At 50.1% G+C, this 144,179-nt stretch overlaps 1 protein-coding gene across 7 annotated transcripts; it reads right to left on the bottom strand.

The window, feature by feature from the left end:
* Window positions 1-26,322: 26,322 nt before the first annotated feature.
* On the bottom strand, window positions 26,323-124,016 carry LOC136572371 (dynactin subunit 1). Of its 7 annotated transcripts, none has more exons than XM_066572884.1 (32): window positions 123,996-124,016; window positions 90,846-91,094; window positions 83,690-83,768; window positions 83,205-83,236; window positions 76,280-76,300; window positions 57,213-57,233; window positions 48,321-48,341; window positions 47,494-47,685; window positions 47,214-47,411; window positions 46,935-47,139; window positions 43,699-43,777; window positions 43,470-43,629; window positions 43,240-43,344; window positions 41,681-41,872; window positions 41,488-41,604; window positions 40,195-40,347; window positions 39,874-40,034; window positions 37,794-37,962; window positions 37,574-37,642; window positions 36,103-36,165; window positions 33,566-33,715; window positions 31,194-31,355; window positions 30,974-31,105; window positions 30,746-30,874; window positions 30,362-30,504; window positions 30,031-30,197; window positions 29,885-29,899; window positions 29,132-29,265; window positions 28,725-28,908; window positions 28,572-28,645; window positions 27,897-27,986; window positions 26,323-27,686 (listed from the first exon to the last, which is right to left on the bottom strand). In XM_066572884.1, the coding sequence occupies exons 2-32, from the start codon at window positions 91,071-91,073 to the stop codon at window positions 27,549-27,551; spliced, it is 3,783 nt and encodes a 1,260-aa protein (XP_066428981.1). In that variant the 5' UTR covers window positions 91,074-91,094; window positions 123,996-124,016; the 3' UTR covers window positions 26,323-27,548. The 7 variants fall into 7 exon arrangements, with proteins under 7 accessions (XP_066428981.1, XP_066428982.1, XP_066428988.1 ...); XM_066572885.1 differs by having other exon boundaries at window positions 57,213-57,230; XM_066572891.1 differs by lacking the exon at window positions 123,996-124,016 and adding an exon at window positions 103,440-103,574.
* Between the last annotated feature and the right edge of the window lie 20,163 nt (window positions 124,017-144,179).

Here is a 144,179-nt window from a genome sequence, read left to right as displayed (position 1 = left end):
AGTTCTAAGCTGATCGAATTTTGCTTCACCAAAGTTTAGTTTGTTTGTCGCTCCCTGATAAGGCTTCTTATTGAATGACAGCTGGAAGTTGGTTATATTGTGGTCGCTGTTCCCAAAGTGCCCCTCAACCTGTACCCCCATTGTTCGGTCCGGTTTGTTAGTTAGTACTAGGTCCAGAGTTGCCCTCCCTCTCGTTGGTTCCCGCACAAGTTGGTTCAGGTAGTTATCTTTAATTACGCTCAAGAACATATCACCCCTGTGAGATTTGCAGGTCTCATTTTCCCATATTATATACGGATAATTAAAGTCCCCCATAATAATTACTTTGTTGTGGTTTGACACCTCTTCTATCTGCCTTAGTAGTAAGTTTTCAGTTTCTTCTGTTACTTTTGGTGGTCTATAGAAAACCCCCATCAGGATTGTTATTTCTTTTTCCCTGTATTTCTACCCACAGAGATTCCACATGTTCAGCTCCTGCACCTATATCCTCCCGTAGCCTCGGCATTAAGTACGATTTGACGTACAGACATACCCCTCCCCCTTTCTGGTTCCTTCGGTCTCTTCTGAAGAGATTGTAACCCTGTAAATTCATGGCCCAAATCGCACTTATCATCAAGCCATGTTTCCGTTATTCCAACTATATCATAACTTTCATCAGTCATTCTCGCTTCAAGCTTGCCCACTTTATCGATCAGACTTCTTGCATTTGTAGCCATACAATTTATACAGTTATTGTTCTTTAAATTCATTTTGCTACTAATGGTACTATTGGCTGATCTGTCAGTTCTAAATGTACTAACCCCACCATCTACTCGACCCCCATTATCATTACTTGGACCCAGGTCGCTATCGACACTGCCTACCCCCCTGTTTATCTATTTGCCCTCCGCCCAGTCCCTGGTTTAAACACTCCTCCAGCCTTCTAGCCATCTTCTCACCCAGCACAGCTGCACCCTCCCCATTGAGATGCAGCCCGTCCCTACGGTAGAGCCTGTAGCCGACAGCAAAGTCAGCCCAGTTCTCCAGGAATCCAAACCCCTCCTTCTTACACCAACTCCGGAGCCACTTGTTTACCTCCCTAAGATCCTGCTGCCTTTCTAGTGTGGCTTTTTGTGCAGGTAGTATTTCCAAGAAAACTACCATGGAGGTCCTCACCCTAAGCTTGGATCCTAGGTCCCTGAAATCGTTTTTGAGGGCCCTCCATTGACCTCTAACTTGTTCATTGGTGCCAACGTGCACCATGCCCACTGGATCCTCACCAGCCCCTCCCAGTAATCTGTCAATCCAATCCGCGATGTGTCGAACTCAAGCGCCAGGAAGACAACACACCGTTCGACGATCCCGGTCTTTATGGTAGATTGCCCTCTCTGTCCCCCTTATAATTGAGTCCCCCACCACTAGGAGCTGTCTAGTCTGCTCTACGCTCCCCGTCCCCTTCTCACTGGAGCAGTTATTCCCCTGGCATTCAGAGGGCATGTCGTGCTGCAGCAGTGCTGGCTCTCTAATGGCACCCCCCTCATCTGCCAACTTTGCAAACTTGTTGGGTTGTGCCAGTTCAGGACCAGCCTCCCTGATTCTCTACCCCTTTTAAATGTCACCCAGCTAGCTGCTTGCTCCCCCTGCTCTTCAGTACTACCATCTGCCCCCACCTCTACCCCAGCGAGTGCCTGCTCAGTGAGCACCAAACTCCTTTCCATGATGCCAATGGCTCTCAGTGTTGCCAGTCGCTCATTTAGATCCAGGATTTAGGCTTCCAAATGTGTGACAAGCACGCATCTGCGCAACAGTATGCACCCTCGATCGTCTGATCAAGGACCGCATACATTGCACAAGTAGCACACTGTATCACATTGCCAGGCATGGAGCTCATCCTAATGGGGATCTACTATTTACTTGTTCAAGCATCCAATTATGCTTCACTTACACTGTTTTTCTACACTTACACCCCTTCACTTAGTCATAGTCACACACTTAGACCCACACACACACTAAGACACACAGTTAGACCCACAGACACACTAAGACACACAGTTAGACCCAGAGACACACACACTTGGACACACACAACACAGAAAATACTTATCAGCTTCTGTCAGCAGCTCCTCTGCAGCTCCGATGACGTCACCTGTAGGACCTGTCTCCCGGAGGTCGTTCTCTCTGGCCTCCTGCCGTGCCACTCCGCTGACTGCTTTTCCTCTTTTCTCCTTTTCAGCTGCTGGACGTATCCTTCCAGGGGCCCTCTGGTCTTCTTGTGGCTCAGGTGCCGCTCCGGTGTTCTCCCACTCCTGCTCCCCGACTCCCGCTGACGTCACCTCCGCCCGCTGGAATTCACTTACGGATCCGGAATGGGTGAAATCTTTGTAATTTTTTTTAAAAATGAAAAACTACCATTTTGCACTGACATAAGTATTCACACCCTTTAGTATGACACTTGTAACTCTGGGGGCTCCCATTTGTCTTGATCATCTTTGAGATGTTTCTACACCTTGATTGGAGTCACATATGGTAATGTAACACCCCAATAACTTTCTGTATGTCGGGCTGGAGGCCTAGACTTTATTTTCCCCTTAAATTCTCTGAGAGTGTGGTGCTCGCCACTTAACTTAGGTAGCCATGGCGCTCCAAGGCATTAGGGCATGGTTAGCAGCGCAAAGCTGGGGGTGCTAGCAGTCGCAGAGGCTGATTCTGCAGGCGTAACAACTGATGCAACAGCGTTAACTGGAGCAGCAACATCTGCAGGGTCATCGATGGCTGGCTGGTTGTCAGCAGGATTATCTTCAGCAACCGACATCTTGATTTTATGGCTGTAAGGCATAGAAGGAACTATCCTGTTCATAGATGCCAAGATTAGGGGTTGTAACACCCCAATAACTTACTGGAGGCCTAGACTTTGTCACGGTGACCCCACACTCTAGTTTGGACACTGCGGATAATATGTTGCAGAAATAATGGAGATGAGTCCAGTTTAGTTTAGTAATCTGAGAGTGAGCAGATTTACTAACTTTGGTATTTGCAACAATGGGTTAACTTTACAACCCTTTGAAAACGTATTTATAGCAGGTATTCAAGAATGCAGTAATAACAAGCAAGACAGTAATGATGAATTGATGAAACTCTAACTTCAAGAATCTCTTATTTTCCTGAAGAGTGATTTACTAGACAATTTCCCCACTATTGAACTTAGATGAAACTATTTGGTTAGATTTGACTGAAGGTTTTTATGAAGCAGAAGCACAAGTGGCTCAATGGCTAATCCTGGCTTGAGCTTCACCAGGTAGCTATAACTCACTGTTAGATGAAGATGGACCTCTGAAAGGATCTTCTGTGTTCTCTGCTGTGGGATGCCAAGGGAGCGGATTGGACACCACACTCAACCTTGGGGAATGATAGCTCACTGAACTGGAACCTCCTCCTTGCTCACTCCAGGCTGAGTCTCCTTAACTGCTCTGCATCACTCCTTTTTATAACCTCTCTCTCCCGCACTCTTGCATAGGGACTTGTATGTTTGTTTCCCACCCTTGGGGCTCTGCACCAGTGAGATTAAACCTTACTGTCAGCCAATGGGAGGCCAGCTGACATCAGGATTGAGCTGTATGACTAAAGCAGAAGGGGAGACACGGGGTCTCTCCTACAAACGGCACCTTCTTGATCCAGGGACGGCATCCAGACAGGTGAAACAGGACAAGTGTACCATGAGTGTTCTGCAGGGCCTGCTGGGCCACTACAGTAAATTCAGATAAATGGACATAAAAGACCCCCACCCCCAGTCTATATAAGATTTTGCAGCTCACAATGCATATCAGAGCCAGAACCAAGCTATGAAGAGGACAGAACTGCCTGAAGAGCTCAGAGACTGGATTGTGTGGAGGCACAGATCTGAAGTAGCTGCAAAACATTTCTGCTGCCCTGAAAGTTCCCAGGAGCCCAGCAGCCTTCATAATTCTTACATGGAAGAAAAACAAGCAGGACTCTTCCTAGAGCCGCCGAAACTAAGAGTAAAAAAATCCTCAGTAAGAAAGGTGACCAAGAACCCAACAGTCACTTTGGCTGTAGATGGGACAAACCTCCAGTAGGTCGACATCACTGAAGCCTCCACAAATCTGGGCTTTATGACGAAGGGACCAGAGAGAAGCCTCCTCAGTAAGACATGAAATCCGCCTGGAGTTACCAAAAAGACTCTAAAGGACCCTCAGACTGCGGGAAACAAGATTCTCAGATCTGATTACACCAAAATGGAACTTTTTGGCCTCTAAGAATTCTGTCTGGAAGAAACCTGGTGCCGCTCATCACCTGCCCAATACCATCCCTATAGTGACACCTGGTGGAGGAGCATCATGCTGCGGGAGGGGCGACCGGTCAAGTTGGAGGGAAAGCTGAATGGAGCAAAGTACAGAGATTAGGAAGACCTGATCCAGAGCTCAAGGGACCCCAGACTGGGCAGAAGGGTCACCTGCCAACAAGACAATGACCCTAAGACCCCACCCAAGACCACCTAGGAGGGGCTTTGGGACAACTCTGAATGTCCATGAGTGGGCCAGCTAGAGCCCTGACTTTATCCCAATGGAACACCTCTGGAGATACCTGACAATGACCGTCCACACACGGCCCCCATCCCACCTGATGGAGGGCAGAAAATCCCAACATCCAGGTGTGCAAACCTTCTGGCATTATCCCGAAGAAGACTGAAGTCACTGCTAAACGGGCTTCAACTAAGTGCAGGGTGTGAATACATATGTCACTGCTAAATGGTAGTTTTGCATTTTTACAAAATGTACAAAGATGACTGGGGGTACTCTACACATTCTCCCAACTGCTCCCTTTTACCCAATAAACACTAATACAACGTCTGGCATTATAACACGTGGGGTAGGCCACAGCTTTATTAAAATTAAAACTCTTTAACATAAATTTGAATATAACCTTTAATAAATTAACCTTTTACATGACTTCCCATGCTTTAAAAAAAAAAAACCATGTAGTCCATAAGGCGCCTGCAAGCCCGTTGAGGTCTCAAAGCAGGCTGGAAGGCCCACCTTTCTCTAACCCAATCTGGCATGAGAAGCTCTCTGCCACGAAGGATTCAGCGTATTCCTACGCCGCACTCTGCCCCACCCCACATGCCAGATCCAGAGCCGCCTCCAACCCATCCTGCAACCCGGACAAAAAAGTGTCCAAACCTACCTCATTAGGATGGACACCATCCCCCCGAAGAGCACACCAATAACTATTTTCTAACTCCCAATGACATATGGTAATACCCCCTAAGGACTGAACAAATTTAGACATTTTGATGTTCACCGCCGTGCGCACCCTATCAATACCTTCTGGGTTTCTTGCCCCTCTCCATACCCTCCTCGAAACTATATCAGACCAAACTAGCACTACCTGCCTGAAAAATTCGTGAAAACACTCCATGTTGGCCTTCATGATAGCAATAAACTCCCCCACCTTCACCTTCCCCAGATCGTTTCCACCTGCGTGAATCATTAATATGATCTTGTCCGGAGTCCAGACGCTGATTTTTCCCATTTCTGAGAGCAGCCTGGACCACTGTAGTCCCCTCACTTCCCTCCAATGCACCACAGTGTTCTTTAGTCCCAAATTTGCTCCTAAAGGCCCCACTCACCCTCTTCTCCGCCCAGTAGAGGTAAAAGTGGCCGATGATCCATACGTTCCAGGGCTTGTCAACTGTGAAAAAAGATAAAAACCACCACCAACATGTTCTCCTAATTTTGAAAAAAACAAAAAACTCCACATACAAGCTACATTACACCACCCCCATATCAGGGCGAACATAAGCCTTGTAGGCCTCGGTTCTCCATCGGCCCAGCCGTTTTACTCCTTCTGCCAATATCCCGCATGCATCCCCTATTGTCGCCTCCCCAATGCGAAACAAATGCATCCCGAATACTTTCGGGTCCAAGCCCAAATGTTTAATGCACGCTCGCAGAACCGAAAAAAACTGGTAGACTGTTACCGGGAATCCAGAAGCATGCTGGAACAAATGGCCCAAACCTAGGTGAAGGGCCATATACTACTGCAAAACCCCAACTGGGCACCACTCAGAGCCAAGAACTGCTATAGTCACCACCTCCTCCTGCCATAAGAGTCTGTCTTCGATCTTCTTACACAAACCTTTACCACCTCGTCCATCATCACCAGATCTCCGACTAACAGGCCGCCTGGCTTGAATTTACTGGCCAGCACCACCTCCCCGACACGCAGAGCCTCCCTTGCGCTCCCTCAAACTGACCCTCCTAAACCACTACTGCCTGCACCTAGGCTAACCCTCCCATTCTGTTGTCACTTTGTCATTATGGGGTACTGAGTACAAAATGATGGGGGAACTGAAGGCCACAAATGACAAAATATAAAGAAGTGAGCAGTCTGAAGCCTTTCTGGCCCCATGTATGTACCCCCAGTGATCACAGCTCTGCACACTTTAGATTGCAGCATATTTTAGGAGTGTAGGGGGATGCAAATTAAAAATGTGGGCGAGATTTACCACATGCAGCGTTTTGCTGTGACCTTTTGGCGATGCCTATTGATGCCCCTGATTCTTCATAATGTCACATGCAGCATGTTAAATCAGGCGCAGATACCTTATTGCTGTGTGGTGTGAAGGTTTGTGCTAAAAATCTGTCCCCCCAGCCCTGGAGCAATTTTTTATGTGACTTTAAAAAAAAAAAAAAAAAAAAGTCGAACATTATAAATCAGGTCCAAACCCCTGCATCACCTAAACCAGGCCCATAAACTTAGACAAAAAGGAGAATGACTTGCCCAGGCATAAATTATTTAGAATAGGCGCATGAGATTCGTAAATCCTGCGCACGTCATTTAGACTAAAAAAATTTTGAATTTTAGATAAAAAAGCAAGTTTTGCTTCCATAAATCTTCTTTGTAGTCTATATATTTTTGCTCCAAAAAAACTTAAACCTTGCAGTTTTTATATTGGCCACTAGATGTCAGCACAACAGACACACTCCTAATAAGCATCTCAATTTACTACTGCTGTGAAGTCCAAAGCAATTTCAACATCAACAGTAGGAGGTGCACTAAAGGCCCTCTGACACGGAATAAGCATCATGCAGACCGCTCGTTAGATTGGGCGATTTGCTCGATAATTATTAGATGTAAACGTGTGCAATGAAAGAACCATCAGCCTTAATTCACTGATTCGATCCTCTATGCAGACCATAAAATCACTGTTGGTCTGCTGCTGCATCGGCTGTGTGAACAGGCAGTTGGTCATCTACGAACGACTGCCTGTTTCCTGCGAATGTAGGCAGACAACTGGAGCGATCTCTTGCTTGCTCCGCCTCCATTCACTGAGCGATGATTGTTCTTGTGTGAAAGCATTGCTTGGACGGCTGTCCTGTGTATAAGGGCCTTAAGGCGCTGTAGACGTGCATGAACCAGTTATCCCTCGGCTCACATACATATTTTGCTGCCCAGGGGGTCAACACATCATGGTGTCTGCCATTCGTCCCTATTTATCCTCCGTGGCTTTAGATTTGATGTTTCTACTTTACTGCTGGAGCCTAGATAAGCAGGATTGCAGGAACCTGTTGTACTGCTGCTAAGCAAACTCACGCCTCACAGATTTGTCCTATCACTGGAGACAGACATTTCCCGTAACCCTATAGAACTGATATACAGGATATTCTCACCAAGCTGAGGAGCAGGGTAGCAGATAAAGTGGGTGGAGAGAATAAGCCACACCCAGGCCCTGCTACCAAAACTCCCTTGTCACATAATAGGACAGCAGGACTACAAACTGGGGTCCGGGTTTTGCATTGGAGAGCTTGAACTTCAAACTTCACTTCCGATGTCTATGAATTTACTGGTACCAACTACTGAATGGTGGGACCTATAGGAAATCCCTCACAGGTGCATACCTTTGAAAGCCCCAAAGTTCCATCCGCCCACTAGGGATGATCAGCATTACTTGGCAGAATGAAGAAGGTTCTGGCCTGCCGGAGGGGTCAGGATGCAGATAGAACAAGTTGTCTCAGAGGAGATTCAGTCTGCAGTTGTTACATAGAAAGTGAGACCAAGGTCCAGAATGGAGATGATGTAGTCTGTTTAAAAGGGTGACAGCCAAAGAAAGAGCATTCCAGAGGACCACTGCAGCACGGGAGAAGTCTTGTCCTTTATCATTTTCTAGCCAGATGTTACATTCTTTTGAACAGAATTTCTAGAATGACTCCTATAAGAGATTCTGCTAAATTGTGACAAAACCTCCATGGATTTAAGTGGGTTCTTCCATGGATTTCATGGGTTTTACAGTGCTCCTACATTCATGAGTGGCCCCTTTATTAAAGCCCTTTTATGATTTGTGCTTACCTGAATGGATATTCTCCCCGTGACCCCGGAGTACAGCATAAAATAATGTTAAACGTTTACCGTGGATCAGTTTCAGTGTGAATCCATATTGGATGGGAACATCCAACAATCTGAGCAACTTCCAACGAGGCCGGTCATCGGTGCTGGACTTGCCGAAGCTGCACTGACAACCGTGGTGGTTTTTCTTGTGTAATAGTGTAGAGAGTATACCAAGAATGGCGCAATCAAAGAAAATCATCCAGCGAAAGGAGATCCCATGGCTGGAAATAACTCGTCACCGGAAGGGGTCAGAGGTGGGTGTCAGGAAACGTCCTAACAGTTAGGTGCAGTTAAATACAACGCTGGAGCTCCAACTAACTTGACTGAACCCACAATTTGTTGTTCCTTAGCACGGATGGCTATAACAGCTGACGACCAGCTCCAGCACCATTGTGTCTAAGAGAAACAGAAAGGTGAGACTCCAGCGGGCAAAAGAGCGCAAATCTTGTATCACTGAGCAGCGGAGAAACATCTCCTGGTCAGATGGACCCAGATTTCTGTTGCCCCGTGCTGACAGAAGGTCAGAATTTGGCGCAAGCAGCATGAATCGCCTCTAGCTTGGATACAAGATGTAATACGGGTGGGCATGAAGGCTCTAGTACCCTGTTGTACCACCTTGAGCTTGAATATAAGATGTAATATGGGTGGACATGAAGGCTCTAGTACCCTGCTGTGCCATCTCTAGCTTGGATACAAGATGTAATGATCAGATTCTCCTCTGTACTGGTGGTCTGGCAGGGGAGGGGGGGGGGGGGGGGTCCTGAGCCCGGTCACCTGTGTGCCCCATCCACTGGTCCCAACACCTTCTAACAGTCTGGTCAGACACTCATCTCTGCTGGTGATCTGTCGGGGGTCCTGAGCCCGGTCACCTTGTGTGCCCTCACACATCCACTGGTCCCAACACCTCCTAACAGTCTGGTCAGATGGTCCTCTCTACTGGCGGTCTGTAGGGGGGCGTTCTGAGTCCAGTCACCTTGTGTGCGCTCACACATCCACTGGTCCCAACACCTCCTAACAGTCTGGTTAGATCCTCCTCTCTACTGGTGATCTGTTGAGGGTCCTGAGCCCGGTCACATTGTGTGCCCTCACACATGCACTGGTCCTAACAGTCTGGTCAGACGCTCCTCTTTACTGGTTGTCTGTCAGGGATCCTGAGCCCAGTCAGCTTGTATGCCCTCATCCACTGGTCCCAACACCTACTAACAGTCTGCTCGGATGCTTCTCTCTACTGGTGGTCTGTGGGGCTCCTGAGCCCGGCTATCTTTTGTGCCCTCATCCACTGGTCCCAACACCTCCTAACAGTCTGGTCACACGCTCCTCTCTACTGGTGATCTGTAGGGGGCTTTCTGAGCCTAGTCACCTTGGGTGCCCTCACACATCCACTGGTCCCAACTTCTACTAACAGTCTGGTCAGACGCTCCTCTACTGGTGGTCCGTAGGGGGTGTCCTGAGCCCAGTCACCTTGTGTGCCGTCACACATCTACTGGTCCCAACACCTCCTAACAGTCTGGTCAGACGCTCCTCTATACTGGTGGTCTGTGGGGGTCCTGAGCCCGGTCATCTTTTGTGCCCTCATCCATTGGTCCCAACACCTCCTTACAGTCTGGTCACATGCTCCTCTCTACTGGTGGTCCATAGGGGGCGTCCTGAGCCTGGTCACCTTGTGTGCCGTCACACATCTACTGGTCCCAACACCTCCTAACAGTCTGGTCAGACACTCCTCTCTACTGGTGATCCGTAGGGGGCGTTCTGATCCCAGTCACCTTGTGTGCCCTCACACATTCACTGGTCCCAACAACTCCTAACATTCTGGTCAGTCACTCCTCTCTACTGGTGGTCTGTAGGGGGCGTCCTGAGCCCGGTCACCATGTGTGCCCTCATACATCCACTGATCCCAACACCTCCTAACAGTCTGGTCAGATGCTCCTCTTTACTGGTGGTCTATAGGGGGCGGCCTGATCCCGGTCACCTTGTGTGCCCTCATACATCCACTGATCCCAACACCTCCTAACAGTCTGGTCAGATGCTCCTCTTTACTGGTGGTCTATAGGGGGCGTCCTGATCCCCGTCACCTTGTGTGACCTCACACATCCACTGGTCCCAACACCTCCTAACAGTCTGGTCAGAATGGCTGGTGGGGGATAATTCATTGATACGACCATCCAGTTTCTCACATCCCAATAATGCGCCCCTCTCAGACTCTGGTACAGGGGTGAAATGTTTTTACTGCGTCATAGAGGCATCTAGTGGTCAACAAGCTCTACACAAATGGAAGAAGAGGTCACTACAGACAGGGAGCCTCTGAGAGCCTTTTATAGGCCAAGGAGGAACCAGATTTATGGTCTCAGATGACAAGACCGTTCATCTAATCACCACAACTCCCATCATTTACAGATCTGCCTGAGATGGAACCGCAGGACGGGGTCTGCAGCCAGACAACTTCTGGGAGCTGGAGTGTTTTGTCAATGAGTGTATATGTGTGCAAGGTGTGATGTCTCTGCGCTGCTGCCCTCACCGTCCTGGAACGTGTGTCTGCACCCGGGAGCGGCGCAGCGGCGGCCTGGAGGAGAAGCAGCTGCAGATGTTTTCTCTGCGGTGAGACACGTGATCCGGTTATTCCAGATGTCTTAGGACCTGGCCGGGGGATGTTTACAGAGGAGAGATTACAATGTTTCACTTCATGTGGGTGCTACACGAAGATCACATGTAGTCCTGTCCTGACCAAAATCATCACATGACTGGACAGGTCACGGTCACCCCCCCCAAGAACACTCCTCTCCTGAAATACTTTGTGCTGCTGCATCCCATCACGGTGAATGGCAGACTCATGACAAACGTGTGACTAATACTTCAGCGGTCAGATCAGTTCCGTCCGGATTACTGAGAAGAGGAAGCCAATTGTCTGAGTATCGTGACTGCAGGGGAATATTCTTCTTCCTAAGAAATGTTTGCTGTCCAGTAGACAACCCTCATACCCCATATACTGTAAGAAATGTATAGCTGCGGTGGGGTGGGCGGATAAGTTCTTGGCTTTGCCATCTTCATTTGTTTCCACATCAGGGAGAGTTCTATCATCTGAAAGCTCAATCTTCGCAATACTCTGTGAGTTGGTCCATAATTCATGTTCATCTGGACATGAGGAAAGGATCTGCCACATGGGTCCCGAAAGGTTTGCCAGCAGACTAAAAGCGTGCCCCAGTGCAAGCCTGCCGGGGAATTCATTTGTGTTTTTGGCAGGACGCTGATGCTTTTGATCTTGACTGGCGACGATGGATAAGGCAAGAATTTTTATGAACTGATTCAAAAGAGCAGCCAAAAGAATGGAGACTCAGCGGTTCTCTGCATCCAAGGAAGCCCGGAGTACAGAAGCCTTCATCCAAGGTGATGGCGTCTGTCTTCTGCGATACGGTGGGATAATGCTTGTGGACGACCTTCTTAAGGGGCCGCCTATCACAGCCTTGTATTACACAACACTTCTGGATAAACGTAAGGAGGCAATGAAGTCATAAAGGTGCAGAAAATGGACCCAAGGTGTCATGTTCTTGCAGGACAATGCCTCATCCCACACAGTGGCCATCATCCAGAGCAGAAGGGCTGACCTGGGCTTCGAGGTGCCAATCATCCTCCATATTCGTCTGATTAGGCATCCTCAGACTACCTGTCAGTTTTCAGGAATACCTCTGTTTTCCTTTAAGGGAATCAAATTTGTCTACATTTCTGATGCCTAATTGCCATCCAACCAAAGGACTTCTATCTGAATGGGTTGAATAAGTTCCAACATCGCAGTCAGAAGTGCACTGAAATCCATAAGGACTACATAGAACAATGAAATATCACTTATTCTATGTCAATTTTTTGTAGTCCAAGCCAAGGACTTCTCAGCACCCCTTTGTATATGTATTGACCTCTGTACTTAAAGGGGTTGTCCCGCGGCAGCAAGTGGGGGTATACACTTCTGTATGGCCATATTAATGCACTTTGTAATATACATCGTGCATTAATTATGAGCCATACAGAAGTTATAAAAAGTTTTTCACTTACCTGCTCCGTTGCTAGCGTCCTCGTCTCCATGGTTGCTGTCTAATTTTCGCCGTCTAATGGCCAAATTAGACGCGCTTGCGCAGTCCGGGTCTTCTTATCTTCTCAATGGGGCTCTGTGTAGCTCCGTGTAGCTCCGCCCCGTCACGTGCCGATTCCAGCCAATCAGGAGGCTGGAATCGGCAATGGACCGCACAGAAGCCCTGCGGTCCACGGAGGGAGAAGATGCCGGCGGCCATCTTCACCGGGTAAGTAAGAAGTCACCGGAGCGCGGGGATTCAGGTAAGCGCTGTCCGGTGATCTTTTTTAACCCCTGCATCGGGGTTGTCTTGCGCCGAACGGGGGGGGGGGGGGGGGGTGTTGAAAAAAAAAAAAAACCCGTTTCGGCGCGGGACAACCCCTTTAAGCATCAGCTTGGATGACCACTCAATCACTAGAATGGACTAGTTTATCTGGATCACCAGAGATGATCACTGAATTGCTACAACACACTAAATCATTAGGATAACCATGGATCACCACTGTACATCTGGATCATGAGGGATGACCACTGAATCATTTGAACTGGCCAGTTTACATCTGGTTTTCCAGACATGACCACTGAATCACTAGAACTTACCAGTTTATATCTGAATCACTAGAGAGGACCACTGAATCACTATAACTCACTAGTATAACTAGTATAACCAGTGAACATCTAGATCACTACAGATCACCACTGAATAGCTAGATATCATTACAGTGTATCTGGATTACCAGGGATGATCACTGAATCACTACAACACGCCAAATCACTAGGATAACCAGTGAACATCTGGATCTCATTAGTGTGCATCTGAATCACTAGACCTGACCAGTGTACATCTGGATCCTTCGGAATAGCCACCTAATCACAAGAACTGCCCAGTTTATGTCTGAATCACCAGAGATGATCAGTGAATCATTACAACTGACCAAATCAGTAGGATAACAAGTGAATCTTTAGATCACCAAGGATGCCCACTAAATCCCAGGAACTGTCCGGTTTACATTTGGATCATCACAGATGAAGACTGAATCACTAGAACTGACCACTCTAAATCTGAATGGACCATTGTATATCTGGATCCACAGAGATAACCACAAGGATAACCAGTAAACATCTGGATCAACACTGAATAACTAGATGTCACTACTGAGCATCAGGATCATCACAAAAGACTAATGAATCAATAGAACTGATGGGTGTTTATGTGGATCCCAGAAGAGCAGCAGTGGATCATTAGATCTCACTAAATAACCAGTGTACATGCAGAGCATCACTGAATCTCAGTGGGAGACCTTGCATCAGATTGCGTGCACCTAGCACGGGGGTGGCTGCTGCCGCCGGCCCCATTGAAAACAACGGGCGGTGCAATTGTTAAAAAATAGAAATCATTTGTGTGTTTGGCCCGATTCATACATGAATTTGGGAATATAAATTTATAACAACTTTTGACACATTCAATGGAGGACTAAAGTGTCCCTGAGGACTTATGGGTGAATGGGAGGTATGAGACATCTATAGCACAGGTAAGACTGCTGGCCTGGTGTACTGCCTCCAACAGTAATACCCCATTTACGCTGACAGATGATCGCTCAAAGGTCGCTCAAACAATAGTCTGAGTGACAGTTTTGAGCGATGATCTTTGCATACTTTATATAAGCTAATAGGCTACTATAGAGCTATGCAGGCAGAGCGGGACACCACCGCGGCCCCTAACAGAACAATACAGCTGTTTTGCATCAACAAACAGATGTATTCTTCTCAGTACTGACAGCCAGTGTCCCCACTGTGAATTCACAGCAGGACGCTGGCACAGAGAATCTTATCAGCACAGACGGCTGATAACAGCTGATCACTCAATTATAGCAAGCTAGAATTCAGCAATCAGTGACTCGTGCACGAAAACTGCAGGATGTCCCTGCATTTAAACAGAACGGCAATCACTCAAAAGATTCTTTTAAACGATTCTCGCTGTGTCTAAAGCAGCCTTAAATCAGGGACCATAAACTTTCACTACGCTATCAGTGCCTAGACAAAAAAGTTTGTTTCTGTTGTAGTATTCCTTTTAAGAGCAAACCAATCCCATCCATGTCTGAGCCTTGTCATAAGTATGTGTGTTATAAGTGTGTATATATATATATATGCATGCCTCTTCAGATCTGTTCCATTTTTAGCCTGACGAAGGGCCCAAGAGGTTCGCAAGCTCGCTGTAACATCATGTATTTTTGTTAGCCATTAAAAGGTATCATATCTACAAGATTACTTGGTTTCTCTTGCTGGGAACAATCACATTTGGCCCATTCAAAAGAATGGGGTTCATATTTGTGCAGGATTTTCTCATGGGAAGCCGGCCTGAGGCCTCTTTCATAGGAGCATATGTTGGCCCGCCGTTTTGACGGTCGGCTGATATACGCTGTTGGAATCCACAATGCATCAGATCACATGGCCGTATTCCCACGATGTAAAACCGCCTGGCCAGCCAATATAGCACCGGGCGTTTTTACGTTGTGCCCAAAAGATAGTCCTGGAACTATCTTTTGGGCTGGATTATGTAAGCCGCTGCAAGGGCTTCTATGGGAGCCAATGACAGCGGCCGGAGAAGGGAGGTGGGAGGGAGTTTAACAGTGTGACTGCTAAACTCCCTCCCTTTTCTCTCCTCCTCTCCAGAAGATTACAATGGGAGGGGGCAGGATGAGGGCGGAGCTAAGCATCGCCCCATCCTGCCTCCTCCCATTGCTAGCTGCAGACTAGGGGCGGGAAGGGGGTGGAGCTAAGCTCCCACACCCCGTCCTCATCAAGCAATGGGAGAAAGCAGGGCGGCTCTTAGCCCCGCCTCCTTCCATTGCAATTTGCCAGAGGGAAGAAGTGGTGAGCCGGCGAGGGAAAAGAAAGGGGCGAGGGCATGGGGCCTCGGCGTATATGCACCGGGCCCCATGGCATCTGAATGAGTGCACAAGCTTATACACCCCAGATGGTAGTGTATATTGGCCGGACGTGAAAATGGCAGCTCATATATGCTTGTGGGAATGAAGCTTTAGGAGGAGACGTGTCACAGCTCGCTGACCAAGGACTACAGCACAGGGGCCGCTGACCCCCTCTAATTACTGATATATTGGGAGTTCCACTTTAAATCCTTTCCGATTTCCCTAGTATTTTACTCGCTGTTACAGATGAACACAACGTCTGCAGAATCCACCCGGGAACTAACTCTCCATGATGGACCACATCCTCCCGCTCACACCCCAACCATCTCCCTCCCAGAGTCATCAACACAGGATAATCTCCAGGGACTGCAAGCGCAAGAGCCCATGTATCTTATCCCATGTGTGATACTGTACTTCTGTATCTGATACCATCATGTGTGATACTGTACTTCTGTATCTATCCCATCATGTGTGATACTGTACTTCTGTATCTTATCCCATGTGTGATACTGTACTTCTGTATCTAATCCCATCATGTGTGATACTGTACTTCTGTATCTATCCCATCATGTGTGATACTGTACTTCTGTATCTTATCCCATGTGTGATACTGTACTTCTGTATCTAATCCCGCCATGTGTGATACTGTACTTCTGTATCTTATCCCATGTGTGATACTGTACTTCTGTATCTAATCCCATCATGTGTGATACTGTACTTCTGTATCTAATCCCGCCATGTGTGATACTGTACTTCTGTATCTAATCCCGCCATGTGTAATACTGTACTTCTGTATCTGATCCCATCAGGTGTCATATTGTACTTCTGTATCTAATCCCATCATGTGTGATACTGTACTTCTGTATCTAATCCCGCCATGTGTGATACTGTACTTCTGTATCTGATCCCATCAGGTGTGATACTGTACTTCTGTATCTAATCCCGCCATGTGTGATACTGTACTTCTGTATCTAATCCCGCCATGTGTGATACTGTACTTCAGTATCTATCCCATCATGTGTGATACTGTACTTCTGTATCTAATCCCGCCATGTGTGATACTGTACTTCAGTATCTATCCCATCATGTGTGATACTGTACTTCAGTATCTATCCCATCATGTGTGATACTGTACTTCAGTATCTATCCCATCATGTGTGATACTGTACTTCTGTATCTAATCCCGCCATGTGTGATACTGTACTTCTGTATCTAATCCCATCATGTGTGATACTGTGCTTCTTTATCGGATCCCATCATGATACTGTGGTTCAGAGCTGCTGTATCTAACCACATCAGGTGCGATACAGTTTGCAGAGTTGTTGTATTTAATCCTATCATGTGTGATACTGTCTGCTGAGCTCCTGTATCTAATCCTATCCTGTGTGATACTGTCTGCTGAGCTCCTGTATCTAATCCTATCCTGTGTGATACCGTCTGCTGAGCTCCTGTATCTAATCCTATCCTGTGTGATACTGTCTGCTGAGCTCCTGTATCTAATCCTATCCTGTGTGATACTGTCTGCTGAGCTCCTGTATCTAATACTATCCTGTGTGATACTCTCTGCTGAGCTCCTGTATCTAATCCTATCCTGTGTGATACTGTCTGCTGAGCTCCTGTATCTAATACTATCCTGTGTGATACTGTCTGCTGAGCTCCTGTATCTAATCCTATCCTGTGTGATACTCTCTGCTGAGCTCCTGTATCTAATCCTATCATGTGTGATACTCTCTGCTGAGCTCCTGTATCTAATACTATCCTGTGTGATACTCTCTGCTGAGCTCCTGTATCTAATACTATCCTGTGTGATACTGTCTGCTGAGCTCCTGTATCTAATACTATCCTGTGTGATACTGTCTGCCGAGCTCCTGTATCTAATCCTATCCTGTGTGATACTGTCTGCTGAGCTCCTGTATCTAATACTATCCTGTGTGATACTGTCTGCTGAGCTCCTGTATCTAATTCTATCATGTGTGATACTGTCTGCTGAGCTCCTGTATCTAATTCTATCCTGTGTGATACTGTCTGCTGAGCTGTGTATCCAATCCTGTGTGTGATATTGTCCGCTGAGCTTTGTATCTAATCACATGTGATACTGTACGCTGAGCCAGTATCTAATCCTACGGTGTGATACTGTATGTTGAACTGCTGTATCTAAATTTGTGTGATGCTGTGCTGCAGATCTCGGGCCTCACATCAGCGTTAGGGCATTCTGTCTTCCTGCTTCCTTTGGGTAACCGATAGCCCCTCATTCACTATAATGGGGTCCATTCGATTTCCAGGCAGCAGTCCGGCATTTGGCTAAAGTGTACAGGAAGAAATAGCGCCCCCTGCTGTACTATCTCATCCCGTGTTCTATCAGGTCAGTGACATGGATGTGAACCAACCCTAATCCCATAAGTGTGATGTTCTGTTTAACTGCGTATCTAAATTGTATGTATGATACTGACTGCTAAGCGCCTGTATCTAATCCTATCCTGTGTGATACTCTCTGCTGAGCTCCTGTATCTAATCCTATCATGTGTGATACACTCTGCTGAGCTCCTGTATCTAATCCTATCATGTGTGATACACTCTGCTGAGCTCCTGTATCTAATCCTATCGTGTGATACTCTCTGCTGAGCTCCTGTATCTAATCCTATCGTGTGATACTCTCTGCTGAGCTCCTGTATCTAATCCTATCATGTGTGATACACTCTGCTGAGCTCCTGTATCTAATCCTATCGTGTGATACTCTCTGCTGAGCTCCTGTATCTAATCCTATCATGTGTGATACACTCTGCTGAGCTCCTGTATCTAATCCTATCATGTGTGATACTCTCTGCTGAGCTCCTGTATCTAATCCTATCATGTGTGATACTCTCTGCTGAGCTCCTGTATCTAATCCTATCATGTGTGATACTCTCTGTTGAGCTCCTGTATCTAATCCTATCATGTGTGAGACCACCTACTCTGCATCTGGTTGTATAATAGCTGCTGACCTGTGTATCTAATCCTATCATGTGTGATACTCTCTGCTGAGCTCCTGTATCTAATCCTATCCTGTGTGATACTGTCTGCTGAGCTCCTGTATCTAATCCTATCATGTGTGATACACTCTGCTGAGCTCCTGTATCTAATCCTATCATGTGTGATACTCTCTGCTGAGCTCCTGTATCTAATCCTATCATGTGTGATACTCTCTGCTGAGCTCCTGTATCTAATCCTATCATGTGTGATACTCTCTGTTGAGCTCCTGTATCTAATCCTATCATGTGTGAGACCGCCTACTCTGCATCTGGTTGTATAATAGCTGCTGACCTGTGTATCTAATCCTATCATGTGTGATACACTCTCAGAGCAGCACGCCGATGGGCTCTATGTGAGATGAAGTAGTGCACCAGGTTACACACAGGAACAGAGCTGCAGCGTCTCACATATTATTCAGCTAGCATTACGCTCCCTTTAAGACTCTGCGCTCCCCTCCCCCGACATCTTAAGAAAGGGATAAATAAGATGAAGTAATGCTGTTTACTCCAGTTGTCATTTATGGTTAATTCTCACTAAAAAACGCTAAAACCTCCAGCGTCCTCCCAGCAGAACGCTAATCGCCACCGCCAGACTCCTCCCACCATCTATGGAGATGACTAACGAACCTCCTCCTCACTGCTGAATCTTCTGTCGTTACTGTAACAGAAGTCCCCCTCCACGTACAGCAGATAACAAGCAGAGCGGCACTGTAAAGCATAGCGGTCACAAAGGAGCAGAGCTACAGTATAAAGCATGGAGGGATAAAGGATGGAGGGACAGAGCAGAATCCAGAGCTTTGGTGAGTTAAGAAGGGGATTGCAGACTCCAATAGGCCAAAGCTTGGTTAGTTAAAGGGGTTGTCCGAAACGTTTTTTTTTTTTTTCAATAGCCCCCCCGTTCGGCGCGAGACAAACCCGATGCAGGGGTTTAAAAAAAAAACGTTTAGTACTTACCCGAATCCCCGCGCTCCGGTGACTTCTTACTTACCTTGCGAAGATGGCCGCCGGGATCTTCACCCACGGTGGACCGCGGGTTTTCTCCCATGGTGCACCGTGGGCTCTGTGCGGTCCATTGCCGATTCCAGCCTCCTGATTGGCTGGAATCGGCACATGACGGGGCGGAGCTACCAGGAGCCGCTCTCCGGCATGAGCGGCCCCATTCAGAAAAGAAGAAGACCGGACTGCGCAAGCGCGTCTAATCCGGCGATTAGACGCTGAAATTAGACGGAACCATGGAGACGGGGACGCCAGCAACGGAGCAGGTAAGTGAATAACTTCTGTATGGCTCATAATTAATGCACAATGTACATTACAAAGTGCATTAATATGGCCATACAGAAGTGTATACCCCCACTTGCTGCCGCGGGACAACCCCTTTAATCTTGCATTGCCTCTATGTTACATCTTTTCTTATAGCTGAGGTCAACAAGAGTATTGTTTCTCCTTGGGAAGAAAGTAGGAGGAGTCTTATCCGGGGGGGGGGGGGGGGGGCGGTTGCTGATAAGTCTTTGGCTTTACCCAGAAAGAAACGAAATGGGAAGATGAAACTTTCCATTTCTTCCACATCCTCTCCACTGATGCCAACACACTTCTTACATCAGTATTCCAAGTTCTGTAAGCCTTGCAAAAAGAAGGATTTCGGTTGTGCCTCAAACCAGTCATCCGTAGCAGCCATGGCATCAGAAATGGGGTGAGATTTGGTCCCCTTGAGGTATTTCTTCAGGTTTGGATACAGATGATAGTCGGAGGGAGCTAATTCTAGTGAATAAGGTGGGTGGTCAACCAGGTGGAAGCCTAGCTCCACCAGTTTTGCCGTGGTCGCTTGTGCAATGTGAGCGGAGGCGTTGTCTTGCAGGAACAAGATTCCTTTGGACAGCTTGCTGCACCTTGGGGCCTTCAGAGCTGCCTTCAATTGGTCCAAAAGTTCAATGTAATTCCTTGCATTGATGGTGGAACCATTGTGAAGGTCATCCACTAGCAGCGGCCCTCCTTATCCCAGAACACAGACGCCATCACCTTAGTGGCTGAGAACCACTGGGCCTCCACTCTCTGACTGCTCCCCCTAGTGGTGGCCGTATATATCTGTACACAGACGCCATCACCTTAGTGGCTGAGAACCACTGGGCCTCCACACACTGACTGCTCCCCCTAGTGGTGGCTGTATATATCTGTATGTAGTGAGCTCCCCCTAGTGGTGGCTGTATATATCTGTACACAGACGCCATCACCTTAGTGGCTGAGGACCACTGTGCCTCCACTCTCTGACTGCTCCCCCTAGTGGTGACTGTATATATCTGTACACAGACGCCATCACCTTAGTGGCTGAGGACCACTGTGCCTCCACTCTCTGACTGCTCCCCCTAGTGGTGACTGTATATATCTGTACACAGACGCCATCACCTTAGTGGCTGAGAACCACTGGGCCTCCACTCTCTGACTGCTCCCCCTAGTGGTGGCTGTATATATCTGTACACAGACGCCATCACCTTAGTGGCTGAGGACCACTGGGCCTCCACTCTGACTGCTCCCCCTAGTGGTGGTTGTATATATCTGTACACAGACGCCATCACCTTAGTGGCTGAGAACCACTGTGCCTCCACTCTCTGACTGCTCCTTGGTATCGGGGTCATACACATAAATCCAGGTCTCATCCATAGTGACCAGTCGGTCCAGGAAGTTCTTATCAGTCCGGAAACGCTGACAAATGGACCGTTAAGTTGTCACTCGATGCTTTTCTGATCTGTTGTCACACATTTGTGGACCCACTGTGCAGATGGCTTCTTCATGGATGATGACACAAACACGTTCCCCAGAAACCCCCATGATGTCGGCTATTCCTGCAGCCGACCGATCCTCCAGTATGAGGTTGTGCGCGGCATCGGCGATCTCCGAACAACAACCCCTCTCGGTCGTCCAGGACGTTCCTCATCATTGGTGCTGCGGTGTCCTGCCAGTTCTTACCTGTAGAGTATGAAGGACATTGATCCCCCAATGTCTACCACATATCACCATGAATATCCTTCGCGGACACAAGAGTTTTATCCCTCCTCCGCTCTCATTGGCTGTGAATATCGCCTTAGACTCCGCCATTGTGTTTTCCCGCGTGCCGAGATCATTGTTGCCATAAGCTACAAACACAACATTATGAAAACCTATATTAGACACATAAGCCTTTCATGTGATGTAACATTTGTTACCATAGAAACATAAAAGAACACAAAGCCAAAGACTTATCAGCAGCCCCTCGTAAGGCCATCCAGGCTCCTCTGGGAAATATGCAAATGGGACAGTCACTCTGCAGCTCCACCTATTGGCAGGCTAGATACAGGGGCAGAAAAAGGAAGGAGGTGGAGCGACTCTGCTGGCGAAGAGCTGAGTGTAAATGCCAGTGGGTGATGCCATATGGAAAATAGTGCACACAATTGCGTGTATTTCTAGTCCTGGCGCTGCCAGATCAGGGACCGTACGCCCTGGTAGAGGGCTTCGTCCTTCCTTCTCCACTTAACGCCACGCTCTTCTTGGTCCGACGTTCGTAAGCTTCAAGTTTTGAGGGAAAATGTATTTTCTTTAAATGAAAGCCATCAAATTAGCGCATCGCGTTCTGCGCCCGGCACGCCTTTCCTGTAAACACAAAATGTTTCGAGGCAAACACCCCCCTTCCTCAGGATCGCTGGAGACACAGCCGGGAGTCAGGATGAGGATTGGGCTTGTGTGTGTAGAGCATTTCTACATGTCAATGGCAGACTTTTTAAACTCCAGAGCTGCACTCCGCATTGGGGAGTTGGCAGAGCTGACTCTTCCCTGCTTGTTCAGTGTCTGTACAGACTTGTATACTGGTAACCCCTCCCCCCCCCCCCCCTCCGCAGCGCGAGAACTTACCTCCCATGGAGAGCACGGGCTCAAAGCTGAGCTGACGCCATCCGCAGGGGGGTGCCGGCCTCCAGCTACAACAGCAGAGGTTCCTTAGAACACTGATCCCTGCTGTTAACCCCTTACATGCCACGACCTATGTTGGTCACGGCCTGTACAAGGTTCACAGAGGGAGGACGCTGCCTCTGCGATGGCATCAGCCCTCCGCTATGTAATTGCAGGTGTCAGATAATGATGTGTCCGTGCCTGCCGTGGCCTGTGTGCGCTATTATCTGTAACAATACATTGCAGTACAGAGCAATCAGCGCATCACAGGTTCAAGTCCCCTACAGCCACCTCAAAACAAAACCTGAACGATGGGGGAGAGATTTTTTAGGACACTTTCCCTTTTTTCTAAACAAACAGGAAAGTGCTAAAAAATCATTTTCACATCACTCCATTATTATTATAAAGACGGCTTTAAGAGATTTTTGAGCGAAAAGCGTTGCGTCTAAATGGGCTTTTAGGCTGGATTCACACAGGGCGGATTTGCCGCGGTTCTGCCGCAGCAGGTCCGCCCGCGGCCGCTAATCTCAGAAACCTCGTCCACACGGGACGGCTAATCCGTTGCGGTAAATCCGGTTGAAACCGCGGCTGCCGCTGCAGCCGCGGTTTCGAAAGAAGCAGCATGTCTGTTTACAGACGGTTTTTTGTTTATTTACGTCGCGGCCGCGCTCTCCTCTATGGGAGAGCCGGCCGCAACGGGAAAGCAAGCGGCCGGACCGCTTCAAAGCCGCCGCGGCTTAAACCGTGGCGGTTCTCCCGGCGGAAATCTCGCGGTTTTTGCTGCGGCCAAACCGCGAGATTTCCGCCGAAAATCCGCCCCGTGTGAACCCAGCCTTAGAGATTTTTGTTTATTTTTTCTCTCTAAACAAACCAAAACAAAAAAGCAATGAAAGTAATAAAAAAAGCCGAATGTGTCCCAAAACAGCACCAATAAAAAAATTGCAGTTCGGCATGATACAAAACATACAGAGCGCAGCAGAGCGCTCCAGCTACGGGAAGAAGAAAAGTTACGGGACTTCACTATGACAAAAACCGTCTGCGTCACCAAGGGGTTAAGTGCGGTCGTCCCAGCGGCGTTCAGCTGTCCGTGGAGCGGCTGCAGGCTCAGTGGTTTCATTGAGTACACGGTGACTGCAGCTTTGGAGGTGACTGGAGCAGTAAAGGCTGAACACAACACGTTACACCTCTTCTGTGTCTCTGATTAGTCATCACCGCGGGTCAGAACGTTTATGTCCGGCTTTACGCTGCAGCCTGACACACGGTGAACAGACCTTATTATTCGGGATGAAATACGGCGTGTAACTTGGAAAGCTGGGAGAGCGAGAGAGACCGCGACTGTTCTGGCTGCGGACGGAGCGCAGTATACGTCCGTAATTATAGCATCCTACGATACATCAGGGTATCTAACAGCACGAAACCAAACTACACACAGGCTACTGCATTGTGTCACTAGTCACATCCAAAGCAGCAGCACATACAGAATGCTGCGGGTTGCTACTTTGAACGTGTCTGCACCTTCTTTACACGCTGCAGGCAGCGATTCATCTATTATTCTCCTACTCCAGTTACAACAAGAGCTGCATTCACAATACTCTTACTCATATGACACCCTGAGTTTTAAGTGCACTGTGAAGGCAGCTCTGGGTGTGACTGGAGCAGGAGAAGAATGAATGTAGGTCAGGCTGTCACATGGGGGGGGGGGGGGGGTAAGAGTATTATGAAGGGAGCTCTGGATGTGTTTATCGGAGCAGCATTTATTATTAGGAGAATAATGGATACAGCGCGGGGCGTCACATGGGGTAAGAGTATTATGAAGGCAGCTCTAGGAGTGAATGGAGTAGCAAGATAATGAATGCATCTCTGATTATAACTGGAGTAGGATGAATTTAGCTTGTGGTATCACATAGGTAAGAGTACGGTGAAGGCAGCTCTGGGTGTAACTGGAGCAGCAGAATAATAAATGCATCTCTGGATGTCACTGGCGTAGGATGAATTTAGCTCATGGTATCACATGAATGCAGCTTTGAATAGGACGGTAGCTTGGTGGTGGTAGTGGTGGGGGTGGTGGTGGGGGGGTCGCATGCGTACAGGCCCTTTTACATGCAAAGATAATCTTTCAAATGTCTGAAAGATTTAGCGATTTATTTGCATAAAGTGGTAATGGCCATTACCACTTTATCATCTATATTTTCATGTAAAAGGAGTTGTTTGCAGAGCCCAGCATGTGTTTAAACACGCTCCTAGCTGTGCAAACATCTGCCACACATTGCCTCGCTCCTGACACGGCCGCCAGCACGTTGCCTTGCTCTCCGTGCCTCCGCCTGGTGTAAGCCTGCCGCAGGCAGAACATCCTGCAGTCTTTTGAAGGATGAGTGAAACACATTGACATGGAACGTATCCGCTCGGCCTCTCAGCGACCGAATGATGGATTTTATGTGAAGTTAAATCAATCGTTCAAATGAAAAGAGCGCGGCGCCGCGTCCACGGGTAACGGTCAGCACTCATTACTGGCCGTTTGAACAAATTTTGAGCGAATCATTGCGTGTAAAAGGGCCTTTAGAGCGCTGGAGCTCAATGGGGGTGGGTCACATGAGTGTTGCAAATGCAACTCTTGAGATCAGGGGGTCACATGAGTAATGTGAATGCAGCTCTGGAGCTTATGGGGGGGGGGGGTGTCACATGAGTGTTGCGATTGCAGCTCTGGAGCTCAGCGGGTCACATGAGTGTTGCGATTGCAGCTCTGGAGCTCAGGGGGTCACATGAGTGTTGCGATTGCAGCTCTGGAGCTCAGGGGGTCACATGAGTGTTGCGATTGCAGCTCTGGAGCTCAGGGGGTCACATGAGTGTTGCGATTGCAGCTCTGGAGCTCAGGGGGTCACATGAGTGTTGCGATTGCAGCTCTGGAGCTCAGGGGGTCACATGAGTGTTGCGATTGCAGCTCTGGAGCTCAGGGGGTCACATGAGTGTTGCGATTGCAGCTCTGGAGCTCAGGGGGTCACATGAGTGTTGCGATTGCAGCTCTGGAGCTCAGGGGGTCACATGAGTGTTGCGATTGCAGCTCTGGAGCTCAGGGGGTCACATGAGTGTTGCGATTGCAGCTCTGGAGCTCAGGGGGGTCACATGAGTGTTGCGATTGCAGCTCTGGAGCTCAGGGGGGTCACATGAGTGTTGTGATTGCAGCTCTGGAGCTCAGGGGGTCACATGAGTGTTGTGATTGCAGCTCTGGAGCTCAGCACCAGCACTCAGTCTTCTGTAGTTTCCTAAACAACTCTGAAGGATTTACCAATCATTTTGCACCGGTTCTTTGGTGTGAAAGAGCTGTGAATGTCTGCAGGACTGGCCGGCGCAGCGACGAGACTGGCCATGTTTATTGAAGTGTGCGCCTTTTATAAACGCTTAGCGCGTCCCACTCAGACTCAGTGTGAGGGCGGCGCATAAAAGGATGTTCCCAGTAAACCTCCATCTTTATGCTTCCATATTAAGACCTCTGCTTGCAGTCAGTGACTAGAAACACCGTTTATATCCAGACATTGAAACTGAATCCTGCTCACAGATGACAGGCTTGTTACAATGTATCAGTGTGGGTCAAAGTGATGTCAGCTGCTGCACAACGTCGTCTGAACCAAAGCAATCTTTCCCATCCTGCTTTTGTCACAGTGTATCGGTGCAGGTGGAATCTGCCACCACTGATCTGATTGGCTGCTGTGAGTAGAGGAAGCCTTATAAACCATTTGCCTCTTTCCATGGAAGTTTATTCCTGGGCAGGTAAATATTTACAGCGCTGGCACAGCGCCACCATCTGCTTCTCCTCAGCGTTGGCTGCAGATCCCGCTTCCTCAGACTACAGCTGCCAGCGGGCATCACCCAACTCTCCCAGCCGTCTGCTGATGCAGCCTATGAAGATTTCCTGCTCGGCATTCTGGGAAAGCTGGGTGAGCACTGAGATGGCAGCTAATCCTGCGGGCACAGAAGTGGCACCCAGCTTGCCCAGAAACAAGTGTAGAACTTATAAATGAGGCACGAGGCGCAGGGTGAGCTCAGCCTTTATTCCCCCATAACACAAATACAGCAGAGCAGATACTGCACCCAGGAAGGGGCGGTGCCAGAACAAGCAAGGGGTGGGGCACAAGCTGACTCCACCCCACCAGGACGCTTGTCATGTGATCACTGGAGGAGGAGATTCCAGGTTGCAGTCACATGAGAGAACATAGAAAGGCACTTCAAGAACGTTCAACATGGGAAAAACTGCATGGAATTAAAGGGGTGCTCCGCCCTCTGCTGTCTCCGCCCACATGGCTGCAGGTAACCCTCTAGAGGGCGGAGCTCCACTTCCTGCAGAGGTCACCTCCTTCCTTGCAGGTAGAAACAGCAGAAAGTGGAGAAATCTGACGTGATGCTGAAGACAAACTTTAGGGTCGGGGTTGTCCAGGGTTAGAGAAACATGGCGGCTTTACTCCAAACACAGCGCCACCCTTGGCCGTAGGTTGTGTCTGATACTGCAGCTCAGCTTCCACTCACTTCAATGGGGCAGAGGTTTAATCCCACACACAACCCTATGGAAAGCAGCCATATTTCTGTAACCCTGGACAACCCCTTTAAGGACACTCCTAGCCACCCAGACAGGATTCTTCAGTATCTGGAGTTCCCCTTTAAGGTCACTGCTCTGACAAAGTGCCTACACAAAACATACATGGGACGCCTAAGACAGAGCATGCTGGGATATCTGTAATCCGTCATTAAGGAGTCTCTAGTACGTGACTTCTAGCGCCCTCTTCTGTTTACTTGTTGGCCTTTATGAACACCATGGAAGACCGTGCAGAAATCATGTTGTCGTGCAGCTCAGGGCGAGTTACGTGAAAAGGAGGAAGAGCAGAACCCGGGCGCCATCCAGTGATTTAGCCCCGCACACCGCCATGTCCATATCATCAGGAGGGGCACATACTTAGTGTTTCAGGGTCCAGTCCTAGAATGTGACGTCAACTCATAGAAACCGAGAAATAGAAGGGTTAACAGCGGCAAGACGTGAACGTAGGGACCACAGCCAGGGCGTCGTGTACACAGGGACCACAGCCAGGGCGTCGTGTACACAGGGACCACAGCCAGGGCGTCGTGTACACAGGGACCACAGCCAGGGCGTCGTGTACACAGGGACCACAGCCAGGGCGTCGTGTACACAGGGACCACAGCCAGGGCGTCGTGTACACTGGGACCACAGCCAGGGCGTCGTGTACACTGGGACCACAGGCACACATCTCAGCAGATCAGCCGTCCGTGGAGCTGGTACAGCTGCTCAGGCGTCAGGACGAGGCGGTGGATTTGCCCCTGGCCCGGCTGGCAGGGAAGGGTTACCTTACCGATGAACACTGTATCTTCTCTCTTCTCCTCTTTGGCCTGGAGAAGAAGAAAACAGAAGATCTTGAGAACCTGTGGGGGTGTTTATGAGGAGCCACCAGGAGGCACATATGTACCATGTGCATGACACATGTCTACCTGTACACGACACATACAGGCCATCCACCTGTAGACTCAGGCTCCAGCCTTGTAGACTACCACATAGAGAGGTGTACACTAGCGCCCCCTGCATGGTCAGGTAACACTCACCTTAATAAAGTCTGATGATGGGAACGTAGCAAAATCTGTTGGGACGTTCGCTCCGGGGCACTGGGAGACAGTCTCCTTCAAGACTTCATCCTGCCATTAGGAAAGGAAATACAGTGAGAGAAGTAATACAGCAACACTAGAGTTATGTCATCTCTCGGAGGGGACCCCCCGCTGCTCCAGTCCCTCCCTCCTCGGAGTGGACCTCCCCGCTGCGCTACGGTCCCTCCCTCCTCGGAGTGGACCTCCCCCCTGCTACGGTCCCTCCCTCCTCGGAGTGGACCTCCCCCCTGCTACGGTCCCTCCCTCCTCGGAGTGGACCTCCCCCCTGCTACGGTCCCTCCCTCCTCGGAGTGGACCTCCCCCCTGCTACGGTCCCTCCCTCCTCGGAGTGGACCTCCCCCCTGCTACGGTCCCTCCCTCCTCGGAGTGGACCTCCCCCCTGCTACGGTCCCTCCCTCCTCGGAGTGACCTCCCCCCTGCTACGGTCCCTCCCTCCTCGGAGTGACCTCCCCCCTGCTACGGTCCCTCCCTCCTCGGAGTGACCTCCCCCCTGCTACGGTCCCTCCCTCCTCGGAGTGACCTCCCCCCTGCTACGGTCCCTCCCTCCTCGGAGTGACCTCCCCCCTGCTACGGTCCCTCCTCCTCGGAGTGACATCGGTGATGGTTGACACCCACCTTGAGCTTGTCGATGGTGTCACTCAGAGCCTGCAGCCGGGCGGTCTGCTCCAGCAGCTGGGTGGCTGGGTTACCTGCATGTGGAGAGGTGAATACATGGATATGGCTCTACAGCCCTTGGTCACCCACCCCCTCCCCCACAGCAGTACTTACCACCCTTCTTGTGTGTGATGTCTACGACCTTGGAGTTGGCACTCATCTCCTGCAGGGTGTCCAGCAGCTGGCTGGTCTTGCGGTACAGTGTGCCAGTCATGGCCTCCTGACGGTCTTTGGGAAGGGTCAGTTTGGGGATGGTGAGTGGAGGAAGTGCAGCTAGCTCTTCCTTCATGCGTTTAGCCTGGGGGAGGGGAGAGCAAGGGGCGTTATTACAGGCGGCTCAGTGCAGATATCATCACTTCTATTAGTTTATAAACTCTTGGCAACAATTCTTACTGCCCCCATTGGGGGATAAGCGGTACTACAGGGGTTTCCAAAACCGATCCTGTATTTACTTGGGGTCCTTAAATTAGGGAGGCGGGTTGAAAGGCACCAGCTCCTCCCTCCAGGCCTGCAGCGCTCACCTTCAGCCGGTTGTTCTCGTGTTTCAGGTGCTTCATGGAGAGGCGCAGAGTATCGATCTGCTGGAGCAGCAGCGGGGAGTCCTTCACCTGCACCGGGCCAGAGCCGTTCAGCATGGACTGGTTGGCTGGTAAACCTGGTACAAGGCAAAGAACAGTCAGAGGGCAACCAAGGGGAAAGGTGCAAAGGAAACCATCAGGATGCAGGGTGGGAGAGGGGCTACACTTCCTGTAGACATGCACTTGTGTCTGGTTCCTGGGAAGACTATGAGCACACAGGAAGGACACACTGCACTCAGCAGGGGTGCTGCATGCACAAAGCGGGCGGTAAGGAAGATAAACCGCAATACCGCATACAATCATGCTGCGTACTTCACGTCTTACAAACTGGGTCATACTTAGAACAATACTTGGTTCTCATAACAAGGGGTCTTATACTCTAGACACATCCGAAGCTGCAGCCAAAAGCAAAATACAGCAAATGCTACTCCATAATTCATGAGGCGTCCAACGCTCCAATCCCTGGAGTAGAAGAATGACTGCAGCTCAGGGGGTCACAGAAGTAACAGTATTGTGAATGCAGCTCTGGATGTAACTAGTGTATAAGACACAACATAACATATAAAGCATTATACACAGATGTTACTATGTCATCCCTTTATGTAGCCCCATTACTGAACACGTCTGATACACATCCCCGAATAGCCCTGCTGCACCTGCATTGGATGCGACAGGAGGATGCATGCAGTACTATACCTCTCTGCTCTTCCTCTATCATGTGCAGAGAAGTGAGAGCCGCCCCGGAGGAGGTCAGCGGGCGACAGAGGGAGAGAAAGGGCGATCATTAAGAAGAAACGGCGTCCACAGCCCCACCACCCCCCCAACCAGGAAATCCTGCTAACCTCCAGCAATACCCGACAGAACGGATGCCACACTAGACCCCGGGGATCCGCGCAGCCCCTCGATGGTACGCTTGGACTGGTTGGTCAGCCGCTGACGAAGCTCCGCCTTCTCAGACTCCAGCTGATCGATGTCGGCCTGCAGGGCGTCCATGGTCTCCTCAAACTCCCTGCAAACGATAACAAGGCACAAAGCTTCATAAACCGATCCCGGGAATCCCAGAGATCACCACTGATCTGTTACTGGGAAAGCTGGGTGACAACCAACATGGCCGCCATTACACTGCAGTGGTCACACAGCTTTCCTAGAGCTGTGATATCAGGCGAGACTTACTTCTCCTTCTTCTTCAGCAGGGTCTGAGTCTCCTCCAGTTTCGTCTGGATCTTTTCCACGCGGTCGTCCGCCTCCTTGGAGGCGCTGTCCAATTTTTTCTCCAAAAGACTAAGTCGCACGTTGGCTTCACTCAGCTCCTCGCCCTAAGAGCGTCAATATGAAACTTCATTATCCAGCATTGCGCAGCATCACGGGACAGGGTGGGGTGGGGGTCGGGTCTCCAAACGCTCCCCCGGGCACCGCGGGACGGGGATTGGGTCTCCAAACGCTACCCCGGGCATCGCGGGACGGGGTGGGGTCTCCAAACGCTCCCCCGGGCATCGCGGGACGGGGATTGGGTCTCCCGATGTTATTGCAGGACATGCGCTGTTGTCCAGGACTCACCTTTATCTTGAGAGACTTCTTTAACTCTTTAATGACCGTCTCCCGGTCTTCTAACTTCAATCCTAATCCTTCAGCATCTGTAATCTCGGCTCGCAGGGCGGCTCCTCGCTGCTCTACAGGAGGAGGAGACTGGAAGGAGAGGGCAGGAATTGTGTGAGTGACGCCCCCTATGGATAAGCTCCTCCTAAGCAGTTACCATAAGCCCCTCCCAGTAGTGTCGCCACACACCTTGCTCTGTGGCTTCTCAGCGTCGTACTCTCCTTCCTGCATGGCGGTGGCCATCTTGTTCATAGTAGCGATCAGGATGTTACACGACTGGCGGAGGCACTCGTGGGGGTTGCTGCCCTGTGTGCCATAAATCTACAAGTACAAGATGATGTCAGTGTGCGCCAAGGTGTAAATAAAGTTATTCTTGCCGTCCATTGGGTGACAGGCTCTCGCTCCTCACCTGTTCGGTGGCTTTGAAGGCCACATCCTCTAGTTTTAAAGCCTGCAGTCCCTCATTCTCTCCAAGAGGGGCAAGCATCTGTGCCCCGGCGGCTGCCACCTCCTGGAAGACTGCCACCACGCACTTCAGATGTTTACGGCAGTCTAAGAGAGTCTCGGAAACCTGCAAGACAGGAATGAGGAGTTACCCCCGGGACTGCGACCGGCTCAGGATTAAAGGGGAGCTCCGGCACAGACACTTTATAATGGGCTCACTGCACCCCGTCCAGATGTGGTCGGCATTCTCTATCGAGGTCACGTGACCCTCTGCCTGGAAAATATCTCCATTTCCTCTGACATCTTGTGCACATTTAGTCCCTTTCCCCTCTATAGCCTGCAACATCCTGAGAGCAGTGCATGATGGGAGAATGGGTGGGAGCACTGTGCTGTATTGCTCATGTGCAGTTCAGAGTGCCGGTAGCTTTAGCCGACTTTATCTGGCAGTCTGAGTGACAGGGAGGTTGGGGTTAGTAAGCTGGGGGAGCCGGAGCAGAGCCGCGGGAGCCTGCGCGCCGGAGCAGAGCCGCGGGAGCCTGCGCGCCGGAGCAGAGCCGCGGGAGCCTGCGCGCCGGAGCAGAGCCGCGGGAGCCTGCGCGCCGGAGCAGAGCCGCGGGAGCCTGCGCGCCGGAGCAGAGCCGCGGGAGCCTGCGCGCCGGAGCAGAGCCGCGGGAGCCTGCGCGCCGGAGCAGAGCCGCGGGAGCCTGCGCGCCGGAGCAGAGCCGCGGGAGCCTGCGCGCCGGAGCAGAGCCGCGGGAGCCTGCACGCCGGAGCAGAGCCGCGGGAGCCTGCACGCCGGAGCAGAGCCGCGGGAGCCTGCACGCCGGAGCAGAGCCGTGGGAGCCTGCACGCCGGAGCATAGCCGCGGGAGCCTGCACGCTGGGGAGAGGGCAGTGCTGCGGGACCTGCAAGCTGGTGGTGGTGGTGGGGGGGGCATGGCAAAGCTACAGAGCTGGCCTATAAACAAGCACTATATATGCTGTAAGTTGTGGGTAAGTGTCTGTGGTTGCGTTTACTGTGAAAGATGCATTTACACACAGCGGGAGATCAGCGGCTGCAGGGATGGAGGGGGTATGGGTTACGCTGCACCTCCTAGATTTCAGCACTTTCAGACGTTGCATTTGGTGCCCGAAACAAACCCTTAAGGACTCGGCCTATTTTGGCCATCGGGACGCAAGAATTTTTTTGGGATTTTCATCTAAACTTTTTAAAAGCCACAGCTGTATTCTCCATCGGCGCGGCCGTACGAGGCTCGCTTTTTGCGCGGCACGCTCTAGTGTTATTGGTACCATTTTTCTGTGCATATAATGTAAAAATTGTATTTATTTTTTTTGAGAACAGGAAAAAAAAACAAAAAAAAAAAAACATCAATTCGGCCACGGTAAAGTTTTTTCCTCCGGGGTAATCATGCAGCATAAATGACAAGACATTATTTTCTGCAAATCGGTACGATTACAACAAAACCAAAAATACTATATATTTTTAGCTTTTTCGACTTTTACGCAACATAAACAGTTTTCTTTTGGAAAATACAATTCTTATTCCATGGCCGCGTTGAAGATCCATAACTTGTTTATTCTCCCACGGACGGCGCTCTGACCAGCTGAATCTTTTATTTGGACCATTTTGGGGTACATACGGCCCCTTTGGTCACTTCTCTTGCCTTCTTTGTGTAGACCAAGCATTCTGCCTTCTTTGCCGTGCAGGATGAATCGTGTGCTCAGTGTATAGTACAGGGACGGACACGATGGTATCGGATATGTGGGGGTTTCTTAAATTCTTTTTTGTTTTTTTACAGAAATAGAGGAAAAAGAGCTAGAGGGGCTTTGTTATTTATTTTCTACCCTGTTGATGTCCCTGTAGGTACCTGGACCATAGCAGCTATGATAAGGCATTGCAGAACTTCTGTACTGCTGTGCCTTATCACTTGTAATAGCCATAATACCATGGAAAGCGAGAATGCATATATCTGGTGTTCTGTTGCCATGGCAACCGATCCGCCCTCTGCGATTACATGCCTGGCATGTAGGGGGTTAACAGTGGCGGTTGCTGTCTTTAGGTACCCCAGCTGTTGCAGCGGTAGGCTGGCTATCGGTAACAGCCGGCTCCTGCTGCAGGATGGCGTGGGCTCAGCTTCTAATCCAGCGCCGTCCACAGAGCACAAGTTAAGTACCACCCTGCCAGGACGTAAACTTACGCCCAGTGACGTTTAGGGGTTAAAGGTGGCACGCAAGCAATGTACATACAAGAGCAGGAGGCAGCGCTGTAACAGCAAGAGAATGAAAGAAGGAACGCATAAGACACACAGATCTGTATCCCGTCAGCGGTGGAGCTCACCTGCGGACCGAAGCTGAGGGCTGCTGGTATTCCGGCCGCCTCTGTGCCAGGCATCCGGCGCCGGATCTTCTTGCAGAACTGGCGGATGTCGCTGCAGGAGGTCTCCAGGTCCTTCAGCAGGATGGCAAAGTCTGACTTCTCCTGACCAGACTGAGGGACATGGGCAAAATATGTCAGTGCATAGTGGTAGTTGTATGGTAGCAGTAGTGGTGGTGTAGTGTGGTAAGTGGTGGTGTGGATAGTAGTGGTAATGGTGGTGGATACACGGATAGTAGTGGTAATGGTGGTGGATACACGGATAGTAGTGGTAATGGTGGTGGATACACGGATAGTAGTGGTAATGGTGGTGGATACACGGATAGTAGTGGTAATGGTGGTGGATACACAGATAGTAGTGGTAATGGTGGTGGATACACGGATAGTAGTGGTAATGGTGGTGGATACACGGATAGTAGTGGTAATGGTGGTGGATACACGGATAGTAGTGGTAATGGTGGTGGATACACGGATAGTAGTGGTAATGGTGGTGGATACACGGATAGTAGTGGTAATGGTGGTGGATACACGGATAGTAGTGGTAATGGTGGTGGATACACGGATAGTAGTGGTAATGGTGGTGGATACACGGATAGTAGTGGTAATGGTGGTGGATACACGGATAGTAGTGGTAATGGTGGTGGATACACGGATAGTAGTGGTAATGGTGGTGGATACACGGATAGTAGTGGTAATGGTGGTGGATACACGGATAGTAGTGGTAATGGTGGTGGATACACGGATAGTAGTGGTAATGGTGGTGGATACACGGATAGTAGTGGTAATGGTGGTGGATACACGGATAGTAGTGGTAATGGTGGTGGATACACGGATAGTAGTGGTAATGGTGGTGGATACACGGATAGTAGTGGTAATGGTGGTGGATACACGGATAGTAGTGGTAATGGTGGTGGATACACGGATAGTAGTGGTAATGGTGGTGGATACACGGATAGTAGTGGTAATGGTGGTGGATACACGGATAGTAGTGGTAATGGTGGTGGATACACGGATAGTAGTGGTAATGGTGGTGGATACACGGATAGTAGTGGTAATGGTGGTGGATACACGGATAGTAGTGGTAATGGTGGTGGATACACGGATAGTAGTGGTAATGGTGGTGGATACACGGATAGTAGTGGTAATGGTGGTGGATACACGGATAGTAGTGGTAATGGTGGTGGATACACGGATAGTAGTGGTAATGGTGGTGGATACACGGATAGTAGTGGTAATGGTGGTGGATACACGGATAGTAGTGGTAATGGTGGTGGATACACGGATAGTAGTGGTAATGGTGGTGGATACACGGATAGTAGTGGTAATGGTGGTGGATACACGGATAGTAGTGGTAATGGTGGTGGATACACGGATAGTAGTGGTAATGGTGGTGGATACACGGATAGTAGTGGTAATGGTGGTGGATACACGGATAGTAGTGGTAATGGTGGTGGATACACGGATAGTAGTGGTAATGGTGGTGGATACACGGATAGTAGTGGTAATGGTGGTGGATACACGGATAGTAGTGGTAATGGTGGTGGATACACGGATAGTAGTGGTAATGGTGGTGGATACACGGATAGTAGTGGTAATGGTGGTGGATACACGGATAGTAGTGGTAATGGTGGTGGATACACGGATAGTAGTGGTAATGGTGGTGGATACACGGATAGTAGTGGTAATGGTGGTGGATACACGGATAGTAGTGGTAATGGTGGTGGATACACGGATAGTAGTGGTAATGGTGGTGGATACACGGATAGTAGTGGTAATGGTGGTGGATACACGGATAGTAGTGGTAATGGTGGTGGATACACGGATAGTAGTGGTAATGGTGGTGGATACACGGATAGTAGTGGTAATGGTGGTGGATACACGGATAGTAGTGGTAATGGTGGTGGATACACGGATAGTAGTGGTAATGGTGGTGGATACACGGATAGTAGTGGTAATGGTGGTGGATACACGGATAGTAGTGGTAATGGTGGTGGATACACGGATAGTAGTGGTAATGGTGGTGGATACACGGATAGTAGTGGTAATGGTGGTGGATACACGGATAGTAGTGGTAATGGTGGTGGATACACGGATAGTAGTGGTAATGGTGGTGGATACACGGATAGTAGTGGTAATAGTGATAAATACAGCAGCAATGGTAATGAAAACTGGTAGTAGTGATAACTGTGGTAAATACAATGATGGTAGTGACAGTGGTGGTAGATACTGTGATCGTAATAATGGTGGTATATACAATGATAGTAGTGGTAATGATGGTGAATACAGAGGCAGCAGGGATAATGATGGGGGTAGTAGTGAAGGGATTGGTGACAGTAAGCACAGTGGTAATGGTGGTGAATACAGAGGTGATAGTAATGGTGGCAGTAGTAGTAATATTGGTGATAGTAGACAGCATAGACATGACTAACAGATGTAACACACGTGTAGGTGGATATTACTACATGCATTTACTTCCCGTTCTCATAGTCGGCGTGACTCACATGTAGGAAGGCGCGCAGTCGGCTCACTTCTACCCCCATACAGTCCAGGGCGCCCTGTGTAAACTGCAAGAGAAAAGGGAGAGTCACCGGCTGCACAAGACACGGAAGACGGGAGAGCCACGGGCCACGGCCCGCCCGCCCCCAGGAGGAGGGGAGAGCCACGGCCCGCCCGCCCCCAGGAGGAGGGGAGAGCCACGGCCCGCCCGCCCCCAGGAGGAGGGGAGAGCCACGGCCCGCCCGCCCCCAGGAGGAGGGGAGAGCCACGGCCCGCCCGCCCCCAGGAGGAGGGGAGAGCCACGGCCCGCCCGCCCCCAGGAGGAGGGGAGAGCCACGGCCCGCCCGCCCCCAGGAGGAGGGGAGAGCCACGGCCCGCCCGCCCCCAGGAGGTGGGGAGAGCCACGGCCCGCCCGCCCCCCGGAGGTGGGGAGAGCCACGGCCCGCCCGCCCCCCGGAGGTGGGGAGAGCCACGGCCCGCCCGCCCCCCAGAGGTGGGGAGAGCCACGGCCCGCCCGCCCCCCAGAGGTGGGGAGAGCCACGGCCCGCCCGCCCCCCAGAGGTGGGGAGAGCCACGGCCCGCCCGCCCCCCAGAGGAGGGGAGAGCCACGGCCCGCCCGCCCCCAGAGGAGGGGAGAGCCACGGCCCACAGCCTGCCCACCCCCAGAGGAGGGGAGAGCCACGGCCCACAGCCTGCCCACCCCCAGAGGAGGGGAGAGCCACGGCCCACAGCCTGCCCACCCCCAGAGGAGGGGAGAGCCACGGCCCACAGCCTGCCCACCCCCAGAGGAGGGGAGAGCCACGGCCCACAGCCTGCCCACCCCCAGAGGAGGGGAGAGCCACGGCCCACAGCCTGCCCACCCCCAGAGGAGGGGAGAGCCACGGCCCACAGCCTGCCCACCCCCAGAGGAGGGGAGAGCCACGGCCCACAGCCTGCCCACCCCCAGAGGAGGGGAGAGCCACGGCCCACAGCCTGCCCACCCCCAGAGGAGGGGAGAGCCACGGCCCACAGCCTGCCCACCCCCAGAGGAGGGGAGAGCCACGGCCCACAGCCTGCCCACCCCCAGAGGAGGGGAGAGCCACGGCCCACAGCCTGCCCACCCCCAGAGGAGGGGAGAGCCACGGCCCACAGCCTGCCCACCCCCAGAGGAGGGGAGAGCCACGGCCCACAGCCTGCCCACCCCCAGAGGAGGGGAGAGCCACGGCCCACAGCCTGCCCACCCCCAGAGGAGGGGAGAGCCACGGCCCACATCCTGCACACACAGAAGACGGGAGAGCCAGGCCTACAGCCTACACACAGAGGAAACATTGATTACACCGCACTCCGGATAGGAGGCACCCAACACCACTGCCATGGATTACACCACAGGAAGGACGAGACACACATGCTGAAACACTCATCCGATCCCCCCACAACATATCCGGCTGCAGGCTCCATCACCACTCAGTGCTGTACGGATGACGGACGGAGGCTCACCTTGATGTGGTCGAATAGCTGCATGGTGCAGTCCTCCTGCTGGTCAGCCAGGTGGATGCTGTACAGGTGCTGCAAAAGGAAAAACACCACCAGGTTAGGAAACTGCACAGTACATGGTCCTGCAGGGGGCGATCGGTCAGTATTGGTAGCCTGTTACACTGTTACATCCCTTTTATTAGCAGACTGTTAGGATATACAGTATATAGTGACTACACACTACCTGGTAATACTTGATGGCCTTGGTGAGGGGCTCCACGTTGACCGTCTCGTCCAGCTGATCCTTGTGCAGTAGTTCAATGAGGAAGTCCAGCGATCGCTCGTGCACGCTCATCTCTGGGTACAGCATCCCCACCTTCTTGTAGACCTCCACGCTGCATTTATTCAGAGCCCTGCGGACAACAGCTAATGTACCGAGTCCGGAGGGGCCAACCACATACCCCCATTATTACACACTCAGCCATTGGCTGACATCATCCTAAATGTGGGCAGCAAATAATGCTGGCTTGTCACTATGTAAGCTGAGGATGTGCGGCTGACAAATGCTGACTGGATGGGGATGCTGATCGTATTCCGTCCCCATACGAGGGATGATCTGCCACATTACCGAGTGCTGATAGACATGCTACACTGTCAGTCTGCACTAGTTAACAGCACTAAACTCTACCCATAGAGAATGCCTTTAAGACTCCATCGCTACTCCATACATTGTATGAGATCTCAAGGAGAAACCAAGAGTCATCCTGCCACCTTGTGGTAGAAGGTGGAGACTACAATCTACAGAAAAAAGAAACTGACAAACTGGTTATTACACTGCACTTTACTGTACAGGTACTTCATGCGCACAAAAACGCCAACGGATCCCCCTTATAGTTTGCTTGTCTGATTAATTTATAGATAAATAGTGGAGTCACTGTGTACATACATTACTTATCCTGTACTGATCCTGAGTTACGTCCTGTATTATACTCCAGAGCTGCACTCACTATTCTGCTGATGGAGTCACTATGTACATACATTACTTATCCTGTACTGATCCTGAGTTACATCCTGTATTATACTCCAGAGCTGCACTCACTATTCTGCTGGTGGAGTCACTGTGTACATACATTACTTATCCTGTACTGATCCTGAGTTACATCCTGTATTATACCGAGGAGCTGCACTCACTATTCTGCTGGTGGAGTCACTGTGTACATACATTACTTATCCTGTACTGATCCTGAGTTACATCCTGTATTATACTCCAGAGCTGCACTCACTATTCTGCTGGTGGAGTCACTGTGTACATACATTACTTATCCTGTACTGATCCTGACTTACATCCAGTATTATACTCCAGAGCTGCACTCACTATTCTGCTGGTGGAGTCATTGTGTACATACATTACTTACCCTGTACTGATCCTGACTTACATCCAGTATTATACTCCAGAGCTGCACTCACTATTCTGCAGGTGAGTCACTGTGTACATACATTACTTATCCTGTACTGCTCCTGAGTTACATCCTGTATTATACTCCAGAGCTGCACTCACTATTCTGCTGGTGGAGTCACTGTGTACATACATTACTTATCCTGTACTGATCCTGAGTTACATCCTGTATTATACTCCAGAGCTGCACTCACTATTCTGCTGGCGGAGTCACTGTGTACATACATTACTTATCCTGTACTGATCCTGAGTTACATCCTGTATTATACTCCAGAGCTGCACTCACTATTCTGCTGGTGGAGTCACTATGTACATACATTACTTATCCTGTACTGATCCTGAGTTACATCCTGTATTATACTCCAGAGCTGCACTCACTATTCTGCTGGTGGAGTCACTGTGTACATACATTACTTATCCTGTACTGCTCCTGAGTTACATCCTGTATTATACTCCAGAGCTGCACTCACTATACTGCTGGTGGAATCACTGTGTACATACATTATCCTGTACTGATCCTGAGTTACATCCTGTATTATACTCCAGAGCTGCACTCACTATTCTGCTGGTGGAGTCACTGTGTACATACATTACTTATCCTGTACTGCTCCTGAGCTACATCCTGTATTATACTCCAGAGCTGCACTCACTATTCTGCTGGTGGAGTCACTATGTACATACATTACTGGTCCTGAGTTATATCCTGTATTCTTCTCCAGAGCTGCACTCACTGCTCGGCTGGTGGATTACATTAGTTATCTTGTACACGGGCAGAATAGCGAGTGCTGCTCTGACTATATAGAGCGCCGCAGCGGTTTTGCACGTTCCCCCTATATGATGGGTACGCAGCTCTGTGACAGCCACTTACTGCTCATATTTGTGTAGTGTTGCCTGCAGGAGGCTGAGTGAATACACCAGACCAGCGGCAAAGCTCATCTGCTCGCCCACGGCTCCCCTCATGCCCGTCTTCTCTTCACTGGCCTCGGACAGCTCAAACTTCTCCTGGGCCTGCTTACTGATGAGCTCCGCCTGGGGGGAAACAAGGACTCCTCAACATCCCCGTATAAAGATGTGTGATGGCACCCACAGCATTACCCTCCAACTGAAACCACTGAGTCACACTGAACAGGCAAGTGCTCGGAAAACTGGGCGACAACCAATATGGCCGCACTACACGCCTCAGCCTGACCTTGCAGATGAGTCTTGGGATGAGGAGCAACACCAGGATGCAGTCATGGTCTCCTCCGTGGCGCAGGAAGCTGTCAGGCATGAAGGAGGTGAGGAGGGACACGTGGCGGTTTGCTTGGTTGACCTCCATCTTGCGCAGTTCCATCTCAATGGCCTAAAGGAAAACCATCATTAACCCCTTGATGACGCAGCACTAAACCCCGCCCCCATTTTAGTTTTTCTCCTTTATTTCCCCACCGACGTCGCTGTGTGAGGGTTGTGCTGTACTTACCGTATAACATACTGAAAAAGTGTTAAAAAATTCTAAGTGGGGTAAAATAAAAAAAAAAATTAAAAATCAAAATAACGACATTCCGCCATCTTTGGGCGCGTCTTGTTTCTTCGGCGCGCACACTGCTACACGGATGACCTGATACAGTCAGTATGATCTACGATACCAGTTTGGTTTTTTCGCTGTACTACTCATATTTTTTTAAAGACATTTAATTTTTCACATTTTTTCTGCCGCCATCTTCTGCGCACCATAGCTTTTATATTTTTCCGTCTACGCAGTAGTGCGGGCCTCTTTTTTTGCAGGACACCCTGTAGTTTACGTTCGCACCATTTCAGAATACATACAACGTTTTGATCGCATTTTATTGCGTTTTTCCTGGAGGCAGGGTGACTGAAAAAGTGCAGTGCTGGCGTTTTGTTTTTTTTCTTCGGACGACGTTCACTGTGCGGGGTACTTTGATCAGACTTTTACGGACGTGGCGATACCAAATATGGATTTTTGTTTTAGGATTACGATTTTTTATTATAGATATGGCAAAATAACTATTACTAATTGTATAAAAAAAAAAAAAAAGTTAAAAACCTTACTTATCTGTTTTTTACGGATTTTTTTTTTAACACATCCCCTACCCCAATGCTTTGATCGCTCCTGCAGTGTGATAACTACAATCTGACAGGCAGTCTATCAAGCCACCCCCCGGGGATGGCTTGGCTTGATAGGCAGTCTGCGAAGGCAGCCCTTGGGCCCTACAGGAGGACCCCAGCTGCCATGATATCCACAGGGTTCCCTACGTTTAAATGCCTCTGTCAGAATGGACAGCGACATTTAAAGGGTTAATAGCCTGATCGGCAGTGCAGCTGATTGCAGCTATTGCCCGCGGGTGTCAGGTCGCCCCGTGATCTCTCTTCATACATACCCCGACGCTGCAGGACGTAAATGTACATCATATAGCGGAAGGGGTTAAATGCCACGTCCTAAAACGGCACTGACCCAGGACAATCTCCCGCAGGCTCCTCCTACCTTGGCGTGGGCTTTAGTTTCAGCAAACTTGATCTTAAAGTCAAACATCTCGGGGGACGGCTGCTGCTCCTTCTCCACGCTGGCTTCCTGCTGGTTGCGGAGCTCTCGGTTCACTTCCTGCAATAGATGAAGCCATGTCAGTTGTAGTCTTCGCCTTCAGGGGGCGTGCTGCGATCAGGTCTGTGCAGGTCACCTGTAGGTGGGCAGTCAGGTCCCGGTACTTCTTGATGGTCTGCTGGTAATCCGCCACCGTCTCCTGAGCAGCCTCCACGCGTTTCTCAGCCTCCCGCACTCGGGCGTTTGCCATGTCCAGCTGCTCACGCAACTCCAGCTCCGTCTCACGGGCGTTCTCCTGCAGCTCATCGTTCATCTCATTGATGGCTTCCTGGAGCATAAAATATCAGAAAGCTTATAGGGGCTCTCCACTGACCCGCCAGGGAGTTTACAACCAGCACAGAGCTCTCCGCTGACCCACCAGGGAGTCTACAACCAGCACAGAGCTCTCCACTGACCCGCCAGGGAGTCTACAACCAGGACAGAGCTCTCCAGTGACCCGCCAGGGAGTCTACAACCAGGACAGAGCTCTCCACTGACCCGCCAGGGAGTCTACAACCAGGACAGAGCTCTCCGCTGACCCGCCAGGGAGTCTACAACCAGGACAGAGCTCTCCAGTGACCCGCCACGGAGTCTACAACCAGCACAGAGCTCTCCGCTGAACCGCCAGGGAGTCTACAACCAGCACAGAGCTCTCCGCTGACCCGCCAGGGAGTCTACAACCAGGACAGATCTCTCCGCTGACCCGCCAGAGAGTCTACAACCAGGACAGAGCTCTCCGCTGAACCGTCAGGGAGTCTACAACCAGGACAGAGCTCTCCGCTGACCCGCCAGGGAGTCTACAACCAGGACAGAGCTCTCCGCTGACGCGCCAGGGAGTCTACAACCAGGACAGAGCTCTCCGCTGACGCGCCAGGGAGTCTACAACCAGGACAGAGCTCTCCGCTGACGCGCCAGGGAGTCTACAACCAGGACAGAGCTCTCCGCTGAACCGTCAGGGAGTCTACAACCAGAACAGAGCTCTCCACTGACCCGCCAGGGAGTCTACAACCAGGACAGAGCTCTCCACTGACCCACCAGGGAGTCTACAACCAGGACAGAGCTCTCCGCTGATCCGCCAGGGAGTCTACAACCAGGATAGAGCTCTCCACTGACCCGCCAGGGAGTCTACAACCAGGACAGAGCTCTCCACTGACCCGCCAGGGAGTCTACAACCAGGACAGAGCTCTCCACTGACGCGCCAGGGAGTCTACAACCAGGACAGAGCTCTCCACTGACGCGCCAGGGAGTCTACAACCAGGACAGAGCTCTCCACTGACGCGCCAGGGAGTCTACAACCAGGACAGAGCTCTCCGCTGACGCGCCAGGGAGTCTACAACCAGGACAGAGCTCTCCACTGACGCGCCAGGGAGTCTACAACCAGGACAGAGCTCTCCACTGACCCGCCAGGGAGTCTACAACCAGGACAGAGCTCTCCACTGAAGCGCCAGGGAGTCTACAACCAGGACAGAGCTCTCCACTGACGCGCCAGGGAGTCTACAACCAGGACAGAGCTCTCCACTGACGCGCCAGGGAGTCTACAACCAGGACAGAGCTCTCCACTGACGCGCCAGGGAGTCTACAACCAGGACAGAGCTCTCCGCTGACATGTCATGGAATAACTAACCAGGACAGAGTTCTACATTGCTGATTTCATACCAGGTCAGTGACCGTCTCACGCAGTTCTCGGACTCTCTCCTCCAGGTCCAGGTTCCTTTCAGTCAGCGTCTCCACCATTTCTTCAGCTCCCAGAGCAGCATCAACCTAAACAAAGACAAAATATATTCTCTACCATACATGTGGGAGAGCCTGAGAGGAAGAATTGATCAAAGGCCATCAGTAGAGGGAGTAGTCAAGAAACTGGGGACCTACAGTAATAAGACATTCACCTGTTCCTTCAGCTCATCGATTGTCTTCTCCATCTGTGATGCCTCCTCCTGTAGCTTCTCCTTCTGCTGGCGGAGACTATCCAGCTCCACGTTCTTCTTCTCCAGATGCTTCTGAACACGGACATGCTCCTGCTTCTCTGAGGCGGAGAGATCCCTCATCCTACGAGGGGCATGGATTAGGTTCCTTCCCGCTGGATACCAATATATACATAGTGCAGGGGACACTTACCTGACTAGCGCTTCCTTCAGCCTGCTGTTCTGTTCTTCCAGCTGCTTCACCTGGTAGCTGGATGCCGCCCCATCAGACCCTACAAAAATGGGAGACGCCACAAGGGAAATTGAGGGTGGAGAAGCGGTTGTCTCATAGGGTCTATAAAGGAGCTGTCATCAAAAAAGGCCCCCAGAGACCGGTGGGAGAACTGTGTATACTAATGACACTAGACAAGAATGAGGACCCTCCACCATGCCCCGAGCTACACCCGGCCCCTGCACACTACCCCGCCATGCCCCGAGCTACACCCGGCCCCTGCACACTACCCCGCCATGCCCCGAGCTACACCCGGCCCCTGCACACTACCCCGCCATGCCCCGAGCTACACCCGGCCCCTGCACACTACCCCGCCATGCCCCGAGCTACACCCGGCCCCTGCACACTACCCCGCCATGCCCCGAGCTACACCCGGCCCCTGCACACTACCCCGCCATGCCCCGAGCTACACTCGGCCCCTGCACACTACCCCGCCATGCCCCGAGCTACACTCGGCCCCTGCACACTACCCCGCCATGCCCCGAGCTACACTCGGCCCCTGCACACTACCCCGCCATGCCCCGAGCTACACTCGGCCCCTGCACACTACCCCGCCATGCCCCGAGCTACACTCGGCCCCTGCACACTACCCCGCCATGCCCCGAGCTACACTCGGCCCCTGCACACTACCCCGCCATGCCCCGAGCTACACTCGGCCCCTGCACACTACCCCGCCATGCCCCGAGCTACACTCGGCCCCTGCACACTACCCCGCCATGCCCCGAGCTACACTCGGCCCCTGCACACTACCCCGCCATGCCCCGAGCTACACTCGGCCCCTGCACACTACTCCGCCATGCCCCGAGCTACACTCGGCCCCTGCACACTACTCCGCCATGCCCCGAGCTACACTCGGCCCCTGCACACTACTCCGCCATGCCCCGAGCTACACTCGGCCCCTGCACATTACTCCGCCCTGCCCCGAGCTACACTCGGCCCCTGCACATTACTCCGCCCTGCCCCGAGCTACACTCGGCCCCTGCACATTACTCCACCCTGCCCCAAGCTACACTCGGCCCCTGCACATTACCCCGCCATGCCCCGAGCTACACTCGGCCCCTGCACATTACCCCGCCATGCCCCGAGCTACACTCGGCCCCTGCACATTACCCCGCCATGCCCCGAGCTACACTCGGCCCCTGCACATTACCCCGCCATGCCCCGAGCTACACTCTGCCCCTGCACATTAGCCCGCCATGCCCCGAGCTACACTCGGCCCCTGCACAATACCCCGCCATGCCCCGAGCTACACTCTGCCCCTGCACATTAGCCCGCCATGCCCCGAGCTACACTCGGCCCCTGCACATTACCCCGCCATGCACTGAGCTACACTCGGCCCCTGCACATTACTCCACCATGCACTGAGCTACACTTAGCCCCTGCACATTACTCCACCATGTCCCGAGTTTCCCTCCTTCATGTCCCGACCTACCCTTGGCGCCTCCACATTACTCCACCATGTCCTGAGCTGCACTCCACCATGTCCACTAAGCAAGTCTTTACATACACCCCACCCCATCCTAATATACAATCCACCATGTCCCAATATACAGTCCGCTACCTGTACATTACTCCACCATAGCCTGTATATACTCCACTCATTAAGTCCCCTTATACATTACTCCAACACATGCTAATATACACTCCACCCCCACATGTCACTCCCTGTCCTGATGTACACTTGATTCAGCAGGTCCTCATATACACCCCATCACTTCACCACCTGTAGAGTGCTCCACATGACCTATATACATTCCACCATGTCCTGATGGACACCCAACAAGTCCTCAAATACATCCCCCCTTATACATCAGGATATAGTGGGTAATGTGGGAGTATACACTCCGCCCCAGCACATCCCCCCTCCCCGCCCGGCTATACACTCCGCCCCAGTACATCCCCCCTCCCTGCCCGGCTATACACTCCGCCCCAGTACATCCCCCCCCTCCCCGTCCGGCTATACACTCCGCCCCAATACATCTCCCCTCCCCGTCCGGCTATACACTCCGCCCCAGTACATCCCCCCTCCCCGTCCGGCTATACTCTCCGCCCCAGTACATCCCCCCTCCCCGTCCGGCTATATTCTCCACCCCAGTACATCCCCCCTCCCCGTCCGGCTATACTCTCCGCCCCAGTACATCTCCCCTCCCCGTCCGGCTATACACTCCGCCCCAGTACATCCCCCCTCCCCGTCCGGCTATACACTCCGCCCCAGTACATCCCCCCTTCCAGTCCGGCTATACACTCCGCCCCAGTACATCCCCCCTCCCCGTCCGGCTATACACTCCGCCCCAGTACATCCCCCCTCGCCGTCCGGCTATACACTCCGCCCCAGTACATCCCCCCTCCCCGTCCGGCTATACACTCCGCCCCAGTACATCCCCCCTCGCCGTCCGGCTATACACTCCGCCCCAGTACATCCCCCCTCCCCGTCCGGCTATACACTCCGCCCCAGTACATCCCCCCTCCCCGTCCGGCTATACACTCCGCCCCAGTACATCCCCCCTCCCCGTCCGGCTATACACTCCGCCCCAGTACATCCCCCCTCCCCGTCCGGCTATACACTCCGCCCCAGTACATCCCCCCTCCCCGTCCGGCTATACACTCCGCTCCAGTACATCCCCCCTCCCCGTCCGGCTATACTCTCCGCCCCAGTACATCCCCCCTCCCCGTCCGGCTATACACTCCGCCCCAGTACATCCCCCCTCCCCGTCCGGCTATACTCTCCGCCCCAGTACATCCCCCCTCCCCGTCCGGCTATACTCTCCGCCCCAGTACATCCCCTCTCCCCATCCGGCTATACTCTCCGCCCCAGTACATCCCCCCTCCCCGTCCGGCTATACTCTCCGCCCCAGTACATCCCCCCTCCCCGTCCGGATTTACACTCCGCCCCAGTACATCCCCCCTCCCCGTCCGGATTTACACTCCGCCCCAGTACATCCCCCCTCCCCGTCCGGATTTACACTCCACCCCAGTACATACCCCTCTCTGTCCGGATATACACTCCACCCCATACATCCCCCTCTCCGTCCGTATATATACTCCACCCCAGTACATCCCCCTCCATGTACGGATATACATTACACCCGAGTACATCCCTTCCCCGTCCGGATATACACTTTACCCCAGGTACTTCACTCCACCACATCCAAACCTACCTTTCTCTTCGATCTCATGTTTCAGTATCTCCAGGTCCATGGTCAGCTCCTCCACCTTCTCCTTTAGTGTCTCCACTTCCTGCTGTAAGGACTCGGCTCGCTCTTCAGCCATCTCCTTATCCAGCGTGGCCATCTCTATGGCATCGGCCGTGTCCGCCATCTCCTCCATGTATCGCTCCTGAGCCTCCAGAGCTTCCTTTGCTTCCTGTATAGAGAAGACATGCAGGTTTATTACTGCCGCTCGTCGGCCATGGCTGCTCTTCCTCACGGGTCACCCACCTTCTTGGCCTCCTTGAGATGACGCTGGAGGTCGGCCTGCTGCTCCTGCATCTTGCTCTTCCATTCCTGGAGCTGCTCAAGCTGCAGCTTGGACTTCTCCAGCTCCTTCAGCTTGGCCTTGTCCTCGGCTCTCTTCATCTTCAGAGTCTCCAGTTTTTCCTCCAGATCTTTCACCTGAGCCCTCAAGTTCTCCTCCTCCTGCAGAGACCGCAATTATTAGGAAACCCCGAGATCGCTGTCTGCACTGAAGACGTGGGAACTAAGCAATGCCAGCCTTTACCTTGGAGGGTCCCGGGGCAGGCAGAGGGGCCACCGGAGAGGTCAGCGATGGAGAAGGGATGATGGGAGCTGCCAGAGGGGTCTGGGCTGGAGTGCTGGGCTCGCTGCTGCTGATCTCCCCACATGATGCCGACGCAGAACCAGAGGCCCCGGCTGTACCGCTGGAGGCAGCAGAGCTGGACGGGCGGGTGGGCTGTAAGCAGAGCAGATATTAATGGTCAGGAACATACGCAAGTCACCACTTCATACCAGCGGCATAGAGTGTGCCGCTGCAGATGTAGCTACCGTCATACGAGGCAGCAAGAAGGCTGTGGTGTGTCCAAGTTCAGACAAGTGACAAACTCGCCTCTACTACATTACATCGCTTAGGTAGCGCGCTGTAGGCACAGATGGAAGATCTCCATAGAAGACTGATTTGGTCGGTGGACACTGGCTTAGACATTTCATCTACTAGCATGCTTGATGTAGCAGTGCCGATGCGCGGCGCACGGTGTAGGTCGTCACACAATCATTCAGTGATGGACAGAACGGATGGAGTCAAATGAGAAATCAAGAGATGCAACCACAATGTAAAAGTATGACAAGAAATAAAAAGGGTGCTAATACATACGCAACCCAGTCCAAGGACAGCGACGGCAGATACAGTCACCTATGTAGGGTGTGCGGTACAGTCACCACATCGTTACTGCAGGAAGCGAGCGCCGCCGCTGGCACACCATGACAGCTCATGGCAGCCCCCCCCCCAATGCACCAGGGTCCATGGAGGACGGTCACCGTGCACACAGACACTGGAAGGAGTTAGCTGCTGTGCCCGTCTCTTGCGCTCACCTTGGTGCGGCGGGTGGTGATCTGTGGAGAAGTGGCAGGAGGAGACAGACAGGAGGAGCGTCAGCAGCAGCAGGCGGGAGAGAAGACAGCGAGACAGGGTTATCCAGGAGCGCCAGCTACACATCATGCCTGACTCCAGTCACATACAAAGCTGCACTCACCATTTGGCAGCTAGATTAGTTTTTTTTTTTAACTCCAGTTACATCCCAAGCTGCAGTCACTATTCTGCCACTACATCTGGTCTCATACTCCGGTCACATCCTGAGCTGCAGTCACTATTCTGCCACAACATCTGGTCTCATACTCCAGTCACATCCTGAGCTGCAGTCACTATTCTGCTACTACATCTGGTCTCATACTCCAGTCACATCCTGAGCTGCAGTCACTATTCTGCCACTACATCTGGTCTCATACTCCGGTCACATCCTGAGCTGCAGTCACTATTCTGCCACTACATCTGGTCTCATACTCCGGTCACATCCTGAGCTGCAGTCACTATTTTTCCACTACATCTGGTCTCATACTCCGGTCACATCCTGAGCTGCAGTCACTATTCTGCCACTACATCTGGTCTCATACTCCAGTCACATCCTGAGCTGCAGTCACTATTCTGCTACTACATCTGGTCTCATACTCCAGTCACATCCTGAGCAGCAGTCACTATTCTGCCTCTACATAATGTCTCATACTCCAGTCACATCCTGAGCTGCAGTCACTATTCTGCCACTACATCTGGTCTCATACTCCGGTCACATCCTGAGCTGCAGTCACTATTCTGCCACTACATCTGGTCTCATACTCCGGTCACATCCTGAGCTGCAGTCACTATTCTGCCACTACCTCTGGTCTCATACTCCAGTCACATCCTGAGCAGCAGTCACTATTCTGCCACTACATCTGGTCTCATACTCCAGTCACATCCTGAGCTGCAGTCACTATTTTGCCACTACATCTTGTCTCATACTCCAGTCACATCCTGAGCTGCAGTCACTATTCTGCCACCACATCTGGTCTCATACTCCGGTCACATCCTGAGCTGCAGTCACTATTTTGCCACTACATCTGGTCTCATACTCCGGTCACATCCTGAGCTGCAGTCACTATTTTGCTACTACATAATGTCTCATACTCCGGTCACATCCTGAGCTGCAGTCACTATTTTGCCACTACATAATGTCTCATACTCCGGTCACATCCTGAGCTGCAGTCACTATTCTGCCACTACATCTGGTCTCATACTCCGGTCACATCCTGAGCTGCAGTCACTATTCTGCCACTACATCTGGTCTCATACTCCAGTCACATCCTGAGCTGCAGTCACTATTCTGCCACTACATCTGGTCTCATACTCCGGTCACATCCTGAGCTGCAGTCACTATTTTGCCACTACATCTGGTCTCATACTCCAGTCACATCCTGAGCTGCAGTCACTATTCTGCCACTACATCTGGTCTCATACTCCGGTCACATCCTGAGCTGCAGTCACTATTCTGCCACTGCATTTGGTCTCATACTCCGGTCACATCCTGAGCTGCAGTCACTATTCTGCCACTACATTTGGTCTCATACTCCGGTCACATCCTGAGCTGCAGTCACTATTCTGCCACTACATCTGGTCTCATACTCCAGTCACATCCTGAGCAGCAGTCACTATTCTGCCACTACATCTGGTCTCATACTCCGGTCACATCCTGAGCTGCAGTCACTATTCTGCCACTACATCTGGTCTCATACTCCGGTCACATCCTGAGCTGCAGTCACTATTCTGCCACTACATCTGGTCTCATACTCCAGTCACATCCTGAGCTGCAGTCACTATTCTGCCACTACATCTGGTCTCATACTCCGGTCACATCCTGAGCTGCAGTCACTATTCTGCCACTACATCTGGTCTCATACTCCGGTCACATCCTGAGCTGCAGTCACTATTCTGCCACTACATCTGGTCTCATACTCCGGTCACATCCTGAGCTGCAGTCACTATTCTGCCACTACATCTGGTCTCATACTCCGGTCACATCCTGAGCTGCAGTCACTATTCTGCCACTACATAATGTCTCATACTCCGGTCACATCCTGAGCTGCAGTCACTATTCTGCCACTACATAATGTCTCATACTCCAGTCACATCCTGAGCAGCAGTCACTATTCTGCCACTACATAATGTCTCATACTCCAGTCACATCCTGAGCTGCAGTCACTATTCTGCCACTACATAATGTCTCATACTCCGGTCACATCCTGAGCAGCAGTCACTATTCTGCCACTACATAATGTCTCATACTCCAGTCACATCCTGAGCAGCAGTCACTATTCTGCCACTACATAATGTCTCATACTCCGGTCACATCCTGAGCTGCAGTCACTATTCTGCCACTACATCTGGTCTCATACTCCAGTCACATCCTGAGCTGCAGTCACTATTCTGCCACTACATCTGGTCTCATACTCCGGTCACATCCTGAGCTGCAGTCACTATTCTGCCACTGCATTTGGTCTCATACTCCGGTCACATCCTGAGCTGCAGTCACTATTCTGCCACTACATTTGGTCTCATACTCCGGTCACATCCTGAGCTGCAGTCACTATTCTGCCACTACATCTGGTCTCATACTCCAGTCACATCCTGAGCAGCAGTCACTATTCTGCCACTACATCTGGTCTCATACTCCGGTCACATCCTGAGCTGCAGTCACTATTCTGCCACTACATCTGGTCTCATACTCCGGTCACATCCTGAGCTGCAGTCACTATTCGGCCACTACATCTGGTCTCATACTCCAGTCACATCCTGAGCTGCAGTCACTATTCTGCCACTACATCTGGTCTCATACTCCGGTCACATCCTGAGCTGCAGTCACTATTCTGCCACTACATCTGGTCTCATACTCCGGTCACATCCTGAGCTGCAGTCACTATTCTGCCACAACATCTGGTCTCATACTCCGGTCACATCCTGAGCTGCAGTCACTATTCTGCCACTACATCTGGTCTCATACTCCGGTCACATCCTGAGCTGCAGTCACTATTCTGCCACTACATAATGTCTCATACTCCGGTCACATCCTGAGCTGCAGTCACTATTCTGCCACTACATAATGTCTCATACTCCAGTCACATCCTGAGCAGCAGTCACTATTCTGCCACTACATAATGTCTCATACTCCAGTCACATCCTGAGCTGCAGTCACTATTCTGCCACTACATCTGGTCTCATACTCCGGTCACATCCTGAGCTGCAGTCACTATTCTGCCACTACATTTGGTCTCATACTCCGGTCACATCCTGAGCTGCAGTCACTATTCTGCCACTGCATTTGGTCTCATACTCCGGTCACATCCTGAGCTGCAGTCACTATTCTGCCACTACATTTGGTCTCATACTCCGGTCACATCCTGAGCTGCAGTCACTATTCTGCCACTACATAATGTCTCATACTCCAGTCACATCCTGAGCTGCAGTCACTATTCTGCCACTACATAATGTCTCATACTCCGGTCACATCCTGAGCTGCAGTCACTATTCTGCCACTACATAATGTCTCATACTCCAGTCACATCCTGAGCTGCAGTCACTATTCTGCCACTACATAATGTCTCATACTCCGGTCACATCCTGAGCTGCAGTCACTATTCTGCCACTACATAATGTCTCATACTCCAGTCACATCCTGAGCAGCAGTCACTATTCTGCCACTACATAATGTCTCATACTCCAGTCACATCCTGAGCTGCAGTCACTATTCTGCCACTACATAATGTCTCATACTCCAGTCACATCCTGAGCTGCAATCACTATTCTGCCACTACATCTGGTCTCATACTCCAGTCACATCCTGAGCTGCAGTCACTATTCTGCCACTACATTTGGTCTCATACTCCGGTCACATCCTGAGCTGCAGTCACTATTCTGCCACTGCATTTGGTCTCATACTCCGGTCACATCCTGAGCTGCAGTCACTATTCTGCCACTACATTTGGTCTCATACTCCGGTCACATCCTGAGCTGCAGTCACTATTCTGCCACTACATCTGGTCTCATACTCCGGTCACATCCTGAGCTGCAGTCACTATTCTGCCACTACATCTGGTCTCATACTCCGGTCACATCCTGAGCTGCAGTCACTATTCTGCCACTACATCTGGTCTCATACTCCGGTCACATCCTGAGCTGCAGTCACTATTCTGCAACTACATCTGGTCTCATACTCCGGTCACATCCTGAGCTGCACTCGCTATTCTGCCACTACATCTGGTCTCATACTCCGGTCACATCCTGAGCTGCAGTCACTATTCTGCAACTACATCTGGTCTCATACTCCGGTCACATCCTGAGCTGCACTCGCTATTCTGCCACTACATCTGGTCTCACACTCCAGTCACATCCTGAGCTGCACTCGCTATTCTGCCACTACATCTGGTCTCATACTCCAGTCACATCCTGAGCTGCACTCGCTATTCTGCCACTACATCTGGTCTCACACTCCAGTCACATCCTGAGCTGCAGTCACTATTCTGCTACTACATCTGGTCTCATACTCCAGTCACATCCTGAGCTGCAGTCACTATTCTGCCACTACATCTGGTCTCATACTCCAGTCACATCCTGAGCTGCAGTCACTATTCTGCCACTACATCTGGTCTCATACTCCAGTCACATCCTGAGCTGCAGTCACTATTCTGCCACTACATCTGGTCTCATACTCCGGTCACATCCTGAGCTGCAGTCACTATTCTGCCACTACATAATGTCTCATACTCCGGTCACATCCTGAGCTGCAGTCACTATTCTGCCACTACATCTGGTCTCATACTCCGGTCACATCCTGAGCTGCAGTCACTATTCTGCCACTACATAATGACTCATACTCCAGTCACATCCTGAGCTGCAGTCACTATTCTGCCACTACATCTGGTCTCATACTCCGGTCACATCCTGAGCTGCAGTCACTATTTTGCCACTACATGTCTCATACTCCAGTCACATCCTGAGCTACAGTCACTATTTTGCAGCTGTAGTAGTTTTATACTCCAGTTGCACCCCAAGCTGCAGTCAGTACTCGACTAATAATTGACGTCTTATACTCTCCCCCCCATTGCTGCACTCGCTATTCTGATGCGCCTTAGACGCCATTCCCTATTTACCTGCAAAATGATGCTATATACTCCTATCACAACTAAAGCTGCATTCACACTTCTGCTGGCTTCCCGGGGCTCACCTTTGACCTGTGTTAGGAGTCCAGTGGGTGGTCTAACTGATTGTCTCCATATGCAAATTTAGGGAAGGCTAACAGCGGCCAATCACTGCGTAGCACGGCCAACTGGACCCTGCCCGTCAGAATCAGCAGAGATTTAAGGGGTTCTTCCCTGCTAGTTACAAGGGTCCCCTGAGAAAGTCCAGCTGCAGGGGCCCCAGTGGTCTGCTGTGATCTGAAGTGAAACTTCATAGAGTTTAAGTTTCCCTGCAGCGCCCCCAGAGGTCAAGTGAAGCATTACAGTGTCCACAGCTTTTTCGGCTCCATAACATAATTCTGGCAATTCCCTCCAACCAGCAGAAGGGGGCAGCTTTGGATCTAATAGCAGAGTTGTGGATGCAGCTCTGGAAGTGAGCAGAATATAAGACTGTAGGTGCAGCTCCGGATGGCACTGGAGAAAGTGTTAGACAAGTATTAACAGAGCGACTGGTCGTTGTAGGTCGCCCCCACCACATGCACAGGTTATATCATGCTATATACGCCTGCCTACCAGACAGTGGATGGCAGGGCCGGCCGGGCATGTCACCAGCTGGCATGCCAAGCAGCGCTGCACAGAGGCCTCTTTCACAGGCGGCATTGTTAATGGACAGCCCCCCTACCGGGATAAGCTTTAGTACTGTCTGACAAGGCGGGGGAGGGGGCCCCGGACAGCCAATTACTGGGGGACTAGTGTGGGGTTCATCCTAGTACATGAGGGGTCCCCAACCTGTGATATTAGCCAGAAACGCTCATATAGTAGCATCCCCCCAATATCACAGGAGGATGGATGAGAAGAGGCGGAGTAACGCAGGACTGAAGCTCCTCCCCCCGATCTGCTACACTGTAATCATTCCTAATGTACGATGTGTAACATAATCTGTACCAACGACCGCCCCAGCCTGAAGGCATTATAATCTGTACCAACGACCGCCCCAGCCTGAAGGCATTATAATCTGTACCAACGACCGCCCCAGCCCGAAGGCATTATAATCTGTACCAACCACCGCCCCAGCCCGAAGGCATTCTAATCTGTACCAACGACCGCCCCAGCCCAAAGGCATTATAATCTGTACCAACGACCGCCCCAGCCCGAAGGCATTCTAATCTGTACCAACCACCGCCCCAGCCTGAAGGCATTCTAATCTGTACCAACGACCGCCCCAGCCTGAAGGCATTCTAATCTGTACCAACGACCGCCCCAGCCCGAAGGCATTATAATCTGTACCAACGACCGCCCCAGCCCGAAGGCATTATAATCTGTACCAACGACCGCCCCAGCCCGAAGGCATTATAATCTGTACCAACGACCGCCCCAGCCCGAAGGCATTATAATCTGTACCAACGACCGCCCCAGCCCGAAGGCATTATAATCTGTACCAACGACCGCCCCAGCCCGAAGGCATTATAATCTGTACCAACGACCGCCCCAGCCCGAAGGCATTATAATCTGTACCAACGACCGCCCCAGCCCGAAGGCATTATAATCTGTACCAACGACCGCCCCAGCCCGAAGGCATTATAATCTGTACCAACGACCGCCCCAGCCCGAAGGCATTATAATCTGTACCAACCACCGCCCCAGCCCGAAGGCATTATAATCTGTACCAACGACCGCCCCAGCCCGAAGGCATTATAATCTGTACCAACCACCGCCCCAGCCCGAAGGCATTATAATCTGTACCAACGACCGCCCCAGCCTGAAGGCATTATAATCTGTACCAACCACCGCCCCAGCCCGAAGGCATTATAATCTGTACCAACGACCGCCCCAGCCCGAAGGCATTATAATCTGTACCAACCACCGCCCCAGCCCGAAGGCATTATAATCTGTACCAACGACCGCCCCAGCCTGAAGGCATTATAATCTGTACCAACCACCGCCCCAGCCTGAAGGCATTATAATCTGTACCAACGACCGCCCCAGCCCGAAGGCATTATAATCTGTACCAACGACCGCCCCAGCCTGAAGGCATTATAATCTGTACCAACCACCGCCCCAGCCCGAAGGCATTATAATCTGTACCAACGACCGCCCCAGCCTGAAGGCATTATAATCTGTACCAACGACTGCCCCAGCCTGAAGGCATTATAATCTGTACCAACCACCGCCCCAGCCCGAAGGCATTATAATCTGTACCAACGACCGCCCCAGCCTGAAGGCATTATAATCTGTACCACCCACCGCCCCAGCCTGAAGGCATTATAATCTGTACCAACGACCGCCCCAGCCTGAAGGCATTATAATCTGTACCAACGACCGCCCCAGCCCGAAGGCATTATAATCTGTACCAACCACCGCCCCAGCCTGAAGCTGCACCAGGGATTATACACTGCGTATATCAGACCCATGGCGTAAAAAAAAAACGTGACCCGTCCGCAGGCGGATCCGCGGCGCAAGAAAAAAAAAAACGTTCTACGGCAGAAAATCTCAACCGAGCAGATCCGCAATGTTAACAGATTTTGCGCTTCAATGACTCATCATTATCAAGATCTTTGATTGCTGTCAGTGAACGAGAACATCCTTCCATCCTGAGCCAACTGCATCCAGTCCAGACAATGCTCTGTGAGCTCAACCTGTCGGCAGCAGAGATCTCTCCCGTCCCGATACATAACAACACATTGGATCTGGCTGATACATTGTAACAAACGGTTTCCATCCGCGTTCCCTGCACTGACACAATGTAACGCTGTACAGACACAGCAGAGATCTCTCCCGTCCCGATACATAATAACACATTTGATCTGGCTGATACATTGTAACAAACGGTTTCCATCCGCGTTCCCTGCACTGACACAATGTAACGCTGCACAGGCACAGCAGAGATTTGGGCTTCTGCCTCGTGTAGCTCACAGAAGATTGCCTAGATGTGCATTGGGACAAACCCTCAGCTGTGAGAAGAATGAGGTCTGGATGCAAGTAAGGACGCCCCATTCCCTGCCAGCAATCAGCGGTCTCAGCTGTGAGGCCGGTCGCCATCCAGTTTCCTGGCAGCAAGCAGAGATCCTGAAAACTGAGAAATTGATGCATCAAGTCTATTAGAAAGTTGCCGAACTTCTGGCTATATCTGGTGCCGCTCTGTGCTGGCGAGGGCATCCAACCCCGCTGCCTGCCCATCTGTCCGGGGGTTAGTCTAATCCTACGACCTCCTGACATTGGGGGGTGTCACTACAGCACCCCGGTGTGCTGGCCTACACTGCGGAGAAACCCGAGATCATAAACCCATCCTTCACCCGCTCTGCTGAGGAGCCGCATGCAGATGGCACCTGCTGAGGAGCTGCACGAGCAGAAACAGTCACCGAGCCCCCGGCCCGTCCGCCACAGCTCTATCCGATCCTGGGAAAGCAGAGTATCCCCGATGCTGCTGCACCCCGAGAAGCTGGGTGCCAATCCTTGTGGGAGCCCTATGCTCCACTCTGTCCCCATAGTGCCCATCACCCAGCTTTCCCAGGAGCGGATCCAACTAAGAGGACAATTTGGGGGAGGAGGGAATGCCCAGTATACAAAGTGTCGGGCACCATGCCAGAGACGGGCACCCATCCTGGCATCCCCTCTATGGAGGCCTCAATGAATGATGCTCTGCAGCTCCTCAGTAATAGAACATGCAACACAGGTACAGAGGGCACAAGACAGCGGGCAACGGGGGCGGGGAGCGGGTACCTTCCTGGTTGTTGGTGCCTGCTTCATGGTCACACAAGGACAAGGTGAGGAATAAAGAGAAGGAGAGGAAGAGTGTTAGGACATGAGATCACACGGCTGCAGCTTCCCACAATCACTTGCAAATGGCCGCAGCGCTTCTCTACGGAGAACGATCCGTTGCCGGAGATCTGGGCTACGCTCCCTCCTGCCAGTCATTGCCGGGATTCTCCATGCCACCACCCCCTCCTCCAGGGATGCGGCACCGGGAAGATGGAAGGATGGCGTCCCGGCCGACTCCCTGCTGCTCTGTGCAACCACCGCCCCGTGCGCCGATTACATCATCAGCGCCCTCCGCTCCCGGGAAGACCTTCTGTACGGCTTAATGGCTCCAACGCTTCTCCATATCCGAGGGGAGGGGAGCAAGAGAGGGAGGAGGAGGGGGGCGAGACACAAAGGAGGGGCGGCCGTAACCCGGCAACCGAGCGGCATCAGCCTGGCAGGGGAATTAATCTCTGGACCACTTCTATGCCGGGCGGCACGGGAGGGGTTAACGCCAGCAATGGCCAATCAGCTCGTCAGGATACGTAACCTGCGGCGCCACAACATTAAAAAGAATAATAAAGTCGGCGAATGCAAAAAACAGTATAAATGGCGGCCGGCGCCGGGAGGTCGAGCGCAGGCTTCATGGTCATTACACCCGGATTCTGTAAGACGCAGTCATGTGACCAGATGAGAGCCGCACGGATTTAGGAGAGCGCTCTGACACCAAGATATCGCTGGCCACAGCGGCGCATACAGTATAGCAGAGGAATGGGACCGACGTGGCATCAATGGCCGAAGAGTAGGCGGCGGCCCCCACTGATCTCATCCTGAGGGCCCATCATCCGTCTTACAGAAGGCGCCGACGGAAGTCCTGAAATGGATACGTTTTCACCCAACAGAAAAGAACACCAATGACCGCGAATACGGAGCTCCCCGCTCACCGCGCGCCTGTACGGCGGACATTCATGAACACCAATGACCGCGAATACGGAGCTTCCCCCCCACCGCGCGCCTGTACGGCGGACATTCATGAACACCAATGACCGCGAATACGGAGCTTCCCCCCCACCGCGTGCCTGTACGGCGGACATTCATGAACACCAATGACCGCGAACACGGAGCTTCCCCCCCACCGCGCGCCTGTACGGGGGACATTCATGAACACCAATGACCGCGAATACGGAGCTTCCCCCCCACCGCGTGCCTGTACGGCGGACATTCATGAACACCAATGACCGCGAATACGGAGCTTCCCCCCCACCGCGTGCCTGTACGGCGGACATTCATGAACACCAATGACCGCGAACACGGAGCTTCCCCCCCACCGCGCGCCTGTACGGGGGACATTCATGAACACCAATGACCGCGAATACGGAGCTTCCCCCCCCTCCACCGCGCGCCTGTACGGGGGACATTCATGAACACCAATGACCGCGAATACGGAGCTTCCCCCCCCACCGCGCGCCTGTACGGCGGACATTCATGAACACCAATGACCGCGAACACGGAGCTTCCCCCCTCACCGCGCGCCTGTATGGGGGACATTCATGAACACCCGTGTGAATGAGGCCCAATCACTAGACACTTGTAGCCCAAAACCCGCACAGACGGGAGCGAAGGTCTCCCTCGGGGGAGGAACAAGTCATTCACGCACTAGAATTTGGTTGTCGCTATGAACAGTCTAACCCAAAACCTCCTTGTTGCCCGAGCAGCCAATCAGAGAGCAGCTCTCATCCCTCCAACTGCTGCAGTGAGGTGAAAGCAGAGCTCTGATTGGTTGTTGTGGGCAACAGACAGGTTTTCATTGGACCATCCTGACAGGGCTTCATTTACCAAATGGTCCGGTGCACCCAGCAACCAATCAGAGCTCTGCTTTCACTTGACCGCAGCAGTTGGAGGGATGAGAGCTGCTCTGTGATTGGTTGCTTGGGGTTTTCTTCTCGGGGGATCGGACCCTCAGCTTCTGCCAGGGTTTAGGATCAGCTGAGGCACAAGGTTTAACCCTTCGCCATCTGCAGCCGCTGTGTACATAGCAGTCACCCCTCCTCCTCCTCACTGCTGGATATGTAAGGGTTAAGCTAATGAACAGAGAAGCCGTGAAGACCGTGAAAAAAGTGATTTGCAAAGAAATGAGCCGAGATGTTCAGTATAATCCCAGCCCGGGGTGAAGACTGACACTTAAAGGGCCAGTAACCGTCCAAGGCGAGAGCCGGACAGTCATAAACAGTAAATAGCCCCCTTGTTAGCCCCCCCCCCCTCTACCCCCCCCCCCTCTCACAATTTGCGTTGCCCTGTATGGTAATTCTCCCCGTGACCCCGGAGCAGAAAATGACATGACAAGTGCTCCATTGATCCGCTTCAGTGTGAGTCCACATTACATGGGAGAATCCAGCGATCGGAGCGACTTCCAACGAGGCCGATCATCGGTGCTGGACTAGCCGGGGGCTCACTGCCAACTGCGGGGGGGGGGGGGGGGGGGGGCTCTCATGTATACAGGGAATGGAGCGAGCGAAGAAAACATCCAGCAAAGGGGATCCTGTGGACGGAAACAACTCATCACTGAAAGGGGTCGGAGGAGGATGGCAGGAATCGCTCTGACCATGAAGCTCTGCACAGTTAAGAACACTGGAGCCCCAACTAATGTGTCCGAACGCACAGCTCGCCGTTCCTCCGCACGGATGGCTATAACAGCGGACAACCAGCTCCAGCGCCATTGTGTCTAAGAGAAACAGAAGGGTGAGACTCCAGCGGGCAAAAGAGCGCAAAACTTGTATCCCTGAGCAGTGGAGAAACATCTCCTGGTCAGATGGATCCAGATCTCTGTTGCTCCGTGCTGATGGGAGGTCAGAATTTGGTGCAAGAAGCATGAATCGCTGACCCCTTCCTGTCAGCCGGTCAGAATATGTCAGCACCGCCATATAATCTGTAGCGACCACAAGAAGCTTCCTGTCCGCAGGGGCCGATATTCCTGCAGGACGATGTCATCACCGAGTGAAATCTACACCACAACGAACTGCTGCGGTTATAGAGGCCAAAAGGAGCCCAACGCTGCTAGATGGCGGTCATTACTAACATGGCCGCTCAGGGTACATGGAGGTTCTCAGATACATGGTAGTGATCGCGGGGCGATGGGGTGCTCTCTACAGATCACTCATTCTCCTCAGCTTGACATGGCTGATAACAGGGAATGATAGTGTGTGAAACACATGGAGAGACAAACTGTGGGCTTAGTGATGCTCTAAGTGGATTAGAGGCGAGCATCTGCTCCTGGGGGTGCAGGGGTTAATGCCGTCACACCACATGGGATTAGTGGCAAACAAGGGAGCAGATGGCAGGGATGGCGGCGCCGCTCAGTGGTGGTTACAGTCTGGATCAGGGGTGAGAAGTGAGCGCAGTCACAGATCAGCTGCATCGTACAGGATGGGAGAGCGCAGCGCAGGGATAGACACCGGCGGGAAGCTGCGAGGAGCAGGTGAGCGCAGTCACAGATCAGCTCCATCGTACAGGATGGGAGAGCGCAGCTCAGGGAGAGACGCCGGCGGGACGCTGCGAGGAGCAGGTGAGCGCAGTCACAGATCAGCTCCATCGTACAGGATGGGAGAGCGCAGCGCAGGGATAGACACCGGCGGGGCGATGCGAGAAGCAGGTGAGTGCAGTCACAGATCAGCTCCATCGTACAGGAGCGCAGAGATGGACGCCGGCGGGACGCTGCGAGGAGCAGGTGAGCGCTGTCACAGATCAGCTCCATCGTACAGGATGGGAGAGCGCAGCGCAGGGATAGACACCGGCGGGGCGCTGCGAGAAGCAGGTGAGCGCAGTCACAGATCAGCTCCATCGTACAGGAGCGCAGAGACGAACGCCGGCGGGACGCTGCGAGGAGCAGGTGAGCGCAGCCACAGATCAGCTCCATCCTAGAGGATAGAAGAGCGCAGCGCAGGGAGAGACGCCTGCGGGGCGCTGCGAGGAGCAGGTGAGCGCAGCCACAGATCAGCTCCATCCTACAGGATGGGAGAGCGCAGCGCGGGGATAGACGCCGGCGGGACGCTGCGAGGAGCAGGTGAGCGCAGTCACAGATCAGCTCCATCGTACAGGAGCGCAGAGACGGACGCCGGCGGGACGCTGCGAGGAGCAGGTGAGCGCAGCCACAGATCAGCTCCATCCTAGAGGATAGAAGAGCGCAGCTCAGGGAGAGACGCCTGCGGGGCGCTGCGAGGAGCAGGTGAGCGCAGTCACAGATCAGCTCCATCCTAGAGGATAGAAGAGCGCAGCGCAGGGAGAGACGCCTGCGGGGCGCTGCGAGGAGCAGGTGAGCGCAGCCACAGATCAGCTCCATCCTACAGGATGGGAGAGCGCAGCGCGGGGATAGACGCCGGCGGGACGCTGCGAGGAGCAGGTGAGCGCAGTCACAGATCAGCTCCATCCTACAGGATGGGAGAGCGCAGCACGGGGATAGACGCCGGCGGGACGCTGCGAGGAGCAGGTGAGCGCAGTCACAGATCAGCTCCATCCTACAGGAGCGCAGAGATAGACGCCGGCGGGACGCTGCGAGGAGCAGGTGAGCGCAGTCACAGATCAGCTCCATCCTACAGGAGCGCAGAGATAGACGGCGGCAGAACGCTGCGAGGAGCAGGTGAGCGCAGTCACAGATCAGCTCCATCCTACAGGATGGGAGAGCGCAGCGCAGGGATAGACGCCGGTGGGGCGCTGCGAGGAGCAGGTGAGCGCAGTCACAGATCAGCTCTACCATACAGTAGCAGAGAGCGCAGCGCGGGGACGGACACCGGCAGGACGCTGCGAGGACCAGATCCATCCTACAGGAGCGGAGAGCGGTGGGCTGCTTCTGGAACTGTAATACATGGAGGCACCCAACGAATAACATCAGGGGCACAAAGGCTGCAGCGCTCTGTGGTGTGGATAATGATGCGGAGAGGGGGGCAAATACTTACTGACCGGTAAAGGAAGGATCAGTTCATGGTGGATAAGGGCAACTTTTTATATGTGGCTACTAGGTTATACAACTATTTAGCTCTATATGGCGGTACTATGTGGCTAGTATAATATACAACTATTTAGCACTGTATGGCGGTATTATGTGGCTACTATGTTATACAACTATTTAGCTCTGTATGGTGGTACTATGTGGCTAGTATAATATACAACTATTTAGCTCTGTATGGTGGTATTATGTGGCTAGTATAATATACAACTATTTAGCACTGTATGGTGGTATTATGTGGCTAGTATAATATACAACTATTTAGCACTGTATGGCGGTATTATGTGGCTACTATGTTATACAACTATTTAGCTCTGTATGGTGGTACTATGTGGCTAGTATAATATACAACTATTTAGCTCTGTATGGTGGTACTATGTGGCTAGTATAATATACAACTATTTAGCTCTGTATGGCGGTATTATGTGGCTACTATGTTATACAACTATTTAGCACTGTATGGCGGTATTATGTGGCTACTATGTTATACAACTATTTAGCTCTGTATGGTGGTACTATGTGGCTAGTATAATATACAACTATTTAGCTCTGTATGGTGGTATTATGTGGCTACTATGTTATACAACTATCTAGCACTGTATGGTGGTACTATGTGGCTACTATGTTATACAACTATTTAGCACTGTATGGTGGTATTATGTGGGTACCATATGCTATTGTTTTTTAGCACCGTTTGCCGACACATGGGTACTATAGGGTACAGCTATTTTAGCACTGTATGGCGATATGTACAGTAGAGAATTATTATTTCACACTCTCTAAAGGTAACCCGTCCCGTTATAGAGTGGGAGGAGGCGATGGATGTGCAGTTTAATTGGAAACTAGCTGATTACCCGGCGTCGCCCGTGGATTTTATATTCAGACACAAAAAGAATTTAAATGTGTGTATGTGTGTACTGATTTCATATATTATACGAGGAGGAGGTCGCCGGTGTAATATGTTGGTACACGAGGAGGAGGTCGCCTGTGTAATATGTTGGTACACGAGGAGGAGGTCGCCTGTGTAATATGTTGGTACACGAGGAGGAGGTCGCCTGTGTAATATGTTGGTACACGAGGAGGAGGTCGCCTGTGTAATATGTTGGTACACGAGGAGGAGGTCGCCTGTGTAATATGTTGGTACACGAGGAGGAGGTCGCCTGTGTAATATGTTGGTACACGAGGAGGAGGTCGCCTGTGTAATATGTTGGTACACGAGGAGGAGGTCGCCTGTGTAATATGTTGGTACACGAGGAGGAGGTCGCCTGTGTAATATGTTGGTACACGAGGAGGAGGTCGCCTGTGTAATATATTGGTACACGAGGCGGCGGTCGCCTGTGTAATATATTGGTACACGAAGAGGAGGTCGCCTGTGTAATATATTGGTACACAAGGAGGAGGTCGCCTGTGTAATATATTGGTACACAAGGAGGAGGTCGCCTGTGTAATATATTGGTACACAAGGAGGAGGTCGCCTGTGTAATATATTGGTTTACGAGAAGGAGGTCCTTTGTGTAAGATTTTATCTGACGAGCAGGAGGTCTGTGTAAGGCTGGCGTAATTAAAAATCAAAAACTTACCGACTTCCCTGCAATTTTTGTTGCCAATAGCAACCAATCACAGCTCAGCTTTTACTTGTTATACCGCTGAGGTAAACTGAAAGCTGCGCTGTGATTGGTTGCTATGGGCAACAGATCTCCTTTTGGCCAGCTTTCATAAGAATGGGTGCTGGGCGCTTTGCTGTGTGGTACATACATAGTGGCTCAGTGATGGTGGGAAGCTGTGTGGTAGTTGAAGCAGAGGAGGTCTGTGTACTATATTAGTATTGGAGGAGGAGGTCTGTGTACTAGATTAGTATTGGAGGAGGAGGGGGTCTGTGTACTAGATTAGTATTGGAGGAGGAGGAGGTCTGTGTACTAGATTAGTATTGGAGGAGGAGGAGGTCTGTGTACTAGATTAGTCTTTGAGGAGGAGGTCTGTGTACTAGATTAGTATTGGAGGAGGAGGAGGTCTGTGTACTAGATTAGTATTGGAGGAGGAGGGGGTCTGTGTACTAGATTAGTATTGGAGGAGGAGGAGGTCTGTGTACTAGATTAGTATTGGAGGAGGAGGAGGTCTGTGTACTAGATTAGTATTGGAGGAGGAGGAGGTCTGTGTACTAGATTAGTATTGGAGGAGGAGGAGGTCTGTGTACTAGATTAGTATTGGAGGAGGAGGAGGTCTGTGTACTATATTAGTATTGGAGGAGGAGGAGGTCTGTGTACTAGATTAGTATTGGAGGAGGAGGAGGTCTGTGTACTAGATTAGTATTGGAGGAGGAGGAGGTCTGTGTACTAGATTAGTATTGGAGGAGGAGGAGGTCTGTGTACTAGATTAGTATTGGAGGAGGAGGAGGAGGTCTGTGTACTAGATTAGTATTGGAGGAGGAGGACGTCTGTGTACTAGATTAGTATTGGAGGAGGAGGACGTCTGTGTACTAGATTAGTATTGGAGGAGGAGGAGGTCTGTGTACTAGATTAGTATTGGAGGAGGAGGAGGTCTGTGTACTAGATTAGTATTGGAGGAGGAGGAGGTCTGTGTACTAGATTAGTATTGGAGGAGGAGGAGGTCTGTGTACTAGATTAGTATTGGAGGAGGAGGAGGAGGTCTGTGTACTAGATTAGTATTGGAGGAGGAGGAGGTCTGTGTACTAGATTAGTATTGGAGGAGGAGGAGGTCTGTGTACTAGATTAGTATTGGAGGAGGAGGAGGTCTGTGTACTAGATTAGTATTGGAGGAGGAGGAGGTCTGTGTACTAGATTAGTATTGGAGGAGGAGGTGGTCTGTGTACTAGATTAGTATTGGAGGAGGAGGAGGGCTGTGTACTAGATTAGTATTGGAGGAGGAGGAGGGCTGTGTACTAGATTAGTATTGGAGGAGGAGGAGGTCTGTGTACTAGATTAGTATTGGAGGAGGAGGAGGGCTGTGTACTAGATTAGTATTGGAGGAGGAGGAGGTCTGTGTACTAGATTAGTATTGGAGGAGGAGGAGGGCTGTGTACTAGATTAGTATTGGAGGAGGAGGAGGGCTGTGTACTAGATTAGTATTGGAGGAGGAGGAGGTCTGTGTACTAGATTAGTATTGGAGGAGGAGGAGGGCTGTGTACTAGATTAGTATTGGAGGAGGAGGAGGGCTGTGTACTAGATTAGTATTGGAGGAGGAGGAGGGCTGTGTACTAGATTAGTATTGGAGGAGGAGGAGGGCTGTGTACTAGATTAGTATTGGAGGAGGAGGAGGGCTGTGTACTAGATTAGTATTGGAGGAGGAGGAGGTCTGTGTACTAGATTAGTATTGGAGGAGGAGGTCTGTGTACTAGATTAGTATTGGAGGAGGAGGTCCGTGTACTATATTGGTATTGGAGGAGGTGGTCTGTGTAATATATTCGTATTTGAGGAGGTGGTCTGTGTACTATATTAGTATAGGAGGAGGGGCAGGAGGTGTGCGTAATATATTAGTATAGGAGGAGGGGCAGGAGGTCTGTGTAATATATTAGTATATGAGGAGTAGGTCTGTGTACTATATTAGTTTTGGAGGAGGAGGTCTGTGTACTATATTAGTATTGGAGGAGGAGGTCTGTGTAATATATTAGTATTGGAGGAGGTGGTCTGTGTACTATATTAGTATAGGAGGAGGAGGAGGTCTGTGTAATATATTAGTATTGGAGGAGGAGCAGGAGGTCTGTGTAATATATTAGTATATGAGGAAGAGGTCTGCGTAATATATTAGTATAGGAGGAGGAGCAGGAGGTCTGTGTAATATATTAGTATATGAGGAGTAGGTCTGTGTAATATATTCATATTTGAGGAGGTGGTCTGTGTACTATATTAGTATATGAGCAGGAGGTCTGCGTAATATATTAGTATAGGAGGAGGAGGAGCAGGAGGTCTGCGTAATATATTAGTATAGGAGGAGGAGGAGGAGCAGGAGGTCTGCGTAATATATTAGTATAGGAGGAGGAGCAGGAGGTCTGCGTAATATATTAGTATAGGAGGAGGAGCAGGAGGTCTGCGTAATATATTAGTATACGAGGAGGAGCAGGAGGTCTACGTAATATATTAGTATATGAGGAGGAGCAGGTCTGTGTAATATATAGTATTTCAGGAGGTGGTTTATGTAATACATCAGTATTTGAGGAGGAGCAGGAGGTCTGTGTAATATATTAGTATATGAGGAGCAGGAGGTCTGTGTAATATATTAGTATATGGGGAGGAGCAGGAGGTCTGCGTAATATATTCGTATTTCAGGAAGTGGTCTGTGTAATATATTAGTATATGAGGAGGAGCAGGAGGTGGTCTGTGTAATATTTGGTATTTCAGGGTGTGGTCTGTGTAATATATTAGTATATGAGGAGGAGCAGGAGGTCTGTGTAATATATTCATATTTCAGGAGGTGGTCTGTGTAATATATTAGTATTTGAAGAGGAGGCGGAAGACGAGGAGGTCGTTTGTGTTAGATAAGACTGAAATAAGTAACTTCTCAGTTTGTTCTGCTCTTGGAAGTCCAGTGGCCGGTCCCATCGGCAATTGACAGCCATTTATCCATGCCTTCACACACTGATAGGACCGCCCACTGGACTCCTAGACCCATATAGGTGAATACTAGTAATTATTAGGAAACTATAGAACGACAGCTCTGCTACATGCACGTCTCACACACAGCTCTGCTACATACATTGTTCATCCCATACAACAGGGATTAGAAGCAGCACAGCACTGGAGATGAAGGACCTGTGATGACGTCACAGTCATGCTCTGCCCCTGATCACATGACAGTGACATCAAAGGTCCTGCATCATTGTGCAGATTACAGGCGGAATACAAACCCCCCACAGCCTCAGTTGCTATGAAAAGCTAACAAACACCTAGCTGGACAGCAGCAGTGTGCATACAGGACCTGTGATGTCACCATCATGTGATAAGGGCAGAACATTCAACTCCCTCACTGGCGATGGACTTTTGATGACGTCACCGTCAGGTGATTAGGGGTCAGTCACTCACAAACCTACAGGTTGTGGTTTCGGTGGATGGCATTGGGTCAGCAGAATGAGTCGGCATTATATGGGAACAGCAAGAAATTTTTTCATTAATTGGCAGTATTATGCGGAACTGTAATTTGTTCACTGTATGGCACTATTATGTAGGCACCATGAGATAGTGATACCATAGTATGAAGAGCTATCCTGGCACTGTTGTGTCTTCACTGCATGGTGGCATTAAGTGGCACTGTAATGTGTTCACTGTATGGCGGTATTATGTGGATACAATAAGCTCTCTATACAATGGCAGTACTATCCTGGCACTGTTGTGTCTTCACTGCATGGCAGTATTATGTAGGCACCATGAGATAGTGATACCATAGTATGAAGAGCTATCCTGGCACTGTTGTTGCCACTGTATGACAGTATTATGTGGCTGCTAGTTGGCAAGATATTGTTATGGCTTTATCCAATGGCATTTCCATAGTTTGGTGTGGTATTGCATCAGTCGCTGCTCTACGGCTATGTGGGCGTGATAGCCGTAGAGCACCGACTAATGCACTATGCGGGCCGAGCAGTGCATCGGTCGGCGCTCAGCGGCTACGCGGGCGTGATAGAGTGCCGACTGATGCACTATCTCGCCCACATAGCCGTAGAGCACCGACCGACACTATGCGGGCAGGGTAGTGCATCAGTCGGCGCTCCGCCGTTATGTGGGCGGGGTAGTGCATCAGTCGGCGCTCAGCCGTTATGTGGGCGGGGTAGTGCATCAGTCGGCGCTCCGCCGTTATGTGGGCGGGGTAGTGCATCAGTCGGCGCTCAGCCGTTATGTGGGCGGGGTAGTGCATCAGTCGGCGCTCAGCCGTTATGTGGGCGGGGTAGTGCATCAGTCGGCGCTCAGCCGTTATGTGGGCGGGGTAGTGCATCAGTCGGCGCTCTGCCGTTATGTGGGCGGGGTAGTGCATCAGTCGGCGCTCTGCCGTTATGTGGGCGGGGTAGTGCATCAGTCGGCGCTCCGCCGTTATGTGGGCGGGGTAGTGCATCAGTCGGCGCTCCGCCGTTATGCGGGCGGGGTAGTGCATCAGTCGGCGCTCAGCCGTTATGCGGGCGGGGTAGTGCATCAGTCGGCGCTCAGCAGTTATGTGGGCGGGGTAGTGCATCAGTCGGCGCTCAGCCGTTCTGTGGGCGGGGTAGTGCATCAGTCGGCGCTCAGCAGTTATGTGGGCGGGGTAGTGCATCAGTCGGCGCTCAGCAGTTATGTGGGCGGGGTAGTGCATCAGTCAGCGCTCAGCCGTTCTGTGGGCGGGGTAGTGCATCAGTCGGCGCTCAGCAGTTCTGTGGGCGGGGTAGTGCATCAGTCGGCGCTCTACGGTTATGTGTGCGTCTTCCCCTAAACAAGCAGCACTGTGGCAACGGGAGTACAGTGATAGCACACAACTACTATAAGCACAAGGAGCGTCTGAAGAGCTAGCAATCTAAGAGAGAGCGCAGCCAGAGAGACTGCACTGATAACAGAAGGCTCCTGTGATTTCTAGATCACAGAACTACAACTCCCAGCATGCCCGGAGTAGTGTTTACACCGCAGCTGCAGGCTCTTATGAGTCCAGCAGGTGGAGCCCCACCAACCACGGTCATATAACATCATCAGGTGGGGCCCGCGCTACAGGAGGTAGTTTACAGCACAAGGAATGTATAAACACGACCTCGTTTGGCTCCTAGATCTGAGGGGTCGTTACAATGTATCACTCTGTGAGCTGCACGCGGCGGCAGCACGTCTCACTGCAGGATAATGAGGCTGCGGCAGTGGGGAGAGTAACACGATATTCCCGGGGTAATTGTCGCTAAGTGAAATGAGGTCATGCACAACAATCATCACCCCAGAGGACGGCCGCCATTACCGCGCTCCAACACGCCATATACGGGATATGTGATCCGAGGAGAGGAGGATAATAGAGAACATCCGATGATGGCTGCGGAGCCAAGAGGAGCCGGAGATTAGAACAATGGAAGGTGCAGAGCCCGCCGTGAGCCCAGAGGGCTGCGGGGCCCGGGAGCAGAGCCCGCCGGCGGCCCAGAGGACTGCGGGGGCCAAGAGAAGCCAGAGATTAGAACAATGGAAGGTGCAGAGCCCGCCGTGAGCCCAGAGGGCTGCAGGGGCCCGGGAGCAGAGCCCGCCGTGAGCCCAGAGGGCTGCAGGGGCTCGGGAACAGAGCCCGCCGTGAGCCCAGAGGGCTGCGGGGGCTCGGGAACAGAGCCCGCCGTGAGCCCAGAGGGCTGCGGGGGCTCGGGAGCAGAGCCCGCCGTGAACCCAGAGGGCTGCGGGGGCCCGGGAGCAGAGCCCACCGGCGGCCCAGAGGACTTCAGGGGGCAGGAGCAGAGCCCGCCGGCAGCCCAGAGGACTTCAGGGGGCAGGTGTAGGGAGGAACAAAGTCCCGGGCAGCACAGAGTATTTCAGTAAATGAGTGTTTCAATCTTGTGGCAATGAGATGACATACGCTGAGTAAAACACGGAGCACAGAGACCTAGCAGCACAGAGTATTTCAGGAGGCAGTTGTAGAAAGAACCAGTTGCCAGCAGTACAAGTATCTCAGCAGCTGCCAACCTGGTGGGGAGAGGGGGGGGTGACAGAGTAAATTAGCGGAAGGCGCACAGTCTTATTATTTTTCCGTCAACATGGTTGTGAGGGCTCATTTTTTGCGGGGCGTCCTGTTGTTTCCGTTGGTAGCATTTTGGAGTACATACGACTTTTTGATCGCTTTTCATTTTTTCTTGAAGACAGTGACGGGTTTTTTGACGACGGTCACCGTGCGCGGTAAATAATGTGTTACTCTGATAGATCGGACTGTTACGGACGCGGCGATACCAAATATGGATTTTTATTTTATGAAAAAGGCGTATCGCAGTCACGAAGGGGTTAAATAAAAGGAGATGGTTGGCGATAGCGAGACGCGCTGCCGGTATTCAGCGCCCCCCCCGCTGCCGGTACTCAGCGCCCCCCCCGCTGCCGGTATTCAGCGCCCCCTGCGGGATCAGCAGGTTTTACTGTTACAGAAACGGATCAATCACCGTCTGCTGTGAAAATGGATTAAGCCATTTATTGCGCAGCGTTGTTGCTCCAAGTTTGTCCAAACGGACGATAATGAGTGCTGACCGTTACCCGCGGACGCGCCGCCGCGCTCTTTTCGTTTGAACGATTGATTTAACTTGACATAAAATCCATCATTCGGTCGCTGAGAGGCCGAGCGGATACGTTCCATGTCAATGTGTTTCACTCATCCTTCAAAAGACTGCAGGACGTTTTCCCCGCGCCGGGTGTACACCAGCCGGCAGCCGCGAGGACGGAGACACGGCAGCCGCGAGGACGGAGACACGGCAGCCGCGAGGACGGAGACACGGCAGCCGCGAGGACGGAGACACGGCAGCGTGCCGGCAGATGTGTGCGCAGCTGAGAATCTGTTTAAACAACTCTGCAAACAACTCCTAGAGGTCCTTTTACATGCAAACAGAGACGATAAAGTGTTAGTGGCCATTAAAGCCATTTGGGGATCATTACAGCCCACCCGCCTCCGTTCACCGTAAACAGGCAGTTGCTCCAACGACTACCCGTTTATGCCGGCCGAGTCAGCGTTAGACTTTCTGAATGCCCATTGTTCGGTCAGTGCATGCATGTACACTGAATGGTTATCAGCCCCCATTAGTCGGGGGTCCCAGGCCGGTACTACAGACAGCATCCAGTGACTGCGGCCGACAGCGCAAGCATGCGATATAGAAGGCGAGGAACAATCACGTCATCACAGACATCTATACATAAAGCCCACAGCCAGCATGCACATACACAGCCAGCAGATGGGCAGCAGGGGGCACCACCCGGCACTGTCTGCCACCATATGCCAACATAATCCTGTCTGATCACAGAGAGGAACAATACAGGGAGATAATCCACAGATAAGCGGCAAATTACTGCTGATAAGAGGATTCCATATTATACATACTAGGGATTATAATCCGTGTATTACCACCCATAACATCCCGGGGTAATAGATCCCCATTATACAGGACTGTAGCCAGAGAGCGTAATCTGGATGTAGAGGATTATATAGGCCACAGGTGGGGGATATTACTATATAGAGGATTATATAGGCCACAGGTGGGGGATATTACTATATAGAGGATTATATAGGCCACAGGTGGGGGATATTACCATGTAGAGGATTATATAGACTATAGCTAGAGATTATGGACGGGTCACTACATACTATTATATAGACTGCACCCGGGGGAGGATACTGTGTATATTTCCAGGTATAGGATTAGATTATAATCTGTATATTACCCAGCACAGCACTAATTATCTAGAGATTATAATCTTCCCGTTGCCTTGTACAGGATTATTATACTATACTGACTGCGGCCAGAGATTATAATAACCAAACACAAGATACATCTTCTAGATCAGCGCCCCCCAATGGGTGATATAATCATTGTCAGAGCCTCAGTAATTGGCACAGGCGCCCGTCCTCGTACCACCTACTGGGGGCGGGGGACACTCATCTACAGGATCGATTACATCTGCAGATCATCAGATATACACTGTTTTTTTTTTTCTAGTTCATGCAGATTATAATGTGTATATTGGCATGTATAGGATTATTATATAGCCTGTAGCCAGACATTATAATGTGTATATTGGCATGTATAGGATTATTATATAGCCTGTAGCCAGACATTATAATGTGTATATTGGCATGTATAAGATTATTATATAGCCTGTAGCCAGACATTATAATCTGTATATTGGCATGTATAGGATTATTATATAGCCTGTAGCCAGACATTATAATGTGTATATTGGCATGTATAGGATTATTATATAGCCTGTAGCCAGACATTATAATCTGTATAATGCCATGTATAGGATTATTATATAGCCTGTAGCCAGACATTATAATCTGTATATTGGCATGTATAGGATTATTATATAGCCTGTAGCCAGACATTATAATCTGTATATTGGCATGTATAGGATTATTATATAGCCTGTAGCCAGACATTATAATCTGTATAATGCCATGTATAGGATTATTATATAGCCTGTAGCCAGACATTATCATCTGTATATTGGCATGTATAGGATTATTATATAGCCTGTAGCCAGACATTATAATGTGTATATTGGCATGTATAGGATTATTATATAGCCTGTAGCCAGACATTATAATGTGTACATTGGCATGTATAGGATTATTATATAGCCTGTAGCCAGACATTATAATGTGTATATTGCCATGTATAGGATTATTATATAGCCTGTAGCCAGACATTATAATCTGTATATTGGCATGTATAGGATTATTATATAGCCTGTAGCCAGACATTATAATGCGTATATTGGCATGTATAGGATTATTATATAGCCTGTAGCCAGACATTATAATCTGTATATTGGCATGTATAGGATTATTATATAGCCTGTAGCCAGACATTATAATCTGTATATTGGCATGTATAGGATTATTATATAGCCTGTAGCCAGACATTATAATGCGTATATTGGCATGTATAGGATTATTATATAGCCTGTAGCCAGACATTATAATCTGTATATTGGCATGTATAGGATTATTATATAGCCTGTAGCCAGACATTATAATCTGTATATTGGCATGTATAGGATTATTATATAGCCTGTAGCCAGACATTATAATGTGTATATTGGCATGTATAGGATTATTATATAGCCTGTAGCCAGACATTATAATCTGTATATTGGCATGTATAGGATTATTATATAGCCTGTAGCCAGACATTATAATCTGTATAATGCCATGTATAGGATTATTATATAGCCTGTAGCCAGACATTATAATGTGTATATTGGCATGTATAGGATTATTATATAGCCTGTAGCCAGACATTATAATGTGTATATTGGCATGTATAGGATTATTATATAGCCTGTAGCCAGACATTATAATCTGTATAATGCCATGTATAGGATTATTATATAGCCTGTAGCCAGACATTATAATGTGTATATTGGCATGTATAGGATTATTATATAGCCTGTAGCCAGACATTATAATCTGTATATTGGCATGTATAGGATTATTATATAGCCTGTAGCCAGACATTATAATGTGTACATTGGCATGTATAGGATTATTATATAGCCTGTAGCCAGACATTATAATGCGTATATTGGCATGTATAGGATTATTATATAGCCTGTAGCCAGACATTATAATGTGTATATTGGCATGTATAGGATTATTATATAGCCTGTAGCCAGACATTATAATCTGTATATTGGCATGTATAGGATTATTATATAGCCTGTAGCCATACATTATAATCTGTATATTGGCATGTATAGGATTATTATATAGCCTGTAGCCAGACATTATAATCTGTATATTGGCATGTATAGGATTATTATATAGCCTGTAGCCAGACATTATAATCTGTATATTGGCATGTATAGGATTATTATATAGCCTGTAGCCAGACATTATAATCTGTATATTGGCATGTATAGGATTATTATATAGCCTGTAGCCAGACATTATAATCTGTATATTGGCATGTATAGGATTATTATATAGCCTGTAGCCAGACATTATAATGTGTATATTGGCATGTATAGGATTATTATATAGCCTGTAGCCAGACATTATAATCTGTATAATGCCATGTATAGGATTATTATATAGCCTGTAGCCAGACATTATAATCTGTATATTGGCATGTATAGGATTATTATATAGCCTGTAGCCAGACATTATAATGTGTATATTGGCATGTATAGGATTATTATATAGCCTGTAGCCAGACATTATAATGTGTATATTGCCATGTATAGGATTATTATATAGCCTGTAGCCAGACATTATAATCTGTATATTGGCATGTATAGGATTATTATATAGCCTGTAGCCAGACATTATAATGCGTATATTGGCATGTATAGGATTATTATATAGCCTGTAGCCAGACATTATAATCTGTATATTGGCATGTATAGGATTATTATATAGCCTGTAGCCAGACATTATAATGTGTACATTGCCATGTATAGGATTATTATATAGCCTGTAGCCAGACATTATAATCTGTATATTGGCATGTATAGGATTATTATATAGCCTGTAGCCAGACATTATAATCTGTATATTGGCATGTATAGGATTATTATATAGCCTGTAGCCAGACATTATAATCTGTATATTGGCATGTATAGGATTATTATATAGCCTGTAGCCAGACATTATAATGCGTATATTGGCATGTATAGGATTATTATATAGCCTGTAGCCAGACATTATAATCTGTATATTGGCATGTATAGGATTATTATATAGCCTGTAGCCAGACATTATAATCTGTATATTGGCATGTATAGGATTATTATATAGCCTGTAGCCAGACATTATAATGTGTATATTGGCATGTATAGGATTATTATATAGCCTGTAGCCAGACATTATCATCTGTATAATGCCATGTATAGGATTATTATATAGCCTGTAGCCAGACATTATAATCTGTATATTGCCATGTATAGGATTATTATATAGCCTGTAGCCAGACATTATCATCTGTATAATGCCATGTATAGGATTATTATATAGCCTGTAGCCAGACATTATAATCTGTATATTGCCATGTATAGGATTATTATATAGCCTGTAGCCAGACATTATAATCTGTAGAATGCCATGTATAGGATTACTTTATTATCTATAAAATGGGTAAAGATTATAATCTGTATATTGCCATGTAGTTTTAAGGCCCATTTACACGCAAAGAGAATCTTCAAACGATTGAAAGATTAACAGTTTTGGCGATCATTTTGCACAAGGTGTTAATGGACACTAAGGACCATTAACATTTCATCAGCTTCATTTGCGTGTAAAAGGGCCTCCTGGAGCTGTTTGCAGAGCACAGCATGTGGTCTGAGCTCTGCACACAGCACCATTGTTCTCGCATTAGCTGTTGGCTGAATACAAATGTAATCTCCAACTCCCGTGCAGAACACAGCGTGCGGTCCCTGTTATCTTGTCTAAGGCTGAACAATGGATTGTAAACTCCCCTTAAAATCATCGTGCAGCCGACGAGTAAACTATGGCAGCGTTTACACGCCACGATTAGGCTGGGCTCACACGGGGCGGATTTGCTGCGGAAATTCGGTCCAGGAATCTCACCGCGGCAGATCCGCCTGCGGCTCCTAATCCCGGGATTGGCCAACCATGTGGATACGATTTCTCAGAAATTTCGTCCACAAGGGGTGGTGAATCTGACGCGGCAAAGCTGGCGTTGCGGATTCGCCGTCCGCAGCACATCCATTACTTTTGCTTTCCGCTGTGGCCACGCTCTCCTCTATGGGAGCGCCGGCAGCAGCTGGGTGCCATGGGTTTTGAATCAGCGCTTTTCTGGCGGAAATCTCGCGGTTTTTCGCTGCGACCAGACCGCAAGATTTCCGACGGGAATGCGTCGCGTGTGACTCCAGCCTTATCGCTCAAAAGCCATCGTTTGAACTAATCTTGAGCGATAATCGTTGCGTGTAAAAGGGCCTTTACAATGAGATTACTTTATTACCTAGATGACAGGTGGGTTACCATCAGTACAGGAGGGGTGGACTAGAATGGCAGAAAGAGCACAATCTGTATAAAGCAATTCCTGCAGCAGTCATGTGACATCCTCCCATGATGCTTTGTAATCTCATCTCTCCCCTGAGAGGCAGAGGTGCTATATGCAGGCAGAGTGTACATGACAATACAGCGGAGTAGAGCGATAGTGGGGGTCTTATATGTGGCCCCGGCATAGTACATCAGCCAAAGTAATGGAGGCCGTCCAGTAACTCACAGGCATGAGACACAATGATTAAGGCAGCTGAACATGGCGCACACGTATCAGACCAGTCATGGCCATGCAGGGCGACCGTGCAAGTCAGGCAGCGGGCATGCATGGTAAGGTGGACACATGTAGGAAGCGGGCATGCCAGACAAAACGGGAGGTAGAAAGAAACGGGCACAACACCTTCTTGGGTTTCATTCCACGCTGCATGGAGAGGAAATGTAAGACAGGTTAGAGGTCAGGTGATCAGTGAGGTGGAGTAGGACCCTGTACGGAGAGTAAGACAGGTTAGAGGTTAGAGGTCAGGTGATCAGTGAGGAGGAGTAGGACCCTGCACGGAGAGTAAGACAGGTTAGAGGTTAGAGGTCAGGTGATCAGTGAGGAGGAGTAGGACCCTGCACGGAGAGTAAGACAGGTTAGAGGTCAGGTGATCAGTGAGGAGCAGTAGGACCCTGCACGGAGAGTAAGACAGATTAGAGGTCAGGTGATCAGTGAGGAGCAGTAGGACCCTGCACAGAGAGTAAGACAGGTTAGAGGTCAGGTGATCAGTGAGGTGTAGTAGTACCCTGCACGGAGAGTAAGACAGGTTAGAGGTCAGGTGATCAGTGAGGTGTAGTAGGACCCTGCACGGAGAGTAAGACAGGTTAGAGGTCAGGTGATCAGTGAGGTGTAGTAGGACCCTGCACGGAGAGTAAGACAGGTTAGAGGTCAGGTGATCAGTGAGGTGTAGTAGGACCCTGCACGGAGAGTAAGACAGGTTAGAGGTCAGGTGATCAGTGAGGTGGAGTAGGACCCTGTACGGAGAGCAAGACAGGTTAGAGGTCAGGTGATCAGTGAGGAGCAGTAGGACCCTGCACAGAGAGTAAGACAGGTTAGAGGTCAGGTGATCAGTGAGGAGCAGTAGTACCCTGCACGGAGAGTAAGACAGGTTAGAGGTCAGGTGATCAGTGAGGTGTAGTAGGACCCTGCACGGAGAGTAAGACAGGTTAGAGGTCAGGTGATCAGTGAGGTGTAGTAGGACCCTGCACAGAGAGCAAGACAGGTTAGAGGTCAGGTGATCAGTGAGGAGTAGTAGGACCCTGTACGGAGAGCAAGACAGGTTAGAGGTCAGGTGATCAGTGAGGAGCAGTAGGACCCTGCACAGAGAGTAAGACAGGTTAGAGGTCAGGTGATCAGTGAGGAGCAGTAGTACCCTGCACGGAGAGTAAGACAGGTTAGAGGTCAGGTGATCAGTGAGGAGCAGTAGGACCCTGCACAGAGAGTAAGACAGGTTAGAGGTCAGGTGATCAGTGAGGTGGAGTAGGACCCTGCACAGAGAGTAAGACAGGTTAAAGGTCAGGTGATCAGTGAGGTGGAGTAGGACCCTGCACAGAGAGAAAGACAGGTTAGAGGTCAGGTGATCAGTGAGGAGCAGTAGGACCCTGCACGGAGAGTAAGACAGGTTAGAGGTCAGGTGATCAGTGAGGAGCAGTAGGACCCTGCACAGAGAGCAAGACAGGTTAGAGGTCAGGTGATCAGTGAGGAGCAGTAGGACCCTGCACGGAGAGTAAGACAGGTTAGAGGTCAGGTGATCAGTGAGGAGCAGTAGGACCCTGCATGGAGAGTAAGACAGGTTAGAGGTCAGGTGATCAGTGAGGAGCAGTAGGACCCTGCATGGAGAGTAAGACAGGTTAGAGGTCAGGTGATCAGTGAGGTGGAGTAGGACCCTGCACAGAGAGTAAGACAGGTTAAAGGTCAGGTGATCAGTGAGGTGTAGTAGTACCCTGCAGAGAGAGTAAGACAGGTTAGAGGTCAGGTGATCAGTGAGGTGGAGTAGTACCCTGCACGGAGAGTAAGACAGGTTAGAGGTCAGGTGATCAGTGAGGAGCAGTAGTACCCTGCACAGAGAGTAAGACAGGTTAGAGGTCAGGTGATCAGTGAGGTGGAGTAGGACCCTGTACGGAGAGCAAGACAGGTTAGAGGTCAGGCGATCAGTGAGGTGGAGTAGGACCCTGTACGGAGAGTAAGACAGGTTAGAGGTCAGGTGATCAGTGAGGTGTAGTACCCTGTATGGAGAGTAGGTCAGGTGATCAGTGAGGTGGAGTACCCTGTATGGAGAGTAGGTCAGGTGATCAGTGAGGTGGAGTAGTATCCCGCACGGAGAGTAAGACAGGTTATTGGTCAGGTGATCATTCAGGTGGAGTAGTACCCAGGAGACACGAGAAGGTATTAACCTTTACCAAGGGCAACTGTTGGGCATGTACGCATCCCTTGGACTATTGCCCAACCATCGCTCCTATGATTACCCAGGAGTGATAGTCGTCCACACGATAGTTCCTACCGGCCTTCATTGTTTGCATTTCAGTTCTGCTAAAAAACAAGCGACTGACTGGTGATTGATTTCTCACTAAATGCTTAGTTGGCAGCCGCATGCGAGTGGTACCTTAGAAGCTTTGTCTGTGGGGTTACTTGATCTTATTACAGGAGAGCAGGTCATAAGATAACTGCCTTATTATACCGCCGTACAGGACGATACATCTCCATACAACGCCCACAACCCACCTACAGTCCTATAACCAGACTTTGTAGACTGATGTAACCCACATGTACCCCAATAACCAGTCCTTATTACACCTACCACATATATGGATTGCTAGGAAGCCCATTACAGCTGTACTGACCCGTACATGAATAGGAGCAAATTAGCACACACATCTGTCAAACGGTGAGCACGTCTGCCATCCACAAGGCAAGCTCCGCCGACGTCTTCAGGACGCCAATCCAGTTTAAAACTACAGCTGTGCAAAAAGTCATTGGCCTCCTGTTCCGTCACTTACTGTCATAAGTCACAGGATGAGAGTAGGGAGCAGATGGAGGGCATCAGTGAGCCGGTGCAAGCGGCATAACATCCCGGCATCACAGTGCCTGCACCCAACTGCAAACTACAGGGAGGGGACCCAGACGCTCATCATGGCAATGGGTTAGATAAACATGGAGCATTACAGATGGGAAATTTAAGATTGTGGGAAAGTTGGAGGAGCCAAAGTCATCTGTGAGGCAAATTCTGCAGACACGCGTTGCAGACAGAAGTTGTCATGTTGGTCTGGGACAGACGGATAAGAAAAGGGAAGTGAACGATTCCAGTCAGAGGGGACGTCACCTGTGACGACTGGGAGGTAACTGTGCTGCAATTACTTATAGGGCTTACAGAGTGCCTGTGTGGAGCAGGTACATATTGTTATATGATGGGGGTATTTTTCGCCTCAGTGATGAGGTCCCGGGATAAACTCTGGCGGAGGCAGAACATAACACTCAGGACTAAGATTCGATTCTACCAGACCTGCGTTATGCCAATATTACAGTACGGCTCGGAGACCTGGACCTTGCTGTCGCAAACCACAGAGCGTCTGCAGTCCTTTCACATGCGATGCCAATGCCAGATTCTCTGTGTCCGTTGGTTCGCCTTCATCAGATCCAGGCTCGCACGGGGCTTGAGTCAATCACAAAAACAATAACAAGGAGACGACTCGCACTTTTTGGTCATGTTGCACGCTTGTCAAAAGCTATCCGGCCCACGGTGCTCCAACCGCAGCAAATGCTAGGAAGATCGAGAGACGACCCCCTGCTGGACGGCGGAGGCCCCCTGGTCGTCCGCGGCAATCGTGGGTGAAACAGATAGGCAACGGTACCTCCGACATCAACACAACGAATGGAACAATGCTCTTGGCCGTGGTCATTCTAGATCGGCGCTACGGACCCTCGTCGACCAAGCGAGATAACCATTTTTTTTGTATAGTGCTCTTTACTTAGTAGCAGTGTGGTAGAAGTACGTGGCCCATATAGCGGTACTAATGCCTTTGGTATACTGGTGTGGAAGTGATCGTACACCGGTACTTGTTCCTTATATAGTGAGGTTAGGCCCACCAAACATAATAATCAACTTTATTTATATAGCGCCAACTTATTACGCAGCGCTCATCTGCAGGGAAGCCCAGATCGCGACCTCAGAAATGGTCTGATACAACCTGGTCAGCTTTATAGTAACAGTACCAGAGAGCCATCAGAGGAACAGAGCTGAGGGCAGGGCAAGCTGCAGAATGCAGGTGGAGACAAAGTAGATGAGGAAGAGGGCAGAGGCCTAGGCAGGCAAAGTACTGGCTTGGCCAATAAGTAGGCCGCGGACCAGGAGAGGCAGAGCCATGTCAGCACCTTTGCATGCTATAGACTGATTGTTCAGGCACCGGCTAACAGTAGCAAAGGTTGACGTAAATGGCTAAAGGCTTGTTTGGCAGGAGAAGAAAAAGCCGAGCGCATGGACTGGCCCCTTAGGGGGCGGACCGATGCGTGTACCTTATGGGAACTGGGAAGCTTACAGGAGATGCAGTGCCTGCGGCAGACCACAGAGGGCACAATAAATGAAAGGGATGTGGAATAAAGTCCCTTTCCCCTTAGGACTTATTTAGTCTGTGTAAATCAGACCAAGATTAAAGGGTTGTCTGAGACTTCTCCTCAGAATAGGTCATCAATAGTTGATCGGAGGGGTTCTCAGGGTCCCCATAGATCAGCCGAGGCCCCTGTCAGTTTGGACAGCACTGCAGGCAGATAGCCCTGTTTTTGTATTGCAGTGGCTGGGTTTGGTACAACAGGCACAGCTCCCATTCGATGGCAGCTGTGCCTAACGTACCAAACCGGGCTGCTGCGATAAGGACATTGCCATTTCCCTCCAGCACTGTCCATACCGATAGCGGTGCCGGAAATCAGCGGATATGTGGAGATCCTGAGTGGCGGACCCCTCCAATCATATAAAATAAACATACTCACGGCTGCGCTAGAGAGAAGGCCCAGTAATATACCGAAAACCTGACATGGCCGCTTCTCATAGAAGCCCATGGCAGGTTTGTGGGACATCATCAGTGATGTTCTTGCTGTTGGCTGCAGCAGTGAAATGAGTCAACAACCTACATACCCCTGCAGCACGGCGGCGGCGGAGCATCGCGGAAGCAGCAGGCAACTACTGCCTTCATTTTTTTGTTCTTGGCAGAACCCTCCCACTGCCACCAATAACCTCGAAAAACTCCTTTAAATGACCTATCCTGAGGAGAGCAGAAACCGCCTCCAATGACCTATCCTGAGGAGAGCAGAAACGGCCTCCAATGACCTATCCTGAGGAGAGCAGAAACGGCCTCTAATGACCGATCCTGAGGATAGCAGAAACCGCCTCTAATGACCTATCCTACGGATAGCAGAAAACACCCTCTAATGACCTATCCTGAGGATAGCAGAAACACCCTCTAATGACCTATCCTGAGGATAGCAGAAACGGCCTCTAATGACCTATCCTGAGGATAGCAGAAACCGCCTCTAATGACCTATCCTGAGGATAGCAGAAACCGCCTCTAATGACCTATCCTACGGATAGCAGAAAACACCCTCTAATGACCTATCCTGAGGATAGCAGAAACACCCTCTAATGACCTATCCTGAGGATAGCAGAAACGGCCTCTAATGACCTATCCTGAGGATAGCAGAAACGGCCTCTAATGACCTATCCTGAGGATAGCAGAAACCGCCTCTAATGACCTATCCTGAGGATAGCAGAAACCGCCTCTAATGACCTATCCTACGGATAGCAGAAAACACCCTCTAATGACCTATCCTGAGGATAGCAGAAACACCCTCTAATGACCTATCCTGAGGATAGCAGAAAACACCCTCTAATGACCTATCCTGAGGATAGCAGAAAACACCTCTAATGACCGATCCTGTGGATAGCAGAAAACACCCTCTAATGACCTATCCTGAGGATAGCAGAAACACCCTCTAATGACCTATCCTGAGGATAGCAGAAACACCCTCTAATGACCTATCCTGAGGATAGCAGAAACCGCCTCCAATGACCTATCCTGAGGATAGCAGAAACCGCCTCTAACGACCTATCCTGAGGATAGCAGAAAACGCCTCTAATGACCTATCCTGAGGATAGCAGAAACACCCTCTAATGACCTATCCTGAGGATAGCAGAAAACACCCTCTAATGACCTATCCTGAGGATAGCAGAAAACAGCCTCTAATGACCTATCCTGAGGATAGCAGAAAACACCCTCTAATGACCTATCCTGAGGATAGCAGAAAACACCTCTAATGACCGATCCTGTGGATAGCAGAAAACACCTCTAATGACCGATCCTGTGGATAGCAGAAAACACCCTCTAATGACCTATCCTGAGGATAGCAGAAACACCCTCTAATGACCTATCCTGAGGATAGCAGAAACCGCCTCTAACGACCTATCCTGAGGATAGCAGAAACCGCCTCTAATGACCGATCCTGAGGGCAGGTCATCAATCGTAGTAAAAAATAAAATTAAAAAAAAAAAAGGCATCATGAAGGTCCCAGACAACCTTTTGTATGTCCATTTCTCATCATACACGTGGCAAGTCTTTTTTTGTTAATTCTCCGGTGTCTTTCCAGAGATGGATGTCACCTACATGCTCTTTTTTTTTTTTTTTGCGGGACCACGGACTTAACGTGGCGACCGCCATCTGAGACATCAGACACGCTGCGATGTTTAATTTTTTTAAAAACACACAGATTTGTTAGTGTAGAAAAAAAACAAAATCGGAAATAAAACCACAGGTGTGCATAACCCGGTAACCGTAGGGTATGTTTGTACGTTCAGACGGCGGAATTCTCTGCATCAGAATCCGCGGCTCACTGGTAGTTGTTGACACGGATCTGCATGCAGGATTCCGTTGCGGAAAATCACATTTTTTTGTCGAGGAGCGGAGGGCCCGGCCAGTGGCCCGGAAGGAGCAAAGGGCCCGCCGAGGCAACGGACTTCACTACAGAATTCTCCACGTGAATGCCACATCTAAAAACTGTGTGCAAACCCACGTCTTTCAGCACGGATTTAGCCTCGTGAACTGCCAAAGTCCACATGCAGAATTCCGATGACTTAGAAACGCGCTGCCATGTTAAGAAACGTGATTTTCCGTGTCGAGTTGTGTGAACAGACCCTTAAGTCCTCTACAGAGGGTCCTTGTATCAGAAGTGAGCGATCCATTATAACCCCAGCAGTTATGTACAGCCACTGCTCAGCTGTATGGAGTACGTGGAGCGGCAGACTCACCAGTTTACTGGCCTTCGGGGGGTCCGTCGTCTCTGCAAGAAATAAGATGTAAATTAATAAATCAGCATAAAGATATCAAGTAGCAGGGAGGCCCCAGCCACACTGAGCCCGCCGCCTCATGCACACCCATCGGATCTGATAGCAGGGTTCACAGAAAAGGGTATAGTCCTTTACATTAATATAGAACCTTTATTAACAAGTCTTTAAGCCTAACTGCACCCCAAGCCGTCCGAAACCCTAGTATGAAGAGGAGAAAGCGGAGTTACCTCCCTGAAAAGAGCGAACCCATACAGGAACCTAATCCTATCGGTCCCTTATTTAAAAAAAGGGATATTAAGTGAAAGGTAGGGTTAGGGTCCTGTGAGGGGTTGCCGTCGCTGTTTTCAGGGCGGTTACTCCACTTTCTCATCTGAAGAGTATTTGTATGCCCGTAGATTACATATAGCTTTATCATACAGCAAAGTGACTTATGACTGTGCTCATACCTCTCTTGAGGACCTTTGTGGCGGCCGGTTCTGGGGTTTCGGGGGATGTTGTGTCCGCGCCATCGTCTATAACCTGGATCTAAAAAAAAAAAGACAGAAGTTGATGTAACAACATGACGAAGTGTTTCTGGCCCCCTACAAAAAAAAATCTGTGACATTTCCTGATCGCTATGTGCTCTGGTTATACAGGAAGCCTGGCATGACTGGGGCTTGCTGGGAGTTGCAGTTCCACAGCAGCTTCAATAATACACAGGCATGCGGATGTAGCAGAGCCAAGCACACAGCGTCACCTGCACACCCTGAACTGTAAGTTGTGGCCACAGAGCAAACATCACAGGGTACAGTGAGAATAATGCAGAGCGCAAAGCAGGGTGAGGTCATGCCGCCCAGACCTGCCCGTAACACAATGCAGCCGCGTCCCTGCGGCAAACAAGTAGATTGTCAGCTCTGCTGCAACAGGATCTCATGAGACAGAGGTATAGAGAGCTGGGACTGGAATATAACATAGGGCTCATTCACTCGAGTGTTGTTACTGTATACACACACACACACACACACACACACACACGTGTATTTTCTGCGCACGCGAGGATTTTTTTGCATACGTGTTCCCTGCATATACACTGTTTTGTTCCAGCTAGCAAAACAACGCAAGAAGGCCGAACCGATTCCACTACTTCACCCCCCGCCTCCTGCCAACCTGTGTACCAACAGTGACTACGCACGCACCAGCATATCTGTTGGGCATTTACCTGATCCCATAAACCTCAATGGGCGATTTCGGGCTCTGAATACCCACAAATACAGGACATGCTGTGACCGTCACATGAAAAATACGCCCATCTGAACACCCCAACGCAAATCAATGGAGTGCAATCAGCCCGTATCACACATAGATATGCCTGCGTGAGCGGGGCCTAGAAGTTACATCCGATTCAGACCGTTTAACCACTTAGGACCCATTTACAGGGGAAGACCGAGCGATCCTTACCCCAATAACCGGCCCACGCTAGACTGAAGCTGACCAATCACTGCTGCGAGGTCGACGCTCATATTAATGCCCATCCGCCCCCGTAAACCCATCATGTCCCACGTGAAAGGTGGTGAACAGGGTTATTGGGGGGCGAAGCGGGGAGACCCTGCGTGCGGATTTCCTAACACAGAATCCAGAAGGGAGGTCACTGTTTTTTTCTGCATGTGGGTTTCAAAAGCGCGAGTCAGAAGAACGCACGCCACACAGACGGCGGCGAAGAGTCCCGAAATGAATAGGAAACTTTTGAAGGCAGATTTCACCAAAGATCAAAATCCCCGTGTCACCGCGGCCCAAGAGCCCTCGTACACAAAACAGCTACCGCGCCAAAAATCATTGGATCGCGTGAATTTAAGTAAATAGGGCCACCGACTGGACGACAATTCATTCACTGATCGTACGTTACGCGGCCATAAAAGTAATAGTTCCCTCTTCTCTTGTAAATGGCGATTGTTCAGTCGCTCACTTGTATAGTGAACTATTAAAGGTCAGCGATTTATCTGCGTGTGTGAAGTGTCTCTAAGAGCGACCTCTCCACATTCGCTCATGCAAACGATTGCTGGCTCCGTGTAAAAGGCGCCGGAGACTCTGTGACCGCAGCGGGGTCCATGATGGCCGTTTACTGAATAAGGCTCCAGTCAGGCACCCCAGAATATCGCACGAGTTTTATGCAGAATATGAATTCCGTTCTTTTGCCTGGACTTGATCACTGGAGGGATGCTTTCCCCGCGCAGCGATGTTGTAAGAATAGTCGGCGGCGCCTTCTCTCTACTGTCGCTCCCGCTGGAATCACTTGCGACCCTCCGACGCGCCGAGACACCCGCTGGAGGAGCGCAAGGTCACACAAGGGATGCGAGGCGTTTTTGCGTGAAAACGCATGTTGGCAAGTGTGACACGGCGCTCGCCGGTGTGAATGTAGCCGTCATCATATATACCCCAGAATGGGGGCAAGAGACCCCACAAACTACAACAGTGGGATTGTAGGTCCTCTTCATCCCCTCTCAGTACTAGTAATATAAATTCTTCACTACCCCTACTAGGGACCCCATAACGGTGCCAGGACAACATAGAACCCCTCCCATCACAAATTACAGAGAAAGTCACATGACCAGAGGAAGACGTAAAAGGTACGGTCATGAAAAAACAAACACACACAAGCAAAAATTGTAGGATAAGGAAAAGTTATAGTTGCTTGGCCCTGAAGGGGTTAAGTGTCCGATTCATTGCAGGATGATAAAGCGCAGCATTGCCAGCAGGGAGCAGAGCAGTCCAATCCATCCAGCAAATACTGTAGAATGATAGAAGCTGCTTCTTGTGAACTGACCAGCAGGGGGCGCAGTGACTGTATGGCGAGAAGCTTTGTACACTATAGCCATTTGTTAACCTTCCACCCCCCCCCCCCCCCCCCCCCGCAAAAAAAAAAAAAAAAAAAAAAAAATTTGCTTTTCTTGGCAGATTTTGACCCTTCCAACCATTTTCCCACTGAGGAGGCTCCATCAGGCTCTTATCTTGTAAGGAGACTTGAAGATTCCAGTGGAACCATTTGGGTACAAGGAGACTTAACATTTTTCATTTAGGCATGCAGCAATAGAAAACAAAGAAACACACAAAAACTATTCAAAGGTTTACTATAGAAAAAAAATACGTCTTTAAAATGACATATTTGTAAAAAATGTAACTTGTGGGAGGAAAAATAAAATTGCATTAACTCCTGAAAAAAAACAACCTGTACGGTCAAAATCCTCCTGACCCCCTCAGTGAATACATTAGGGGTGTAGTTTTTAAAATGGGGTCAGTTGTGGGGGGGATAAATCATTCTGAGACCCATGAGCCTCTGTAATCTTGGTGCAGGAAAACAAAATGTTCTCAAAATATTAATGTTAAATTTGTACAAATCCTAAATAGTTTAAAAAAAAAACAAAAAAAAAACTAAAGTTTTTCCAATGTGCGTCCAGAATAAAGTAAACAGATGGAAATATATATCTTATCACATGTGTACAGTATGTTGGCACATATTTGACATGTTAAAAAAAAAAAGACAATTTTTCAAAATTTTCCCAATTTTGGCGCTTTTAATAAATATACACAAATTCTCTCGGTCTATCTTTACCACCTAAATGAAGTACAATGTGTGGAGAAAAAGCAATGTCAGAATCACTTGGAGATGCAAAACCTTTATGGAGTCATTTCATGTTACGACACATGGTCATTAAGGCGCAAACAGGCTTGGTCACTAAGGGGTTAAAGTACTAAAGCAAGAAAGTAAAAATCTAGCCAAGTAAAGTCAGTATTGTGGCAATCATACCAAGCTACAGAATGAGGTCATCGTGCCACGTCTGCTGCATGGCGCACGCCCCATTTAGAACAATAGCCGCTGTGGATGGGGCAATTGTGCGTTTTTTCCGTTTCATTCCACTTAAAATGTTCTAAACTGTTCTATTCTACATTTAGCACCAAGAAAAGAAAAAAAAAACTGAAACAAACCAGCAGGCTGCATTATTGAGGGGCGAGTGATCGTTACCTCCGGCCATCCCCAACGGAGCTCGCAGCCAGTTTCTATTCACTGTAGTGCATTCTGACAAGAGTTCCATGAAGTCCGGCCACAGGCTGCCGGGACAAACGAGCCGCAGCGGCGGGCTATCTGGGCGAGAGACTCCCTCCCACCGGCGGGCTATCTGGGTGAGAGACTCCCTCCCACCGGCGGGCTATCTGGGTGAGAGACTCCCTCCCACCGGCGGGCTATCTGGGTGAGAGACTCCCTCCCACCGGCGGGCTATCTGGGTGAGAGACTCCCTCCCACCGGCGGGCTATCTGGGTGAGAGACTCCCTCCCACCGGCGGGCTATCTGGGTGAGAGACTCCCTCCCACCGGCGGGCTATCTGGGTGAGAGACTCCCTCCCACCGGCGGGCTATCTGGGTGAGAGACTCCCTCCCACAGGCGGGCTATCTGGGTGAGAGACTCCCTCCCACAGGCGGGCTATCTGGGTGAGAGACTCCCTCCGGCCGGACATTTACATGGCCAACAACTGTGATAGCAGTTCTGTTTGATCCCCGCTGCGGTGGTCGGGGGTCTGTTTGAGACCTAAATGTCAGACAGCATTAAGGGGTTATCCCAAGATGTGGATGGAGGATGAGGCCGATGAATAGGACCCCGACGGATGAAAGGGCAGCAGTCCTGTGTCTCCCACCCGTATGAATGCGGTGTGCCCATCAAACACTCACCTCTGGGACACCACGATTACGGTAGCAGATCGGCTTCCACCCCCCCTTCTGCTCACCCGTTCTGATAAAGCCACTAACGTTACATTATTACCTCTTCGCCCTTTACATTGTATCGCCTTTTTCCATGTCTTATATGAAGTTTTGTCTACAGACTGAAGTTCTGCAGCTTTCCTCTGGACTCCTCATGTAAAGTTCTCAGCATGTAAGATCTCTGCTTTCTGTCTGTGAATCAGAATATTCTTCTTTTCACAGTGTCCTAAAAACAGTAGATTCTTAAACGATTCCCCAGCTGAGGCCTTGTTACAATTGCATCCGGCGTAGACAATCCTCAGAGCGTCGGCAGCACAGATCTCCCTGTATTCGAGGTTTTTTGTTTTTAAAACAGAAAAAAAAAAAATTGCAAAGAAACTTTTCGATGCCCCGCCTGCAGCATTAGAAGGTGTAGAGGCTCAGATGACCTCATCACTGCTCCCCTTTTCTGTCAAAAAGCCTGTATACGACAATCAGAGAGCAAATCTGCTCTCTGACGGCGGCTGGTTTCACGCAGTGGAGCGGGATATGCGGCCGTGAAACTCGGGCTGATAATATGTGATGTACCTGCGGATGGGAGACGTTGGTCAAACACACCTACCATCCCTCAAGTAGATCTGTGGTCCTCCGGCTGATCGGCAAGCCTTTCCCATGTTTTCAATGGGAAACCTGGAATCACACACTGTGCAACGTGTTTTCTGGCCTCAAATGAAAACAATGGGCGATGCGTTCCGAGGGAACGCCAACAGATCGGACATGCCACGATTTTTTCTTGCGCCGTGATGTGGGAAAAATCTCTCATGTAAAAGAATGGCGTTTATATTCATGCATCTTGCAACGTACAAATCTTGCGCAATTTTCTCGGCCGCGCTATGGGCAGGGAGGGGTGGTAAACAGAAATTCATGTGACCTTTGCCCTAGGACAGGAGAGTCATAGATCCCGTCGGTTTCCCCCTCACCCCTGCGTCGGTCTCCCCCTCACCCCTGACACACTAAAGAAGTACAACTGTAAACGCTTTATTCCCGCCCCGTTCCAAATGGCTGTAATTCTGGGTCTGTAGGAGTACAGCAGGCTTCAGGCTTGGCTAGTGAGAGGCCTAGAGCGGCTCAGGAGGGGTCCTACTGGAAGGCAGCAACTCTGCAAAGATTGGTCTAAAAAAGTCTGACATTGTCTTGCAGTAAGGTACTGCTGCCTTCCAATAGGTGGCGCTGCAGGGGTATTGTTCCATATCTCTCAGAGGAGCATGGTTGGCCTTATAAGTCTCCTCACACCTTCTAGATGTTCGAGGAGAACAGAAGCCCTTCCTGACCTTTATTCTGTGGGTTCGTATACCAAGCATATACAGGGTTTTGTTTTAAGTGTTGTTCCACTTACAGGGAACCCGGCACCATTTTTTAGCAAAGTGAACCAATAGCAGCAGTCCAGAAGCATCCGTCTGCCCCGCACTTAGTTTGCCATCACTGTGAATACAAGAATACCTTGATATTAGCAGTTTGAGGTTCCTGCGCGGCGTGTAAATGAAGCAGGGCCGGTGGGGGGGGGGCTGCTATTGCATCACATTACTAAAAAATGGTGACCGGTTCCATTTACAAGTCCCCCCCCAGGACCTTTAACTTTTCTGCTAATATAATAATATATTGCAGCTTATTGTACAAGATGCAAAAGCAAAACAAAAATGGGGGAGCCACAAAATGGAAATTGTCCCCTCATGCCGCGTTTCCCTGAAAATAAGACACTGCCTTATATCAATTTTTGCCCTAAAAGAGGCACTGGGTCTTCTAATACTCACCTAGCAGCCGGCGTTTGGGTCCCTCGCACTGATCTGCAGGCTGCCAGTCCTCCTGAGCGCTGACAGAGCAATTCTTCCTTGAAGTGGGGCTTGAATACCCCGCCTCCAGCAAACTAATGCTCTGATTGGTTCATCAAGCGCCGTATCAGCCAATTAGAGTCGGCACTGGATTAACCACTCACAGCCATTCATTGAATGACATCCTGACAGCCGGCTTTTCTATCTATTTTCCTATTGAGTTGCGAACGTTTCCATCGCTCATAGGTAATGTTAACGTTACGGAACGCTCACCCATTGGCTTCAATGCCGGCAATCTGCGCTAAAACAGAGCACATTGTGATTCTTCTTCTGCTAGCAAAGTCCGCAACTCCTATCCGCATGTCTGACAGAACCAACAAGAGTACATGCCTTTCAATGCCGGCGTATCGTCCACGCTGACGCCAATTGTGGAATCCACAGTTCCCATCCGCCCGTGTGAGCCCGGCCTGCGTTGGAGCACACAAGACCTTTCCATCGATTTTTATGCATTTTTTTCCCTTGGAAACAAGACAACCCCCAGAAAAGGGCAAACTGTTGTGGATGAGATAGTCAGGTAACAGAAGGCGCCCTTCTGTTGGGCTGACAGCGGCATCTAAAGGGTTAACTGCCAGGATCAGAGTTTATCCCCGATCACGGCCCCTGTGGCTAGACCTCCGCCATGTAAAGAGTGGGCTTGTCTCCTGAGCCAGGCCTATACAATGACAACCCAGCTTCCACCATACATCAAATGGGGTTAGGAGACTTCAAGTATCACTTCCTCACCCTTTCCAAGATCTCTGCTTGCTGTCAGATAATGGAATCCCTTATATAAAACCAAGAAAACCCTACAAGCAGCAGACTCCGCCCACAGCGGACGCCTCTGAATGAACGCCCAGAGCAGGTTGTGCGCTGCATACTGATCTACAGGACTCCCATTGACCATAATGAGTCTGGACTCAGAGTTCCCCCTAGTGGTAGACGTTTCTGTAGCACTTTGTCTGTGTAAGGGGCAGCTGGGAATTCAGAGCGTTGCCCCTATATACATATTACATGTGTGGTATCGTACCTGTGACTGACGCACGAATATCCCATGGTTCTCTTCGCAGGTGAAGTACTTCCTGCCCTGCACAGTGCCGTCATTCTTTCCCTTGGCATCATCGAGGATGACTCCAACCCACTTGCCAGTGGCAAACAGCGTGGCCCCTACAAAAGCGACAGTACCGCGGTGCCCCTTGCCAATCACCTCCACTCGCGAGCCCACCTTCAGGGGCTTACCGGTGGCCTCCACGCTCATCCTGGTCACGGAGCTCGCGGTCTGCGGGAAGAAGCACACGACAAGTCAGTACAGGACGGACGACAAGGGCGACCAGAGGCCAGGCAACAACCTACAGAGACGTGCGGAGCTCCGGAGGATCTAGAGCCCTGCCGGGGAAAGCATCAGAGTCTGCTGACTGTCACAGGACGAGCCGCTGCAGGGAGGGGGTACAGCCAGATACAGGACCCCACCCAGAGCGACGACACCCACCGACACCCATCCTGACCTCATACCTCTCACAGCGGAGGTTTGTTACACTGTATCAGCGCAGATGACACTGTACAGCATGTCGGCCTCTGAACCCTGACAGCAAGCAGAGATCATACACCCATCACGGGTGTTGGGGGGCCGTCACACTGGTAATGACACCAGGACCCGGGATTTGTCAGGCATCTATAGGAAGTCCACAACGCCCAACACGTTATCCCCATCTGGTAAGAGGTATCTACCCCGGTTTAGCGCTAAGGTTCTCAGGCGCTGCGGCTGACCGCGACAAGGGAGAAATACCGGCTCCTTAACCCCTTAGTGACCAAGCCTGTTTGCGCCTTAATGACCAGGCCAAATATTGGTAATCTGACATTTAACATAGAATGACTCCGTAAAGGTTCTGCATGTCCCACTGATTCTGACGTTGTTTATTTCCGTCACATGTTGTACTTCATTTAGCTGGTAAAAATAGACCGATAGAATTTGTGGATCTTTATTAAAAAAAGGCCAAAAATTTAGAACATTCTGAAAAAAATTGTCTTTTTTTTCACATTTTCAACTGCAATATGTCAAACATACGGCACACATTTCTGATGAGGTATACATTTCCACCTGCTCCCTTTATTCTGGAAGCGCATTGAAAAAAGATTGTGTTTTTTTTTTTTACCCATTTAGGAGATGTATAAATTTAACATTAAAGGGGTTTTCCAGAGAAATACAATAGTTGATCGGCCGGGGTCCGTCGCTCGGGACCCTGACCGATCGGCTGTGCGGGCGCATGCTGTCAGCGCCGCAATAACACAGCGGTCAAAGTGGAAACCTCCGTGCCGACATTTGTGTAGTGGCTGGCACAATGGTCATATAAGTTAATGGGAGCCATGCCTAGTTACAAACACCAGCCAGTATAAGGAGGTCCACATGGAGGCTTCTGGTCTGACAGCATGCACCCGCACAGCTGATCGGTCAGGGTCCCCAGTGACAGACGCCGGCTGATCAACCAGGGAGGACCTGAGGACAAACATCAGTAGGATTTTCCAAAAAAAAAAACAAAACCCCTGAAGTTATTCAAATTTTGAGGAGCATTTTGTCTTCCGGCCCCAAGATTACAGGGGCTCATGGGTGTCAGAATGATAGTCCACAAATCACCCCATTTAAAAACACACCCCTGAATGTAATCCCTGAGGGGGTCAGGAGGATTCTGACCTCACAGTTTTCTTTCTTTTTACACACAGGGGTTAATGCAATTTAGAGGAGAAAAAAAATAAAACTTCATAGAATTCCAAAGATGTCATTTTGTAGTCAGTTTTTTTTTTCTATAGTGCCCCTGAAAATGAGGATTTTCACCTCAAAATGGATTTCCCTGTTTGTCCCAAGTTCAGAAACATAGCCGTAGTGGCCCCAGTCTGCTTACAGGGCACATGGCTCGGCCTGTTAGAGGGTACGCCCAGCAGGGCACAGCTGAATACAGTCCAGGCCCCGCTGCTCACTGCTGCACAAAAAAAAAAAATGACTCCCTAAAAAGAACCCCTTCCTGCTGATCCCTTTGAGATTCCCTAATCTTAGATACAAGTAATAGAGTAACCTGCGTGGTTTGTCCAAAGACAGGGGTGATTACAGAGGCTGGTGGCGATGGGCACATGGGGCAATAAAAACACGTATCCCCCCTCCTTCCATGCTTTTTTGGGGGTATTTCGTGACCTCAGCGACAGGGATGAGGTGTAAAGTGGCGCTCTGTGAGGCTTCGTAATCTTGCTGCGGTGCAGCGGTCTCACACAGAAGGCGCTCAACAAGCTGCTCCTGGAACTGATAGGCGAGCGTGCCCGGGGCTTCTTGTAAATTACATATTACAGGTAGCGGTCTGGATAATGGCGATCACATGACCGGGGACCGCTCACCAGGGCCTCCAGGCTCTCAGCTACCCTTGGTAGGTGGTGGGGGGAGTCAGGAGATTTTACATTTCCTGGGTCCTTCCTGGCTTTTGCACTTGCGTCCGCCATCTTGCTGATGGGCGCATGCACAGACGCCGGGGAAGGTCCGTGGAGGAGGATTGCATCAGGGGACAAGTCGGGCCTCGGGTAAGAAGTTTCATGTCCCACACCGATCGCATCCGTGAGGAGAAGTGAAACTCTTCAAACTTTTTTGTAAACGGGGTTATCCATTGGATAGCGGCAATCATGTGACCGGGAACCGCTCCCCGCCTCCCCCGTGACATCTCCAAGCTCTTCGCTACCATTGGTACCCAGGAGAATTCAAATTTGCTGGGCAATCCCCAGCTTTTGTGTATGCATCCGCCATTTTGCCAACGGCGCACACCCAGAAGCTGTGTAAAAGGTCCGTGGATAAATATCCTGTCGGGGGACATCTCCGGGGGCCGTAGGTAGGTAGGGTCACCCCCCCACCCCCTCACCGGTCGGATCCGTGAGGGAAGAGAAAACTAAACTTTTTATTTTATTACTTTTATGCGATTGCAATTATCCATTGGATAGAGTCGATCGCCAGACTGGGGACCGCACAGGGCAGCCCCCCCCCCGGGGACCGCACAGGGCAGCCCCCCCCCCGGGGACCGCACAGGGCAGCCCCCCCCCCGGGGACCGCACAGGGCAGCCCCCCCCCCGGGGACCGCACAGGGCAGCCCCCCCCCCCCGGGGACCGCACAGGGCAGCCCCCCCCCCCCGGGGACCGCACAGGGCAGCCCCCCCCCCCCGGGGACCGCTCCAAGCTGTCGGCTACTTCCACCCCCGGGGCTTTATTCTACTGTGTTTTCATGGCCCTGTAGTATAAAGCCCAGACACCCAGGATGTGAGAACACGTATTAGCGGTCACTGAGGGGTTAAAGATTACAAATGTCCGGTGCCCCGTGACACCATGTCTGCACCACACGCGTCTATAAAGACACTTTTCTTGGTCGCAGCTAACAAGTCACACGGTACGCCCCGTAATATCACTGACGGACCGGCCAATATACAGTCACATCATATGAGCGTCACAAGAAGAGAACTCCCGTAAGCTGTAGACCCCAACGTCATTACCCAGAATGCCTCTCTGCTGAGGACAAGCCTTCGCCAATCTCTTCCTCTGGCGATTTCACACGGGGGAATATCAGGCCGGGAACCATGGCCAGATATCGCACTCACCAACGTGCGTCTTACCGCAGATGGGAGGCGATTTTCATGCAAAAATGCATGGCTTTTGTGAAATTCCCATCCATAGAAACAGACATTAACCCCTTCCCGCTCCATGATGTACGTCATGGGAGCCTGGTACTTCGCGCAAAATGACGTACCGGTACGTCATCGGGATAGCGCGAGATCATGGCTGACCTCGCGCTATCCCACAGCGGGAGCCGGCTGTCAGTCACAGCCGGCGTCCCGCTGCAACAGCGGGGGGGGCATCGGAGATGCGCCCCCCGCTGTTAACCCCTTCCCTGCCGCGATCTAAGTAGATCGCGGCAGGGAAAGAGTTCACAGAGCTCCCTCTGTGTCTCCAGCCGGCTCTCGCGATGTTATCGCGAGAGCCCGTCCTCTCGCCATGGCAACAGGACGCCAGACACTGGCGTCCTGTATTGCCAATGCCTATGATCGCTGTATAAGCGATAAGGCATGGCAGAGCAGTAGCTCTGCCATGCCTTATGACAGCGATCATCGGCACAGTGCTGCAAGTCCCTCAGAGGGACTCAAATAGTGTAAAAAAAATAAAATAAAAAATGTAAAAAAAAAAAAGTAAAAAAAAATGTTAAAAACCCCCTTTTTTATGCTTTTTCTAATATTAGCATTAAAAAAAAGGTAAAAAAAAATGAAAACCCCACATATTGGGTATTGACGCGTCCTTAACGACGTGTACAAAAAGTTGAACACTCTTTATTTTGTACAACAAAAAGCGTAAAAAAAGCCCGCTAAAAAACAGAGGCAAAATGCTAATTTTTAGCATTTTGCCCCACAAAAAATTCAATAAAAGTGATCAAAAAAGCCGTACATTCCCCCAAAATTGTACCAATAAAAACTACAGCTCCTCTCGCAACAAATAAGCCCTCATAGAGCTCCGTGCATAGAAAAACAAAAAAGTTACAGGACTTTGAATGCAGCTATAGAGGAAAAAAAAATTTCCAAAAAAAAAGGCTTTTTATTGCAAAAAAGTGTAATAACCTAAAAAAAGAAATATAACAATTTTGGTATCGTTGTAACCGTACCGACCCGCAGAAAACATTTAGTGTCTCATTTATGCTGCATGATTAACGCTGTAAGAAAAATAAAAATAAAATCTATGGCAGAATTGATGCGTTTTCTCTCCCTGTTATCATAAAAAAAAATAATAAGTAAGTTTTACGATATAGCCTATGTACCCAAAAGTGGCACTGATAAAAACTACAGCTCGCCACGCAAAAAACAAGCCCTTATACGGCCGCGTCGACGGAAAAATAAAAAAGTTATGGCTTTTGAAAAATGGAGATGGAAAAATACCAAAAATCGCTTGGTCCTCAACGCCAAAATAGGCCGAGTCATTAAGGGGTTAAAGGATATTCTGATCCTTTCAGGTAAAGCCTCTAACAGCTGTATTAACCTGACCGGTCAGTGTGGGGCGCCGCTTCATAGACGATACCATCGTTATACGGGATCACAGTGAGGCGTCCGCACGGGACTGCGTATAATAGCTGGAGGATAATCAATAGAACTTCAGGTCCGCCGGCCGGGCGACGTCGGCAGATCCGCGAGGTCACTCACCAGCCGGGCGACGTCGGCCCATCCGCGAGGGCACTCACCAGCCGGGCGACGTCGGCCCATCCGCGAGGGCACTCACCAGCCGGGCGACGTCGGCCCATCCGCGAGGGCACTCACCAGCCGGGCGACGTCGGCCCATCCGCGAGGGCACTCACCAGCCGGGCGACGTCGGCCCATCCGTGAGGTCACTATGTGAAGGAAAACACTTCTAGAGTAGAGACTTCCTTCCTTGGGAGAAGCACTGCAGGTTACACTAACCTACAAGCTGGAGGTTGTCACCCGTCCCGGACTGCTACAGCACCCTCTATAGGAGAAGTACTGCAGGTAACACAAGTCTACAAGCTGGAGCTGGTTACCCGCCCCGGACCGTTATAGCACCCCCCCCCCCCCCCCCCGTAGGAAAAGTACTGCAGGAAATACTAGTCTACAAGCTGGAGCTGGTTCGCCCCGGACCGTTACAGCGACCCCTGTAGGAGAAGTACTGCAGGAAATACTAGTCTACAAGCTGGAGATGGTCACCCTTCTCGGACAGTTACAGCGCCCCCCGTAGGACAAGTAGTGCAGGTAACACGACTCTACAAGCTGCAGGTGATTACTCATCCCAGACCGTTACAGCGACCCCTGTAGGAGAAGTACTGCAGGTAATACTAGTCTACAAGCTGGGGGTAGTCACCCGTCACAGACAGATACAGCGCCCCCCGTAGGAGCAGTGATCAGAGCGTCCGGGTCCCTAAACAGACATTATACAGTCACTGAAGCCCATCTACGGGGATACGAAGACTGGATGCGGAACAGAGAGACGAAAAGGGTTAACAACACGGAAGGACAGAGGTGGTGGAGGAGGAAGGGGTCCCAACTAACAGACTGCGGATCTCACGGCTTATAGCAGGGAAGCGATTGTTGTTCCGGCGTCCGCGGCCCTAAAACAGGACAAAGGGGTAAGACAAAGGTTAGAGGGAAACAATCTGAGCAAAGAGAAACAGAAACCGAGCCAGCAGGCCATGTCACGTAATAACCACCGGGGGCGCCAGATGTGGACCTTGTAGATACGGGGTTAAAACGAAACATTTTAGAAGGGCTACGGGGGGGGGGGGGGGGGGGGCGGGGTGTTAGGGGACAGCACAGACAGGGAGGAGGGGAGGGCACAGACAGGGAGGAGGGGAGAGCACAGACAGGGAGGAGGGGAGAGCACAGACAGGGAGGAGGGGAGAGCACAGACAGGGAGGAGGGGAGAGCACAGACAGAGCTACAGGGGGGAAGAAGGAGGGGACAGCACAGACAGGGAGGAGGGGGGGGAGAAGGGGACAGCACAGACAGGGAGGAGGGGGGGGGGAGAAGGAGGGGTCAGCACAGACAGGGCTACAAGGGGGAAGGAGGGGACAGCACAGACAGGGCTACGGGGGGGGGGGGAGAAGGAGGGGACAACACAGACAGGGCTACAGGGGGGGGGGGAGAAGGAGGGGTCAGGGGGGGAAGAATGGGACAGCACAGACAGGGCTACAGGGGGGGGAGAAGGGTCAGCACAGACAGGGCAGCGGGGGGGGGGGGGGGGGAAGGAGGGATCAGCACAGACAGGGCTGCGGGGGGGGGGGGGAGGAGGGGTCAGCACAGACAGGGCTGCGGGGGGGGGGGAGGAGGGGTCAGCACAGACAGGGCTACAGGGGGGGGGGAGAAGGGGACAGCACAGACAGGGCTACAGGGGGGGGGGGGAAGAAGGGGACAGCACAGACAGGGCTACGGGGGGGGGGGGGAGAAGGGGACAGCACAGACAGGGCTACGGGGGGGGGGAAGAAGGGGACAGCACAGACAGGGCTACAGGGGGGGGGAAGAAGGGGACAGCACAGACAGGGCTACAGGGGGGGGGGAAGAAGGGGACAGCAGAGGCAGGGCTACAGGGGGGGGGAGAAGGGGACAGCAGAGGCAGGGCTACGGGGGGGGGGGAAGAAGGGGAGAGCACAGGAGGGCTACGGGGGGGGGGAAGAAGGGGACAGCACAGGCAGGGCTACGGGGGAAGAAGGGGACAGCATAGACAGGGCTACAGGGGGGGGGGAAGAAGGGGACAGCACAGACAGGGCTACAGGGGGGGGGGAAGAAGGGGACAGCACAGACAGGGCTACAGGGGGGGGGGGGGAGAAGGGGACAGCACAGGCAGGGCTACAGGGGGGGGGGGAAGGGGACAGCACAGGCAGGGCTACAGGGGGGGGAAGAAGGGGACAGCACAGGCAGGGCTACAGGGGGGGGAAGAAGGGGACAGCACAGGCAGGGCTACAGGGGGGGGAAGAAGGGGACAGCACAGACAGGGCTACGGGGGGGGGGGGGGGAGAAGGGGACAGCACAGACAGGGCTACGGGGGGGGGAAAAAGGGGACAGCACAGACAGGGCTACGGGGGGGGGGAAGAAGGGGACAGCACAGACAGGGCTACGGGGGGGGGGGAAGAAGGGGACAGCACAGGCAGGGCTACAGGGGGGGGGGGAAAGAAGGGGACAGCACAGGCAGGGCTACAGGGGGGGGGAGAAGGGGACAGCACAGGCAGGGCTACAGGGGGGGGGGGGAAGAAGGGGACAGCACAGGCAGGGCTACAGGGGGGGGGGAGAAGGGGACAGCACAGGCAGGGCTACAGGGGGGGGGAGAAGGGGACAGCACAGGCAGGGCTACGGGGGGGGGGGGGAAGAAGGGGACAGCACAGGCAGGGCTACGGGGGAAGAAGGGGACAGCATAGACAGGGCTACAGGGGGGGGAAGAAGGGGACAGCACAGGCAGGGCTACAGGGGGGGAGAAGGGGACAGCACAGGCAGGGCTACAGGGGGGGGGAGAAGGGGACAGCACAGGCAGGGCTACAGGGGGGGGGGGAGAAGGGGACAGCACAGGCAGGGCTACAGGGGGGGGGAGAAGGGGACAGCACAGGCAGGGCTACAGGGGGGGGAGAAGGGGACAGCACAGGCAGGGCTACAGGGGGGGGGGAGAAGGGGACAGCACAGGCAGGGCTACAGGGGGGGGGGGGAGAAGGGGACAGCACAGGCAGGGCTACAGGGGGGGGGGAGAAGGGGACAGCACAGGCAGGGCTACAGGGGGGGGAGAAGGGGACAGCACAGGCAGGGCTACAGGGGGGGGGAGAAGGGGACAGCACAGGCAGGGCTACGGGGGGGGGGGAGAAGGGGACAGCACAGGCAGGGCTACAGGGGGGAGGGAGAAGGGGACAGCACAGACAGGGCTACAGGGGGGGGGGGAGAAGGGGACAGCACAGACAGGGCTACGGGGGAGAAGGAGGGGACAGCACAGACAGGGCTACGGGTGGGGGGGGGAAAGGAGGGGTCAGCACAGACAGGGCTACGGGGGGGGGGGGGGAGAAGGAGGGGTCAGGGGGGGGGGAAGAATGGGACAGCACAGACAGGGCTACAGGGGGGGGGAGAAGGGGACAGCACAGGCAGGGCTACAGGGGGGGGAAGAAGGGGACAGCACAGACAGGGCTACGGGGGGGGGGGGGGAAGAAGGGGACAGCACAAGCATGGCTACGGGGGGGGGGGGGAGAAGGAGGGGTCAGCACAGACAGGGCTACGGGTGGGGGGGGGGAGAAGGAGGGGTCAGCACAGACAGGGCTACGGGGGGGGGGGGAAAGGAGGGGTCAGCACAGACAGGGCTACGGGGGGGGGAAGAATGGGACAGCACAGACAGGGCTACAGGGGGGGGGGGAAGAAGGGGACAGCACAGACAGGGCTACAGGGGGGGGGGAAGAAGGGGACAGCACAGACAGGGCTACAGGGGGGGGGGAAGGGGACAGCACAGACAGGGCTACAGGGGGGGGAAGAAGGGGACAGCACAGACAGGGCTACGGGGGGGGGGGGGGGAGAAGGGGACAGCACAGACAGGGCTACGGGGGGGGGAAAAAGGGGACAGCACAGACAGGGCTACGGGGGGGGGGAAGAAGGGGACAGCATAGACAGGGCTACAGGGGGGGGAAGAAGGGGACAGCACAGGCAGGGCTACAGGGGGGGAGAAGGGGACAGCACAGGCAGGGCTACAGGGGGGGGGAGAAGGGGACAGCACAGGCAGGGCTACAGGGGGGGGGGGAGAAGGGGACAGCACAGGCAGGGCTACAGGGGGGGGGAGAAGGGGACAGCACAGGCAGGGCTACAGGGGGGGGAGAAGGGGACAGCACAGGCAGGGCTACAGGGGGGGGGGGAGAAGGGGACAGCACAGGCAGGGCTACAGGGGGGGGGGGGGAGAAGGGGACAGCACAGGCAGGGCTACAGGGGGGGGGGAGAAGGGGACAGCACAGGCAGGGCTACAGGGGGGGGAGAAGGGGACAGCACAGGCAGGGCTACAGGGGGGGGGAGAAGGGGACAGCACAGGCAGGGCTACGGGGGGGGGGGAGAAGGGGACAGCACAGGCAGGGCTACAGGGGGGAGGGAGAAGGGGACAGCACAGACAGGGCTACAGGGGGGGGGGGAGAAGGGGACAGCACAGACAGGGCTACGGGGGAGAAGGAGGGGACAGCACAGACAGGGCTACGGGTGGGGGGGGGAAAGGAGGGGTCAGCACAGACAGGGCTACGGGGGGGGGGGGGAGAAGGAGGGGTCAGGGGGGGGGGAAGAATGGGACAGCACAGACAGGGCTACAGGGGGGGGGAGAAGGGGACAGCACAGGCAGGGCTACAGGGGGGGGAAGAAGGGGACAGCACAGACAGGGCTACGGGGGGGGGGGGGAAGAAGGGGACAGCACAAGCATGGCTACGGGGGGGGGGGGGGAGAAGGAGGGGTCAGCACAGACAGGGCTACGGGTGGGGGGGGGAGAAGGAGGGGTCAGCACAGACAGGGCTACGGGGGGGGGGGGAAAGGAGGGGTCAGCACAGACAGGGCTACGGGGGGGGGAAGAATGGGACAGCACAGACAGGGCTACAGGGGGGGGGGGAAGAAGGGGACAGCACAGACAGGGCTACAGGGGGGGGGGAAGAAGGGGACAGCACAGACAGGGCTACAGGGGGGGGGGAAGGGGACAGCACAGACAGGGCTACAGGGGGGGGGGAGGAAGGGGACAGCACAGACAGGGCTACAGGGGGGGGGGGAGGAAGAAGGGGACAGCACAGACAGGGCTACAGGGGGGGGGGGGAAGAAGGGGACAGCACAGACAGGGCTACGGGGGGGGGGGGGAAGAAGGGGACAGCACAGCCAGGGCTACGGGGGGGGGGGGGAAGAAGGGGACAGCACAGCCAGGGCTACGGGGGGGGGGGGGAAGAAGGGGACAGCACAGACAGGGCTACGGGGGGGGGGGAAGAAGGGGACAGCACAGGCAGGGCTACGGGGGGGGGGAGAAGGGGACAGCACAGGCAGGGCTACGGGGGGGGGGGGACAGCACAGACAGGGAGGAGGGGACAGCACAGACAGGGAGGAGGGGACAGCACAGACAGGGAGGAGGGGACAGCACAGACAGGGAGGAGGGGACAGCACAGACAGGGAGGAGGGGACAGCACAGACAGGGAGGAGGGGACAGCACAGACAGGGAGGAGGGGACAGCACAGACAGGGAGGAGGGGACAGCACAGACAGGGAGGAGGGGACAGCACAGACAGAGCTACAGGGGGGAAGAAGGAGGGGACAGCACATACAGGGCTACAGGGGGGGGGAAAGAGGGGTCAGCACAGACAGGGCTGCGGGGGGGGGGGGGGGAAAGAGGGGTCAGCACAGACAGGGCTGCGGGGGGGGGGGAAGGAGGGGTTAGCACAGACAGGGCTACGGGGGGGGGGAAGAAGGGGACAGCACAGACAGGGCTACAGGGGGGGGAAGAAGGGGACAGCACAGACAGGGCTACAGGGGGGGGAAGAAGGGGACAGCACAGACAGGGCTACAGGGGGGGGAAGAAGGGGACAGCACAGACAGGGCTACAGGGGGGGGGGAAGAAGGGGACAGCACAGACAGGGCTACAGGGGGGGGGGGAAGAAGGGGACAGCACAGGCAGGGCTACGGGGGGGGAGAAGGGGACAGCACAGGCAGGGCTACGGGGGGGGGGGAAGAAGGGGACAGCACAGGCAGGGCTACGGGGGGGGGGGAAGAAGGGGACAGCACAGGCAGGGCTACGGGGGGGGGGGGAGAAGGGGACAGCACAGGCAGGGCTACAGGGGAGGGGAGAAGGGGACAGCACAGGAAGGGCTACAGGGGGGGGAGAAGGGGACAGCACAGGCAGGGCTACAGGGGGGGGAGAAGGGGACAGCACAGGCAGGGCTACAGGGGGGGGGGGGGAGAAGGGGACAGCACAGGCAGGGCTACGGGGGGGGGAGAAGGGGACAGCACAGGCAGGGCTACAGGGGGGGGGGGAGAAGGGGACAGCACAGGCAGGGCTACAGGGGGGGGGGAGAAGGGGACAGCACAGGCAGGGCTACAGGGGGGGGGAGAAGGGGACAGCACAGGCAGGGCTACAGGGGGGGAGAAGGGGACAGCACAGGCAGGGCTACAGGGGGGGGGGGGGGAAGGGGACAGTACAGGCAGGGCTACGGGGGGGGGGAGAAGGGGACAGCACAGGCAGGGCTACGGGGGGGGGAGAAGGGGACAGCACAGGCAGGGCTACAGGGGGGGGGGGAGAAGGGGACAGCACAGACAGGGCTACAGGGGGGGGGGGGAGAAGGGGACAGCACAGACAGGGCTACAGGGGGGGGAGAAGGGGACAGCACAGGCAGGGCTACGGGGGGGGGCAGAAGGGGACAGCACAGGCAGGGCTACAGGGGGGGGAGAAGGGGACAGCACAGGCAGGGCTACAGGGGGGGGAGAAGGGGACAGCACAGGCAGGGCTACAGGGGGGGGAGAAGGGGACAGCACAGGCAGGGCTACAGGGGGGGGGAGAAGGGGACAGCACAGGCAGGGCTACAGGGGGGGGGAGAAGGGGACAGCACAGGCAGGGCTACAGGGGGGGGGGGGGGAGAAGGGGACAGCACAGGCAGGGCTACAGGGGGGGGGAGAAGGGGACAGCACAGGCAGGGCTACAGGGGGGGGAGAAGGGGACATCACAGGCAGGGCTACGGGGGGGGGGAGAAGGGGACAGCACAGGCAGGGCTACAGGGGGGGGGGAGAAGGGGACAGTACAGGCAGGGCTACAGGGGGGGGGGGAGAAGGGGACAGCACAGGCAGGGCTACAGTACATACAGGGCTATAGGAGGAGGGGACAGTATAGACAGATATAGGAGGAGGAAGAATAGACAGATATGGGGAGGGGGGGGCGGTACATACAGATACATAGGAGAGGAGGGCATAGTATAGACAGGGATACAGGGGAAAGAACATACAAATATATAGGAGTGAGGAAGGGACAGCACAGACAGCGATATATGGGGAGGGGACAGCATAGACAGAGATATGGGAGAAGGAGGGGACAGTAAATACAGGGCGGGTAGCCGCCTTATCTCCACACTGCCGCCATCCCCGAGTATTACACCCACCACACAGCTGATTGTCCCCCGGGAGCCCCCCGCTCTCTGTCGTTAGGCTTCTGACAGTTCCGGGCTCGGGCTGTGGCCCCACTAACATCAGCCGGTCTCAGCAGAACCAAGACTCGTTCTCACAGCCAATCAGAGAGCAGAAAACAAGGCCCTTAGCAAGAGCATCCAATCATCAGAGAGGAAGCGGACAACTCGCAAAACATCAGCCAATCATAAGCCGTAAGACATCACCTCACGCAGAAGTAGCCAATAAGTAGTATGGAACCAAAATGAGGCTTGAGCCGCTGTATAAACTAGTGCGCATGCGTACTCTCCCCGCGCTGTAATGCAAGTACATGATGTATCGGTCACGTCGCTGCTCTCTGGGCGCTGGTCACGTGTCCTGCACGCCGCCGCCGCCGCCGCCGCCGCCGCCTGAAGTGTTGTATATAGATCCATGCAGCCCCTCATGTATCTAAGCAGTCACCAGTAGGGGGCAGTTCAGAGGAACTGAAGTAAAGACGATCCAGTTATCCCCGTTGATTTCGGTGAGGTTTAATAGACCGCAGTGACAGGGAGGTTCCGCCTCCATTCCGTCTGGTTTAATAGACCGCAGTGACAGGGAGGTTCAGTCCGGCTTCTGGTTTAATAGACCGCAGCGACAGGGAGGTTCCGCCTCCATTCCGTTTGGTTTAATAGACCGCAGTGACGGGGAGGTTCCGCCTCCATTCCGTTTGGTTTAATAGACCGCAGCGACAGGGAGGTTCCGCCTCCTCCATTCCGTCTGGTTTAATAGACCGCAGTGACAGGGAGGTTCCGCCTCCATTCCGTTTGGTTTAATAGACCGCAGTGACAGGGAGGTTCCGCCTCCATTCCGTTTGGTTTAATAGACCGCAGCGACAGGGAGGTTCCGCCTCCTCCATTCCGTCTGGTTTAATAGACCGCAGCGACGGGGAGGATCCGCCTCCATTCCGTCCGGCTTCTGGTTTTCGCCGCGATGCGGGAAAATCCTCGCTGGTGTATATGACTCCATACTAAAGCATGGGGTTCATATTCATACGTCTCGCAATGCACAAATCTCGCACGATTTTCTGGGCCGCGTGAAAGCGCCTGCGGCTCCGTTACGCCTTTTCTATTCTCCACTTCTGGTGAATGGATCCGGTTTTTGTTCCCTGATTAGAGAAGAAATAAACGGACATGTTCCTGTTTGAGTTCCATCATTTTACAGGACCAACAACGTCCGTCTGCAGCGCCGCCGCGCCCGGAGCAACGCCATCGAAACGTTTATAGTCGGGAAACAAACCGATTCAGCTCCTCCGTTCTTAATGTCTTAAGCCGCGGCTGCGCAGGATAATCATCAGCGAAGCCCCATAGACTATAAGGCAGAGGTGAGGGATCGGGGAGTCGCCAGGTGCCCGCTTCTGCGCAGTGTCCTCGCTGTGTTGGCGTGCCTTCAGAAGGCCGCGCGCCCGTGGGAGGGGTGGGTAAGCCATCACAGTATTTTTCTCTTCTTTTAGTATTCCTGCTAAGGGCTCATTCACACAACCGTGATTTTGGCGCATATTACACACGTGACGCGCGGCCGCGTGACACTCAATGAATGGAGTCAATGAAGGTACGTGGATAAAGATCGCCGCGCTCTATTTCTCAGTGTGAGCCCTATACATTTGTATAGTCAGCGGATTAAACGCTGTCCGTGCGCAATACATTGTTTATGGGCGGCGATACGCAACAGGGAATGGAACAAGACCGAGTCATGCTGCGCATGGCCGCGTGCGTGAGATACACCGTCCCTCGCAGTGCGCTCGCTGCCGTACGCTGTCTGTGCCGGCTCATACAGACCACTAAACCACTGCGGGACCCCTGCAGCGTTTTACGCATACGGTCATGTGACCGAGACCTTACAATCTGCCGTTTGTTGTATAAGTGCGCTCTCTAGTGGTCTTGTCATGTAACTTGTCAAACACGAAGCCCCGGGGCCAAATCCGACACTCCACGTTGTTTTATGTGGCCTGCGAGGTCGGACGCAGAAGGACTGGCTCTCCACTTTACCCGGAGGATGCAGCCAGCACTCAGCGGAGGGGTCGGCGCCAGCACAGGGAGCGGCTGCCATTTTGGCTTCTGCGCACCTCCACACCCCCGTGTTCAGCAGCTGCCAGCCCTAGCCGCCCTCCAAGGTGCTCCAGCGGTGGAGAAGCCCCATCCTCGGGCGGAGCGCGCCGTCCACGTAACGCTGAGTCAACAATGACCGTGCGATGCGCACAAATCTCGCCTGAATGTGAACTCTGCTCTTACGGTTTATGGATGTATTCACAGGGGGAAAAAATGGCAGCGCTCTAAATGAGGTCGTTCCTTGGAACGCATCGCCCATTGTTATTAGTGAGGCCTTGAGAGGCATGGCATGGCGCCCGCATGGCGTACGATGTGCATCTGAATGTGATTTTTCAGATTGAAGATAATTAGCAGTCGCCATCTTTTCACATAAATTTTAAGCCAAAGCACGTCGCGGCGCGGAGCGCACGTCTCCAAGCGCAATATTGGGCTGAAGTTTCTGGGGCCGTATCGCACTCGCCCGGGTGAATGTGGCCTATGGAGTAATTACATATGGGGCTCATTCACACGCGGACGCAGTTGTGGTCTGTGAAATAAGCAGTTTTTTCATATGTGTTTTCGCTGCGTATTTCGACACCATGTTTGTTTCATTTGCACCCGTTTTCACTGGGGTTTTCACGTGGGCAAAAAACCCCACAAGACGGTCCCATGGATTTTACAAGTATCATGAATATTCACTGCGTATTTACGGGAACCCATGGATCAATGTCAACCTGTAATACGGATCAAAACCGGACATGCAGCAGGACCCAGACAAGAAGCAGCGAGTCCAGAGCCGAGACCCAGACATCAATCAGCGAGTGCAGAGCCGAGACCCAGACATCAATCAGCGAGTGCAGAGCCGAGACCCAGACATCAATCAGCGAGTCCAGAGCCGAGACCCAGACATCAATCAGCGAGTCCAGAGCCGAGACCCAGACATCAATCAGCGAGTCCAGAGCCGAGACCCAGACATCAATCAGCGAGTCCAGAGCCGAGACCCAGACAAGAAGCAGCGAGTCCAGAGCCGAGACCCAGACATCAATCAGCGAGTCCAGAGCCGAGACCCAGACATCAATCAGCGAGTCCAGAGCTGAGACCCAGACATCAATCAGCGAGTCCAGAGCCGAGACCCAGACATCAATCAGCGAGTGCAGAGCCAGCGCGCCTGGGTGTCATGGCAACGGTATGCGGCGCACTGAGCAAGGAGCGTGCGCCCAGAGTCGGCGTCCTGGATTACAGCGGCCAGGGGAGGTCACCAAAATTGGGGGAAACGCAACCCGCAGCCTGGGAGATAGGCCCAGCAGTGCGGGTACGGAGACCCCGAGAGTTGCTGGTCCTGACCTTCATAATTCGTTCATTGTTCCAGCGCCGTCGCTGTCTGACGGTTGTTCTCTGCGGGACGAGTTGTATTTTTCACTGTTACTATTTAATGCACCATATAATGTACTGAAAAACGAAAAAAAAGTTCTAAGTGGAGAGAAACGAAAAAACAATGCAATTCCACAGGAATCGCATCACTTTACTACACGGTTCAGTACGAAGACTCCAAATGAACGGTTTATGGTTTTTTTTTGCTGTACTACTTTTAAAAGGTAAAATATCTTTAAATCTCCTGGCCGCCATCGACCCGGTTGCGCGCGGCTCCTGTTTACTGGGACGTCCTGTATTTTCTATTGGAACCTATTTGAACTACAACCAACTTTTTGATGATTTTTCATTCTATTTTTTTGAAGTCAGGGGGTCCATAAAAGTGCAGTTCTGGTGTTTTCTTTTTTTTTTTTGACGATGTTCCCCATGAGGGATAAATAATGTCTTACTTTGATGCGTCACACATTTAAGGATGCAGCAATACTGGATGGTTTGGTTTTGAGTTTTTATTATTATAAATGTTTTTTGTAGCTTTTGCTACCTTTTTAATTTTTTAAATAATTAAGAACACTTTTTTTAAAAACAAATTTTTAAATTTTTTTTTTTTAGTCCTCGTAGGGCAGGGGTCCCCAACTCCAGTCCTCAGGGACCACCAACAGGTCAGGTCTTCAGGATATCCCATGCTAAGAACACCTGTGGCAATGTCTGAGGCGCTGACAATAATTACATCACCTGTGCAACACTGAGGAAATCCTGAAAACATGACCTGTTGGCGGTCCCTGAGGACTGGAGGTGGGGAACATTGTCGTAGGGGACTTAAACTTGCAATCATTTGATCGCTCCTAGAATATAATCCAACACCATAGTATTGCATTATATCTCATTCCGACAGGCAGTTTTGTGGCCTTCAGAAGGCCCAGGCTGCCATGGCAACTGGACGGCACCTCGCAATCTTGTGAGCGCTGATCGTGGTTGTTGCCGGTGGGCGTTGGCTGTATGACGTAACTGTATGTCATGTGGCATTAAGGCGTTAAAGGGATTTTCCAAGTGCGATATTAGGCTTTCACCATTGCTATAATATTGCCATTATAGAAGTAGCACTCGTTACATTATCACTGCTAACCGTTCTCGTTTTTCCGGCTGCCGCTGTTTCTGCACGTGGAGCGACCCGATGACGTCACTACATAAAATGCAGAATATGGTTCTGTAAAACTGTTATTGTATAATGTGGTTATGTTCACTTTACAAATACTCATACGATGGAGTTGGTGATCGGAGGACCATCAAGTCTTAAGCAGAGGCTGGAATAAATCCAGGGTTTCAGCCTTCTTACATTCCTGTCTGTCCCCTAAGCTGTAGGCTCATGGGAGGTCCATATATAGCCCCGCCCAGTGCCAGTTAGTGTAGCGGTGAAGGAGAGGTGTAGCCGGAAGACTAAGGAAGCTGGAGGACCCAGGAAGACGGACAGTTCCATCACCAAGTCTGAGGAAAGAGGGGGGAAGGTGCCTGATATGACGCTTCTTGTTTCCCCAGGCCTGATGCAACACCCAGACAAGCAGTATCTCCAGTCACCAAGCTCTGCATTCTGTTGTACGGAACATGGACTACATCGGACATTGCCTTGTTTGACTAGAACTGCAATAAAAGTGAGTTTTCCTGTTTCACTCTCCCCCAACTCCTGGAGCTCCTCCGACTAGGAGACATCTGCACTCCGTATCATACTACGCCACACTCCAAGGACCACAACCACCATCATCCATCAAACTTTCTTTGTAGTATGAGCGGGTGAGAAAGCAACCGCCAAGCTTTTACTACACCCTGGCGTCACGAACCAACACATCCACCAATCCTTTTATTGGTAACTTAGCCGGCTGGGGGTCAGAGTATATAGCCACCGTGAACACCAGCTGACCCCTGATGTGCAGCCGTACACAGACGGCAGTCAGTCACTGATAGCTCCGCCCACTGGACTCTTCACAATCAGCAGAGGTTTAAATGAATAAAATACAAGTTCTACTGAAACTTTCCCATGAACTATATATCAATCTGCTCAGCTCCTCCTGCACCTTGGACCGCGCTCCAGCCCACAGACTCCGTTTAAGCTTATATGTTATAAAATTAGAAACTTGTATCGTAAAATCGGTACAATTAGTTACTACCTCTTGGTTACATTAAAAAAAACACAAATCAGTTATCATGGCAACGTTAGGCGGATAGGCATCTCACAGTCCTTATTATAGGTCATGAGGCCTCAGGTGGTCCTCATCAGCAGCTCCTGCTGCCACTTTCAGGCCTCTTTCACGCGGCGACAGAGATTTTACTGTGAGAAAATCGCAGCAAAACGGCGTCTTTGTTCCCGTGATCTTTCAGCGATCTCGCTGCTTTTCTGTGAGAATCATCTGCAGCCGCCGGTGATAAAATCACACGATTCTTTATCACAAAAGTCAGTCGGACTTTCTAATGTTAAAAACACATCACACGAAAATCGCAACTTCATGCGATGCGGCAGACAAGGAGGGGAACAGGGGCTACAAAAACAAATCGGCAAGACGGAGGATGCTGCGGCATCAGAGAAAGCATCGCTCATGTGAAGAGCCCCATCGGAAAGCGCGGGCTTCACATACATGCGGTTTTTTGCACTATGGCATCGCGGCAAAACCGCACAATTTTTTTAAGCAGCCTTAAAAAAATGAACAAGCTTTGTGCATCCTTAACCCCTTGAATACCTTCCATTTATAGGCTTTTGGGCCATCTTCATTCCTGCCGTTCATGACTTCTCCATCAGCATAGAGATAGGCAGGCGGGATGTCTTCTGCGGATCGAGTGTATCTTCCCTTGTACCACTTATTGTACCGTAATATATAGTAGGACTCTTATAAATGTTCAGGTGGACTGAAAGAGGAAAAAACCGCGGCATGTTGTTAGAGGGACCTTTGACACGGGATGGAAGGATACCGCAGGATGCAACCAAATCCGCAGCTGTGGAATTCCACCCCAACACCCGCACGTCGAACCGCAGATTTCGATGCTGAATTGCAGCTTTCAAGCCAATTTGAATTCTGCATCAAACTCCTCCGGTGGCTTTTGGTGCGGCTAGAGACGCATCACACAATCTACTTCATACATTCATGTTTTATGGCATGCACAGGACCTGTTCACTTTATTCTGTCAGTCAGTATAGTTGCAGGCTTTATTATGCTTTCACAGCCGGCCGATATACGCTGCCCATCTGATGCTTTGGTTTACAATGCATCAGTTCAGATGGGCGTATTCCCAAAGTGTAAAAGCACCCGGCCGGCCAAGATAGCACATACGGTTCTCATTTCAGCCTGGGCACTTTTACACCGGTGGCGGCTCCCATAGACTTCTATGGGAGCCTATGACAGCTAGCAGAGAAGGGAGGTGGTAGGGAGTTTAGCAGTGTTTCTACTAAACACCCACCCCCTTCCCTCCTCCTCTCCGCCCCTTTCCTGCTATTTGCAATGGGAGGGGCAAGCATGGGGCAGGAGCTAGTTGCCAAGCACAACCCCCCCTTACGGCATTCCGAGCTTGGCGTATATGCACTGGACCCTGGCCGTCTGAACCGGCGCACAAACGTCAGATTTGTGCACACCTTCACGCAATGTTTAGTCCCGCTGCGGCTGTGACACGGCTGACCGATAATCACTATGCTCGTGATACTAGTTTTATATATTTTTTTTATGTTTTATTACTTCTAAAATTTAAAAAAATAGCCTTTACTTTAAAAAAATTGCTTTTTCTCACCATTTCCTGAGACCTATAACTTTTTTTTCCCAGACGGGGCTGTTTTTTTGTGATCTGTAGTCCTTATTGTTTCCATTTTTGGATACATAAGACTTTTTGATCCCTTTTTATTCCTGTTCCTTTTTTGGGCCAAGGAGGTGCTCAAAAAATGCCATCCTGGCACAGTGATTTCCTTTCTACAACATTTATGGTACACAAAAGCTAATGTGATATTTTATAGTGCAGATATAGATGTCACAAGACCAATTATGGTTTTTTTTGCTTTGATTTTTGTATGATTGTACTGGAAAAATGTATTTTTTTTTGCTTTTACATTTTTTGTAATCCTTATAAAAACTGTTAAGCTTATTTTTTATTCTTTTTAGTCCTCATAGGGGACTCGAACTTGTGATCAGACGGCTTGTACGATATACTTCAGTATTTCTATATTACAGTATATTGTACTATTACCAGCAGCTTTTTAGGCAGGATTACAGCAAGCCTTCAGGAAGGCACAAGCTGCCACTGCAACCCACATGCTGTACTGTGCGCTCTGGATGCAGCTCATGCTGGCTGGTTGCCTACAAAGAGTTCACACTGATATTGCACCTGCTTTATGTAAACTCTGACCACCCCGCCGGACCCCACTTTAAGCGGGGGCGGTGCCTCAGCTGAGTGGCCCAACTTGCTGCATGGCAATAAAAGGGGTGCCTCCCTATAGATTGCCGCAGGCAGCAGAGGGGCTAGGTTCACCCCTGTCAAAAAGTTCATTATCTATTCTTTACTGAACTATTTGATAGCATAAAACAAGAAAAATAAAAATATTTACAGTATGCAAAAAGGACTAGTAAGAAATTCTTTTGTGGTAAAAGGATGAAAGCTACCACCACAGAAAAAAAAACTTCCAGGAAGCCAAGGTAATAATGTATACATGCTAGTACTAACATGGTGCTTATCTACAGAAGCTCACTGGGAATGCAGAAGTTCAGCTTTAGTCTTCCCCAGTATTAAACTATGGTAGAGAATGAACAAATATGATGCATTCTCTGCCGTACAAACATAAAGCTGTTCTTTCATGTCTTGTACCCTAGTTTTATGTTGGAGCAGTAGTAATGTATCTGTCCCGCAACTGATCTATTAAAATGGGTCAGCTGACCACACTGCTGCAGCCCAGCCACATTTGAAGAAGAGTTTCCAATTAGTTAGCCTCTTTTTAAATATTCCTGGCTTTTGCAGTGTGTTGCTGGTTATAGCGTAAGCTATGTGCATTTAAATCCAGTATTCTTTGTATGCTTCTGGTGTCTTATTCTTATACTAGCTGCAGAGCTGGATTCCACATGCGGAATTCTGCAGCGGAATCTGGTTCTGCCAGCAGTGGCGTCCGCGTGTACCTGATGTCTTTCCTTTTGATCTGTACTGTGGATGGTCCACAAGGTGAGCCGTCGGACATACGCAGTACAGGTTTTTTTTAAAAACTCCTACTTTTCCTGCATCATCCTACGGAGTCAACAACGTTTCCGCAATTACATTGCGGAAGGGCCACAGATCGGATGGCTTCCATTGACTTCAATTGAAGCTGTCCATGTGGAATCCACAGAAAAATGAAGCATGCTGCAATTTTTCTACTGTTGCCAGAAACCGCAATTGGTTTCCGCATGTGTGCAGGAAGAATTGATTTCCCATAGCATGGTATGGATTCTGCAGCAAATATCCGTTGATGGGCAGGAGCCCTTATTCACTGCTCAGTCTGGTTTCTTGTGTCTGAGTCCTACTGCCCTTTGGTTTGTCAGGGATAGTATTTCAGATAGGAGTTCCATTAGGGATATCTTCAGGGACAGTGGTGTCCGGTGTTAGGGTCAACATTAGAAACAGATTAGGAAAAAAACTTAGGTAAAGTCAAGGTTAGATGCGGTTTCCATCAAGCATCTGCACCATTATCTGATTACCATCACCACCCTTTTTCATCCACTATTTCATCCATTGGTGAGTGCCTAATTTTGTTCCTGTTAGTGTTGATATGTGTTTCATACATCTAGCTGTCCAGTTGTAACACTATTTGGCTCTACTGTAAGACTGGGGGGTATCTGAGTGCTGAGAGAAATTATTAGTAACTAGGAAAGGCGACTGCTGTAGGTGAAGTCCAGTTCTGTTATCTAGTGTCCAGCCAGCATCATTACAGAGGCTGTATGTTCCTACTTATGTATTGTGTATTACATGTACAACTGATTAAATAGATTCCATAGAGGGACACACATTAGAGAGCTGTTGGCCAAATGCTCATTTGACTGACCTTCCCCATACAACCTACGCTTAGCTGAGCCTGCATGTATTCATATGTGTGAACAGTACTTGAGCTGCTGCCAGACACCTCTGATGGTAAGTTATCACCATGAAATCCAACTGTCCAATCTTTATTTGGGGGGCCCGATTTGGGATATGAAAAAAAAGAACTTCCCTGGTGCTTGCAGATGTGAATGCTTTTGGAAATCTTCAAATCTTGATGTGGCTGGATCTAGAATATTTTTAAGAGTAGTGCCTTATAGAATCTCACTTCAGGGTTCTATTATCTGTACGTAACTATGGGGGTGGCCATCTTGCCTGAGCTGGCTTAGGACTAGTTCTGAAAGTTGTACTTGAGGATCCTCGTTTTTACACTTTTATCCCAAAAATTGGGATCTGGTCTTTGGTTCAAAGAATCCCAGACCACTACTCTAGAAACAGTCTTGGTTAAGAGGCAGCTGGTGCAGCTTGGTTAGGAATACCAAAGGATGGTACTGGAGAGTGTAGACAGAGATATAGTTGAGTAAGAGAGTCGAGGTCAAGACATACAGATTCCTTGGGTATTCTAGAAGCAAACCAAGGGTCAGGCAGAAGAATCATGGTCAATGAGAAAGCCAAGGTCAAGATAGGAGAAACCAGGAAAGGTGAATAGGTCAAGAACGAATCAAAAATCAGGAGATCAGACACAAACACATTAGCACAATAGGACACTAAATTACTTAGGCACCCTCCAGTGGGAGAGGGTGCATTAAAGAGAGTGGAGCCTATCCGGGTTGGCTGGGGACTGAAAAGCTGTGTGGATTCACTAGCCCTTTAAGAGGCAGGCTGGCCATATAAGCACATCTTTTGGGCAGCGGTGATAGCTGAAGTGCTGGGTGGAAGGACGCATCACCTGCAGGAAAAAAGAGGAACATGGCGCTGGCCATGACCAACACCAATGGGAGGCAAGAGATGCAATAGTCTAGGACCTTGGCCACAGCATAGAGATATGCTTTACAGCAGAACTCAATGACAGATCACCCAATGGACTAAGGGCTGACCCGTTGCTTTTTACTGGATAATTATGTAGGCATACTGTCTGACCTGTGTAAGGGGGAGGAGGTGAGCTGTGACATCACATATAATGAATGGTGGATCCTGTGTTATCTATATATAAGGGTTATCCTTCAGTGTAATCCTGCCTGTGATGATAATGAGATGACAGCTGAGAAGTTTTCTCTACAGAACAGGACGTTTTGACTATCATCAAGCTTATTGGTCAGTGTGAAAACTGTAGGATTTTTAGGATTTTTTTAAAATATAGATTGTGACATCAAAAATTAAAAGAAAATTTTCAAAAATTAATAAAAAATACGTTTAACATAAAATTGTAATTCATCCAACAGGTCATTTCTGATTATAGAAAAATATCTTCAAAACCTCAATTTCTTCAACGAGTTGTTTGCATCTTCAGGATAGGTCATCAATAGTCAATTGGCTGAGGTCCATCAGAAGTTTGCCAGGCTGTATGGAGATAATCTGTTGTTGGTAACACACAGTCCTGTATAGTCACACTCAAATTAATGGGAGCTTCGCTTACAATACCATTCCGAACCACTGCTCGGTGTATGGAGCTATGCATTTACAGCAATACATTAGCTCAGCAGACTGATGATCATTTGATTGACAGTAATCCCATGTGGTGGACCTCACTGATCAACTATTGATTCCCTACTAAGACCAGTTGTCCAACTAACTGTTGTCATTCCTACATTAATTGTGAGGAGGTCCTTAGGCTCCATTCAGATTTATTAGATTCAGCATAGATTCCACAATGAAATCCGCATCCAGTGTGCCAACAATCCACATCTTATGCATGTAAATGGGGCTTTCATAACCCTGTTCATATGCATCAGAAATTTTCTGGGTGGATTTTCGATCTAGCCGCTGGTAGCTCTGCTCGTTCCTCCTGCTGGTGCCTCTAAACACCATGCCGAATGTGGTCAAGTTAACCCAGTTATAAGGTGGTATGTTTTATGCAGGAACTGGGCCGCAGCAAAGAAGCCACTGCAGGGGGTTTGCCAGTGGATTTTGAAGATCATTGAATCTCTTCTAGTCCAGTAGATGACCCAATTAGAGTCTCATTCTTAATGTTGTTGTCCTCTCATGGGGCAGAGGGGTCTACGGACCTCATCAGGAACCAGAGGCGCAGAAGTGACTAAAGCCTGGTGACATGGAATTGTCTGTAGTAATAAGAGGTCTTCGGTAGCATGATTTGTAGACCGTTTATCAGCCTGTGGGACTTTGTAGTGCAAAACGGATGAGAGGATAAGATAATTGCCCACAGATGTTCCTGAGTCGGCTCCATGGTCGAGATCGCTACCGTTTCCCACACATAATTCTTGAATTATCGCCCTTTTTATTTACCACAATAAATATGGGACGGTTATAACAGCAGAAAGGTCTCCTGGCACTGCTTATCCATAATTAATGGATCGTCTGGTTGTTACGTCAGATATATCACCGCTGGAGATTAACTCTTTAGTTTACAGCACTGTAGGTGGTAGAGGAGTTGGAATGAGACATTAGAGCCCAGATGTGATAAAAGCACTAAGATGAATGGTCGGGATTAACCAAAAAAAGGCAAAAGAACTAGTATATAACAAGAGAGATAAACAAGTTTGGGATCAATTAGGAAAATGCAGATGAGACAAGAAACCCTGGATGTGGTAGAGGAGCTACTGTTAGTGTGGTCAACCTATATGGCCTCTACTGTAAGAAGTGCCCTACTGGAGCCCTTCTGTAAGAGCGATAAAACTATGGAGCTCTCTACTGTAAGAGCGGTAAAACTATGGAGCCTCTACTGTAAGAGTTGCCACACTATGGAGCTCTCTACTGTAAGAGCGGTAAAACTATGGAGCCGCTACTGTAAGAGTTGCCACACTATGGAGCTCTCTACTGTAAGAGCGGTAAAACTATGGAGCCGCTACTGTAAGAGCGGCCACGCCATGGAGCTCTCTTGTGAAAGCTCGACCACACCATTGAGCTCTCTACTGTAAGAGCGGTAAAACTATGGAGCTCTCTACTGTAAGAGCGGTAAAACTATGGAGCCTCTACTGTAAGAGCGGCCACGCGATAGAGCTCTCTAGTGAAAGATCGGCCACACCATGGAGCTCTCTAGTGAAAGATCGGCCACGCCATGGAGCTCTCTAGTGAAAGATCGGCCACGCCATGGAGCTCTCTAGTGAAAGAGCGGCCACGCCATGGAGCTCATTACTGAAAGAGCGGCCATGCCATAGAGCTCTTTAGTGCAAGATCGGCCACACCATGGAGCTCTCTAGTGAAAGATCAGCCACACCATGGAGCTCTCTAGTGAAAGATCGGCCACGCCATGGAGCTCTCTAGTGAAAGAGCGGCCACGCCATGGAGCTCTCTAGTGAAAGAGCGGCCACGCCATGGAGCTCTCTAGTGAAAGAGCGGCCACGCCATGGAGCTCTCTAGTGAAAGAGCGGCCACGCCATGGAGCTCTCTAGTGAAAGAGCGGCCACGCCATGGAGCTCTCTAGTGAAAGATCGGTCACGCCATGGAGCTCTCTAGTGAAAGATCGGCCACGCCATTGAGCTCTCTAGTGAAAGATCGGCCACGCCATTGAGCTCTCTAGTGAAAGATCGGCCATGCCATAGAGCTCTCTAGTGAAAGATCGGCCATGCCATGGAGCTCTCTAGTGAAAGATCGGCCACGCCATTGAGCTCTCTAGTGAAAGATCGGCCACGCCATTGAGCTCTTTAGTGAAAGATCGGCCACGCCATGGAGCTCTTTAGTGAAAGAGCGGCCACGCCATGGAGCTCTCTAGTGCAAGAGCGACCACGCCATGGAGCTCTCTAGTGCAAGAGCGACCACGCCATGGAGCTCTCTAGTGCAAGAGCGACCACGCCATGGAGCTCTCTAGTGCAAGAGCGACCACGCCATGGAGCTCTCTAGTGCAAGAGCGACCACGCCATGGAGCTCTCTAGTGCAAGAGCGACCACGCCATGGAGCTCTCTAGTGCAAGAGCGACCACGCCATGGAGCTCTCTAGTGCAAGAGCGACCACGCCATGGAGCTCTCTAGTGCAAGAGCGACCACGCCATGGAGCTCTCTAGTGCAAGAGCGACCACGCCATGGAGCTCTCTAGTGCAAGAGCGACCACGCCATGGAGCTCTAGTGAAAGAGCGGCCACGCCATGGAGCTCTCTAGTGAAAGAGCAGCCACGCCATGGAGCTCTCTACTGAAAGAGCGGCCACGCCATGGAGCTCTCTACTGACAGTGGCCACTCTATGGAGCTCTCTACTGTAAGAGCGGTCACGCTATGGAGCTCTCTATTGTTAAAGCGGTTACACTGTAGAATCTGTAATGTAAGAGCAATCGAACTCATAGATTTATAGAATAGTAGAGTTGGAAGGGACCTTCAGGGTCATCGGGTCCGAACCCCTGCTCAGTGCAGGATTCACTAAATCATCCCAGACAGATGTCTGTCAAGCCTCTGACGGCTTCCATTAAGGGAAAACTCACCAGCTCCTGTGGCAACCTGTTCCACTCATTGCTCACCCTCACTGTCTAATATCTAATCTGTGTCTCCTCCCTTTCAGTTTCATCCCATTGCTTCTAGTTTTTCCTTGTGCAGATGAGAATAGGGTTGATCCCTCTGCACTGTGACAGCCCTTCGGACATTTGTAGACAGCTATTAAGTCTCCTCTCAGCCTTCTCTTCTGCTAAACATTTCCAGATCCTTTAACCGTTCCTCATAGCACATGATTTGCAGACCGCTCACCATCTTGGTAACTCTTCTCTGAACTTGCTCCAGTTTGTCAGTCTTTTTTAAAGTGGGGTGCCCAAAACTGGAAAAAGTATTCCAGATGAGGTCTGACTAAGGAAGATTAGAGGCGGATAATTATGTCATGGATCTAGACCCTATGCTTCTCTTAATATATCCCAGAATTGTGTTTGCCTTTTGGCTGCTGCATCACACTGTTGACTCATGTTCAGTCTATGATCTATTAGTACACCCAAGTTTTTTTTCACATGTGCTGCTGCTTAGCCCACTTCCTCCCATTCTGTATGTGCTTTTTTACATTGTTACATTGCCCAGATGTGAGACTTTGCATTTCTGTTTGTTAAATGAGCATCTACTGTAGGAGCATTCACACTATGGAGACTCTATTGTACGAGCGACCACACTATGGAGACTCTATTGTACGAGCGACCACACTATGGAATCTATACTGTATGAGCTATCGTACTATAAGAGATGGCCCTGATAGGGCTAATACACAGTATAACCAGTATACAGGAGGGTTTGGCCTAGATATTGAGTGGATACAAGAGAGAAGCCTGATCTCTAGTACCAGATCCTGATGATGTCATCAGCGCTTCCTGTTACCATGGCGACTTCCCAGCTCCATTGATAAAACTTACAATACACAGAAAACCCAATTGTGGAGATAAGTCTCCAGTGAAAGAGACGTTCCCGGTATCACATCCCGCAGAGAACAATCGCAGCTCTATATCTGTCGCCGAGCGTCAGCTACTGGATCTGTGTCATGGAAGCTCATCGCCACACGCTGGCACTGCACCTCAGGATGTGATGTAGGATGGGACCCCCAGAGTCTCAGGTGCTACATTTTTAACCAGACCAATAACTTTTAGACATGACTGCAGAGAAGCTTATGTGTGTGGTGGAGCGGGATAGATACAGCCGAAGGTGGACCAATCTGTACAAGTTAACAACCAGCAGAGTCAGAGCTGGAAACCATAGGCAAGTAGGACTGCAAAGACTATCACCTTCCTCCCATACAGTCTAAGAAATACCAAAGAGGAATTCTACTACTAAGGCCAGATTCACACAGGCGAGTATATTGGGCTGTAAAACTCGGCCCAATACTGCACTTACTAATGCGGGTTTGTCACTCCGATGGGGGTCGTTTTTAACTCAATGCCTGGCTTCTGTAAAACTGCGATCTTCAGGCGCATCAGAGGATCGGAAGGGTTTCCCACTGCGTTCAATGGGAAACATCACATTGCACTTGGAGGCACATCGTTGGGTAGACAAGTGCATGGAATGTCTCTTAAGGTCCCATTGGAAACAATCAGCGAGGCGTTCCGAGGAAACTACAAAAGATAGAACGTGCTGCAATCGCTGTTCTCACAACATCGCTGCGCGGGAAAGCATCTCGCATGTGAATAACTCCACTCACAGGAATAGAGTTCATATTTGTGCGTCTCGCAACCTACAAAACTTGGTCAAGATTAGTGCTCGAATAAATGCAGCCGTACTCACTGCAGAAATATAGGTGCCCCACAACACTGCTACTACTACTGCAGAAGTATAGGCACCCACACTGCTATTACTATGGAGCTACTGCAAAAGTATGGGCATCCACACTGCTATTACTACGGAGCTACTTCAAAAGTATGGGCACCCACACTGCTATTACTACGGAGCTACTGCAAAAGTATGGGCACCCACACTGCTATTACTACGGAGCTACTGCAAAAGTATAGGCACCCACACTGCTATTATTATGGAGCTACTTCAAAAGTATGGGCACCCACACTGCTATTACTATGGAGCTACTAGGAAAAAGGAGGTACTCACACTGCTACAACTACTGAGCTACTATAAAAGTGTCAGTACACATACTGCTACTACTACTGAGTTACTGCAAAATAAAGGACTTGCACTGCTGCTATTGCAAAGGTATGGGTACCCACACTGCTATTACTACTACTGAGCTACTGCAGTGTAGGTACCCACGTTGCTATTACTATGGATATACTGGAAAAGTATAGTTACCCACACTGCTACTACTACTAAGCTACTGAAAAAGTATAGGTACCCACACTGCTACTACTACTGAGCTACTGCAAAGTTACAGGTACTCCCACTGCTTCTACCGGTACTACTGAGCTACTGCAAAAGTATAGGCACCCACACTGCTACTGTAGTGGCCCAGTGGGACTTACAGAACAATCATGCACAGTTGTCCTGTCTCACCTGTCTGTATGCCATCCATGGATACAGAAGGTGCCGCCTGTGGGAGAGACCCTGTGTCTCCCCTTCTGCTCTAAGCCTATAGCTTAACACTGATGTCAGCTGGCCTCTCATTGGCTGACAGTCAGGTTCAATTTCACTGGTGCAGAGCCCAAGGGCAGGGGAGCATCTTCTCAAGTCTCTATGCAGCAGGAGGAGGAGGAGGAATAGGAGTCCAGAAAGTGCAGGAACTGGGAGAGGTGATACAAGGGAGTGACAGTGAGCAGTTAGACAGGCTCAGGCAAGTCTGAGAAAGGAGAGGTTGCAGTACAGTTGTCGGAGAGGAGGAGTCAGTTACAGCAGGTTTGTCACCCAAGGTAGAGTGAGGTGTGAACCCGCTCCCTTGGCATACCACAGTGGAGGACAAAGAAGAAATCAAAGCCATGATAAGTATTACAGCCACTGGTCCCTCTGCTTCATCAGTCCTTCATTCAAATTCTACTCATGTAAACCCACTAGTGGGGAAATTGTCTAGTTAAATCAATCTACAGGAAAGTGAGTGAGAGCTTTGAGGTTAGTGTATACTCAATTCAATACTGCTACACCTTCTTGTTGTACTCAGATTGCTGCATCTTGGTGTACTTGCTGCAAATACATTTACAGAGACCTGGTATCCTAGTTGTTGCTGCAAATTTCAAAGTTAGTAAATCTGCGCACTCAGATTGCTGAACCATTACTGGACTTAACTCTGTTATTTCTGCGGCATATCACCCCGAGTTTCCAGATAGAGTGCTGCTGTCACGTGACAAGGACTAGGCCTTTGGCCATACGTACAGTAAGTTCATTGGGCATTACACTACCACTACTGAGCTACTGCAAAATTATAGGTACTCTCACTACCACAACTATTGTGCTACTCCAAAATTGTAGAGACCCACACTGCAGCTACTACTGTGCTACTCCAAAAGTGTAGATACCCACACTGCAGCTACTACTGTGCTACTCCAAAAGTGTAGATACCGACACTGCAGCTACTACTGTGCTACTCCAAAAGTGTAGATACCCACACTGCAGCTACTACTGTGCTACTCCAAAAGTGTAGATACCGACACTGCAGCTACTACTGTGCTACTCCAAAAGTGTAGATACCCACACTGCAGCTACTACTGTGCTACTCCAAAAGTCTAGATACCCCACTGCAGCTACTACTGTGCTACTCCAAAAGTCTAGATACCCCACTGCAGCTACTACTGTGCTACTCCAAAAGTCTAGATACCCACACTGCAGCTACTACTGTGCTACTCCAAAAGTGTAGATACCCACACTGCAATCACTACTATTGAGTTACTGCAAAGTGTGGTTACCCACACTGCTACTACTGAACTACTGTAAAATTATAGGTACCCACACTGCTGCTATTTCTGAGCTACTGCAAAAATATAGGTATACACACTGCTATTACTACTGTGCTACTCCAAAAGTGTAGATACGCCACTGCAGCTACTACTGTGCAACTCCAAAAGAGTAGATACCCCCACTGCAGCTACTGCTGTGCTACTCCAAGAGTGTAGATACCCCGACTGCAGCTACTGCTGTGCTATTCCAAAAGTGTAGATACCTCCATTGCAGCTACTACTGTGCTACTCCAAAAGTGTAGATACCCCAACTGCAGCTACTACTGTGCTACTTCAAAAGAGTAGATACCCACACTGCAGCTACTACTGTGCTACTTCAAAAGTGTAGATACCTCCATTGCAGCTACTACTGTGCTACTCCAAAAGTGTAGATACCCCAACTGCAGCTACTACTGTGCTACTCCAAAAATGTAGATACTCCCACTGCAGCTACTACTGTGCTACTCCAAAAGTGTAGATACCTCCATTGCAGCTACTACTGTGCTACTCCAAAAGAGTAGATACCCACACTGCAGCTACTACTGTGCTACTCCAAAAATGTAGATACTCCCACTGCAGCTACTACTGTGCTACTCCAGAAGCATAGTTACCCACACTGCAGCTACTACTGTGCTACTCCAAAAGTCTAGATACCCACACTGCAATCACTACTATTGAGTTACTGCAAAGTGTGGTTACCCACACTGCTACTACTGAACTACTGTAAAATTATAGGTACCCACACTGCTGCTATTTCTGAGCTACTGCAAAAATATAGGTATACACACTACTATTACTACTGAGCTGCTGCAAAAGCGTAGGTACCCCCACTGCTTCTACATAGTCACTAATACTATCCCCTGCAGCACTACACCTTTGTTGCTATTGACTGAGTCAGTACTCTTGAAGTCTATCAGGCTTGGGCCGCATTGAGACTTTCTGTAGTTCTACTAACAGATCAATGATTGTATTACTATCTGATGTTGTGTGTAATCTTCTGGACTGCAGCGGTCACTCTGTAGTCACCAGCGCCACAAAGTCCCAGAGTGCCATCACACGGGCATGATGTTGGGCAGGGTGTTGGGCAGATTGATAGGTAGAGTGTTGGGCAGGTTGATGGGCAGAGTGTTGGGCAGGGTGTTGGGCAGGTTGATGGGCAGGGTGTTGGGCAGGTCGATGGGTAGGCTGTTGGCAGGTTGATGGGCAGAGTGTTGGGCAGGTTGATGGGTAGGGTGTTGGGCAGGTTGATGGTTAGGGTGTTGGGCAGGTTGATGGGTAGGGTGTTGGTCAGAGTGTTGGGCAGGTTGGTGGGCAGGGTGTTGGGCAGGTTGATGGGTAGGGTGTTGGTCAGAGTGATGAGCAGGGTGTTGGGCAGGTTGATGGGCAAGTTAATGGGCAGGGTGTTGGGCAGGTTGATGGGTAGGTTGTTGGGCAGGTTGATGGGGAAGGTGTTGGGCAGGTTGATGGGTAGGGTGTTGATCAGAGTGTTGGGCAGAGTGTTGGGCAAGTTGATGGGCAGGGTGTTGGGCAGGTTGATGGGTAGGGTGTTGGTCAGAGTGATGGGCAGGGTGTTGGGCAGGTTGATGGGCAAGTTAATGGGCAGGGTGTTGGGCAGGTTGATGGGTAGGTTGTTGGGCAGGTTGATGGGGAAGGTGTTGGGCAGGTTGATGGGTAGGGTGTTGATCAGAGTGTTGGGCAGGGTGTTGGTCAGAGTGTTGGGCAAGTTGATGGGCAGGGTGTTGGGCAGGTTGATGGGTAGGGTGTTGGGCAGGTTCTTTGTTGCAGTTGTTGAAGCCCAAACCAGGAGGGTATAAGAAGAGAGCCGCCATGTTCGTCCCAAAAACCCTTTTCAAAAGCTGCATCATAAACCTGAAGTTGTGGCAGTGCCCCTGTGTAACCTGGACCTTACAGGTGCGCACACCTGCTGCTGCTATTAACCCCCGCAGTGCTACAGCTAATCACACACCTACTAGCGGATCACTAATATTAACCCCTGTAGCATTACTGGTACCCAGACTACTGAGTCAGTAATATTAACCCCTGCAATACCACAGGTATGCACACTAGTAAGTCAGTGCTATTAACCCCTGCAGTACTACAGATAAGCACGCTGCTCCCACTTTGTTCATCGGTAGCCCTTGTCATTTATTTACCTTCTAGTTAAGTCTCGGTGGGGTTACGTAATTCACCCAATATTTAAGAATGAACTGCGCCATTCCTGGTGACACCTGATAGTAATTTGGACGTTTTGGGCGTGATGAAATAATCATATAGAATGGGATATAGCCATCTATGGCCTCCGTCGTGTCAGTATACCATAAAAGGTACCACATTAAGCAACAAGCTGCACCTGCTGCAAGCGTTTCGCAATACACAGAATATGCGCCATAGTTCCATAGGCGGTATTTGTTGCACAGGCATACAGGAGAGTGTCAGCCCTATATGATGCTCATAGGCTATAGCGTTTAATAGAGGTGACACGATGGCAGCAAACTGTAAGACCAACGGCCGCACCAATTGTTTGGGGTCGCAGACAAGACCACGGATATAGCTGGTATCTGAATATTTTTGCGCTACCATATAGAAATAGGGAATATTATTCTCGTTCCCACTGCACCCCTCCTACACATATGATGACACACCCTGACATCACACCTCCCCCGCCAGCCCTATACATTCCATAGCGTGGCAGTGCCACCTCTGCACTTACCCGGCTGTAAGTGTGCCTCTTGCTTTGGGCCATGCTGCTCGTCTCGGCTCCTTTATTCAGCTGCTTTTCTGAAGCATGGCTGCTGGTGAAGTGACGGGCGCTGGGCTGTGCAGGTCTAGAGACCCCCGGCATCCTCCGCTGATGCCAGGCTGATGCTGCCCAGTGCTGACATGTCCATCCTAGTGCAGTGCAGGGCTAAGGCCCATCTGGGTCCTAGTGCCTGGCAGATAATACAGCGCTCAGTCAGAGGGCTATTATGTGCAAATTCCAGCCCCGCGCCCGGATAATGCAGCACTGCGTACCAGCCTAGCAGCAGAGCCCTTTATTAGCTCAGTCAGTGGTACGCTTCACCAATAAGGGTCTCGCAAAGATCCGAGCTGCCTCCATCCGCAGAGATAGATTAACCCTTGCACTGCACCACTGCACTGAGCAGATGTATTATAGGATCCCAGTGTCAGTCGCTGACATACCACCTTGTTACCCGACCGCTCACATCTGTTTCTGGGGGACAACCGACAAGACCGCGGATAATAGGACCCCAGAGGTGGTATCCGTCCTGGCACCGACAGCGGGCACTTCATGCAGCATAATTTATAACTCTGTGCTATAGTCACAGGTGACTGCACCGCTGTGCCCATACCCACTGTGCCACTCTGCGGGCCGCAGGGAAATCTGCGTAACTCTTGTGGTCATTGGGATGGTCTCTCATATAGAGTGTAAGCTCTTATGATTAGTGGTGTCCTATCTCTCTCTCCTGTAGAGTGTAAGCTCTTATGGACAGCGGGGTCTTCTCTCTTCTGTAGAGTGTAAGCTCTTATGGTCAGCAGTATCCTCTCTCTCTCTCTCCTGTAGAGTGTAAGCTCCTATGGTCAGCGAGGTCTTCTCTCTCCTGTAGAGTGTATGGTCTTATGGTCAGCGGGGTCCTCTCTCTCCTGTAGAGTGTAAGCTCTTATGGTCAGCCAGGTCTTCTCTCTCCTGTAGAGTGTAAGCTCTTATGGTCAGCAAGGTCTTCTCTCTCCTGTAGAGTGTAAGCTCTTATGGTCAGCAGGGTCTTCTCTCTCCTGTAGAGTGTGAGCTTTTATAGTCAGCAGGGTCTTCTCTCACCTGTTGAGTGTAAGCTCTTATGGTCAGCCAGGTCTTCTCTCTCCTGTAGAGTGTGAGCTCTTATGGTCAGCTGGGTCTTCTCTCTCCTGTAGAGTGTGAGCTCTTATGGTCAGCAGGGTCCTCTCTCTCCTGTAGAGTGTAAGCTATTATGGTCAGCAGGGTCCTCTCTCTCCTGTAGAGTGTGAGCTCTTATGGTCAGCCAGGTCTTCTCTCTCCTGTAGAGTGTAAGCTCTTATGGTCAGCGAGGTCTTCTCTCTCCTGTAGAGTGTAAGCTCTTATGGTCAGCCAGGTCTTCTCTCTCCTGTAGAGTGTGAGCTTTTATAGTCAGCAGGGTCTTCTCTCTCCTGTAGAGTGTAAGATCTTATGGTCAGTGAGGTCTTCTCTCTCCTGTAGAGTGTAAGCTCTTATGGTCAGTGAGGTCTTCTCTCTCCTCTAGAGTGTGAGCTCTTATGGTCAGCGGGGTCTTCTCTCTCCTGTAGAGTGTAAGCTCTTATGGTCAGTAGGGTCCTCTCTCTCCTGTAGAATGTTAGCTCTTATGGTCAGTGAGGTCTTCTCTCTTCTGTAGAGTGTAAGCTCTTATGGTCAGCGAGGTCTTCTCTCTCCTGTAGAGTGTAAGCTCCTATGGTCAGCCAGGTCTTCTCTCTCCTGTAGAGTGTGAGCTTTTATAGTCAGCAGGGTCTTCTCTCTCCTGTAGAGTGTAAGATCTTATGGTCAGTGAGGTCTTCTCTCTCCTGTAGAGTGTAAGCTCTTATGGTCAGTGAGGTCTTCTCTCTCCTCTAGAGTGTGAGCTCTTATGGTCAGCGGGATCTTCTCTCTCCTGTAGAGTGTAAGCTCTTATGGTCAGTAGGGTCCTCTCTCTCCTGTAGAATGTTAGCTCTTATGGTCAGTGAGGTCTTCTCTCTTCTGTAGAGTGTAAGCTCTTATGGTCAGCGAGGTCTTCTCTCTCCTGTAGAGTGTAAGCTCTTATGGTCAGCCAGGTCTTCTCTCTCCTGTAGAGTGTGAGCTTTTATAGTCAGCAGGGTCTTCTCTCTCCTGTAGAGTGTAAGATCTTATGGTCAGTGAGGTCTTCTCTCTCCTGTAGAGTGTAAGCTCTTATGGTCAGTGAGGTCTTCTCTCTCCTCTAGAGTGTGAGCTCTTATGGTCAGCGGGATCTTCTCTCTCCTGTAGAGTGTAAGCTCTTATGGTCAGTAGGGTCCTCTCTCTCCTGTAGAATGTTAGCTCTTATGGTCAGTGAGGTCTTCTCTCTTCTGTAGAGTGTAAGCTCTTATGGTCAGTGGGTTCCTCTCTCTCCTGTAGAGTGTAAGCTCTTATGGTCAGTGAGGTTCTCTCTCTTCTGTAGAGTGTAAGCTCTTATGGTCAGCGAGGTCTTCTCTCTCCGGTAGAGTGTAAGCTCTTATGGTCAGTGGGTTCCTCTCTCTCCTGTAGAGTGTAAGCTCTTATGGTCAGTGAGGTTCTCTCTCTTCTGTAGAGTGTAAGCTCTTATGGTCAGCGGGGTCCTCTCTCTCTTGTATAGTGTAATCCTTTATGGTTAGTAGGGTCCGCTCCCCCGTATAATGTAAGCTCTTATAGTTATTTCCTGAGCCCTATACCCCCCTTCCCATATGCTTCTATGTAATCCCTGGAGTGGTTAGTGTATATAGTTGATCCTCGTACACTATATAGATTGTGATATCCTGCGCTGAGCTGCTCTGAAGAGGTCTCTGTGACCTTGTGATGTATCACATGCAATGAATCAGTTTTTGTCTCCATGGAGTATTGTGTGACTGCGGGAGAAACGTCCCTCGCTTCGGAGAAGGTTCTACAGTCCTCTGATCACTAGTAGTACTTGGCCTTGTGTTTGCCCCCCATGCTCCTGTGTTACATGGTTGGCCATCCCATGGTAGTATTATAAGTAAACCTTCTGTGTGCCTATTAGAGGTCCTCTTCAGTCTGCACAGTATTTTACATGTATGAGTAGCAGTTTGTGCTTCAGAGCTGCACTTCCTATTGTAGCTGAGCCAATGAATTGTCAGGCCATGTTAATGTTACGAAGCTCAATATTATGGCCATCCAGTTACTGACCTGCCCAGAGATCTACATGGACACTCACCTGTTCTCTTTGTCCTGTTCCTCTCCAGTCATCAGCAAAAATTTCTCAACTGGTGTAAAAAAAAAAATAAAAAAAATCTTCTATAGCACCAACTTATTCCACAGTGCTTCCAGGCAGCTTTTATTTATTACCCCCCACCAGGCTGGTTGCTCATTTTACTGACCTCAGAAGCATGGAAGGCTGAGTCAACCTTGAGCCAGCTACCGGAATCAAGTGGGGATTGAACTTGCAACCTTCAGGTCATGAGTGAGAGCTTACATTCTGCACCACACAAGGCTCACAAGCTCTTATGGTCAGCAGTATCCTCTCTCTCTCTCCTGTAGAGTGTAAGCTCTTATGGTCAGCGGGGTCTTCTCTCTCCTGTAGAGTGTAAGCTCTTATGGTCAGCGGGGTCTTCTCTCTCCTGTAGAGTGTAAGCTCTTATGGTCAGCGGGGTCTTCTCTCTCCTGTAGAGTGTAAGCTCTTATGGTCAGCGAGGTCTTCTCCTGTAAAGTGTAAGCTCTTATGGTCAGCGAGGTCTTCTCTCTCCTGTAGAGTGTAAGCTCTTATGGTCAGCAGGGTCCTCTCTCTCCTGTAGAGTATACGCTCTTATGTTCAGCAAGGTCCTCTCTCCTCTGTAGAGTGTTAGCTCTTATGGTTATCGGGGTCTATCTCTCTCTTCTGTAGAGTGTGAGCTCTTATGGTCAGCGAGGTCTTCTCTCTCCTGTAGAATGTTAGCTCTTATGGTCAGTGAGGTCTTCTCTCTCCTGTAGAGTGTGAGCTCTTATGGTCAGTGAGTTCCTCTCTCTCCTGTAGAGTGTGAGCTCTTATGGTCAGCGAGGTCTTCTCTCTCCTGTAGAATGTTAGCTCTTATGGTCAGTGAGGTCTTCTCTCTCCTGTAGAGTGTGAGCTCTTATGGTCAGTGAGTTCCTCTCTCTCCTGTAGAGTGTTAGCTCTTATGGTCAGTGGGGTCTTCTCTCTCCTGTAGAATGTTAGCTCTTATGGTCAGTGAGGTCTTCTCTCTCCTGTAGAGTGTGAGCTCTTATGGTCAGTGAGGTCCTCTCTCTTCTGTAGAGTGTTAGCTCTTATGGTCAGTGGGGTCCTCTCTCTCCTGTAGAGTGTAAGCTCTTATGGTCAGTAAGGTCCTCTCTCTTCTGTAGAGTGTAAGCTCTTATGGTTATCGGGGTCTATCTCTCTCTCTCTCCTGTAGAGTGTGAGCTCTTATGGTCAGCGGGGTCTTCTCTCTCCTGCAGAATGTAAGCTCTTATGGTCATTGAGGCTCCTTCTCTCCTTTAGGGCTAATGCCCACACCCGGATATCCGCCGTGTTTCACGCAGCGGAAATCCGTAGCATTACGCCGCAGCCATTAGTTTCTATTGAACCTAATAGCTCAATGTTCACTCTGCAAAATTCTGCAGCGTAAAATCATAGAATCCTAGAATGGTAGAGTTGGCAGGACCCCCAGGGTCATCGGGTCCGACCCCCTGCTCAGTGCAGGATCACTAAATCATCCCAGACAGATATTTGTCCAGCCTTTGTTTGAACACTTCCATTGAAGGAGAACTCCCCACCTCCTTTGGTAACCTGTTCCACTCATTGATCCCCCTCACTTTCTAGGTTTTTTCAAATTTGTAATAAATAAACCGCGGCATGCTCTATTGGCCGTGGGAATACACGTGGCTGGGATCTATTCTAGTCAATGGAAGCCAGCTGTCACGCTATACTTCCGCTGTCAGCACAGCAGAAGTATTGCATGATTATGCGTCCCCACCCACCACGTCATGTGCTGTACTGCGCATGCGTGTTGGCACGTCTGGCGGGACGCGCACAGCGGATCCAGGAGGTGAGTATGGGGTCTTGGGGGGGAAGTGGGGCGCTCCATGATGGACTCCGCTGCGATATTCCGCTGGTGGAGTCCGTCACAGCCGTGGGCATTAGTCCTTAGAGTGTAAGCTCTGATGGTCAACTGCATCCTCATTTATATCCAGTCATCAGCAAACTTTCTTTAACTGGTCATCCCCATCTAGTCAGTTTAAGAGACAGGAACACTTTTCACTCTGGCCACCAGGGGGAGCTCACTGTGTATTAATTTGCTATTGACTTCCATGATGGTTGTATAAATCCCTATCTTGTGGTGGGTGTATACATCTATATGTAATTAACTCCCCCTAGTGATGGCTTTATATATCTGTATACCGTGAAGACTCCGCAGTAGTCATTGTATAAATCCCCATGTAGTGTACAAAGTCCCTATGTGGTGAGCACCCTCTAGTGGTGGATGTATAAATTCCTATACGATGCCTAGTCATTAAATACAGCCTCAGCTTGTGATCTTCTTGACATGCGAGCAGGCTCCGCTCTATCCCGAATTTTTGCTCCGATTTAAGAGCAAATACTTGGGTTACGAGCCTGCTTCTGCTCTCCACCAGAGAGAGGTGATGTCACTGTGCATGCGTAGTGCCGCCACCGTCTCTGGGAATCTCGCGGTTTAATCACACAGCGCAGCAACCAATCTGAAGCCTGCAGGCGCAGAACCCCCTCAAATACAGCCACATCTCCAGCTCTCTCTAGTCCTTGTTAGTCCCTACTCCTGTCTGTCAGGGTGTCTTCTTGCTGTCACTAAATGGGAACCAACCCAATATCTGAACTGGTGATATTATGATGACGTTTGTCCCCGACTCTTTACAAAAGGCAGATCTGATTTCTAGAATGAGTGCTGTGATGGTGATCAGGGACGATTTTCTTCTTCTGTCATTTTGTGACAGCAAGCAGAGATACTGAAAAAAAGGGTATTGATGCTGTGTTTTAGCAAGGCGTGGAATGGATTAATGGCGTTTTAATTCATTCTAATGGGGAAAAATGATTTGACATAAGAGTGTTTTGGATTAAGAGCTTTGTCACGGAACGAATTAAACTCTTAAAGGGGTTGTCCCGCGGCAGCAAGTGGGTCTATACACTTCTGTATGGCCATATTAATGCACTTTGTAATGTACATTGTGCATTAATTATGACCCATACAGAAGTTATCAAAAGTTTTATACTTACCTGCTCCGTTGCTGGCGTCCTCGTCTCCATGGTGCCGACTAATTTTCGGCCTCCGATGGCCAAATTAGCCGCGCTTGCGCAGTCCGGGTCTTCTGCTTTCTTCAATGGAGCCTCTCGTGCAGGATGCCGGCTCCGTGTAGCTCCGCCCCATCACGTGCCGATTCCAGCCAATGAGGAGGCTGGAATCAGCAATGGACCGCACAGAAGAGCTGCGGTCCACGGAGGAAGAAGATCCCGGCGGCCATCTTCACCGGTAAGTATAGAAGTCACCGGAGCGCGGGGATTCAGGTAAGCGCTGTGCTGTTTTTTTTTTAAGTCCCTGCATCGGGGTTGTCTCGCGCCGAACGGGGGGGGGGGGGGGGGGGTTTGAAAAAAAAAAAACCCGTTTCGGCGCGGGACAACCCCTTTAAGCCAAGGCACAGCTTTATTTGCATACAATGAGCTTCCTCCAGTGGTGGTTGTATAAATCAGTATGGGGTGAACTCCCTCTAGTGGTGGCTGTATAAATCAGTATGGGGTGAACTCCCTCTAGTGGTGGCTATATAAATCCCTACATGGTGAGCTCCCTCTAGTGGAGTTGAGCATTCCCTAGTGATGTCTGTAGAAATCCCTATGTAGTTAACTCAATCTGTAGTGGCCCAGAATAGAGATGAGCGAGTATACTCGGTAAAGGCAAATGCTGGAGCGAGCATTGCCTTTATCGAGTACCTGCCCGCTCGAGATGAAACGTTTGGGTGACGGCGGCGGGCAGGGAGCTGCTGGGGAGAGCAGGGCGGAACGTAGGGGAGATTTCTCCCTCCCTCTCTCCCCCGCTCCCTCCTGCTGACAGCCGCTACTCACCGCTCCCCGCGCCGGCACCCGAACATTTCATCTCGAGCGGGCAGGTACTCGGTAAAGGCAATGCTCGCTCGAGCATTTGCCTTTACCGAGTATACTCGCTCATCTCTAGCCCCGAACAACGGGGCCCATCCTAAAAAGTGTGAATGTTCTATATTGTCTTGTCAGTGTCTTTTGTGTTGTGTGAGTGTATTGCAAGATTTGCAGCACAGAATGAGTTAATGTTTGGTGTTTGAGTAATGTATCAGAGTGTCCTGTCATGTGACTATGAAAGATATATGTGTTTGCAAGGTGTGTGCAAGAGGTGTTCTGTTCTGTTCTGGCCCAGTCAGAGAGGAGTGTCAGGTCTGCAGGAAGGCCACACAGGTACCTTCAACCTGTGTGGTACAGAATAGAAGAAGAGGAGAGAATGGACTGATGATTGGGGATTGTCGATCACAGAAGTTCTTCGGGGTATCATTGTACCTTGACACCACTAGGAAGACCTGGCGGAGCCAAGACCGACAGGGGGGTGACGCCCCCTGATGCTGATTGGCTGCACAGTTGCCTGGGTTGTAGGTCCTGGCAGGCCACTAAGCAAGGCTTCTGTGGAGCAGCATAGAGCGGCACCCGCTAAAGCCACACAGGGCCAGCTTCAAGGCCGTTCCCCGGCGGTGTGACAGCAGCATGCCCCCCCCCCCACACTGCCCCCGATGTAATTGTAAGATTGCGGGCAGCAGCCGGGGCCAAGGCGAACCCCTCACCCCCCACCCCCCCATGTAATGTTCAGCTCGCGGCCAGAAGCATAGAGTGTGCAGCGGCGGGGGAAGAAACTGTGTTAGCTGGCGGCTGCAGACTGAAGCTGCACTGCAGGGATTGCAGATAGCCGTGGGAGAGCGCCAGGAGCGTCTCAGAAGCTGGCACATGTGCAGGAACGGTGCGCGGGGGACAGGCTGTGACAGAGCTGACTGCTGCAGGGAGCAGGCAACCAACGGATGGGAGAAGCCATGCTGCCAACGCCCTGCAATGAGGCCTCATCATCCTGTGTGCCGGGAGCCATCCCACATAAGCGGCGCCAGAGCAAGCTGTGAGTCACATGTGCAGCATCTCCATTGCTTTTAGCCGGCCCTGCTGCCTTTGGCTGGCTATTTGTTAGCTGTTTTTAAATCTAAATTATTAGCTGTTAAATTCCAACATTTACAGCTCTGAAAATAAGGCCAAGTAGAAAAGAAAACCCTCAGCCGAAGCCAGCAACGCCGCCTAAAAGCAATGGAGAGGCTCCTAGGATCTTGAAAGCTTGAGCCCATCAGGAGCTAGGGGTGTGAGATGGGCGTTCCTCCTATCAAACCCCTAGCTTCCTGGTGGCGTCAAGATACAATAATACCATTCTTTGGTGTGTTTCTGCTCACAAGTGTGTACTGGTGAAGTCTGGAGAGAAAGAAGGAAGCGTGGTGCCGGGCCAGGACCTACAGATAATTTTGGCTGTGGTTTCTCCTGGTTCTCCATTAAGTCTCCCTGTCTCACTATTTAATTCAGAAACTGCTGAACTGTTTGATATTTGCAAGTTGAAGTAAACCAACCAGTCGCTCGTCCGTTTCCGGGGCCTGTGTCTTAAAAGTACCCGTGTGTGGATTTACTCTGCCAACCAGAAATACCCTCACAGAAGTTGCGCGAGAGAGGATTTACTCCAACAGCCTGGGATCCCCCGCGACAGAAGAAATGGTGGCAAAAAATACATTTATTCCTCAGAACAACATAAAAACTGCAACGCTTTGATCCGTTCTGGATCTTTTTCATGCTTGAAAAAGACCCAGAACAGATCGAAATGTTGCAGTTTGTATGTCGTACTGAGGAATAAAGGTATTTTTTTTACTAAGAACAAAACCCTATTTACTGAATTTCTAAGAAGTTATGTACATGGATCTTTAGGTCCGGATCTCCTTGAGGATCCTGCACTTGTGGCCGTGTTGTGCCTATTGAAGTATTGGCTGTGCTGTTTTCCACATATTTTGTTTTACAGAAGAAATGGTGGCGTCACGAGTGACAAAAGACCAAAGTAACCCCCAAGTGTGTTCCCTATTTATTTTCCTGCTCTCGGCCTTTGAATGCGCCACTGGTTACCTTCCTGGTGGGAGATGATAGAGCCACCATGACTAAGCCCAAACTCTACCCCGCCGTCTCCTAGGCCATGGCCTTCCTTGGACGTTTCGGGGCACTGCAAATCCACTGGTGGCTATATAAATCCCTATGTGGTGAGCTCCTTCTAGCGGTGTCTATATAAATCCCTATGTGGTGAGCTCCTTCTAGCGGTGTCTATATAAATACATATGTGGTGAGCTCCTTCTAGTGGTGGTTGTATAAATCCCTATGCGTTGAGCATTCCCTTGTGATATCTGTATAAATCCCTATGTGGTGAGCTCCTTCTAGCGGTGTCTATATAAATACATATGTGGTGAGCTCCTCCTTGAGGTGGCTGTATAAATCCTTAAGTGGTGAGCTTCTTCTAGTGATGGTTAGATAAATCCCTATTTGGTGTGCTCCCTTAGTGGTGTCTGTACAAGTCCCTATAGGGTGAGCGCCCTCTAGTGGTCTTTGTATAAATTCCTATGTAATGAGCTTAGCTTAGTCATTACTGTATATATTTGCATACAATTAGCTTCTTCTAGTGGTGGTTGTATAAATCCGTATGTGATGAGCTCCTTCTAGTGATGCCTGTTTATATTTGTACATAGTGAGCTCCCCCCAGAGGTGGTTGTATAAATCCCTAGGCGGTGAGCTCCATCTACTGGTGGTTGAATAAATCCTCTTATGGTGAGCTCCACTCTAGTGGTGGCTGTATAAATCCATTAGTGGTCAGCGCCCCCTAGTGATGGTAGTATTAATCCCTGTAAGTTGAGCATTCATTAGTGATGTCTGTATAAATCCATATGTGGTGAGCGCCTCCTAGTGGTAGCTATATACATCTTTGTTGTAAGCTCCTACTAGTGATTGCTGAATAAATCCCTATGTGATGAGCTCCTTAGATTGGTGGCTGCAAATTCCCAAGTGGTGGGCTCCCCCTAGTGATGGTTGTATAAATCCCTATGAGGTGAGCTCCCTCTAGTGGTGTCTACATAAATCATTATGTGGTGGCTGTGTAGATCTATATGCAGTGAGCTCCCCCTAGTGGTGTCCGTATGAATTTGTATTAATAAAGAACAGAATGCTCTTTACTGCAATGGGACTATAAACTGAACAAAACATGTCAAAATTAATATCGTTTAATTGGCGTCATGTTTTTATTTTCGTATTTTCATTGTTATCTATGTCTTTGGTTATTATTTTTTATAAATTATTTAATTATAAATGGTTTACTCTTTTTTTCCCCCAAAACATCATTGATAACATTGTCAGGTCACGTAAGAGTAATAAACAAACAGAACAAAACAAAAGTGATGCACGTTTTACATTGTTGATATGTCCATAAGACTACAAGCCTTAACAGGCCCACCCATCTCTGGACCTTTTAACCAACCGAGTGGAAAATAAAACCATGTGGGTAGGATGTAATCCCTCGATGGGGGCCTGTACTTCCATACCTTTAAATAATGAAATTTGGACCCCCATAGGAGAAATCCATGCTCCATTGCAATACTTCCCACCTGTAGTTGGCTTCTACCTATCTAAGAACCATAACTTATCCTTTATGCAAGATATCTGACCTTGTTCTACAAGTAGCTAGTTGGGGAGGGGAAACCAAAAATCTAAAAGAAAGGGGAGGTGGGGTAAGAGAGCTAGAGAAAAGAAAAAGGAAGGGGAGGTAGTGGAGGGGTAGGAAGCCCCCAGCTCCTGTAGGGTTTAGTGGAAGGGAGGGGAACTAGCATGTAACCCTCCTGGGGGTGACTCTAGTCTTCCTGCTACCAAAACCCTTTCCTGGAGCCTTTGTGTAATGAGAAACTGTAGACATTGCGGTACTCCCTAGATTCTTGGAGTTCGATCCAGTAGAAGCATGTCTTTATGAGCCTGTCATGTGTACCTTTTATTGATTCGGTCAGGTCCTCCATCTCCATCGTCACCTCAATTCTGTTGAACCACATCCGGATTGAGCGGGAAGCAGTCTGCCGCTACACTCTGGGGATACATGGTCTCGCTGTGTTCCCCAGATGTCGCACCACCAAACATTTATATGTTCCCAATGGCATGTTGCTAAAGTGCAACAGGAGCAGCGTGGGTGATGTGGGTAGGGTGAAATTGGTGAATTTGGAAGTAATTTGCCACACTTCATTCCAGAAACTGGTCGATATTGGGCATTCCCAGAATGTGTAGCATTGTACCCTGCTCTCCTCCACATCAACACATCGAGGGAAACGGAAGGACATGCAAACGAGAGGGCACCCGTACCAGCGAGTGAATATCTTGAACCCTGATTCTTAAATTTTGCAGGAGATAGAAGATTTGTGTGTGAATGTATAAATCTGCTGTCTCTGTTATATTGTAAGCATCAATGACCGGTCTCTTTCCCAGTTTCTTACATAAGATGGGGCCAGTGTGTCCAGTTGGGAATTTAGTTGGTTCTAAATGTGAGAAAGAGTGCACCTAGCTGGGCCCTCTGCCAAGCACAATTGTTCAAAGGGGGTCGTTGGGCGGGTGAAGTCAAGAGGAGGAGGTAGCGATGTAAGAAAGTGTTGTAGCTGTATGATGTGCCATGTTGATAATAGGGTAGGATCAGTGCACTCACTCAATTCCTCCGCTGACATCGAGGACCCATCCTGTATGAAATAACTTGCTCTGAATTTTTTGTTTGCTCTCCATCTTTTGAAGACCCCTATCTCCAGTCCCAGTGGGAAGGCAGGGTTTCCTAAAATTGGGAATAATGGATAAGGGAAAGGTGAGATGTCCAGGTTCCTAAATACTTTATGGATTGTACATATGGTAGGTCCAATTGTTGGATGATCCCTGGCTTCTAGGGGTAAGTCACTTTGCATCCATGGTAACACAGTTAAGGGCACTGACAGCTTCCTCTTCTATAGTTATCCACTGTTTGATGTCCCAGTGTCTACGCCAGTCCACTAATCTGAGCAAATGAGATGACTGGTGATATATCTTAATGTCGGGAAGGTCCAGTCCTTCCTCTGATTTAGGTCTCATCAATGTGGAATGTGCTATGCGAGTCGGTTTGTCTGCCCAGATTAATTTGTCCATTAGAGAGTTAACGTGTCGGAAGAATTGGGATGGAATAGAGATTGGGAGGGCCTGAAATAAGTACAGCAGTCTAGGTAGAACGTTCATTTTAAAGATCGCACGTCTCTCGAGTCAGGAGAATAAGCCCTTTGTGCAGGTGCTCAGATCTGTTCTTATGTTGTTAAGCAGGCCTGGATAATCAGCTGAATAAAGGTCTCCTATGTCTGCGGTAAAGTTAATGCCCAGGTATTTTATGTGGTCCATAGCCCATTGGTAAGAAAAGGACTCCTTCAAATCTGCTACTAGGGTTGGGGTAAGAGTACATTGAGTGCTTCGGACTCTTGATTCATTTTGAAGTTAGAGAGTTGTGCATATCACAAAATTCTGCTATTAAGTTGTGACATGAGACTCGTGGCGCTGAGATTATGAACACAAGATGATCGGCATATGCAGCTACTTTATTCATGGTTCCTCTCAACTGTATCCCCAAGATATCTGGGTTAGCTCAAACATGTCCCAAAAAAGGGCTCCAGGCATAGGACAAAAAGAAGGGGCAAGAGTGGCCATCCTTGTCTCGTGCCATTTGTTATGTGTATTGTCTGAGATATTTGGCCATTACTCTTCACTGGGGGTGAGGGGGATGTGTAAATGCTTGAGACACAAGATATCACATGGGACCCCTAGTCCAATGTGTCTCAGGGTTTCATGCATGAACTCCCAGTTTACTCAAATGTTTTGTCCACGTCTGTGGATAGCAGGCACATTGGGCGGGATACTTGTTTTGCCAAATGGATGAGGTTAATTGCTCGAGTAGTATTGTCCCTTGACCTGATCTCCGCAAATGATCTGTTGGGGAAATGGGGAGTTTGCTCAACAATATCTTGGTAAAGAGTTTTAGGTCCTCATTCAAGAGGGAGATCGACCAGTAACTCTTGGAAAGTGTAGGATCCATTCCCTCTTTTGGTATTACTGTAATGTGGGCCTTCAGCGTGTCCTTCGGGAAGGAGTTACCTGATGCTAGGGAGTTGTATGCCTGCAAAAAATGTGGGGAGATTATGTCAGAGAAGGTTTTATAGTAGGAAAGGGGAAATCCGTCTGGCCCCCGGGGGCCTTCCATGTTCAAGTTTCTTTGAACATGCCGGCAAGTTCTTCCTGTGTGATAGAGGCTTCCATGGACTGAACTGCCTCTTGTGAGAGACAACCCAAGCCTGATTTCCGCAGGTATGTTTGTATTACGGATTGTCGTGAGGCTTGTCCCTCTTCTGACAATAGGGGTGACAGGTTATAAAGGGATTGGTAGTATTCCCTAAATGCTGTGGTAAGTGTTGATGACCTGGGGAGGTAGAGATGTGTGGAATGTAAGAACGTGTTCTGTCTTTCCTTAGTGCTTTGGCGACTTTACAGCTTGGTTTATTGCCATATTCAGAGTAATGTCTTCTGCATTTTGTTAGTGTTGCTTCAGCCTGTGACAGGATGTGAGTGGACCTGACCCCTCAGTTGTGCCAGTTTGGCTCCTACTGCGTCATCTAAGGTGGTTTTATGTGTCATTCCGAGGATCCTGATGCATCTCAACAGGTCATTAAAGGGGTTTTCCGTTAAAAAATACTGCTGATGACCTATCATCAGGATAAGTCATCAATAGTTGTGTGGTAGACACTATTACTTGCGGGCTATGAGGCTTGTCCTGTTATTATTATTTGAGAGCACTTTCACTTGGAGAACACTATGCCTGATGTAGTTGCCCAGAAGGTCCTACAGAACAGTCACATCAACTTTGTCCTGTCACACTTGTCTATGCTCTTCCCTTAGGCATAGAAGGTGCTGTGCATCAGAGAAACCCTGTTTCTCCCCCTTTCTAGGCTCAGAGCTTAGCGTGGCAAATAGCTGGCTTCCTATTGGCTGTCTGTCACGCCCTCACGTATTGGTGAGTAAGTCCGCGGACGCGAAAGGATAACATAAGTCCCTTTGCAGAGTGGCCATAGAGGAGAGAAAGTGCGGGAACCAGGAGGGGAAGTAAAGGAGGAGTCAGTGCGCAGAGCGAGGAGTTGGAGGAGTAAGGAGCGTACAGAGAGTCGCGGTCGGAGAGGAGGAGTGTTAGCGAGGCAACCGAGTGAGCAGTATTCTACCAAAGCCAACAAGGGTAGCAAGATCACTTTCCGCTTCCTTGTTCACCCAGGAATGAGGAGATCTGAGTTGGAGGCCAGCGTTCCACAAAGCAGTGAGTCTTAACTACCTGGTGAAGTCAAAGCCAGGATTAGTCTAGAGGCCATCTTTAACTTGCATCCCACACCTGTATCTTTCACGTCCAGTAAAACCCACCAGCTAACTAATCCAGTGGGGAAACCTTTAGTGAGTTACCTCTGGGAGAAATGGTGACAGAGAGAGCGTTGGAGAAAATTGTTCTCTTAAAGTGAAAATCTTCTGTTTATCAACATGTTCATATACTGCATCATTGTCAGCTCCACTACATCCCCAACTGCTGAAAAGTCCAATTGTGTGTTATATTGTTATTACCAAAGCTTCAGTAAAATCTGTGTTCTCCCAGTTTTACCAATACAAGCTACCGGACTCGTCTCAAGTTATTTCGCCATCACTAGACTTGCAAGTTCAGGATTGGAGTACTGGCATCACCCGTGACAAAACAGTTGTTTATAGTAGACGTACTTATATACGTCAACCTTGCCACTGTGTGACAGCTGAGCAGAGCACCATTATCACCACTGTTGGGAAAGATTACAGAGCCATCCATGACAGCCATCTTGAAATCCTGTGGTCTCACCCACTTTGGTGCGTTCAGCTCGGCCTTTGCACTGACTCTATATTAATTGGAGTGGGCACCGTGCAGTCTTCAACTGTATTACTTGTGGGTGGTGTGCTAGGTACTATATCACTTGGTGGCAGTGTGGCTAGAACTACATTATGCGGGATGGTTTGCCTGGTACTTAATTACTTGGGGGCGGTGTGCCTGGTATTATATTACTTAGAGGCAGTGAGTATCTCACTATATTACTTGGGGAAGGTGTTTCTGGTACTATATTACTTGGGTAAGAGGATAGAACTAAAAAACTGGCAGTGGAGAAGGCGCAACACTCCAGGTTCAAGCAAGTAGGAAGTGACCAAAGGTATGTGAAACTTCTCCTTTTATTTAATAAAGTACGTGATCTATATATATAAAATTGAATGTATGCGTGTCTGTCTGTCTGTGTGTGTGTCTGTTTGTCCTTTATGCGCTACTACACCATTCATCCGATCGCCATGAAACTGTGGGAAGTTGTTGAGTACACTCCTGGGAAGATTATAGGCGTAGTAAAACTATCCTACAATAAATGGCGCGCGTGCGAGCGTCGTCGACAGTTACGGCCCCCCCCCCCCCGTAGATCGTTTGATTTCCATCACTGCCACTAATTCTCTGACTTCGCGATGTCGTAGAAACATGAAATTTGGCACGAGCATTGATTATGTCATAAATAGGAAAAACTAATGGGTCCCAACTCGATTATTCAATTCTAAGCGCCAAAGAATTAGTGTCCAAATTTTACGTACGGAATCTAATTTTCTCGCTTCCCAATGTCATAGAAACTTGAAATTTGGCACGAGCATTGATTATGTCATAAATAGGAAAAGGTAATGGGTCCCAACTCGATTATTCAATTCTATGCACAAAAGAATTAGCGTCCAAATTTTACGTACAGAATCTAATTCTCTCACTTTCCAATGTCATAGAAACTTGAAATTTGGAACGAGCATTGATTATGTCATAAATAGGAAAAGATAATGGGTCCCAACTCGATTATTTAATTCTATGCGCAAAAGAATTAGCGTCCAAATTTTACGTACGAAATCTAATTTTCTCACTTCCCAATGTCATAGAAACTTGAAATTTGGCACGAGCATTGATTATGTCATGAATAGGAAAAGCAAATTGGTCCTAACTCGATTATTCAATTCTATGCGCAAAAGAATTAGCGTCCAAATTTTACGTACGGAATCTTATTTTCACACTTCCCAATGTCATAGAAACTTGAAATGTGGCACGAGCATTGATTATGTCATAAATAGGAAAAGATCAAGGGTCCCAACTCGATTATTCAATTCTAAGCGCCAAAGAATTAGCGTCCAAATTTTACGTACGGAATCTAATTTTCACACTTCCCAATGTCATAGAAACTTGAAATTTGGCACGAGCATGGATTATGTCATAAATAGGAAAAGCTAATGGGTCCCAACTCGATTATTCAATTCTAAGCGCCAAAGAATTAGCGTCCAAATTTTACGTACGGAATCTAATTCTCTCACTTCCCAATGTAATTTAGCACGAGCATTGATTATATCATAAATAGGAAAATGTTATGAGTCCCAACCCAATTATTCAATTCTAAGCGCCAAAGAATTAGCATCCAAATTTTACATATGGAATCTAATTCTCTCACTTCCCAATGTCATAGAAACTTGAAATTTGGCACGAGCATTGATTATGTCATAAATAGGAAAAGATCAAGGGTCCCAACTCGATTATTCAATTCTAAGCGCCAGAATTAGCGTCCAAATTTTACGTACGGAATCTAATTTTCTCACTTCCCAATGTCATAGAAACTTGAAATTTGGTACGAGCATGGGCTATGTCATAAATAGGAAAAGCTAACGGGTCCCAACTCGATTATTCAATTCTAAGCCCCAAAGCATTAGTGTCCAAATTTTACATACGGAATCTAATTCTCTCACTTACTGATGTCATCTATATATATAAAAATGAATGTATGTCTGTCTGTCTGTCCTTTATGCATTACTACACTAGATATATAAAGACGAATGTATGTATGTATGTCTGTCTTTGCAGCAACGCGCGACGGGTAAGCTAGTTAGCTTATAAAAACGCGTTTCGGGGAAAACCCCTCCGTCAGTTCAGCTGGTGTTTAAGACATACAAGCAATTGGTGGGTCCCAAAAGGGTTAATGATTAGATCTGTTTGCCTGTGGGGTGCGTGTCAGCCAGGGCAGGAGCAGGAGAAGATCATGCATTTGCTTTAACCTGGAGTGTTGCACCTTCCCCACTGCCAGTTTTTAGTCCTATTCTCTTGCTCTATCACGCCCCCAGGTGGTGCGTCATCTGGTCAGGCAGCACCTCCATAATTGAAGTCACCACTTCACTCTCTTCACCACTTTTACAGTATCATTTTTTCACAACAAACACAACTGTACAGGTTTTGTTCCACCCCTCATTTTCCTCCTCGTCCATGTATTACTTGGGGGCACTGTGCCTGGTACCTTATTACTTGGGGGCACTGTGTCTGGTACTATATTACTTGGGGGCACTGTGCCTGGTACCTTATTACTTGGGGGCACTGTGTCTGGTACTACATTACTTGAGGGTGGTTGCACCTTGTACTATATTACTTGGGGGCGGTGTGTCTAGTACTATATTAATTGATATTGGTGTGGCTAGCACTACGTTACTCAAGAGACAGTCTGCCTGATACTATATTACTTGGGGGCGGTGGGTTTGGTTTTATATTACTTGGGGGCGGTCTTCCTGGTACTATATTACTTGGGGGCGGTGGGTTTGGTTTTATATTACTTGGGGGCGGTTTGCCTGGTACTATATTACTGGGATTGGTGTGGCTGTTGTTAGCCACTTAGTCATTCACGACCCTCGACGACCCTAAAGGCAATCTTCCACCGTGTTTTTTGGTTTTGCACTGCTTCTTTCAGTTGTGTGATATCCATGCCAGTATCAGCTCTGACAGTATCGGCCATCGTGTTCTTTGGCACCGGGTCTTCTTTTGCCACTAATCTGTCCAAGCATTATAGATTTTTCTTGTGCCTCGGCTCGCATTACATGGCCAAAATCCATGAGCCTGAGTCTGAGTCATCTTACCCTCCAGTGATATATCGGGTCTTATACTATTCAGGACTTCTCTGTTAGGGTGCCCACCCACTGGCGTTTTTTTTCACTGCGAAATTCGCAGGTTTTTTTTTTCTGCAGGGGGTCTATGGGACTTGTAATGTAAAAATCGCGATCGCGCAAAATCGCGATTTTGCGCGATCGCGATTTTAGCTTTGCATGTCCCATAGCCCAAAGACCCCTGCAGAAAAAAAAACGCTGCGAATTTCGCAGTAAAAAAACGCTAGTGGGTGGGCACCTTTACTCTCGCCATCCAGGGCATGCACAGCAGCTTTTGCCAGCACCACAGCTCAAACGCATCAATCCTGTTTGTGCATTTGGGACATGTGGTTCTACTGGCTTTCTTGTGCACACCTTCACAGGTAGGAGTTAATTGGTACGGGCTAGGTGTGGTATTCTCCAGCAGCCAATCCCCCTTGTCTGCTGCAGATAAATACCAGCAAACTCTTGTGAGAGATTTTTGGTCATTTTGGTGCTTCACTGTTGTACCGTGTGTTAATCCCACTCAGAGCTGGTGTGTTGCATGCTTGTCTAAAGCAGGGGTCCCCAACTCCAGTCCTCAGGGACCCCCAACAGGTCATATTCTCAGGATATCCTATGGTAAGAACACCTGTGGCAATGTCTGAGGCACCGACAATAATTACATCACCTGTGCAACACTGAGGAGATCCTGAAGACATGACTTGTTGGTGGTCCTTGAAGACTAGAGTTGAGGAACACTGTTCTAAAGTGTCCCTCCTCCCTTGAAGATGGTCTGGGCACCTGCTGTCCCTCCCTTTCTTGTGTTCTGGGGTGCTTGCACTGTGTAGTGTGTGGTACGGTGACCACACAGGTGCTGGTGGCCCACAGGTTTCTCCCTATCCCTGGGCAGGTGCGGCATTCAGACGTCTGATGTCCTATATGTGTGTCAGATGGGTGATGCCTGACACTGCTCCCTATGTCCCTATGGTAAGAGAATAGAAAACAAACTGGCAATGGAGATGGTGCAACACTCCAGGTTAAAGCAAATAGGAAGTGACCAAAGGTTTGTGTAACTTCTCCTTTTATTTAATAAAGTACGTGATCAGCTTATGAAAACGCATTTGGGGGATAACCCCTTCGTCAGTTCAGCTGGTGTTTAAAATATACAGGCGATTGGTGGGTCCCAAAAGGGTTAATGATTAGATCTGTCTTCGATGGCTGATTCTTCTGTCCAACATAACATAGTTCTTTATCTGCATAGCGTTGGGACAAAATGGTGTAAGGCTGTTGCTCTCAGATAGAGTCTCATTTTCCACTCCATGGAAGTTTCTTTAGCCAGACTTTATCATGAATGTTTAATGGGGTAGCGTTAGCATTTTTGTCAGTCACTTAGTGGTCTCTGATGAATTTCCTTCATGGGGGCATTAACAATTTCCTGGGATTCTTAAAGTCTTCTTTGATGCTCTTGTACCCAATCAGTGGTTGGCAAAGGGTTAACTTAATCTGTGGGTTGTATTCCAAGGGCTAGATCTGCGGGTAACTTGCCTGGCCTGCCAAACATTAAGTAGTACGGAGTGTACCCAGTAGAACAGTGGGGTGTGCTGTTGTAAGTAAATATCAGTTCTGGTAGCGGTGCTAGCCAGTTGACTCTTTTGTCGGCAGTAATTGTTCTCAACAATCCAAGAATAATTAGATTTGACTTTTTACAAAGTCCATTTCCTTGAGGATGGCAGGCGGTGGTTCTCATTTTCTTACAATCATACCGTTGACATAACTCATGGAACATTTGGTATTCAAAAGCGTCACCTCTGTCAGACAGGATCTTGTTTGGACATTCGTAGGGAACTAGGAAATTCTTTCAAAACAACTGCGCAGTTGTTTTTGCAGTCAAGTCCTTCACGAAGATGGCAACATTGTGTATTTTGTGTAGTAATCGATCATGGTAAGAACATATCTGTAACCAGTTCGCCTGGGCTCAATCTTTAAATGATCAATGGCAAGAATCTCGAGGGCTCGTGTGGGTTCGATAGGATGTAGAGGAGCTCTTCCTTCTTCCTTGGCTCTTCTTCTGGTTTCACACACTGTACAAACTTGGCACCATTTCTCGATGTCAGCTATCCTGCCAATCC

Source organism: Eleutherodactylus coqui, chromosome 7 (assembly GCF_035609145.1).
Source record: "Eleutherodactylus coqui strain aEleCoq1 chromosome 7, aEleCoq1.hap1, whole genome shotgun sequence".
Taxonomy (NCBI): Eukaryota; Metazoa; Chordata; class Amphibia; order Anura; family Eleutherodactylidae; genus Eleutherodactylus; species Eleutherodactylus coqui.
The sequence above is the reverse complement of the archived record's forward strand: the minus strand, read 5'-3'. Positions and strand labels throughout refer to the sequence as shown.

Excerpts from the sequence above, each read along its gene's own strand:
- LOC136572371 (XM_066572884.1), bottom strand. The coding sequence starts at position 91,073 with ATGAGCGTGGAGGCCACCGGTAAGCCCCTGAAGGTGGGCTCGCGAGTG. Across the intron at positions 41,605-41,680 it reads ACCTGACTGCCCACCTACAG|GAAGTGAACCGAGAGCTCCG; the intron begins GTGACCTGCACA and ends CATCTATTGCAG. Across the intron at positions 30,198-30,361 it reads CTGCTGAAGAAGAAGGAGAA|GGAGTTTGAGGAGACCATGG; the intron begins GTAAGTCTCGCC and ends TATCGTTTGCAG.